General features: G+C 41.2%; 3 protein-coding genes across 3 annotated transcripts; 2 read left to right on the top strand and 1 right to left on the bottom strand.

Moving 5' to 3' along the window:
- Positions 1-3679: 3679 nt before the first annotated feature.
- On the bottom strand, positions 3680-10569 carry LOC306783073 (argininosuccinate lyase-like; the record flags this gene model as incomplete). Its single annotated transcript, XM_079276603.1, has 11 exons — positions 3680-3824; positions 3951-4057; positions 4435-4515; positions 4611-4694; positions 4794-4853; positions 5255-5339; positions 5761-5875; positions 5967-6029; positions 6159-6211; positions 6300-6377; positions 10517-10569. The coding sequence occupies 11 exons, from the start codon at positions 10567-10569 to the stop codon at positions 3680-3682; spliced, it is 924 nt and encodes a 307-aa protein (XP_079132729.1).
- A 37082-nt stretch (positions 10570-47651) lies between these two features.
- tfpia (tissue factor pathway inhibitor a) lies at positions 47652-85782 on the top strand. The gene is made up of 7 exons (XM_079276746.1): positions 47652-47837; positions 69455-69655; positions 80454-80630; positions 81165-81242; positions 82017-82070; positions 84460-84636; positions 84813-85782. The coding sequence occupies exons 1-7, from the start codon at positions 47750-47752 to the stop codon at positions 84878-84880; spliced, it is 843 nt and encodes a 280-aa protein (XP_079132872.1). The 5' UTR covers positions 47652-47749; the 3' UTR covers positions 84881-85782.
- Positions 85783-86890: 1108 nt separating this feature from the next.
- On the top strand, positions 86891-120136 carry calcrla (calcitonin receptor-like a). The gene is made up of 13 exons (XM_079277157.1): positions 86891-86982; positions 108040-108148; positions 108970-109126; positions 110455-110565; positions 110965-111077; positions 111894-111985; positions 112093-112219; positions 112448-112601; positions 112943-113003; positions 113416-113482; positions 113948-114166; positions 114846-114887; positions 116309-120136. Exons 2-13 carry the CDS (start codon positions 108074-108076, stop codon positions 116528-116530), a joined length of 1440 nt encoding a protein of 479 aa, XP_079133283.1. The 5' UTR covers positions 86891-86982; positions 108040-108073; the 3' UTR covers positions 116531-120136.
- The last annotated feature ends 24043 nt before the right edge of the window (positions 120137-144179 follow it).

The following is a 144179-nucleotide window of genomic DNA, read 5'->3' as shown; positions in this document are numbered from 1 at the left end:
AAATGCCACGCGTAATAATGCAGGGAGGCACTGACTGTGCATCGGCTACCACCATGTCAGCCCTGTGTGGGGAAAAAAGAGGGCCGAGTGACGTTACACCCTCTTCAAACAGGACTCTCGCTGCAAGAGAGTGGGACATTATGCACCAGTCCCCATGCAGCCCACTAATCTGTGATGATCGGATCAGAGGCGTACCGTTTGACACGTGCGTAAAAGTGCCAGTGTCAGGCAACGCTTCATTTGCCGTCTAGCGCATTTTACATTGAGTAAGTCAGGGAAAACTCAGATACATCTCGCAGATAGAAACGGATGAAAGATGTCTGTCACTGTCATCCCTCTGACGAGGGTCGTAGGTCAGGATAAAGTTCTCGTGGAGTGTGCCTGGACAACCCGCACTGCGCTGCTTGTGTTATTGCGTCACACAGTCAGTGGGACAAACAGCTGCTGTGTCCGCCTAAAGTCTGCCATGCGTATAACATACTGAGATAAAGCGCGAACTGGGAAGAGTCAGAGACACACTTCTTCTGCCTCATTCTGATGAGGTGGAGGGAAGAACACATGCGTAGGTAAGCCACTCTCTCAGCCAATTTCAGGGCTATGAGGCATGCTGTCTTGAGAGATCTAGTGAGATATTTGGGCTATCAACTCAAAAGGAGGACATCCAAGAGCGTACAGCACCAGTGGTAAATCCCACTGTGGTGCGAGAGAACGGCGACAGGTTTCTGTTGCCCTATTTCTTTCAAAGAGCGCCTCACCAAAGGATGCACAAAAAAACATCTGTCTGCATAGCCTTCATGGCAGGATGAAATGGTCGCAATATGGTTTGTCCTGCCACATTTCGGGACACCGCCATGTGGTGAGGATCAGAGAAGCCATCATGGCCTCCCTGATGTGTGTGACTAGCTTCAGGGAAAAAATCCCCGGGTTTAGTGGCCATGGCGGAGACACTTGAGCGGCACACTGGTGCGAGCGGTCAGTTAGGCGATCATAAACCTGGCCCAGGGGAGACAGCAGAGCGGGTTTAGGCCTGCTGACGAAAGTGGCCTTCGATGGATGGATGGATGGATGGATGCCAGGATTTGTTCCAGTGGAGGGACCTGCTAGGAAACTCCTTTTCCATTTCCCTGTGGACTCTGGCGAAGATAGCGAGATACCGGCGGACTTCATTTGCCAGGGTTCAAAAAATCCCAAAAGATGCGTCCGTGAGGGGCCAAGAGTTCTGGGAAGCGAGGCCACAGCACAGGGCACAAGGGCGTGGAAAAAAATCTTCAAGACTGGTGAAGTGGCAAGCTAAGCTAATCGCCTCCTGACTCTAGCTAACGCAGACACATCTGAGAAGTATGATTATGTGGTTGTCGACTTATACAGTAGAATACATGTAAGAGTGAAAGGGCAGTAAGAACTTTGTAACAGAAGTGTATATGAAATGCTCAAATGCATTGTTGGTGTGAGGTTGTGGGTGGAGTGGATTTTCTTTATCGATGTCAGTCTTGATTTTCCTGTCAACAGTGACTGGTTGGCTGCTCGGTGCAGCCCAGTGGCGGCTGGTGGAAAATGTTCTAGGTAGGACTGTGCCACATCCAATCAATTTCAGCAAACATCCCAGAATGATTTAATGCAAAAACAAAATGAAGGTATCAAACACGCATTACTACTTTGCAGTTAAATATTTAACATGTATTCCAACATGAAAGAAAGCAGTAAATAACACTTAACACTTAAACAAACACATCAGGACATCGTATTTTTGTCCCCCTCACAAGCAATTCAGTAAAATATAATAATATATATATCATATAATAATATTCTGTATAATATAATAATATATATATCATATAATAATACAAAACACAGACATATATATATAATTATTTGTTTATAACTATATATCCATTTGCAGGTGCTTCTTATCCCTTAGACCGCTGTGCTCGTTGAAACAGTTGATGTTTAAACAGTGGTTCCGAAACCTGGCTCCGGATCCTTGACCGGATTGAGGATCTGGAGCAAGGGTTAGGAACCACTGTTTGTATGTTAAATGTTTGGCAAGTAAGTTCCCAACTTACAAGTAATTAGCGGATGAAAAATTATTCAGTTCCTTCACTCCAGTAAAAGTACTAATACCATACTGATGAAACAATCTATGACGAGTAAAAGTCCTGCATTCAAAACCTTCGTCAAGTATTTTATAATCAGCAAGGTGTACTTAAAAGTACCAAAAGTAGAAGTACCCGTGCAGTCATTAAAAAAAAAATTTAAAAAAAAAGTGATCCTGGGAGCTATGTTGTCCGGGGCATTAGCCCAAGGCAAAGAGGTTTCAGGGGAGAGCCCAGACTAAGAGCGGTTCAAAACGACCAATAGATAGCCCACGGACTTTAGCCACCTCGCCCGGACCAGGGAAACCGGGGCACCCTCCTGGAGCCAGACCCAGGAGGGGAGCTCGTAGGTGAGCGTCTGGTGGCCGGGCCTTTGCCCATGGGGCCCGGTCGGGCTCAGCCCGAATAAACACCATGGAGCAGCCACCCTGTGGACCCACCACCCGCAGGGACATGCATCGGGGTCGGGTGCTATGCAGACCGGGCAGCAGGTCGGGCAGGAGGCCTGGGCATGCCGATCGCCGGCGGCATGGACTAGCTCTAGGGACGTGGAACGTCACCTCGCTAGCGGGGAAAGAGTCGGAGCTGGTGCAGGAGGTGAAGCGATACCAGCTAGATATAGTATGGTTCGCTTCACTGTCAGATAATTAAATGTAGCAGATTAGAGGATGAAGGCATTTCAATTGTACTGTACACTTGCTTATGTTTGGAACAAACTATTGAGTTGTAAATGTACATAAATGCCTGTAATTCTCAGCCAGCATAACGACTCCTGCTTATATGACTCTTACTAAGTGCTGAATGCAATGCTTTATACATAACATTCACTTATTAGATTAACACTGGGGAGCAATGTTAGATTAACTATGAAAAACAATTGACAGTACACACCATCACATTGATATGAACCCTTGAAGGATGATCTGATTGGTGTTTGAAGCACCAATCGTGGATTTCATGTCATTAGTCTGACACTGATCACTGAGTGAGTGTTTCTGTACAAACACCGTGAAATGTTTTGCACTTTTGCCTAAAACTTGAATAGAACCTATAAAACTAAATATATATCCGATTAAACTAAATCTGCTTTACGTCACCACAACATGCTTTGTGTGGAGCTCATCAACAGGTGAGTTTTATTACATGAACTCTAAATTGACAGTGATAGTACCGGTATGTAGGTTACCATTAAATTAACCAAACCACACCTGCTGTTATATCTTTGGGCAGACGGATCACTGAAACCATTCTCATGACTTTCATTAGTTAACAGGAGCCTATCTGGGATTAAGCAGCATCCTGAGTCTGTGTGGTGGAAATCAGTTGCTTCAATGGATCAACCTGTAACACACTGCTAGTTTGAGTAACATTTATTTATTGTCGGGTCCTTATGATCGGTCCATGATCAACTGAAACATCATAGCTATGGTACTTAAAAAGAAGAGAGGAGACAATTGAAAGGCAACATGGTTCTCAAGTCATAAGTCATAAATACGTCCATTTGACCTCAATCTGACATTTGCTAATAATCTAAATTGTGGCAGTCTAAACGTGATTCAAAAGACTGAAGTGAGATGAGGTCGAGGTCACTGTGTGTGCTTCTGAAGCCAGGTCCTCAGGTGTTCTACCTGTGCAGTAACACTACTCTTGGCCGTGCCTCCGGGGGCGCTGTACTGCTCCACACTGCTGCTGTAGTCCCACACCGACGACACGTCACTTCCAAACAGAGGGCTGAGATAAAAGAGAGGGCCAATGTGAGAAAATCCAAGTGGCTGTTGTAGAAAATCCTGTTCCATTAAACAATGGGTGTTATTCTTTCTGGTTGTGTGTGTGTGAGAATGAGAAGAAGAGAGTCACCTCACAGCACTCAGGTCACCCACAGTGAGTTGATTCAGGGCGATATTTTTGGATTCAGCTGCAAACACAGCTTTACCGTAAATACCATGAGCCTCTCTGAACGGCACCTGCAACACAGAAGAACACACGGTTACACAACAACACACAAATACACGTAACACCATGTCAAATATTATAGCTATCTCACATATAAAGCATTTTACATCCACCTGTTCTCTGTGGTTGTTGTTAAATAGAGTGACCAGAAAAGCCTTGACGTAGCTAAGATGTTGTTTCTCACTTAGTGGAACAGTCTGCATGAACGCGAGTACCCATCTGATTTAATATAATCTTGACAGCATTTTAAGAATATTGCCAAGAATAAGAACATTGCACTGTTTGATTCAACAAACATCGTCTTTTATTTTCTTTTGAATCAAATGTCGTTAAAATTACTTTTCTTACAATTTACATTTGGATGGGAGTATACCTAAACACCACTCACCCCCTTCCTCACAAGGTAGTAGGCCAAGTCAGTAACCAACATGTCCGGACTGAGGGCGGCTTCCATCACACTCTGGTTAATCTGAAACAAACAGAGAGAGGTCAGGTTTTTATACAAAGTAAAAGAAAGCATCCACAACAAAGTTTTTCAGAATAATCAACACTGAAGTCTCTGACCTTGAGAGTGGACATGACTCCAGTTGTCACCTGCAGCACCGCGTGAACCGTATCATAGCAGTCGAACATGGCCTCCTTATCCTCCTGGTGAAGGATGACGAGGACAGCGTGACAAAAAAAGTTAAGAGAGGAAATATCCAGAGAAACAATGTAGTGAAAGCTCACAAAGACACACTTTCATACCTGCAGGTCTTTGTTGTAGCTGCTGGGCAGGCCCTTCAGAGTCATCATGAACCCTGCACACTGAAATACAGACAGTCAACAGTTTGACAAGACAGCTTTGATTCTGCAGAAAAATACAACATTAGCTTTACACACGAATCCTTTCCTAATCAGTGAAAGAGAACAGCATAGAAATAAGCAACATTGTTGCAACAGGAAGCAACGTTTAGCATTTATGGGACATGTGGTCTTCACTTGCACTAATTGCAATGATCACATGCTTGCAGAAATTATACCAAAATATCACCTTTTATTTTTAAAGGAGCCATTTCAGCATCATTTGTTTGTTTTTTTACACCATCTGATCAAAAAAGGCAGTGGACGTGAGCTCTGCTGACACAACATAACTGCCAACGTGGGCCATTCAATGAACAGAAAAACAAGACGATCTAACAAAGAGTATCTTTAGTCGGAGGTGTTACGTTGCCAAAGACGCGTCCTGCTTTACTCCCGATCAGCTCCAGGCTGTCAGCATTCTTCTTCTGGGGCATCAGACTGCTGCCTGTGCTACATACACAACGAGTATAGAAATATAGAGGAGTGAATATGAGGGCGACACGAGTTTCAACTGCTCAATAAATGACTGGGCTTCATGAAGAGTACAGCACAGCAGTAACACCAGCATTAAGACTCAGAATGAACTTCACAAGGCCAGATTGAAAGTGGAGGTGGACAACTTCAGTGACAGCAATGATTTCATATTTTCATTTGCCACCATACAGTATGCAACATGAGGTTTAAACAGTAGTTGAATACAATGTATTTTTGTCAAAATGACCAGATGTACACATTTATCATCAAGTGCAGTAATCACTGTTTGACAAACATCACTCACCGTTAGAATTCACCCAGACATTTTAACATATTTATTGTTATTTCCAAATGTAAACTGTAAATTAGGACCACGTAATACAAAACGGGAACTGACCTGTAAGCGTCAGAGAGCGAGACGAAGGAGAACTCCTTCGTGCTGTACAGCATCAGGTCCTCGGCCATCTTACTGAGATGGGTCAAACACAAGGAAGCCCAGAACAAGAACTCCGCTAAAGAAACACACAGAACATGAGGTCACTTAGGAAAGACTCTTTCATTTTAATGGATGAGAGTGCCGACACACACGTATGGTTCAGGTACCAACAAAGTCCCGTTGGCCCGTGGCATCCATGCTGTTAAGACTGATGCCATCAAACTCCAACTCTACAGAAAGGACATCGTTTCAGTTTTTTTTTAAATATGTATTTCATTGATAAACAAGACACAAAAGGACAGCTGCAACTTCTCACAGGAGAGTACTAATCCTGCAGTATTTTACACAAGTGGCCTGACCTTTCCGCAGTAGCTCCCTGTCGATGTCAAAAGGTGTTCCAGCGATGGCCCCGCTGAAAACAACAAGAATCATTCTCATTAACTGCTCCTCTCTGTGGGTGAAACTCAGTGTCGGATAGTTAGCGTGTGTTCACAGCGTACCTGCCGAGAGGTAAAACATTCACTCTTTTCTTGATCTCCAGAAGTCGGTCCACATCTCTGCTTAGAGCAACGGCATGACTGAGGGTTGGTTCGACCAGCGAGCGGGGAAACAAACGCACGAGAATGACGTGAACAATACATCTACAGCCTGATATTCAGCAGTGGAATAGTTTTTTTTCTTTGATTCTCAGTGTGGTAGCTAAATGTCATGATTCATGGCTGCTGGATAATAACTGCTGTGGCAACCGTCAGAGGCATCAAAATCAAACCTTGCTCAAGACCTTGCAGAGGTTCAAGGTGGCTTAAAACCACAACAAAGTCCTGGCTCTAGTTCCAGAGCCATCATAACTTAGAGAACACATTGTGCAAAACTTGTGGAAATCATATTCTCGTTTCTTTCCCTCATAAACATCCGCCTAAAGGTCTGGCTGCACACTCAAAATGCCTCGAAGGGACTATGGGAACACTTCCAATTTTGCCTGGTGCTGCTTGAATGTGGAAAATGTATACGGTGAAAAACTTGAATAGACTGTTGCTTTACCACTCTCCTCGACTTTGCCATACTATGCTACTTTACTATCTTATACTGCCCATTCTGAAGAATAAAGAACTCCACTGGGATCACCCTGAGGGGCATCACGGTCCGTTGCCTTATGACAGCCTAGGAATTTCCACAGTACTGCTCAGTCCATAAATGTCCACTTACTGTCATCCATAGCGTCACTATCTAATGTACGCAGCTATTTTAACACTGTAGTGACCCCATCACCTCAGCTGAATTAGCTCAACCGCAATGTATAAAATGTCTCTCCGCGTGGCTTCATTCCACTAACTGGATCACATGTGGAGCCCAGCAATGATCTTGGAGATGATTTACCCGCACGTACAGTCACAGATCCATCGGTCAAACCAAGCCTGCCTTGTCTCAGCTCAGCTGGGGCTTTGAAATAGAATTATTGAATCCATGCAGAGATACTTTATTCAGGACTGTTGTGCCGCTGACTCATTTTCCAGCTCTGTGCACTGACAGGATGCAGAGAAACAGCAGATCAAAGGCCACCAAGAGATGACTTTTCATCATGGTAATGGTAGCTGCTACACATTCAATGTCCGTGTGTGTGTGTGTGTATGTGCGCATCCGCAGACTCTTGCATGGTTTATTTTTGCCCTGGAACGCCTTAAATAAAATATAAGAGTGTGAGGTTTGCAGGTGTAGGCAACCGTAGAATCAATGATTTAGATGCAACATTTAGCATTTAGCTCGAGGGTACCACAGATCACAGAGGAGAGGTTGACATGTGTGTGTGTGTGTGGGGGGGGGGGGGTATTCCATTTATGGCTTTCATTAAATTTAGTGTGACCCCCATTAGCAAATTATACATTTAGTAGTGACAGACAATATACAAAATGCAGCCCTCTCAGTCAGTGGTGGACTCTGGCTGTCTGAGGGGCAGGGATGAAAAATAACATGAAGGGTACCAGCATGCAGGAGGTTATGGTGTAGCAGCTCCAAACCCTGGCTAGCATAAAACATATTTAATGATGGAACTCCTGATTCAAAGTTTGACATGCGTGTTACATGCAGACTGTTGTTTCTGTTACTGTTGTCCTGTATGTTGTCCACTGTATTCCCAAAGTGTTTCAATATGTGCTCCTCTCATAATGCAAACAACCTGATGACATTTTCTGATATGATAGAAAATGTAATATTGCTTATGAATCTGAAAGGAGAGGAGGATTCGATATCTAATTAAGTTTGTGTGACAATTTGATTGAAGCACATTTATACATGTGTTTATATGTGTCTGCTGACTGTTAAAGGGAATGCATGTCTGTGTGTGAAAGGTGTGTGCATACTGTAAATGATTGCATTCGTGGACTGGCGGCTGTTTTGAGCCTTAAATCTCTCTCAGTGGGCGATGACCAAATGGTTGCTCACCACACAAGTGAAGAGAACCGCATATGCAACGCAACAAATCCTATTTAGTTTTGAAAACAAACTGTGTGCTAAAAGTCTGCAAGTGACTGCAAAAACATCGCACCAAAATAAAACATTGCCAGCGTTCACCCTCCCACTTGTCGGCTGCTTTTTCAGGTCCAAGTCTGGAGCAAAATGCAGGTGATTTGTTCGTCCGTTCCCAACCAAAGCATCCTATCAAGACTCACCCTCGCAGCCATGAATTGCTGTCCGCTGTGCTGTGGGTGATGCTGCTCGCTGCTCGGCTTGTGTTTTATGGATGAGCTGTGTGCTGCATTGTCTGTGCTTTGCATGATGGCAATTTAAAAGCTATGATGGGCTTCCTACCTGCTACAGTGCTGTGTGCCCCATTTTCCAAGCTTTTGCTGTTCACAGATTTTTATGCAAAACCAAAGATTACATTCAATCCCTCAGCATTTAATGCCACAAGGCGATTACACGATGTTTAAAATATTAAATGAATAAATAATGATAGTTTCCTTTGTCCCCATTAAGGGGGAGAGCTCCACAGAATCAACATTACACCCACGTTGAACAAACCCTTTGCTTTTTTTTTATGAATGTTGCTGACACAGCGCAACATTAGCATTGATACGGAGTTGTGTTTCCATCCACCCCACTCCTGAGGGAAATAATTAGCTTTAGCTGCTGATTTCTCCGCTGTGTTCACGAGCTAGTCACCAACTTCAGTGGGACTAGCTGAGGGAGTGTAACTACAGTGGGTTTATCAGAGCTTTCTTTCTGGAAACCAAGGTTGATCGCAACAAACACACCAAAGCAGTAAAGTTGCGGCCCAGAACAATGTGCTGAAAGACAACAAAATGTTCTGTAGAACTAAAGGGAACCACAGAGCCAGGAACGGTTGTGACTCCTTTCACACAACAAGTAGTTATTTGACCCATTGTTCAGATACAACTGTTGATTAATGCAGCTTTACAAATGCAAAATTGTACATGAACAACCAAATGTTTTTTTCAGTAAAATAAAAAAATAAATATATATTTAAAGAGGAAAAAGGAAACTCAGGCAAGCTGAGTGATTGGCCGACAGGAACCACTCCTTACTTTAACTAATTAGCTTTATCTTCGATCTCATTACATCCCAACAGCAATCAACAAATGAAATGCTCCGCCACAACAATTAAAAAAACTAGTATATCTGTGGCAGATGTAGGACTGAAATAAGCCCGTCCAATCATTTCAGTCAGAAAGAATGAGGTAATTGGACGGCCCACCTGCCTGTCTAGCTGCCTGCCTGTCTGCCTTTGTGCACTCATTGTGCGCTGCAGGAGTCTTCAGCAAGCTGCCAGCTTAACAGTTGTGAGTACGAGCACAAGCCATGTTTGTTGTTTAAGTTCATGATGATCATTTTGGGGGAGTGGCTTTGGATGGAGGGGTGAAGAACTTTTTTGCTTTGCTACTTTTGGAGCTAGTGCTGTTCGATACCTTTTTTTGGAAAGAGTTTACAACACTGGACTGAGTTTTTTCTCAAAATTCACCCAACATGTACAAAACAATATTCAGTCAAACAAGGCTGCAGTTAAGAATATATCTCCGAGAAAAGGATGTGTTCCTCTTTTGTGAAACCTTTCCCGTTTAACTGCAATGGAAATGATGAATGGCGCTGTGAGCAAAAATAATTTGTCCGGAGCCAAATCAGGAAGTGGTAACCATTGGAAGCATGCTGTATTGATAAGGATGTCATGGTGAGAGTGTTGTGTAAGGGGTGAATTATGGCTCATCCGTGAGAAGTGAAATTGTTTTCCAGAGCCTCTCAGTACCACTGCACACAGTGGCAGCGCCAGTGCACATGCTGCTGCAGGCCAATAGGAATTCATTACTTAGCTTAGCCATTGATTTCCCTACCGCCTCGAAAGATGCGCCAGAGAAAATATGAACAGCTTTCAAGATGAATTGCCAGCGTTCAGAGGGAATTTGAAGGACGTTCTATCATGACAACACTGCGCTGAGAGGCAACCCTCTCAAACACTGCCAGCCTTAATATGCTGCTCTTTGGCTCTTTGTTTGTTTCAATGAAGCTAAAAAGCAAATGTTACGTGTTTTCGCCTTGATTGCAACAGGTGCAATAAATATCATGGGATTTCTATGAATCAAAAATAAAAAAAATTCATCAACAGTGTGCCATCCTGCTATTTGAGAAACTGTGACATCTCAAAGTCTATCACAGCCTCATCAATCAGGAAGCTTACAGAATTCAGAGGCGCCGTATCATCACTCACATTGTGTGGTCTCCAACTAGGTGAGAGGCGACGTGGTCCACATTAGCGCGCATTAACGCTATCATGAGCAGGGTTTTACAGCAGGGTGCCAGCAGATTGGCCCATTAAGAGTAATCACATCTTATACGACTTCATCAAAAAGATATTTACACGAGAACATTAAGATTCCCTCTGGGGTGGGTTGGGAGGGAGGCATGAACGCAGAGCGGAGTTTCAATGAACCCCGTTTAGAGTCGGGTCTGTTCGTCGCGCCTGCCGCCATTAGAAACGCTTGGCAGGAAATGAAATCGGCGTAATAAAATCACGCCATATTTCCCACCTGTCACCCGGTTTATGAAGTGTGATGGAGCAGTCAAAATGTTTATTTGATGCATATTAATTCAGGTCAATGAGCATGTGACACATGTGTGCCGTGTGTGTGTGTGTGTGTGGGTGTGTGTGTGTGTGTGTGCTGATTCATTTACTCGAGCACATTTAAAGCACTGTCAGCAGAGAGAGGAAGGCAGTTGGGCACGGGCTACTTCCTTCCTGTCAAATGCTGTTGAAATATGTGTGCTTTCGAAAAATGGGTGAAGAATAACCGCTTTGTTTGGCCACACAACACACTGCGCGGTCTGATTTGTCACAACAGTGACAACTTCGTGACAGTTAATAAGGCCATTGGAAAATCAGGCCAAGCTGTTCCTCGTGTGTGGGAATGGCCTGCAGCGATATCGCACTGGCCAGCAGAAACTCATCTTTCATTAAATGGCAATACAGTGGGAGAGGAATGCGTCGAGTCACTGAGGGTTCTTTGCCCTACGGCTATGCCAGCCCAAAAAAACTGAATAAAAAGGTAAAAGTGGTATACAAACACCTGTTGAGTGTGGTGAGCTGCTAAGTGGAGCCTCTGTGGCTACCTAATTTCCCAGACTCACTTAAGGGACCACCAAGGGCAATTTTCTGCTCGATCGACACTTCCTACGGGGTTTCATTCCGTTTTTTTTTAAATTGCTGAGACCACATCCTTTGGCCTATAGGTGTCACAGAATGTGCCGGCTGCAAAGACAGACGGAGAAGGACTAAGAGAGACAGGAGACAATTACAATAGAGGGCAAAACAATTATGCAAAAACAAAGCTGCTAATGTCCAAAATAACATGCGAGAATGTGGATCAGGGCTTTAACGAATCTTGGCAATCCGCCAGCCGAGCGTGTCCCCGGTGGAACGACCCACTAACGGGACAAAGGAGCGCTGATTTGTCCTGTTTCCATACTCTCCGAAGCCAAACGGTCCGGTGTAGGGACCGGTTTTGAGGCCAACATGGTTCGGATCAGTGAAGCATTCAGGGTTTTGGCACGGGCCAGCAAATCAGCCCCTCTCCACGCCTCAAGTGAGAAGCACAGTGCTTATTATCAGTGTGCACGGCTGGAAATGATACACAGCGCAAGCATTCTCAGCAAGGCCGCTCATTAGAGAGTTCAACGTGGAGATGAGATGCATCTCATCAATTTGCAAGACGTGATTAATGTGATTCAAAATGCGCATTGTATAATGCTTGCATTATCACACCGCTTGATTCAATCTAACATTGCTCTTTAGCGTCATCGAGTAGGAAATCGGAATTTATGTTGAATTCTTTGAAAGAAGAAATTGAGGATAACTTTTATTGTTATCAACAAATCTGAAAAGACCCTCAAACTAACAATGACTTCAACCCACTACATTTCAGTGCACCCGTGTATCAGTACAGCCTGATGTATCATCATTCCTCTGTGCCCTAGCACAAAGAGACGCCGCAATGAGTCACATGTTGCACATAGTGAACACAGATTGTACTTTATGTTGAGTCGACCTCACAAACACAGGCATTCTCCTCTAAATGCTCACCACAGCTGAAATAGATTACAATCAAAGCCCTGTTTACTCTTGTTTAAATGACTTCATAATGATCGCGAAAAAAACGATTTAGCCTTATCATAGACATGTAAAGATGTATGTCTTCAATATGAATAAATGGGCTTGGTGCTCAGTCAGACTTTATCAGTCAGTATTGAGAGACTGACGGCTTGCAGTCTCAAGAGGTATTCTTGCACTGTAAATCTATCTAAACCAATGGGTAATCGCTTAAACTAGACTGCACTCCAATGCACCTGATATCACATATATATATATATATATATGAAACAATACCTCCCTGCAGCTGGCATGCAGGGCCGAAAAACTCTTCCACATGGTGGCTGAGCATCTGGTAAGATATCCCTGCCAAGTCTTTCTTTTTTCTTCCTCCGTCTCTATCTTGCCTTGGGCAGCAGGTATGTTGGCGTACTGCACAAAACAAACACAGCGCATGTATGCGGTGATATCTCCTGTCTCTGTCACAAGAGTGCATTGTATCCTGAGCATGACGTGCGGGCATTGAATCTGGGGAAGCACTTGGGGCACACCCTAGTTCCAAACTGATTCTTCTGAGGGGAGTAAGCTTCTGCTCCGTTGTTACCGACAAGCCCGAGACAGCCACGACAGAGCAGTGTTGTTTTTCTTTTCGCTTGATGTATGAATGGAACAAGACATATGAGGAAACCCTTCAATCTTACCGTTTGGGACTTCAAAGATTAAATATAGAGTGCGTGCACTGGGCATTACGCTGCCATGCAAAAGGGCAAAGAGAAGTAACTGCGTTTTGTCGTATAAAGCTAATCTTATGACTCAGGTTTGGATTTTATAGAGACATACAGCACACAGAGAAGCTAATTGAGACAAGCTGCAGAGATACTGGCCTGAGAGCTGGCCAACACATCAGGATTTAATAATTCAACTGAGAGACTCTCTTGGCTGCATCAAGTGAGAGGTGATGCCATCATTCTTCTGTTCTTTTCAAAACACACACACACACACACACACACCACTACTGACCCAGCACCACCAAGCCAAAAAACACACAACAGCATCCACCCGCAGGCTGCCTGCGGGGCGGGCTGGAAACCTGGCAGGAAATGGGATTCTATAGCGCTCGACATGAAAGTAGACAAGAGGGTGCTACAACGAGTGCAGATTAAAACGTGGTGTTGTTTTAAATCAATGTATGTCTGAGGTTGTGTGTGGAGAAATAACTCAAAATTGTAACTTGGATTTTGAAATTTCCAAATGTTGGCGCCCCCCAGTGGTAGTGGCAAAAAAAAAGAAAGAAAGAATCTACACCTGGAAGCCGTATGGAAATAATAGTTGCATTCAACGCATTACCTTTTTCCATCAACACGGTCAAAGAGCTTTACATTCTCAGTTGTTTTTCCTGTCATGTGTATGGAGTAAAAGCTATGTCTTGCAACTTTAACAATGATGAGGATACTTTAATAAAATACTTACATAAAATAACCGTAGTGGTGAGTGTGGTAGCAGAGAGGCAGTGCAGTAGATGATTTAAGACACACCTATAAAACTAAAAGCGCGATTTAAAATGTTACAGCATTTTTACATTATTAATATATATTACAACTTTCAACAGTTGTCTACCATGCTATTAAACCTGGGCCTACTGCATCTTTCATCTTGCATCTCCTCATGCACGAACAACTTCATTTGTGTTTTAGGACATCATGCTCGTATTATCAAGACAGATTACACAGCGTCATTAATGCTGCTCTCTGATCAGTTGCCCTGTGCTTGATTTATAGCATTTCTGAAGTGCTTAATAGTTATACTGCGGCCATCTGAACGATATGCACTCGTGCACTGGCTCCTCAGCCATTAATGACCTATGTCGTGTTCTGTCAGTCCCATTTGCTGCTGTTACTTTTATAGTCAGTGAGAGCAGGCTGCCGGGGGGCCGGTTATTGATGATCCAGAGCCCAGCCGGACATCCAGCAGGAGCCTTGAGGACAGGTCATCATGTTGATTCATACCTACGGCGATTTAACCTGTTGAAAAGGTTGAACATGCAGTGAAGAGAAGTACAAGACAATATAAAGATGGATGTGAATTTCAACACCACCATGGTATGTCCGGTGTTGGTACGTTTACATCAGGCATGTCCAAAGTCTGGCCCGCGGGCCAATCACGGCCCGAGGTCAGATTTTATACGGCCCGCGCCTTCTGTCTTAAAATGCATTTTATATGGCCTGCCAGCACAGTCAAAACGGAATGAATAAATCATACAAATTCAACATGCAATTCCTATTTTTACCTCATGGTGGCAGCACCACTCTGTAACTGTCTGGCTGTTTGAAATTGGCTCTGACCCTTGAACTGTCATGGCTACGGCAAGTAAAAAAAGGAAAGTCGATAATGAGGGCCGCCGCTTGCAGGAGAGGTGGAGATCGCAATATTTTTTTCACCGAAAACCGAAACAACTGTGTCTCCCTAATTTGTCATGAGACTGTTGCCTTGTTTAAGGAATATAATGTAAAGAGACACTACGAGACCAAACGTGCTAATGCTACAACAAGCTATCAGAGAGCGACGTGCTAGAAAAGTGAAGCAACTCCAAGATAACTTGGCCACACAGCAGCGGTCCCTTTCACATGAAAACATCATCAAAGTAAGCTGCGGAGTGGCCGTGGTAATTGCTAAACATGACAAACCTTTTACGGAATGTGAGGTTATCAAAGACTGTGTTATGAAAATAGCAGAAAACATTTGCCCCGAGAAGAAGACAGTTTGCTAATGTTTGCCTGGCTCGTAACACTGAAGAGCTATCATCAGATACGAAGAGACAACTTGATTTTTTTCGTGAGCCTGTTTCATGTGTGTTGAATTTAAATGTTAGACAACTTTTCATCACCCTCACTAAGTCATATTTAAGATTGTCTTGAGCTGAGAATATTGATCGGTTCCTATGTAATTAGCTTTTAGATGGCTTGTTCTTTGTTATCTGACTTTCAAGATGTGAAAGAAAGGCAGAATAGTTGTTGAGATGTGTTCACACATGAATGCTTACATTTGGTTACATTGCTATTTGCTGTCATTGAAAATAAAATGATAAAATAACAATGTATGTATAGGCTACTTGTATTGTTTAAAATAATGTCAGCAGGGACTGTTGGCCCTTGGGCATTTTCACATTATCAAATTTGGCCCTCTTTGAAAAAAGTTTGGACACCCCTGATTTACATGAACAGTGAATGGTTCAACCAGCTACAGTTTGGAGGTATTTACTGTCTGATAGCTAGCTTAGCGTTCCATGCTCACACAGTCAGCTGATTCCTGAAAGGAGATTTATCAGTGGCAAGCCTGGCAAGTGCACATAACATGCGGATAATAATGAGAACATTTTGAAAATGCCTGACGTACTCATTTCCCATATTCCAAGAAGCCGAAGAAGCCGCACATCTCCGCTAACTGAACTTTTATGTTGTATGTTATGATTTTTTGTGATCCCTAAAAATACTAGAAAAGATATCAGAGAGGTAATGAATGAGCCAAGCTGGGGTTAGAGACCAGAAGCTCTAAAACAAGATAAAACTTGTTATGAAACACTAAAATCATATATATATATATATATATATACATATATATATATATATATATATATATATATATATATATATATATACGTATATATATATATACATATATATATATATATATATATATATACGTATATATATATATATATATATATATATATATATATATATATATATATATATATATATATATATATATATATATACATATATTAGGGGTGTAACGGTACGCGTATTCGTATTGAACCGTTCGGTACGAGGCTCACGGTTCGGTACGCATGACGAACCGGATACGTTTGAATTTAAAAAAAAATAAATTAAAATCTTTTTTTTTTTTTTAAACCTTTATTTAACCAGGTAGTCCCATTGAGATTAAAAATCTCTTTTGCAAGATGTAAGTAACAATACAAGATGTAAGTAACAATACTACATAACATTAAGGAGCAGGTTTTGTTTTTTATGCTTATGTGTTGCTAAGAAGACACCCCAGAAGATGGGTCACTCAGGTATAGTTCCATCATTGTTCAAAGTCAAAGAATAACTTTATGATGTTAGTTGTAATGAATAAATATATTTTAAAATAAAGTACATTTCTCTGGCATTTATAGTTTTCTACTGTACCGAAACGTACCGAACCGTGAATTTTGTGAACCGTTACACCCTATCTATATATATATACAAAGGTGAGATGAAAAATACATCAATACATGCATAGATACATTAATACATATGAACAGTGCATGTATTAATATACAAATGTAATGTATTATTCAGGAAGTGTGTAAGTGACATATATCTACGTATATACAAATGACTGTTGCAATCATTTTTTCCTTTCTTTTTATCATGTATGTCACTGCCTTGGGCAGCCAACTCTATATGAATAAATAAATAAATATAAAACTGACTTCCTCTTATGAAGGACCCTCTCTTTGCCCGTTGTTGCTATACATCTGTCACTGTCCCTGATGACCGGATGAAACACTGTCTGTGTTTGAACTAACTATTCACACTGCTCCCCCAGTGACCATTGCCATGAACCGTTAAATCCCAGATTGTATCCCCCAGTGTGACGCATTGCTGTGAGGGATGCTCTGCTCGCCAGGCTATTTCCAACATGCCCGCCACGTCACAATAATCCATCTGTCGGAAAACACATCTGCAGTGCTTACTGTAGCACTGTGTTGTAGCAGCCCATGCAAATTTGACATTTCTTATGTGTACTGTATTTGAGCAAATATACCTTTGTTGTGTGGTCGGGCTGGAAATTGAGAGCGTGCTCTGTGGAGATTGACTGCCGGGGGGGGAATTATGTCCACATCCGTTACCAGGTTACTCAATAATGAGGGACAATATCCTTTATCTTCACCTTCATCTGTTATCAAATTTGTCCCTTTTTTAAGGTCAAATTGTGAAATTGGGAGCGAGAGAGAGGGGGGGGGATAATTGTTTCACCAATTAAGCCTCAAATCATTCATCATGCCTCATGGATTAAAGGGAATGCAACTCCATCAAGGACATGAATGAATATGATTATCAATCAAACAGGAGCCCTGCACTTTTCAAAGGAGCGCCCACATATTCAGTGTGATTGGTCTGGTGTAACGGGGATGGTGGGTTCTAATTCACGTCCTAATCTGCAGGTTAAGACAGAGAGCTGTGGTGACCTGCAGGAGGTCTGCGTTTCATTTTCATTTAGCGGCCATGTCCTCCTTCAGAGTCTTATAATTAAATGTTTCAATAAAGTGAACTGAAAATGAGTCATACCCTACATCTGTTGAAGGATAAAGCTGGTAGCAAATCCCATGAAAAGACCAAAAGCAGCAAATAATTAATCCTACTAAAAAGTAGTGCCTGTGTACGCAAAGCCTTAATTACAAGTTTATTTTGAATGAATTCCATATTAAGTAAATACTCACTGGAACACCAAATGAGTTTTCATCCACTGCTGAAAATAGTCCCCGAGAAATGGTCCATTTACTCCTGTTTGAGTAAGGTTTGATCAAAGCTACAGTGCCCTGCTGTTTTGGGAAATAACTGAGCTTTTTCTTTGAAAAATATATCTCGCTCATTTTTAAAGATTTATGTCTTTGGGCGAGTTTCACGGACAGGGTAGTAAGAAAGTGGGAAAGTATTGACAAAATGATTTGTTGACAGTGAGACCAGCCTGATCCTTGAAAGCCGTGAAACACGACGCAGTTAAGATCAGAGGATCCGGGTGGGTAGGCATCTCTGCACCTTTGACCAGCAGTGAAATAAATGTGATCTTTGGCTTTAACTTGAATTGGGTCTTTCAATCAGTTGCAGGAGGGAAATAAATCCAGAGTTTAGCGCAGTAGAAGTGAAAATGTGTCGACTACATTTCGAGCATCACTTGAGGCATCAACACTGTCAGGCTGATACCTGTAGTGACAGCTTCCCCATTTCTGTTAATAACACACTCGAATAACTTCTGGGTGCTTCTGTAGTGAATATTTTCTAAGGGCAAAGCAGTTGACAGCACACATTGTTAACTGTTGACACAACGGACTCCAAATTGCTCCAAATTTCCTTCATACTTGAAGGAGAATGAAGCACGATTGAAAGTGAAACACGGCTTCGGGCAAAGGAGCGAGTATAGGAGCAGGTGAGTGTCTGCAGCTTATAGTCCCCCCCAGAGACAGTAAGACCTGACCTGGGGTTTAACACTCAGCAGACCCTGTAAGGGCTCACTGTAGCGTGGTTGCATGTGGAGTGCATATAGTATGTAATTGGAAAAAAGCTCAGACGAACTGAACTAGCAGCTCAAGCTGAGTGGTCGGGCTGGAAATTGAGAGCGTGCTCTGTGGAGATTGACTGCCGGGGGGGGAATTATGTCCACATCTGTTACCAGGTTACTCAATAATGAGGAATTTGTCTTTTAGGAAGCAAACTGATATGGAAAATGTGGAAAGCTAACAACCGCTTTTTAAAATTACATCTGACAAGCGCTCATTTTCTTTTCTCGGAGCGGAATCACCAGGTTGCCACATGATTCAAACTCAGCGATAGATCTGCTCCAGAGATAGATTTGGATTGCAAATGAGTTGATACTGCTATGAGATTTACTCCTGAGTCCTCAGCTCAATCCCGTATTATCACTTTACTTTCATCATGTTTTTGTGGCGCTCATTGTGCATGGTGGAATTCAGTTTTAACACTCGTCGACAATCCAGTGCACAGGAGTTTTCTGTACCAACAACTGCAGGAAGTAGCGTGTTCATTAACCATACCGTAACCATATATTTCACATATTTCCCTTATTTTAAGCATAACATTATGGTCATGTGTAGAAAGAAATCATTTTAAAAATTATACTAGAGGTCAATAAGTCCACGGGAAACCTTTAACCACATCCTCTGGCTCTTTGACATTTCAATGCGGCTTCCTTGGGACTCCAATCATTAAGCTGACATACGATATCCGGCTTTGGATATGTACAGCATCAAGGCACAAAACAAATGGGATGGAAACACTGCTGCACTGTTGAATGGTTTCTCTGAAAATTGGGAGAAATAAATCTCAGATGGAAACCAGATAACACGTCCTCCTCTCTGCTTTGAGCTCATTATTTATCGCGATTCCAAAATATGTTTTTCATTTTCTCCATATTTACAGGATGAAACAGTTGCACATACTAATGACAGGAGGGCTCAGCTCTGATAGGACTTGTTGACCGTGTCTAAAATACGAGAATAAATAAGTATTTTTTACATATTTTTGCCTGGTCACCAGCCTTATATTGATGTTTCTTCCTCTACGTCATTATAAGAAACTATATTCACTTTTAACGTGTGCCGACAGAACCAAATGCATCTCATGACCACAAAATGAAATGAAAAAAAAAGTCTTTCAACATGTCTGAGTGTAACTAGTTTACAAGCGTGGCTCTCAAATGGAATACAACGTGTGGATGCCGCCTTGCCGATCAATTGTGCGTTTTTAATTATTTCAGCGGGCATACTGACATTTCAATGTGCAATCATTCAACTTCTGTGGAAGTGCTCGCCAGCGCTCGTGGAGAAAGGAAAATCAAAGAGTTAGGGCATGGCACCGTCAGCAGCAATGACGTTGATGTCGCTGTTGAAGTGATTCGGAAAGTCTGGCTTTGTCGGCTCCAAGGTGCTCATCAACCACAGAGTACATGAGGCAACCTTTGTCCCCGATTTCAGACAAGCTAAAGACCTTTGTTGCATGTCGATCCTCATCTTTCTCTCGCCTGACTCCCTGTCAGCTTACTACAATAGTGTTTCATGATATACAACCAAATCTAGATTCACAAATTATCATGATGGCATCTTCCTATTCCATTCCTGCCTAACTGCTTTTACAAATAAAATACTTCCCAGCTGGAAATAAAGTCAGGTATTACACACATTTATTTCCCCCAAAAATGTATGCTTGTTTTCATTTACATTATGGCATTCTTTACACACACACACACACACACACAATCCAAGCAAGTGAGATAGAAATACAGCACTACTGGCAGTTATATACATATGCAAAACAAACAAACCATGCAGGGCTATAACAACTTTGTTTTACATAAAACTCTTATGTAGTTGCTGTAAAATAAAATAAAAATGTACATTCTGCCACAAAAAAAGGCACGTCGCTCCTACGGGAGTCATACATATGGAACAGCATTTCCATGCATACAGATGGTGTTCTTCCCTCAGGGGACAGAATGAGTTCAGGGTAGTGCTGCAGATATAGGAAATCGATACGAGTAAGACGTTGACTCATGCGTTAGAAAGGTCCCCATCTATATGCTTTATAAAACTGTGCGACCATTGACGCGCACTTAAAATCTCACGATTTCTAATTGTATTCTCCATAACTAAACAATATTGTGTTGAAGTTCTAGCAATAAAAATAATAGCACGTTTTTTTGTCTAAATGATGCGAAACATTTCGTTTTTGTTTTAGCAAATGCTGGACAAACTTGCACCCATTTCCCCTGTTTGAAGAAGGTCAAACGAATGCATATGTGAACTGCTCATCGTTTGCACACTGCTGTGATGCGGCCTACATCCTCACAGACGATTTAAGAAACCTCAACTGTTAGTGCGGCTTGGCCTCTAGTTTGAAAGGACAGGGCAAATGCCGGTCCGTGACCCAGGAGATGCACATAGTGAAGAGAAAGTCCTTTCAACGGTTGCCATCAACAATCACATGTGTGGCAGGAAGCGAGTGCGTACTTGTTATTCAAAGGAAGTACACTATTGGACACAGATGTGAAACAGTCCTGCATCTGGCTGCCAAATCCAACACTCAGCATGACACCAAAAGCAACAAAGGGGCCTTATTTTATTAACACACCGCCACGCGGTGTTGCAACATATTTGTCTTACCCTAACCTATAGGCGCTGCCATTGTTGTTTTGAACGAATAGTTGGGTCTTGCACACAGCACCGATCAGATCCACTCCTTATAATCTAACCTTTCACATTAAAAGCCCAATATTTTCAGGTGAGTATTTCGCATTTGTATGTTGTTTATTTGTTATGCCTCTGTGTGTAAAGGCGTTCAATGCGGCGCAAAAGTTTAACAGGATTCAGAGAAAATCACCAAAAGCTATTACGTGAATATTGGGAGTGCGTGAGTCAAACAAAACCAGTAAACCATTGCAGAAGAAGAGGGTGCAACAAGATGATGAAAAGAGCAGCAGTCAAGAACGAATGGAAACAATGTAGAAAACATGATAGAAATACGGGCATTTATGTTGTTCATATTTTAATTCCGAGGATGGTTACAGATCTGATGTTGTCATCTGTCGCCAAGTTTAAGTTACATGCGTCACGTACGTCATAAACCACGTTTCATGTCTGTTACCATTGCAAGTTGTCTCATTTTGTTTTTATCGATACGCCACCTTTTACACCTAAGCATTCAGACAGTTTTTTATTTTTTTATTTCAGACACATCTATGTTTTTCTTTTGCGCAAATTGAAAAATGCTCATTAATACAGGAGGGTTGGAAACACACTTGATGAAATACACGAGTGGCATAATTGTCCTCTAACTAGAGCTCGTGGGTCACCATCTCTTCAGTCATTTATAATGAGGGAGAGGACTATACCGTGGACCCGGTATTTCCGTTCATGCGTTAATCACATGCATGATCAGATGATGTTGGTGATCAGACTGATGAAACCCACTGCACATGTCGGAGGCACCACTTTAGTCATTAGTTTGCTCATGGGTCATCTGCATCCAGTCAGACACCTTTGATTGAATTTGAAGAGGAAAAGGACTCATCTCGTCGTCGCGGTGAGTTCAAAATGACAATGACTGGCGACCTCAAGAGTCGCCCACAGGTATGTGGTGGAGTTTTTAATTTGTTACTGACTGGCTGTGATGGATGGGGACGACATCATTCATGGAGCACATACCCTGCTGCCTGATAATATTCAAATGCTGTATTTCCTGGTTTCAATGGCGAAGCAGAAAAAAAAACTATGTAAATATAGAAAGTGGCTCTTTCGATTAACCTAATAGTGCTACTGTGTTGTCTGTTTTTATTTTCTATTACCAGTCCTCTGATTACGAGACCATGCTGGGGAATCCTTGTAGTTAGGGATCCCATTCCTACATTTAAGTGGATGTAATTTGGGCCAGTTCACAGGAGGACAACCACACTTAATTTCACTGTCAGCTTATTTGTTTGTACTGGTTGTGGCTCCTACAATTAAAGGATAATTTGGGCTTGTTACAGAGTGTATTTTATATTGATGCTTTGGCCATCATATCTGTGTGCTAAGCTCAGAATCCTGAGGACTTATGTGCTGATGCGGGAATGCTGGAAAGTAGTCTCCCAATGTTTTCCAAACCTTGTTTTTGTCTGGCAACAGGCTTGCACCAAAGTCAAGCCATACTCAAGTTTCACAAGTTGTTTGCTTTAGTCACAGTTTACAGACCAACTGGCTGGTACGACTTTGACCTAAGGTCTTCCTGTGCACAACACACAAGATTATTGCTGACATTTTAGGTTTTGCATTGCAATAAATGGTTATATTATGGCTGTTTTAACAGCTTGTTTACTGGTTGCCTGATCGTCTGACTGCTTTTTTCTGGCCCTGTTGGTCTTCATTGCAGCAATGTATCTGAGAGCAATGTTATCATAATGAATAGAAAAATACAAAACTGGGACTCAATCTGTAATGAACCTGTTACTATCCCCTAAAAATGTAGTCAGCAAACTGACTCTATATGCTTTTATTCCACATTTCCCACATTTTAAGAGCAACAAAGCTATAGAATGGATTCTAAATGTGTCTTTTTTTCGTCTTTTATCCGAAGAAATTATTTTTTTTAGATTTCGGAGACGCATTTGCTCTTTCAATTTCCCGATGACAAAGGGTGAATTCCTGGTTAATGGCTAAGTTGCAACTTTGCTGGTGACACATCCACATAAAAATCAAAAGCAAATGCTTCACACGCAAAAGCGAATGTCTGGAAACACATTGCAGCTGCTGAGAACACAGCACTTGAGTGAGGAAACCAGCGTGACGATCCCTGCCAGGTGACGTAGCATTGTGCCACACAGAGCACCATGCGCATGTATTCCTGAGAGAGCTGTTAGGCTCTTTAAGTGGTCTTGATTTAACGTGCTGTCAAACACATGAATTACACACTGCCGACAAAATGTTCCAGCCACTCTAGCCTCAGCATCTGGCTGATAATGCGGGGACGTGTGCAACTGAGCAGTCAGAGGTGTTGGGAGGTTAACACAGAGGCACTGGCCCTGCATTAATCACTGAAAGGTCAGGCAGGGAAAGGCCAACCACAGAAAATGACTCCTGGCTGGACTTCAGGTGATCTGAATACCCATGAAGTTAAATTGATTCATGCACTGTTTTAAGGTAGCTTTGGCAGAAGGATACGGTAGGTTGATCTGGTGTGGTTAATCCAGTGAAGATGTTTTGGGTAGATTGGATGGTAGACGGCAGTGAGATAGTAGAGCTAGCGAGTAATTACTAAAACCACTTGACGTCGGTTAGGCCTTCTAGAATTCCTATCGGTGAATAAGTGTAGCAGGCCCCCTCTAGCCCATTCAATGAGCTGATAACATTCAATGCGGATGCTGGCAACAGCTTATAACATTTGCGAGAAATGTGTTGCTGATGTATATAAACCGGATTTCTTGAACAGTGTGGCCAAAGAAGCAGCTCGTTCACCACATTGGCAGTGCATCTGGTTATCATGATCCTTACCCTAACCTTGACCAAGCAGTTTAGTTGGTGGGACAAAGTACCACCATACATATACCACGCAATCCGACCATTTGAATTTAAGTATATAGAAGACATTCCTTATGTGAGCAGAACACTAGTGAACATATCGTCAAGGTGGAGGGTGACAATGATGAAGAGAATGCAGCCTATGTTTCTTATGCAGCCTACATGCTGCCCTGGTTTGGTGCTGGATAAAGCCATACTTTTGAATTAAAATTTCAGATTTAGTTTATGAGCTTATTTCGGGACCTAATCAGCAAATCTGTTTCCCGGAGGAATCATTTCCTCTGTTAATAAGATCTTGTTTTTCTAATTAGCAGCAGTCGTTTTTCTCTGCAGTTTCATTTTTAGGTTAAATTCAAATGGTCGGATTGCGTGGTATATGTATGGTGGTACTTTGTCCACCATGTGATTCCTATCAATCCATTTAGTTCTTTTATATTTAAAGATTTGGTGTGAAGATAAAAAAAACCAGCTGTCGACCACATCATGTATCAAGGCTAAGTGCACATTTATCTCAACATGTGTTTCACAAAAAAAGTCTCACCTGAATTCTCTCTACGTTGCTTTCACACTGCACTGATACAAGGAAGAGGCATCGCTAATCATTTTGGACAGATGATACTATCTCTCTGTTTGTGTGTCTCCCTGTGTTTGTGTTTTGGTCTGTGTCTCCCTGTGTTCATATATATATATTTTTTTTCAAAGCCTTGATTTTAAATGACTCCTAACACTGAAGAAGTTAAACAGGAGGCTCAGATGTCAGATGAGACATCTCATCCAGGGAGATGAATGGATTCCCACTACGTAGAAGCTTTTTTTCCTGTTGGATCCCATTATGGAATCTAAAGATCAGCTCAAGGACAAAGTGTGAGCTCACAAGGTGCCGGATCACATCAGAAAATGACTCTTTCAATTCACCCTGAGGTCACTGCTACTACTGCTTATCATTCAACTATTGACTTTACAGAATCCAATAACCGCTGCTGTCTCGGGATTCACAACCTGCAATTTTCTTTGTCTGAGGCTATTTGTTTGATCTATTTATGTTGGAGAGTGAGGGTATCTCAAAAAGCACAGTTGTTAATGAAGAATTTGCTTCACATTTGAATTATGTAGTTTACTATTTACGTCCAATGTAAAACCTGGAGTCATTATTAGCTGGTCAGAGCAAGTGATGCAGTATAAAGAGGCCGCTGTTCACATCCCCAGTGAAACAAAGTTAACGTTGACTTAATTTTACCGTAGTCAGTGCGGGCTGCTTGCCCACACGTTGCTGGTGCTGCTGGAGATTGTTGAGAGTGGAGATGACGTCAAGAAATAAATAAATGGCTCAGGGTTCTTCTCCTTTTAGAGCAACTGCCGCTCTTGAATAATGAATAACTTGTAAACACAATTACTTTGGCTGTTAATTGCGCATCAATAGTCAAGGCAATCCTTGTCATTATGTCCAACACATCCCTCTTCAGTGTTTCTGCAGGGTTTATCAAGTTACTTTAAAGACTTTTAAAGACCTTTTCAGCACTACAGAAAGTTCAATTTATACAATGTAATGCAGTACAGTCTTACTGGCAAAAGTATGACAATAGGAAGGAAAACCAATAGGGACAATACGGATATTACATTTTTGTCACTGCTTCTGGCCAGCAGGTAAGAATAACTCCTATTTGAGTGGTATATAACTAAATACACCATTGTAATCTCCTTATTATCAAAAGTCATTGATACAGAGAAATGGCAAACTCTTATTGTGAAAATACAATGTATTGCCAGCAGTCTAGCCTTTCCACCACGCTTACCATCCAGCAGGACACGTTGCCAGCCTGTCAGCCGTCCCCACAGCAAAGAGGTCCACTCTACTTTTAGCACACTGGATAGCATGCAACCACTGAATAAATTGTTTTCTATTTAAAATGGGAGAAAAACCTCTTACAAAACATCAATCATGGCCCCGTTTTAAATGACAGAATCATAAGATGGGAATAAAAATGTAACCTGGGAGACTGAACAAGCGCTATTAAAAGGACCCGTCTTCCCCAGGATGCCATGCAAAGAACATTTATAAACATAATCCCCAGCTCCCTTCATGCTATTTAGCGCCGCTGATGTGTTTGAGAGACAGGGTATTGAGAATCTCATTACATCCGCAGTCACTTCCCTCAGATGTTGTGAGTAACGACGCCTCACCCACTGACACTGTAGAATCCATTGCCGCCGATTTAAAACTGGGCCGAGTTAGAAATTGAGTTGCAGGGCGACGCACCAGTATTCCACCTCGCGGCGTTACTGATACATGAACTGATCTGGGGTTGAAACTATTCTCTCTTTTTGCATGGTGGAGAGGGATCTGTCAGCCAGGGAGACATCCAGGTGAGTGGTTAGTAATGTGAAGATGCACCGTTGTCGTGGCTATATTAAGTGCCACAACAGATGAAAAGGATGGTCTCATTGTGACTCGTCGTTATTTGCTGTTTATTTTCGATTATTTCTTCCTTTGTAATTGCTCCTTGCATACAGCAAATGTACCTTTATTCTCTTGGAACTCTTGGAATAGATATTTATGATCTGATGGTGGTATCATAATTCATAAACTGACACCTACTGTGCACTGAGCTATCTGTACTGAATTCAAGGGCTATGCAATTCATCAAACAATGGACCTTGACTTTTGAGAGGTAGACAAAAGCAGGCTTTTGCTCCCTAAAGTGACGAAGTGCTAACCACACTAGCAGAGGTATCAGCTCCAGCTCTGGATTGAAAACTGTATTTTACATTTACAAACAAATAGTCATGACTAAGCATTGATAACATACAAAAAAACGAGGCTAAAGCTACATTTGCCAGGCTAAATGTCAGCATCCTTGCCAGTATATGATCAAGACATGGAAATGAACAAGTATCATTGCTCCTGTATAGTTAGCACAAGTATTGATGTCATTGTATCAATTATACTGAAAAAGCAGAAACCCAGTGCTATTTCCTTTTAACATAACACTGTTTGGATGCCTATTGTAAAATATAATTTGGACGATTGAGCCACTCAGTGTGGCTCCCTAACCCGTTCTCATTCCAACCTTGTCTCACTCCCACCTCGTCACATACGGACGCTTGGTCAGAACCACTTGGCATCACTTTTTAAAACACTTGGTAACCATTGGCATCACCTAGGTTTAGACAATGAAACACTTTGTTAGATTTAGGAAGATAGCCAGGTTGGGATGAAATAAGTTTAGCTTGTTGAGTTAACTCATTTAACTTAAGATAAGTCAACATTGAAATTTGGTTTTGAGGGACACAAAAATAAATCTCCAGGGGGAATTTTCGGGAAACGAAAATAGATGATTTTGAGACGTTTGATTTCATTTGAGTTACACAATGGTTGATTATGATTGGATAAAAGTCGAACATGTTTGATGCCATAGGCTGAGACATTATAGCCAAGGTTCTATGACCGTACCACCTGGTTTAGAAAATACCTTTGTATTACCATAACACCTGAAAGTGGGGTGACAAAAAGTCTTGTTGTCCCCATGTTCTGGCGCCAGTGCTGAGGGGCAAAATTAAGCGTCCGTATTTAACGACCTTGGAGTGAGACTTGGCTGGTCACACAGGTGGGGGAGTGTTTCCTGAATATTTTCCTTTTTTGTTATGTAAACTGTAATCCTACAAAATAATATTCGCAAAGGGTATGCTCATTGGCCTTGGATGTAACACTGTGAGTTACTACTGATAGTGTTCAGCCAGGTATGCTCATGATTGAAGCTTAAGTTAGAGTATATAAACACAATCAATTCTTTCAAACTTTGCTTTTATGTTTTAGTTTTTTTGAAATAACAAAAAAGACACCAAATTACTAGGGGTGGGAATCACCAGAGGTCCCGCAATACGATATTATCACGACACTTAGGTCACGATACAATATTATCACGATACTGCGATATTATCACGATACTGCGATATTCTGAGTATTGCGATAACATAAGGCCTATATTGCGATTTATTACTTTTTTCAACTTCAAATGATGTCCCCAAAGGAAAACTGTGTCAACATGTTTTATCTAATAAGATAAAGTTTTCAGTCTGTTCATCTCACTTCAATCATTTTTATTGCAGCAAAATAGGATTGTCAAGCAGACAGACTGATGTCATAAATGTTGCATGAACCTGACAAACTGAACTGTTTGTATTACTACATAGTCCAACTTAACACAATGCAAACGTGTGGACTCAGTATATGAACTATAACTTATATAAGTAGGATATAAGAGGTATATAACTCAGTATAACTTGCGATGCGTGGACGTCGAGGGCAGAGAGCCAGTTATGCGCTGCACTCTCCCCATGAGCCGGCTACTGTTAGCAGATTTAACCCCGTTGTGAGGCCAGATGTCTCTATCTTTGTTTTGACCAACTTCCTACCAATCACGCTGACCCGGGACCTTTGCTGACCTCACCGGAAAACAACTCACCACCATCTAGTGGACTGAAAAAGGAATTGATTTGATTTTTCTAGTAATTATTATTATTTTTTATTTTTTTATAGTTTATATAATAAAAGATCGATACTTGGTATCCGGATCGATACAATATCGCCACGCTAAATATCGCGATACTATGCTGTATCGATTTTTTCCCCCACCCCTACAAACTACCTCGTTATGATGGTTAAGCTACGACTGGGCAATCGCTGATCGGGGGGAAGGGTTGACGTCTATGATGGACAGTGGCCACACTGTTCTGAATCTACAGAAACAGCCCATGTGTGAGAGACTGAGGGAAGAGGACAAGGATCAGTGCAAGGTCATCATGAAAAAAACATCATCTTAAATGTAACTATCAGGCCTTTTCAGAACACGGTGCTTCAACAACATAGAGATATTTAATCGAAACAGACCTCCACAAGGTTGAACTCACAGAGTGTTTCTCATTCAAGAGAATAAAATGCTATGACGGATCAATGAACATTCAAAAGTTTTTTACCAGAAAGTAAAATGATCCTCACAGTAAGCCTCAGTAAATATTTGATTGAACTTCGTAAGCTCTTTTTTTTTTTTTGTCCTCAACCTGGTGTCAACCTGCTTTTGTTTGCCTGCCTGCCGGGGGAGCAGCTTGGCGGGGGAGAGAAGCGATGGCAGAGCAGAAGGGCTGGCGTTAATCCTCAGAGGGTGAAGTGGGCGTGAGCCAACAAACTGCCGGTCTGCTGCATCACATTCTGAATGCCAACCACTGGCCCCCTGAGCGGCATTTCAACCATCAGCTCCAGCTCGTGCACAGCCGCCAACCCCACCCGCTGATCCCACCTGTGTAGGTGTGTGCGTGAGTAAGAGAGCGAGAGAGAGCGAGAGAGAGAGAGAGAGAGAGAGAGCGAGAGAGAGAGAGAGAGAGAGAGAGAGAGAGAGAGAGAGATTGAGAGAATGATGAATGGGGAGTGTGGGGATTTCACTGTTTTAAAGAAGATGAAAGAAATCCCTTAGCGAGTGGGCTGTTGCTTATCAGTTAAATGCATTTGCACAAGCTCACTGATGGAGAAAATGTTAAAAACTTCAAATGGTGTGTTGCATCATATTCTCAAGTTGTTAAGAAATGTGAATAAATGTGATAATGCAGGAAAACCCAGGCAGCTAATTAGCAGGAACAAAAAAGGCACACAAAAAAAGAAAGAAAAAAGCTTCGGCAAAAGCCACAATTCAATCAGCTTCACATTTTCAACGGCTCTTTGAAGTTAATACTTGACAGGCCTGGTGTGCTTCTCTCGTCATACTCCTCACAGGGACAAACCTATCTGAAATGAAAATGTGCCGCTTTTTTAGAATGTAATTTGCTTAAAAGTCCACATCGGTATGCAAATATAAACAAAAGGATCAGTCGCATCGGAAGTGCATAGAAGGTGAAGCCAAAAGTCAATATTGCACGATCAAAGTGAAATTAGTTTTCCTGACTCAGTTCCTAAACTATATACAGCTGATTCAGTGTTTGTTTGTCTTCGCTCTTTTTAGTTATTAAACAGCGGAAGTGGATCATGGAGTTTTGAAACTGCAGCCCTTAAACATCGTTGGGAAAAGGGTATTTGTCTACCTCTTCTGTTTTCCCACAATGCAATTTAATTTATGATGTCTCTATTCAGTGTTTCTCTTCCTTGTAAATTTATTTGCAACTCATAATCATACTTGCCCTTCTTTTTTAGCCAAATGGCTTTGGAGTCCAGGTTTTTAAATGCAAAATAAATGCATTGTAATAATGCATTTAAATAAGCATTCAAATGCATGTAACTATTTACTGGAGTCTGCCATGTGCTGTATCATCCAAGACGCAAACAATGAGATGACGCAACTAATGTATGTCTGTGGCTTTATTAATTTTTTTCTGATGACAGTCTCTATGTCGAAGAATGGCCGTGCTTGCAATTATTATTATTGTTATCTTATTTCTTTATGTTGTTACCTTGAAATGCACGAGTTAATTATTTGTTTTTTAGAGAAAACAAGCTTTGTTACTCGTAATAACCAACCAGTGATCTCGAATACAGAAAACATTGTTTCCTCCTACTTAAAATGTTTCTCAGAGATCAGAAGTGTGGTGGAAAAAAACCTATGATACTGAAATTAAGAAACACTGAGAAAAGAAGTTTGTCTTTAAAGTATTTATTCTCTGCGCAGAGAAGGTTCAATCAGACTGCGATGCGGTCTGAAGGAGGAAGAACCCAGAGTGTTGGTTGTGTACGACTTATAAAGGCCTTGAGCACATGGTGGGGTAGGAGGAGTTCATCACTAGGACATCTGGACAACAGTGACCACTCATTGGTCAACCACTGAATGGTCCACTGATTGCATCCCCATTCAGCACCTTATCTCAGCTGACAACATCATGCCCCTGATTAAGACACACACACACAGTATTATTCAACCTGAGAGGACCCTCACTGACCATGTCTGACATTCATTAACCTTACTAAAACAAAAAGGGTCAAAACACTGAGTGGTCAGACAATAAAAACAGATCGAGTAGATAAGTCATAGTGGACATTTGCCATCACAGAAGTGCCATGCCAGCATGCGTGGAACATTAACATATAACACATTCAGATCAGTCCTCAGCATTTAAGGAGAACAGTTACTGCTAATATTGTTTTTTAAACAGAGCTAACTTTATTCTGGGTTAACATACATGAGTTATCTTTACATGTCTGACGCTGTAAAGCCTACTGTATTTAACCCACAGAAATGATTTAACCCTGTTTAGCCTGAAGCGGAGCTGTCCAGGCCCCTGTGGTGCTGATTAGGTTACTGTTCAAACACAGCATCATGTTTTCCTTTCCCTCCACATCTAACTACTTGGACTACTTGTCACGAGAAATCTGCCTTTCGTTTTATGAAGAATTGTCTTAGATGAACCTGTTGTCACCAAAAAATAATGTTTAGTTAACTCGAGATAACAAAATAATGTATTTGTGATCTCGAGACAGAGGCATCAAAAAAAGATTTGCAAGTACGGCCACTCTCGGCTTCCGTAAGTTCTGCAAGATAATTTATATTTATAATATGAATTAAGATTATTATTGCGGATGCAATAAAGCTTAATTAGCAATATTATTTGATTACTTTATATGCTATAGGTAGTTAGTCTATAACAATAGCCTAAAATGTTTTTTTAAAAGGTTAACATATATCTAAGGTAAATAAACTCCTTTTTTAAATCATCGGAATTTCACCGTGTTAGACGAATGTGGCTGGCAATGTTACCTCGTGACAGTTGAGTCAAAGCAAATGCTGGGGACCTTTCTGTGGATTATGCAGTGTCTACTTGTGCTCTGGTTGCCTCCCATAACTCAAAGACATGCATGTTAGGTGAACTGGCGGCTGTGAAATGTCCATAGATGTGAATGTTAGTCTGTGCAGGACATCTGCGCTAATGTGGTGCCCTGCACAGGACTGAAAGGTTGTCTCTATGACCTGGTCATGGTCTATGATTCATAGCTTATGGTAAAGCTAAAACGTGCATGCTTTTATTGCCATCTAACGAAATGGAAGTTTCTGTCTGTCCCTCGATTTTATGGACTGTTCATCCGTTCATCGACTTCATACTCGCTGGGTGTATTGCTGAGGATCCAAGGAAGTGCGGTGTGGAGAGCACTTTTAGTTCAATTTTAGATTATTAAATACCATCAATAGTATTTTGAATGTGCATAAGATCCCATATCTGACCGGCTGATTATCATTGCATGAAAATGATTAAAGATTTCCGTCAAGGTCTCGAATGAATCAATATGTCTAATATACAATATGATATGGATGCGTCCCCCCCATGGCGGGTTCTGTCTGGATTAGGTTAGTTATGGCAGCCATATTCATCCTCAAACACAGTTTATCCCGCATGTGAGGGTACATCGCATATGCTGCATTGATTATGAGGGCAATTTTTTATCTCCTCCTCTCTAGTGCTGCTATGCCTTACTGCTTCCTGGTGAGGCTTGGCAAATGCAGTAAGGAAGTGTAACCTCAAAATAGAACTCACAGCAGCTTTTCATCAGTTGGAAGGACAAGGAAGGGGGGGGGCAGATGAAGTTTAAAAGAGGAGGAGAGATTTATTTATTTACTTCATTAGTCATGTTGTTGAAGCCTGTGACAGGTAGCAAATGAGGGATCGAGCAGAGTATTGACAGCACGCATACATAAGAGTCCCACCAGGACACATCAGGAGCAAACACGAGAAATATGTCAAAACAGAAAAGAGGATGCAGCCCCAGATACACATGATTGATAGTGATCACTTACGCATGTAATAACGTCTGAGTGCTACCCGTCTCTTGCAACTATAAGTAACAGTTAAGTCATGAATAAAAAAATGATGCACTGATGAATTTCAATATTTCTGTCTTCATATCTCTGTTGACATCACGGCAGTTATTGCTCCAAACCGTCTAATCTCGTGAACATTTTTTGTTTGTGTGTGTTTATTTGTTATCTGCCTCCCACTGGTTCTCGCTGTACCTCGATTCAGGCGGCATGCGGGGAGCATGTCCATAGATGTGAATGTTAGCTGCGTCAGATCCAACTCATGGATGTCTTGTTTGATTTAATAAAAGATAGCACTCCCAGGCAAAGTCCACACGACTGCCCCGTGCAATTTTTGTTTCCTGACCACTGGCAGCCTCTTGAGAAAGGCGTTATTGATGTACGATAAGCTCCGCGTGCGATTGGCCACCGTGCAATATAAGAGGTTTTATTTTTCAGTATGGCAGGCCTGGAGATAGAATCGTGTTTGATTGATTTTGCTTTGTCTGCTGTACCTTTGTCATAAATAAACACAAGAGAGAAGCATTGATCAAACAGGAAAACCGGACAGGTTTCAGATGCATTGAAACATCAGCTGTCTTTCCTAAACACTGTTTTGAAAAATCCATAAAATACATCTGTTTGAATAAAGGTTTTTAAAGTAGTTTATTAAATGGGTTTGAAGTTGTACTGATCAATATGTTTATAATATTTATTCATTTCTAATAGAGAAAAGTATATAGCATGAACGAATGCCGCATTCCGTAGCATTTGTAGCTGTAGGTTAGCAAAATTATCTATTTTTGAGTTCTGTTGGTAAGGAGTTCTGTTGATTGTTGTTTATTGAGTCACTGTATACCCATTCAAGAAACCTTTGAGACGAGGGAACCGGAAGTGATAAAATGCAGACTCATTCCCGTACCACTCTATTGTGTAGTTTCACTGGTAGCTTCTTACGTTTTCTTTTTCTCAATGACTTCAATGATTTATTGATCATTTCAATTTTTATCGATTATATATTTTATATGACAATTGTGAAAATAAATGTAACAATACATTTTTAAAAAAATGCTACAGTTGGGTGACAGCTTAATCAAATTCCAATCCTTAGGAATAGAATGAACACATTTACAGTTTCTAAATATGGACCACATATGGGTGTGTTTGTAAAGCCAACAGTAATCTTGTGTTAACACTCTAAACACATGAGTTGTGTAAAGAATAACAACATTCCTGGTCTTTCACATGAATATGTTGGCAATTGACACGTTTTGTGCTCATATTAACATCTGAAGTAAAAAGTACAATATTTCCCTCTGAGATGTGGTGGAGTAGAAGTACAAAGTTGAATAAAATAGAAATACTCAAGTAAAGTACCTTGGATTTGTACATCAAAACCATACAACATACTGCTTTTTATAAAGAGGTGGATTCATTTTGAGCAGGATTAAGTTCAGTCTATTGGTCCGGCCCTCCACAACAGTCCTTGTTTCTCATGCGGCCCCTTGGGAAAAATAATTGTCCACCCCTGGCTTAGACGGTAGATGATGATTGAAATGGGTTTTTAGGGAGTTGGCATTGCGTTGCATGATGTGATTGCATCACTTTAGAGGGAGCGTAGCATCTGTGGGGCGGGGGAGAATAGCTTGCAAAGGGATATCACTGTCATTTGTTAAAATCTGTTGAGAGCATGGCCTCTAATTTTAGCTTTTAATGTAATTATTTCAGCATAGCCTTCTCTTCAGGTCCTCCGTGACTGAAAAGGCAGACTGGTTAATGTTCCCTCTCAGGCATTCTCATGTGAAGCAGAAGGACTGGCTGACAGGGAAACTAAGTTTAGCCATTATACCTTTCACAAGGTCTGATTTATATTCAAATAAGTACAGGTGAATGCATTTTACAACACATTGTTTTTATGTGCTGCGATCATTGAATTGCGACAAAATTCTTGGATACTGGCAGCATACACTCAACAGCTGTTGCAGATACCGCTACAGGGAGATAGTTAAGAGTGGTTTGATAGAACATAAATATAAAACAAAGTTATGGAGTTACTAACATTGCAACCTGTTTTACAGTTATTTAACTTACAGAACAAATCATCCACATATACAAGTTAAGTGTGTGAAAGGCAATACACCAACTTGTTATACCAATAGTGTTATTGACACAAAAAGAGTGTTACAGCTCTCGCCGGCCTGAACTGAATGATCTGACAGGCATCTTGATTTATAGGAATTCTGAGTGGATGAAGATAGGTGACTAAAGAAAAAAAAGAAAGGCTCATTGTAAGGGGATGCGTGATGGTTTACCAGTGGTGGCTGGCCAATAGAGGGCGCTATGGCGGGAAAACCAAAAAAAAGTCATGATGACATCACGACACCATTCTGTCCATGGAGTTAATGACACTTTGTTATCCAATACTTTTGGCGTTGTTTTTTTGGCATCGTTGGATACCAGATTGAATGTTCTTTGAATCTATGAATGTAATGATTTCTGATGATGCTTAAAATATGGCAAAGAAATTAAACTATATGTAACCATATATACATATATATATATATATATATATATATATATATATATATATATATATATATATATATATATATATATATAAATAAAATATATAAATCCTCTTAAAATACTGATATAAATGATTGTGTAATGTTTTTAGTTGATTGAATGGTGTTAAACTAGAGTCTAACTTCTTACCTTTCTAACTGAATATTTAATTATTAACTTCAACGCCGGTGAATTAGCCGTGCTCTGCCCTTGGCCAACAGACGACCCGGAAACGGAAATACGTCACCCATCCAAGAACGAAACAGTTGTGATGGCAAAACTATATTGTTGGTCAGACGTATTTTCGAGTTTATGTCGAAAGAAACTATCTTTGAGAATACAACTGGATACTAAGTAGTGAAACAGTGTTTAACAATAGCTAGCTGGTGTTATGAGTTCTGTGGCTACCTGATGTTAGCTAACATAACGCCCTCTGAAAAAGCCTCACTCAAAATGATCTCGTTTTGACATTATTATTATTGTGACACTTCTACTCACCACTAGGGGTGTTATTTAATCCTACTTATAATATTTCTAATACTGAAATCCTCCACACAGTATATATCTAAAGGCATGGATAATGAACATCTAAATAAGTTGTTAATCATTTACTTACACTTCATAAATTATCTACAACTCCTTAATAATTGCTTTGTAATATCTTTAATACTTCATTTACAAATGGGGAATCCATCATTTATAAAGTATGAAAACACAATCATGAAACAATCATAGACAAGCTCAAGAATAAAACATTTATAACTGTTATAAATTGCATACTAATGAGTGTTAATGTAGGAGCAATGCTTTATAAATGATGAATTAAGTGTTTACTCACACTTAACTAATGCTTCATAGTGTGTAGTTATAAAGTATTACCGGATTATTTTATTCACATTAGTTAAGGGATTTGTTGTCTCTGTAACGGTGTACTTCATGCTGTAGACTTGGGATACAAGGACTTTAATCACAAAAAATGTTATGATTTGGTAAAAAAAATATATATAAAGTATAGTATTGTAATATAGTACAGGAGGAAAATATCCATCAAAACAGAACCATCCGAAATGGTGTGATTATGTGTCAGCATGACTGCCACCAAACTGTACTTTGCAACACCATCTAAATAGGTAGCTAGAATTAGATAAACAAAATTAGCTAAAAGTAACAGATAAACGTAATAAGCTAAAACTTAACGGATAACCGGAACTAGCTTAACGTAACGGATAACCGGAACTAGCTAAAAGTAACAGATGAACGTAATAAACTGAAACTTAACGGATAACCGGAACTAGCTTAAAGTAACAGATAACCGTAACTAGCTAAAACTTAACGGATAAACGTAATAAGCTAAAAGTAATGGATAAACGTAACTACCTTAAAGTAATGGATGAACATAGATAATAAACAGTTTAAATAGATAACTATAGATAATGGATAAGTATAGGTTCACTCCAAGTTGTAGAACCAACTTAAACATTGACTATTAAAGTGTAAGCCAGTGATTTAAAAAAAACTAAAATGCTGTACTTTATCAAACCATGTTGATAACTGTTCTTCATAACTTTTCAGCAAAATCGTTTCAGCTCTGCATGCACGCCTGTCTGTCAGACTGGCCGGCTGGTGTTGATTCCAGGCTATAGGCATACTATAATACATTATAGAGCGGCTGCAGAAAACATAGGGACGCACTTTTTGACAATGAGACAATGACATCACAACTGACACAGTCTAGCATGCTTTAAAAATAATGAATTAAATAGGAATAAGTAGCAAGAGATTGCTGATATTGGCTGATACACACACCGACATGAAAAAGGGAGGACTGAAACTTATTTCTTTTCACTTCAAGCACCAGTATTTTGTACATTTTTATGAACACATTTTAACAAGTGGTGTTCATCTGATGTTTGTCTGGGTTTGTCAGACAAAAAAGGTGAAACTTGATCTAACTCACTATCTTTTGTGTGTGGCTTTGAATAACTTGTCCAATATGCCCTTGCAAACTGCTTATCAACAATACTCTATCACAATACAGTGGCTGCATTAATATTACTGTGACAGTCGATAGCAATGATGATCTTGAACTTAATGATGTTTGATTTTCCTTGTTCTCACTTGCATAACTTAAATGTTAATCGCTCAGAAGAAAGAAAATCCAATTAACGGGTGCAATTTAATATTTTACTGCCCTGCCTTGTGACATAGAGAGCAGCTTTTTTGTATATCAAGAAGTGTAACATTTAACATCATAGGTTTTCTTTCTCCTGATGGAAAATTAAACTTCATCCTGTGGAGATGCAATTAAAGTGTCTCATATATTTAACTGAGACTTGAAGTTAATGCAACCTTGGTTTACACGGTGCCCATGGGAACAGCTGTACAAGGCGAGAAACAGCAATGTACAGTATGGTGCTGTGTTATTTCCTCTTGATATTAGAGCAACAGCAGCTTGTATTTCAGCCCCAGGTGACAGCTGTTGTACAACCCTCCGTCAGTGTTGTCAACAGATTCCAAGTTTAAAATGGCTGCCAGCTGTGAAAGACATGTAAAGAGATCTATATATATATATGTTCCTGAAGGTTTCATGCCAATGAAGTGTCTTTGAATTCGAATTTGCTTACTCACCGGCTCCTAAGAAGTTACTAAGCTTATGCTGTGACAGACAATGAAGTGCACCAGGTGGCAACAGAAGAAGGGGAATTTCACATAAAAGCCAGCAGGTGTTGTAAGTGTGAATCATGCTCAGACCCACACTGCAGGCCTGTATTCAAGTATCTGCTCTCTCACCCACCACCTACAGGACCGTCCTTTGTCAAACGAAAACTTCTACTGACTCATTAAATTCATTGTTGATTTGATGATTAACTCACCGTGGACTGTCATTTTAATTGTTCGCGTCTTTGTTTGACTTAATAAAGGAGCGCCGTATTGAAGTTGAACTTTTATGAATGTGGCAAAGTAATAACACAATAAATCGCATGGAAAGCCCTCGGCTCAAAAATAAAAGCTTCATTACTTGCCTTGCTTAATCGCTCGTATTGATTTGTCCCACCAACGTTATTTGGCTATTTTTAAACTTCTCTTCATTATAACTTGAGACATGTCTGGATCCAGTAGAGGATTTCTAATGGAACTAAGGCACAGCAAGTGTTATCTGAGCCAAACAGGGTATGACAGAATGAAGTGGTCTTAAGCAGGGCTTAATCCAAGTCTTTTGGGGAGAGCTGCAATATAGGACAGAGAATGATGGCTTTGAAGACTGAGACTTTAACCCACTAAAACCTCCAGACGCCCGGCAACCGGGTGTACTTCTGATAGCGTTGCATGAATGTATTGAATGAGGAAATGAGTTGTTACTGACTTTTTAGATGGAAAGAATTGTAGGAACAGGACGACTCTTTCATTACCTCACAAGCCAACACTACACATTTAGCAGCTTGCTGATTCGCCACAAGGGGGAGTTGTTTGGTCATTGCCTGTCCGGATTTCATGCTAACCTGCACCACCCGTTGGAAAAGAAGGTAATAGCTGTGACCGTTTAGAACTCCAGATGTGGACATGTTGATGTCATCTCATAAAGCCCTGGTTGTCAACCATTTTGACTTTTATTGACAAGCCACCTGCTACCAAGTTGCTTATAGCTATATAAGAGTGATGTTTCCTTCTTAGATAGTTCGTTACAGTCGTTTAATGGGCCTGGTGGTGTTGGAAACTCTCCTGAATTCCACAAGCAAAGCAACGATTAAAATAAAAAAGCCAGAAAACGTACGCTTTTTTTATCCTTTCTTAACTTGATAATAATCTTGAGACCCTTCAGATGTGTCTTGTGACCCCTTGAGGGGTCACAACCTGGGGGTTGGGAACCACTGTCCTAAGCGATCAGCAGCAGAATCTTACTGCTGCAGTATTTTCCTTACAGCTGATGTTTATGTGTCATGTGTTTGGGATTTTACATAAATGACCAGTTACCTAAAATAAAATACAAAAAAACGAAAAATTGATAATTTTGGCCTCTGCATTTCCAATACATATTTTATTTTCCCTCCAAAGACATACAAAAATCAAGGACCCCGCCATTCATCTCTGAGGCCAGACAAATGACATCATGTCTTCTGCTACAAGCCAAAGTGTCAGGAGTCTTCTCCTCCAACACATTGTTTCAAGCGAGAAATATTGAGGCCATGATATCGTGGGAAAATCAGCACACAGGAAATTCCATCAAAGCGTTGCTGCGGATTTGACCATGTGACTTTGAGTTTCTGTCACTCGAGGACTTTCCGTGCAGAAGGGGGTGGGGGCTACATAGGCACAGTTTCCCTGAACGGAGTGAGTAATAGTGCTGCCCGATTAGTCTCACAGACAAGCACATTCTTGTCCACTGACATCCCACACATGTGCACAAATGTACGACCACGCATGCACACACTGAGATGGTGCCAAGGCTGTGGACTGGTGTGGTACAAGTGATTCAGTGCAATTTCCAGCCTCCAGTGCTCATTTTTCTCCAAACTAGAACAAATCTGGCAACGCTTTACTTCAGCTTGTGTGGTTTATTTGGTTTCAGGGATCTTCAAAGTGAGTTTTATTATTTCATGTCTTACTATTTGTATATGCATGCACCACATTCAGACATCTTAACATTTGTTTGCCATACATCTTCTATTATTATACCATTATACACTTAAGTTGAAGTGGCAAAGACAATAACTACGGTACCTTCTGAGTTAGGATACGAAGGTAATCCAAAATAAGCCACTAGTCGAGCTCTACTGAGCAGCATCAGCGCAATTACGATGCTAATTTGAGAGAGTGAAATGCATTTTGGGAGAAACATAACGATGGTTGAGCTACACATTCCTGAAACATATTAGACACAATGTTGATTGTGAATTTAGTTAAAGACATAGGCAACTAAAACCGCTAGTTTAAGTTGAGTGTTGACGGCATTGTGGTTAATGTAGATTTAACCTTTGTTAGATCCTGGGGTACTTCTGGCCCGATACGGGGCTACTTACTGACTCAGCTCTCTATTAAAAGATTGTCGAGCTGGTGTTCTTGCGAGGGAACTCGCCTGGCTCTTCTAACTGCCGTTACTCCCGACGTCTACCCTGCTTCCTCCGGTCTGAGTGCACTCGGTCGAGGGGCCACCCTGACCCCAGGCGCTCCTACCAGTCTCGTCGGTTATGGCAGCTTCCCTCTTCTGGATCCGTGCTCTTGGTAAATGCCAGGTTTAGGTTTTAACGGCTAGGATTACTTCTAAAACCGTAAGGGATTGTTAAGTGGATTCGGTCTTCTAGGATAACCTTACAGAACTCAGTTGTTAGACATACAATGGATTTAACTTTTTACTGCCACGAGGAACTTTTACTACCAAAGCAAATAAATGCACTTTGCAATTTTATGCAATTTTACTTTAAATGCAGATTAGATATTTATTGCAGGTTATATTTAGTTAGTTAGCAAGGGTTAAGCTACAGCTCACATAAAATGTCACTACACTTGATTCGTTACTTTAATTTTCTTCTTAGGCTATATTCATTGGTTTTAGATGCCGAGACGGCTCGGTTGGAGCTGGATTTCCAAAGGTGCGATGAAAAGGTTCTTTTGGAGTTGTTAGGAGCGAAGGTCCGGCCAGACCCTCGGTCCTCCTGCTCTGCAGCGGAGTCCGTTCAACAGTCCTCAAAACTCAGTACAAAGTCTTTCTAGGGCTGCTGCGTTTTCTCCGTTGTTCAGTTGTTAGAGTCGAGCAGTGGGGAGAGGAAAATCTCCGTCTTTCATCCTTTGTCCACGAACAGCGGTCTTCTTTCCGTGAACAGAGACGAAGTCCTCGAATACTTCAGTTGCGATCGTCCGTATCTTCTTCTCAGAGCACTTGGACGGCTCTCGTGTAGAAATCCCGTCTTGCTGTTTGCAAGTTACTTCTTTTATAACACTTTTGGGCTGCCTCTCGCGTCTCTCCCCACTGTTCCTCAACACGGCCTCCCTCAGCCCATGATTAACATGACATCATTGATTTGGTGCATGTGCTTCGAAAAGTACCTAACTTTTGTGTGTGTGTGTGCATGAGGAAATCACCCCAACTTCCCTGTCTGGGCGCTTACTTAATCAAGCTCTGCGCGTGTCTGGGTGTTCAACATCTGTTGTACTTCCCCTTTTCCTACACTCACACATTTCTAACACAGATTAGTTATCATAATCACAGTTACAGTTGTTATAATCAGTTACAGTTGTTATAATCAGTTTACTTAGTACACATTTGCTTATAAAATGATCATTGATCTCATCCTTCATCATTATTGTGCTTTGTCTTTTCTTCTCAACCACCATTATTTCCCCATCCCTTGAAGCCAACACCCTGCTTACTTCCTCTTTCTCCGTACTTTCTATACTCAGACTGCACTATACTCAGATACACATATTATTATTATTATTATCAGGTTTACATTTGTTAAAATCACTTTACATATTATGTAATACACGCTTGCTTTAAAATGATTATTAGATTTCATCCGTTAAACTATAATTATACGCTCTATGTCAAGAGCTGACTAAAATGACATGTGGTGTTCCCCAAGGTTCAATACTGGGGCCTCTTCTGTTCAACATCTACATGCTTCCACTAGCTCAGATTATGGAAAGCAACAAAGTGTGTTATCATAATTATGCAGACGACACACAAATCTACATAACTATGTCACCAGGGGACTATAATCCCATACAAGGGCTGGGTAACTGCATTGAACAAATCAACATCTGGATGTGCCAGAATTTTCTTCAATTAAACAAAGATAAAACAGAAGTAATTGTTTTTGGTACCAAGGATGAACAATTGAAAATCACCGCTCAGCTTCAGTCACTGATGTTAAAACCCACAAACCAAGCCAGAAATCTAGGTGTAGTTATGGATTCAGACCTCAACCTGAACAGCTATATCAAGACAATTACAAAATCAGCCTACTATCACCTGAAGAATATATCAAGGATTAGAGGACTTATGTCTCAACAGGATTTGGAAAAACTTGTCCACGCATTTATCTTCAGCAGACTGGACTACTGTAATGGTGTGTTTACAGGTCTCTGTAAAAAGTCCGTCAGAAAGCTGGAGCTGATTCAGAACGCTGCAGCTCGAGTCCTCACTAAGACCAGGAGGGTGGATCACATCACTCCAGTTCTGAGGTCTTTGCACTGGCTTCCTGTCCAACAAAGAATTGACTTTAAAATCCTACTGTTGGTTTACAAAGCACTGAATGGTTTAGGGCCAAAATACATCTCTGATCTGCTGCTACCTTACGAACCATCCGACCCCTCAGGTCGTCTGGGACCGGTCTACTATCTGTTCCCAGAGTCAGAACTAAACATGGAGAAGCAGCGTTCAGTTTTTCTGCTCCACATATCTGGAACAAAGTCCCAGAAAGCTGCAGGTCTGCTGAGACCCTCAGCTCATTTAAATCAAGATTGAAGACTTTTCTGTTTGCTGCTGCCTTTAATTGAACCACATTCAATTAATATATTAATCAATTTCCTGCATTTCTGCATTTTACTACTGTATTTTATTTCTTACACTGTTCTTAATTGCTGTTAAATCTCCTTTTCTTTTGCCTTATGTTTTGATGCTTTTAATGGTTTTAAAAGGACTGCACAATATATTGCCATTTCCTCCGGGACCGAGTTCGTGCAAGGCGTACACTATAAAACGCAGATCGGCAGAGATCTTTTCTTGGTTTGTGTGCGAGTAATTGCAGAATTGCGGCAGTGTATGGTTGATTGCATGCAGCGTAATGTCTCAGGGAGACATCAATTATTGTTTCAATGTATGTTTTAAATCTCCTTTACTTTTTACTACTGAATTTTATTTCTTACACAGTTTCTTTAATTGTTTTTAAATCTCCTTTTCTTTTGCCTTATGTTTTGATGCTTTTAATGGTTTTATGTGAAGCACTTTGAATTACCTTGTTGTTGAAATGTGCTATACAAATAAACTTGCCTTGCCTTGCCTTGCCTTGCCTTTAGCCTAATTTACACACCAAACATGTATTCCCTCATTTAAAGCAGCTTCCCTGGGATCTCAACTATTTTGACACCTTCGTGAATTCAGTTTTTGGCCACTTGGGGACAGCACTACAAGCTGTTAACATTGACATAATATGTCCATGGTCCCAACATTAGCATTACTTTTGAGCCATGTTTCTGACAAGGTGGAAAAAACATAAGTCCAATATTCACTCTCCTTTTAGCTCTGTTTTGGTCTCCACAAACTCCTGAGGCAAATGCCTGCCTCTAAGATTTGCCGCTAACTGTGTCTCTATGCTGTTTTTTTCAGTAGTGTACAGTTGTTTTTTTTGACAATTTTTTGCTAAAAGCAGCTGTTGCCACTGAAAACAAGGTTGGTAAGACCAGTGACATTGAACCAAACTGTAAAGTTGTGGGCCGTAAAAACCAAAAGTATGAGCTGAAAAATGCTTAAACAGAAAATGCTGAAATTTTCCAGTGGGTTAGTCATAAATGAGCACCACATTATCATCGGCCCTCCTGGCGTGGTTCTTATTGTGGGTCCTCACATTTCTTAGGCGGCCAGTTGTGGTCCCAGAAACCTTCTGGCAGTGAGGTCTTTGATGTGAGGTTCTGGAAGAGGGAGAGCCATTTTGGTGGGCACTCACGGAGATCGTCTTCATGGATTGAGGCTCCAGCATGTAATCTGTTTCTCCATGCGGCTCTGCTTTGGAAAAGGTCTTGCCAGTTAGAGCTGTTATTGTGGAATTAAATATTTGTACATATGTACCTTTGGCAAAACTATATGAATTCATACTATCAAACTCACAGTGAACGTTGCCATTCAAATTAAATTGCTATAAAATGGAGGTCATGAACAGCAGACAGCTGCTTGTTTGGAACCGTGCTTTAAATCTATTTGAATACAACAGACTGGAGCTTTGTCCCCTTAAGATTTCCAATTTCCTTTCTACGTGCAACTTGGAAGTAGGCGAAGTTTTTCCAGAAATCCCGGTTCTCCTTCGACAATACAGCAAGCTGAATATGACACCTCCTATAACGATGACACACTGCTTGTCAAGAAAAGCATTTGTCAGGAAGATATTGGCCCATGCAAAACAAAATCGTCATGGTTTACTCAGGGTGGACTTACGTGATGTAACTGACTCATGCCGTTAATAACATCTCCACGTATCACAGTCAGTTATCTTAGTGACATTTTGAGAGACATAGCACGATTTTATCTTTTTTACTGTTGTATTTCCAAACCTTTATTTGCCAAAGGAAGGTGGAGGGAGCATCCTTGCTCAATTCCTTTCTCTGCATCACTGTAATGTTCCACACAGTCACTCCTGGGAGCTGACCAGTATGACCACTGTCTGCTGCTGCTGGAGGTTTATGAGCGCTATGAGAGCAGTTGGGGGTTTAGGAGGCTGTCTTGATGACACCGCAGCAGCCCTACATGGAGACAAAACAAATATTAACTTCTCCCAGCTAACCCTTGCTCCAGAAAGAGAGCTTGTCTTGGCAACTGTGGCACCATCTGAGGACAGCACAACATTTTTCAAGTGTTGACATCAGTTTAGGAACAATTTGGATTTGTGAGATCTTTCACTTTCTTTGAAAGCAGTTGGAGTTCCTAAAGTATACAGTCGTTTTAAACAACTACCGGGATTCCGCTGATCTACTGAACAATTCATTGTTCATGTACAAGCTAATCATTAACAGTGAATCCCTAAGCGTTAATCACTATATTGTATCATTATTTCCACTGTCCAAATTAGTGACTTTGTGCTTTTTTCCGATATACAGGATGTAACTTCGTGGCTTGAAGCTTGATCCAAGACTGCGAAAGTGTTGAGTCTTAGAACAAAGGATGAAGAGCTGCAAGGCCGCAGGACCTCTCTCTGCTGCAAACGTCTTACTGTGCATGCGCAGCAGAAAAATGAGCTGGATCCGGTTCAAAATGAAAAACAATATTTAATGTACTACACAAAGTTCACTTATAAACTGAATTAACTGTCAATAGTAATGTTCTTGAGAGCAGAGACCACATACACGCATCACCTCACAGTCCGACCCAGGTCAGTTAGCTGAAAAAGCAAGCTGCAGTGATCTGAGGTGATCCCTAAAACATTGTCTTTTGTATCCCCTGAGAGTCGGAAAGTGTCCTAAAACGTCGGAATGATCCTCCGTGGCGATTAGTGATTGGCTCCATTTGAATTCTGTCCCCTCCCCTTATCGATTCTTTGTGGCAAACATCTTGGCTCCACCTCTCCGTCGTGGTCAGATTTGGCATTTGACCGTCCCACTGGCCCCATCCTCCATCGATGAGGTCGCCTCCATTTGCTGCTGCATGTCTGTGAAGCCTCACTCAGAATCCCTATCTGACCCTCAAGACGTATTCTTACAGTGTTTTAATACCTACAGTGACTATACTTCTATGATTTAATACATTCAATGAGTCAATATACTGTAACATATAATATCCTCTATAAGTGAGCATATTGTAAACATATAATACATTCCATATGGAAACATATTGTGACTAACATATTTATTATTGTGACACTTCTACTCACCACTTAGGGTGCTATCTAATTCTACTCATAATGTTGTTCATACTGAAATCCTTCACAAAAGCCACAGAAGAGATCACGACGCGTTCACTTTTGGTGTAGTTTGGAGGCTTCTGAGATTTGAAGTTTGTTCCCATGTGCTCATATCTGCCTGGGTTTCTACTGAACTGAATGAATAAAGTTTGAACCGGCAGCAAATGGTAAATTGTCACATTGACACAGGAAAGGGCCTGCATCGATCTGTTGCAGTGAAAGTTGGAAGCTTTTGTCCGAAATATCATTGGATGCTGACAGGAATAGTTTGACATTGTGGGAGATACACTCACTTTTGGCCAACTGCTAGCTAACTTAGCTTAGCACAGCAATTTGAAACGGGGAAAGCAGATGGCCCACTCTGTCCATGAAGCTCACTACTTAACACATTATAGGTTATATTGTTTATTTTGTACCAAACCAGACCGACATGTAAGTATGACAATTCAACTTTTCACTGGGTTATGTTCCAAACTATTTCATAGCTGGGACCGTTTATCTTGGGAGTCTCTGCTGGATGCCTGCTAGCTGGTCCTGGTTACGATATGAGCTGAGTGCAGTTTAACTCTTCACACAGACACTGTGATATTTATTTGTGTTACAGCTGGTGGCCTTGAGTCTCCAACAAGTGAAGTATTCCAGTTGACTGTGGATTTAACGTCATTGCCTTTGCTTTCATCTTAAAATCAGCTGAGCACATTTTAAGGATGAGGATAAATTCCACCAGAGTGCTTTGCATGACATTCAAACAGCAATAATATTTATTCTGGGCGACCCCCAACTGTGTCTGAAATCTCCTGCCTTGGCACAGTGCAGCCAACATAGTTTGTTACTGTGCGGCATTTAACACAGTGTAGTGAATGTATTGAAGTTCTGAAAGTACAAGGTGCAGCCATTATATGTGGCTTGAAGCTCTATTACAGTATGTGTCACTAGAGGAGCTGAAAAGGCCAAAGGCCATAACTCAGGTACGCATCTCCTGAATGAAACGGACAGAGCTCTGAGTCTGGGCTTCAGAAGTATAATTTCTCATCACTGCAAGATGAATTGAAGTGAATTAAAGTGTTGTAAAGGGGGTTGAAAAGATGCAGCCTGGGTTCTCCGCTTGCTACAGTTCATCTCTGCTCCCAACAGTGAGAGAGAGAGATAGGGAGAGAGGGGGAGAGAGAGCGAGAGGGGGGGGGGGAGGGAGAGGGAGAGAGATTGTTTGTGTGCTGAACGAAAGGATCAAGTTGTCTGCTGACATCCCATTGCCCACAGTCCTTTTATTAAATTATGTATGTCATACTCCTTATTTTTGGATAACGTTCCATGAATAATAAAGAAAGAAAGAAAATCCTCATTCGTTTTCTTTTTTAATTCCTCGGTAACAGTTATGAGTCATGGGGGATATTGTATTTCCTGAAGTGTATGACCCTCCAGGAAATTACTTGTAATTTAGATTGCGTAGTGCCCGATGACTCTACTGTTATCAGACGGAAGGACGCGCCCACACGCACACGCGCACGCTCACAACTTGAGCGCTACAACTTGATGAAGTGTTCCTCGTAACTTTACATTCAGCGCGGACCAGCCCCACATCAACAATAGCATGTCTCTGTCCAACAAGTGGTGGATTTTGTGCGCCGTTTCGCTCTCCTTTGTCGCCCGCTTTGGGTCTTGCAGAAGACACATAGAAGGTAAGATGATTGAAGGAAACAGACGTATGTGTAGATCAATTATTTCAACTGTGTTCAACGTGTTTACAGTTCGTCTGAGCGGTTGCAAGACAGCGCAAGGGAAAGTTTTCGTCACGAAAGTCGTGCGTAAAGTGGAGCTCGAGTCTAAAGTTTGTTTACACGTTCTGCATGTCCTGGCTTCGGTTCATTCTTGTTTGGGCTTTGCATATAGTGTGTTTTCTTGTAGTACGTGTTGTCCTCGATTTAATGTTGCTTTAATATTTATTGTTTTTTATCATGTTTGCCTTTCGAAATTGAAGCGCAATCTCGTTTCCAAACGGAATATGCGTGCCTCAAAATGACTCGTTAAACTGGCTAACACTTTTAAAATAACATCTGATCTACTCTGCCAGTGTTGCTCAAAGAGTGGTCAACCACACACGCACACGCACACGCACACACACACACACACACACACACACACACACACACACACACACACACACACACACACACACACACACACACGATCCATAATCTATGCTTTGACTGAAATCCTGCTGCGTATCGACACCGCCGTTGACGCACCCCTGAGCTTGTTTTGATCTGTTAGAGGCCTTTCTAAGTCCTTAATAGCAACGGGAGAGATGTGACGTCAGGCTAGGCCAAAGTCCACACCGACAGCAGTTCTCATACCGTCCACGACCCACACCTGAACCGCCTGGCACCTCCTCCCGTACTGTCATGTCGCAACAGCCTTCCAGGTAATGCGGCTGTTGGGATTGGATGTCAGACGCCCAACAAGCTGAGAAAGGTCTGAGCGGAGGCAGGTCTGGTCCAAAGTTGAAGGGAAACTGCACTCCTCCATCCCTGAGAGCAAATGTTGAGCTGGCCTGGCTTCACTAATTAATGTGATGCAGTTTACAGAAAAGTCCAGAAAGGTCATTCCAGCTGTGGTAGGTCAGAGATGTCCGTCTGCAGTTAAGAGGTTTGGGGATGAACTTACACTGTATCGCCTAAATGTCAATGTCTGCCTTTCTTATCTTTCGGTGACATATTGTGCAGGCGGTTTTATGCGTCATTTCCAACATTTCCAGTCTATGAGCAGCATTTGCAGCAAAGCATGCAGGCTATGAACCTTCTTATGGAAAGAAAAGGTGACATACTCACACTCCCCAATGTCCAAGCCTTTTCTTATATTTATGTCAAATCTCCTTAGTTTTTATGAATTATATTTTAGTGATAGCAAGTCCATTAACATTTTACAAACTAACAAAGATTGGATAGCCCTTCATGCTTTGTTACATTGGGGTCATTTTAGCCAGGGCTGGATTAACCCTCTAGTGGGCCTTGGGGCAAAATTGAGCTGTTGGTCCCCTTTCGCTCCCTTAGTTCTTCTCACTGACTTTGCATTTTGTATGTATCCTGTTGTGTTTTTCCGCACCCAGGTATATCACTTTGTCCAGAATCACAAAAACCAACCACTTCTTATGGAATATTAGAGGATCTACTATACTATTCACCAAAGCACCATAGAATAATTGCCACACAGTGATATACGTAGACGCCAGACAACACAAAGCCTTACATGCATTTGATAGTACTTTAAAGTGACATCTAAAAGAGATTGGAAGCCAGCGCAGTGAAGGCGAATTTGGTGTGATGTGTTAGAAACACTTTGTTCGGGTCCGTATTTTGGCTGCTGGATTTTTAACAATTTGGAGCACTTCTGTATTGTTCAACAAGGCGCTGCTATAGTCGAGGTGGGAGGATATAAAAGTAAGCCATTTTCTGTTACTAAGTAAAAGATAGCATCTCATTTTGAAGGTATTCCTCAGCTGATAACAACATGACAGGACTTTGTATTTTGCTTAAGGCTCAGACTTTTGGGTGTTGACGTAATGTTAGGACCAAGGGGGGGGGGGGGGGGAGTAGTTTGTATTGATGATATTGCAATGGGATAACACAATATCACATCATTGCAAAGACAGCAATATGGATGTTTTAAAATTCATGTTGAAAGAAAGCAATGAGATTTTCTGGCGGACGTGCCTCTTTTGGAGAGCACCTTCCTTGTACATTATGTCTTTTGTGGGTCAAACCTACTATAGCCAATATGAATGAGAGAAAAAAAGTTGGATTGTGTAGGTACGGATAAAGATTAGATGTGTTGCTTTCTTCCTGCTGGGTGACATTATTTTGTTGTTGTATGTTGGTGACAAATGATGTATTCTGCTTGTACTCGATACCATAATAACATAGTCTGGAGTCAGTACGTTCTAAATCTTAATATAGGGTAACAACAAACATATCTATGCTGGATTTTGTTTTTGAGCCTGATACTAATATATTTAAGTAAGTGTAAGTGCAGACCCGGTTTGCGCCACAAAACTACTCAGTATGGTTAAAGCAAAGATCTAGGTTTGGGTTACTACGTAAGAGGGGCTACTTAAGTACAGAAATTACGTAACAAATAAGTTAGCAAAGAACAGTCTCCAGGGGGAAAGTCTAGTGCATCCACCCTGACCTCCTCCCGATGCAGGATTTGTTATAATACACCACGAATTATAGTGCATTACTGAGGACGGCCTTATTGGCCAAACAATTAACATAAACAACTGTGTTTTTGATAGTTGTGCCCAATGGTCGATTTCTTCAAAATCTGATCATGACAAGAATAGCAACAAATTGATTGTTGTTATTGATTGTTTTGTCCATTAGTCCCTTAAGCATCAGTTTATTTTCCATTATAAAAGACAACTGGACGGGGTGTGTTTATCCTATATGGAACAGCAAATACATGGATTTGCAGATAGTTTTACTGCACCTTGAGACAATGATGAATATTACATTATGCTACAGCACAGTGCCATTGTGTTATAAGAGCAAGCATCACGTGTTTTGTATCTTATATGCATATCTTTGAATTTAAATGTATTTGAGCTTCATTCATAACAATATTAAATATTATCATAGCCTTTGACCAAGCATTTAACATATCAGCTGACATTTATTGATAGTTGACATTTGCAAACAACTCATGTTTACTGTTTTAACCCCTAAAGCACAAATATGTGTTTAAATATTCCGAAATAAAAAGAGGGCCTCCAGGAAGCATAACAAAAAATGCATTACCATTTGGCAATTATACCTTGCATCCTTCAGAGATACGACAATACAAGCCATAGGTAAATACAGAGAGGCCATCTGAGCTACTTACATTACAGGGCCCTTCGACAAGGTTTTGTCCAACGGGGAACATTATCTTTTACTATTTGCATATCATTTAGGTGCTCTTGAGAGGTGAAACAATAAGGGACTCACCGAGCCCCTTTGAGACTAAACATCAGCATCATGGGTGCACAGTCTTAGTAGCTTCACTAATCGTCTCACGGAGGAGTAAACATTGTGTCTCATTAATTCGTGGAGAAATTTAATTAGATGCTCACTTGCTGTTTGAAGTGGCCCTTTTATTAGGACGCCTCAGGCCATAGGATGAGAGGAAACTGTGTTGCATGTGCTATCTTAATTAACATCGCAGTAAGGAGTAGACTTCAGAAAAGTGCTCCCCTAAACTGTCACTAAAAACTATTTTGAGTCCAGATGAATACACCTATAACTGGGAAGTGAAGACACTTCTCCGCTTAGCCAATTAGGTGTTAGCTAATGTGTTCTGCACTTACTAGTACGCAGGCCTTTGGTTGTTTTTTTTAATGAGAAAAAGTGTTTTTTTGTCTCAACATGAATCTCACCTTTAAAAGCTATTTTACTGCAGTGGAAGCAGCAGCTATTCCACTTTCTATTTGTGTTCAATCTTGAGCTTCAGTGAGCAATATTTATTTTGTCTTTTTTTCCATTTTCTTATTTATATCTATGTATTTTTTTATATTTTTTGTCATGGCAACTGATTCAATAATTTCTTAGTTGGCAATGACTTGGACTTGCTCTTTCAAGGTCTGAGAAATGACTTGGACTGTCTCTCTAAAGACCTGATGCTGGACTTAGACATGCTTTCTTAACAGCTGAGACTTGACATGGACTTGCACCATAATTACAAGAGACTTGACTTTGAATTGCTCTCTAAAGACTTGCGACAGGCATTGGACTTTCTTTCCAAATACCTAATACTTGACTTGGACATGCTCTCTTAAGACCTGAGACATGACTTAGACTTGCTCTCTAAAGACTCGAAACTTGACCTGGTCCTGTCTTGACTTGAGACATGATTCAGACTTGCCTTCTTTGGACCTTGTGACTTGGACTCGATCCAAAAAACAGCCCAGCATTCAATCTCTTAAAGCAGGGGTTCTTAACCTTTTTGACGTCGGGGCCCAACTTTTCAAGGACAAAGTGTCCCGGGGCCCACTCTGACTATATGCATCAAAAGTGTCAGACAACCTGCAGGTCATACAGAAACAGAGCAGTGGGCCTTTGGAGTCAGTAAAAATTTAAGATTTTTGTCCGCATAAAATAAAAAAGGATCTTTCAGTATAAATAACTGCCGGTGGCTGTATCTGTACAGGTAAAGGACAGTATAGGGCTGTAACTACACTATCAGTGAACAACTGCCTCAAATCTGAAGAAGATTGGACAAAGTATGATCATTCTACAGAGTTTCTCCATGAAGAGATCCAGGCGGAGCTCTAAAAGGACATTTGGAGACCCAAATGGACACATGGTAACCACATGATATTCTGACACACTAAAGGTGTTTCTCCCTTTATGTTTTGATATTATATTATTTTCCTTTTATTTTTAGCCTTTGCAAATTGCAAAAACGATGTATATAAGGTGGAAGACGTGGTGTGTGAGTAGCGGACTTGCTGTGCTTAATGGCTGCGACGGAGCGCACGAACGAGAATGAGAATAGCTCAGTTACGCAAACGTTGGTTGACGCCTTATGGAAGAGGAGGATAAGGTTTGTACTATAAGTACTAGCGTTTTCTGAAGGCAGGAGCTCCATGGTAACATCCGCTAGCACGTTGTCGGGTCTGTAATGTGTCTTTTTCCGTCGAAATGCTGCAAGATACGACTTGCAGCGGTTATGGCGACTTCGGACAGTGTGTGTGTGGGCTCCTTTTGTGGAGAAACCATAAGAAATGAAAGAAAATCAATGATTTCTTTGCAAAGATGAGGATTTTGGGCATGCTGGGATACCAAACACGGACATGTTTTGTGACGTATTTGCGCAAACAAGCCGTAGGAACGGAAGGGGATCGAGGATGCCGGTGTTGAACAGGCAAAACCCTTGTTAAATAAATGAGATGATAGAATGTGATGATCACAAAGACATTTATTATCATGTGTATGTAAACCTGCACACACAACAAGAAGCCAAACAGACTTTCCCACGAGCGTTGGATGTTTCGTCGCTACGTGTCTCTTTATTTCTGAAGGCTTCAGAGCTTCGTTTGATAGCATTAGCTCACATTCCACACACTGAGCACTCGGCTCTGCCTCGTTGCCTCCGTTCACAAAGCCGTACTGAAGAAAGTCAGGGTTGTACTTGCGCACACATTTAGACTTTTGGGGGGTATGGCACCACTGTCGTCTTCATCTTTTCTTTTTAATAACTTATCCATAACTTTCGCTACAGGCTAGCGGCTAGCTGAGAGTCTTCTTCTGCTTATTGCAGCTTGTTAAACAACTGACTGACGCATTACCGCCACCTGGTGGTGGGAAGCTGTATCGTAACTGAGCGTCTCATGGATAACAGTTATATCTCTGGTGTCTTCGATTGATAACCTATGCGGTCCCGCGGCCCTCGCGGCCCACAGGTGCAAAACTGAAAGTTTTTCGCGGCCCTCTAGGTGGCGCTCGCGGCCCAATCATGGGCCGCGGCCCACTGGTTAAGAATCACTGTCTTAAAGGACCTCTTGTAGACTATTTTCTTCATACACTAAATAGTCGGAGCACGTCTGTTTTGTCAGAAGAATTTGAAGGAGCCCTGCCTTTTGTAGTGCTTTTAGTTGGCTGCGTGTATTAAGTAACGATAGCCAATTGTGGAAATGAGTAGTGTGAGTCATAATAACAGCAAGAAACATGTAATCTTTGCTGCACCAAAGCACATCCTGTGACCATTAATGACTTTTCAAATGTTTCGTCTGCTTCCTGACCATTACTGCCCACGTCTAAGTCGACTCAAGTTTGTGACATTGTTTTGAAATGGAAAAACAGACTTTATTAAATCCCATTGCGCATGTGGCCCAGCATTGACATTTCCAGTTTGTCCCTACACAGCGCCACTGTAGGATACCATACTTCTCAGAGGCCAAGGGTTGAATTCCTCTCGCTTTGACGCCTCCAGCTAGCACACTGTCTGGTTATCTCTTGTTTTTGTTGTCTCTGTCTTTGCCTCTCACTGTCTCAGTAAATTGCAGTGAATATACAGCGTATATTCCATGTAGTTGATGCAGAATATATGCACTGATGCTGTATATTAGTACCCACCTGAATAAGGACGCCCCACAGCTGAGTGGGAGTCATAAAGTAGTCATTTGCTGTCGAGTAAAAATATAAAGGACACCTTGTTGTATAACATGAATGCTAGTTTAGAGCGCTAGTTGACTGTGTTTTCTGGGCGTAAGTTGGTTTAATGTAACCTTACGCACCACTTGGTGTGTTACGAAAGAACCATCTGAGAACCGTCATTGAAACCGTTTGGAAATGGGCAGGCACTTTCGAAAAATACATGACTGGTGATTGGACACCAGCCACACACACCTAAACCACTCCCCTAGCTGCCAGTAGCTCCTCACAGGTCCACTGATTGGTCAGAATCATTGTGGTTTCGGACACAAACACATTACTTGAAGCCTGACAAGATGGATGTTCGTGTAATCTCGTGACTCTGCGATTCTCGCGTAACCTTGTGATGTTGGGAGAATCCTGCCGTAATGCAACAAAGACGAGAATACAAATGCTGAGTGAGTGTACTGTCAGCAATTTTTTGACAACTACTCAGTAAACAATAACACAACACAGCATTCACACATGTGATTTATCAGATGCTCGACCAAAAGACTTTGCTCCAGCAAAAATGGTTTTGAGTGTCTAACCTACTATGAATCATTAGTATTTTACTTCCATATACTGTATATGGCTGACTACATTGCAATATGGTGAAGATATGTATCCCTGTGTGTGAAAATGGCTGTCCTCTCGAGGTTGACGCCGCAGTTTCGATAACAAATACACTCGGTGGAGCACAGGCCACACTTTAATCTGTGTGTGCTGTGCACTGCCAGCTGTATAAATTGGCAAAGGATACTTCCTCGGCTCTATATTTAGGGAGAAGATACTGTCTCCTTGGTCATTTCTCCACTAACTTGACAGGATGGTTAAGTTAGCTTTGCCTTTCGCAGCTACAGCAGGGCAGCCTCAGAACTGACGGCAGTCTGAGAGCAGATTCATTTCCAAAACCAGCAACCGAGAAATCTCTCTGTCATCTTATTTGCTTCACCGGCAGGAGAAGGTAGGACAGCTCACTGGCAATCCGCTGATCATGATAAACCGGACCAATATGGATGAAAAATAGTTTTATCATGTAATGTTTGTGTTGGAATCAAACCAAACCAATGGTTGTTATTCATCTTCCATGGGAAGTGAGGCGTAATTTACTAGCCTGACATGGTCAGACAAAATCTCAGAGGAAAATTGGTCTGGAACCTCGATTTCCAATTTGGAAGGGGCTTTACCAACGAGTCAGCAAAAATGGGACGTAGCACTGAGCGACCAGTGACCTCGTCTGCCGTGCACATGGTCAATCACGGCACCTAAGGGCGGGACCGGGTGCAAAGCAGGTGGGGAAAAAACTAAAGCCTGAGTGACGGAAAAATGTAAACACGCTGCACCGTGTAGAGATGAGCTGGTAGTTTATGAGTTGGTATATGAAACTTTTGCCAAATCCTGTCGGAAATACGACAAATACATCTTTCTTCGAAAGAAAACCTTTAAAGCGGTCCTTGGAAAGTTCAACCAATATTTGTGAACGTAAAGTCTTAAACTTGGGATGTCATCAAGGATAAAGTCTGGAGCTGCTCCAAAGAACGGGAGACTGATTTTGTTGACCCACAGAATGCTTCCTTTCTTTTTTATACCCACGTGAGCTTTATTCTGTTGTCGTGTTCTCAGTTCTGAAACAGAAAATGCAACCATATACTCAACATTCCCCCGGATGCTCTTAGCAACATCTGTAAGATCTTTCCCAATGCATTGTCTACGGAGCAGTTCCACACTTTATACTTGATGACATCACAGATTTCAGTTTTAACACTTTCGATTTGGGATTTGGAAGAGAGTTGTTCCTGTTTACTCACATTTTTGGACAATCTTAGACCATTGGAATAGCATGTATGACATTAGAAAATGGGCTTAGTTCACCTTTAAGTGCATGTAATTGTACTTCTTCCAGAAAATATACCGTCCAGTTCAGCTCTCTTCCATATCAGCTGGAGCCATCTGTTGTTGTTTTCGAAACTGCCTCAACAGCTCCTGTCTTTACGGTCTTAATCTCAAACGCGCCCCATGTTCGATAATTGGTTGTGATTGGCCCGGCCTGTCTTCGGTCAATGGAAACTTGTCCAAAGCAGAGGGACACATCGGCCAGATTTGTCTGGTTCCCAGGCAAGTCATTTTTTAAACAGACTCCTGCAATGTCTCTGAAACTCATTTCAAAACCACCTTATGGTTATGGTAGTTGTTTAAAAATCCGCTCGTCCTGTTCAATTTCCAGACTTTCTGGTTTTGGTGATGCAGAATATTTGCAGAGCCGTTTTGTATAAATGTAAATGTCTGTGTGCACAGTTGTGTCTGTCAGGGCAGTGTGTGGAGACAGCTAGGGATACATTATTAGTGTCTTTCTGTAGCTCACAGGAAGCTTTAATCTGTTGAATGTTGACACGTAATTGGATACATATTTCGCATATTGGGCGGGGGGGAATGACACCTACACTGACCCTTATTAGGGATGCAGTCTTGTCCTATTCATGCCTTCATGACTCACTCCTCTTGGTTTGCCTAAAAAGAGAGTGGTATCTTTTCTGAGCTGGGAAAAAATAGTTTCCAACTGGACATCTGCAGACTGATAAGGCTATACTGACATTTCCTTTATGAGTCGTACTGACGATAATTGCAAGCTTTATTTATGGAAGAGAGATCCAGGAAGTGATGCATCTCACAGGATACTGAACTTGTCCGAGATAGCAATTGTTCTACACTAAATCACTTGGAAATGACGTGCGGATGCCATGAATGCAAACAGAATATTTAATATGTGACATTTAATGGTGTGCGATTGCTTGTGTTATTGTGTCATTTTATTTCAAATATGTTTTGCAAAGCATAAAAAGGAATTGCAAAGCAATATGTCAAGTCAATATTTCAAACCAGTCAAGTCTAAGTCAGAGATTCAGCCCAATAATCCTTGATATTCCAACAAAGAAAGAGCCTACCGCTAGTCATGAGAAGGTGTGGAGACTAATTGTAAGCGTTGCACTCAACCATAGCAACTGGTGTCAGTGGCGTGACCAAAAGGTTTAGGGAATAAAAGAAAGTGGCCAAGTCTGAACTTGTTGAGGTAGCACTCAGATAGACTACACGATAAAAGTGTGAGCACTTCGTCTTCACTCTGTGCCAGTTCAGACAAGGTGGCCGTCTTTTTTTTGTATTGTGGTTGAGATGACTTTTGCACTCCAAAGCTGCTCAACAAACGTGTAGTTGAAGTTGAATGAATATCAACTTGTTAAAGTGAAGATCGAGATTTCTGCTGTCAGGGCTGTGTGTAGTTGCATCATGTGTTTGGATCTGTTTACTTTCAGCCCTACATTTTTCTAAGTTTGAGAACGTGCAGGTACAGAGCAGTGTGTCAGGTTCAATGCAAATCCTTCGTTATAAAAACAGGTTGCGCAACTCTCCTCCAGTACACCATGTCTTATTCACTCAAATGTTATTCAGCTGTCTTGCCTTGGTCATGGTGGTAGCATCAGCCTTTCAACAAGACCTTTAAACAGATGAACAGAAACAGCGTTCAACAAAGCAAAAGATATGAGGACAAATGAAAACCACGTCAACAACTTCTTTCTTGTACAGTTTTCCACCATTTACAGGAAAAGATGGTTATGAGTCTAAAATTGTCTGACTAAACTATTATAGTGGTAATATAATCTCTCAGATTGTGAGAAAGAAGCAGAGACAAATACAATCAAAATGTTATTATTAGAAACGTGGTACAAGACAGGGACAAAGTGACCACATCAGACAGAACAGATGCTGTTGATTTGTACACAAAGCAGGCTTAATCCCTCTCAGGAAAGCATGCGGTCAAACTTTCAGTTTCACTAAAGCTCACCAATTACTGACACAGATGCACCCCCCTTTTTTCTCATTTGTACTGTTTGAACGATTACCTGCATTGCAGAAAATGACCGCTGTATCGATCCTCTCATCTAATCAAAGAGTGAATCTAGGGTACAATCAGTCGAGGATGACATTTGCATAGACGTGGAATGAGCCTCTTGCTCTCGCCTTCTGTCCGCCCTATTGATTCATCTGCGTAATCGCATCCGCATCAAGGGAGAGGAGACTAAGACACAAATGTTCATTGCTGCAGCCTGTAGAGTCCTCAAAGGTCAATTCAATATCCGACAAATCACAGCTTCATTGTGTGTGGGGGTATTGAAGATGTGTTTAGAAAAATGGGTTTCAGCTTGTCTACTCAGGCTGGACTAAATAGCAAATTCCCGACTTGTGATGTCCACTATAAGAAGTTATTATTCCCATATGTCAAAAGCTCCCAGTGGTTGTTCAGAAACCTACGGTTTGGTAATCTGCTGTGGGAATTATTCCCTCGCTAAAGTGTTTACTTCTCTTTTTAAATTTTCTGACAGCAAATAACTCAGATCGCAAAGGTGGCATAGTGCAGATAGGGAGTCGTTTGTATTCATGATATTGCAATGGGATAACACAATAACACATTATTGCAGACAGCAATATGGATGTTTTAAAATTCATGTTTCAATGATCGAATGAAACCCTGAAGAAAGCAATGAGATTTTCTGACTGGCATGCCTCTTTCGAAGTGCACCTTCCTTGTACTTTATGTCTGTTGTGCGTCAAACCTACTACAGCCAATATGAATGAGAGAAAAAACGTTGGATTGTGTAGGTACGGATAAAGATTAGAGCCACACAAACAGACCAATATTCATATGTAGCAATGGTAGTCAAGCTTCATTAAACCAAAATAGAATGTGGTGTTGGCCTCAGGCGTTGTGCAGTATGTCTTTACTGCCACTTGATTGTGTCTTTATCGGCTCATATACTGATTCATTGTGTTGGTAATGTGTAAATATGTACTTGCAGGGCTTCTAATTAGAGCTCATCTTCAGTCGCATGGTGCCCAATGCAAGTTTCCCCAAGGGGACAATAAATAATGTCAGAATCAGAACAGAACTTTTACATTGTGTACAACATACTAACAATTTAGCCTTTAAAGGCAATTACTTTCTGTTTCACACAAGCTTCACTGTCTAACAGCTGAAATAAATAAACCAAAAAAACAATAAGGAGCCATTCACAATAACTTACATCAAATACTCAGAAGATGCGAGATGTGACTGGTTGCCAGTTAAATTTGTTATGTTGCTACCTGTGTGTTCCCACCTCATCTTATGTCTGATCTCTTGGAGAGAATCAGAGTGCGTGACCGTTCTGGTAGCTCCTGATGGCACAACGACAGGGATCTACCTGCAATGCTTGGCTGGTCCCCCATCTTGTGAGCCTGTGTGTTCCTTCACTTTATGCTCTGATTACATGCAGGAAATCGGCACGTGAGATTGTCTGCACATCTCTGGTTTAGTTCTAAACTGAGCTATTTAAATTCACAAGGAACTTAAATTAAGGCTCACACATTTAAAGATCTGAAAGAAGTAAATTATCTGGTAGAGTTCATGAGCACGACACAGAAACCTGAGCAGCTGCCGGTATAAAATGAAATACCCCGATATATTCACAAGCAGAAGCTTCAAAGACGAGAAAACACAAAAGACACATTTCAGAAACCATCATAGGTTTTACTGCCGATGTGTTTAAAGAAATGGTTAGAAATTCTGCCCCCCTTTACGATGCAGCCTCCCCGGCAAGGGACTGAATCCCATTGTGGCTTTCCTCTCTACTCTTTCTTCTCTCCTTTGTGCCATTTAAAATGGATCTGGCTTTCGCGGGATCGGCATTATGATAGAACGTTCTACTGGCCTACTTTGCAAAATGTGTCCCCTATTAGTTTTACCAACAAAATGTACATCTCCTATTTAAAAATGATACTACACTGACAGAACATGTATATAAATTCAAATTAAATCCTGATTCAAATTTGGGAAATGTATGAACTTTACAGCGATTCACTTACAAATAAGCAGCTCACACATTGCTACTTTCCCCCTTGTAGGGAGATTTTATGTTATATTGCAATCCTCTTAATTAAAGTCACAGTTGTTCTCGGCCTGTTTCACTTCAGGCAGTTACATACATGTTAATGTAATCACATTCTAATATGTCTTTGCTCTTTGTATTGAAAACCTTTGATTTGTTCCTGTGTTGAACATTTTCTATCACTGGTTTGAACGCCTCCAATCTTGTGGTTTTTATTCCAAGCGATGTGATAAATAATTCACTGAGTGTTTTGTAATTGGGACTGCCTCAATTTGGCAGATGGTGCCTTGGTAGTATCTACCCTACGGGCTTGTGCAGCGTATGGTAAACTTATGCCCACATCATTGTTTGCCATATGCTCCTTCTGGACTGAGAAGCGGCCACACACCATTTTGCTCCTAGGCATGCTTGATTTTTCTCTTTTTTTACCAAAGGCATGACCGGATGAAGGATATATGTCACCAACCTGCAGTTCATCTAATTACCCCCCACTAGAGTGCTGCCCAGGTAACACACTTTGTCGCATTGATTGGCTGAGAACCAGACGAGACAGACTCTAATTGACATTGAGTGGGATTGTTCGGTTCGACATTTGCAAAGCTCAGACTTTGCAAATGTCGGAGCGTGGATTTGGCGGAATCACTGAAGGGAGACGGATTTCTGGTTCCCACTATTGCTGCGTTATCGTGACCAAGTGACAAACAGGCAGGTAGGGGCTCAACTTGGATATTGCCAGGAAAAGATAATGCCATTGCTGAGGGAGAGTGTGGAGATTTCCTACCACTGAGCTGACATCGGAGAAAAGTCGCTTGATTAAAACAGCTGCTAGATATAGAGGGAAGGGAGTTAAAGCCATGAAAAGGCAGACAGAAAGTTAGATTTTTGTTCCGTTTGAACGAGCGAGACAAAAGAAAATCTGAGACTGTGCGTGCAAAAGCTGAGATGAATGTTCAATCTGGTTTGGCAGGAACAAATGGGCCTACAAAAGCTATCGAATTACGGAGCAATAATTAACTCGCTCATTGCATCCCTCCTCCCTCAACACCTGCCATACCAACACGCAGGCTCTGATTAAAAATGCAGGCCTCTCACAAGCCTTTTAGATAATTCAGCAGGTTTCCTTGCTGTGCTACTAGTTAGAACAAGAGGGTTGGTTTCAATCTTTTCAGAAACACCGCATTAAATTTGTATGGTAAGGCTTGCACATGGGTCTGTGGGCTAAAAGACATCGCATTGACATTGATCTGTCATGTGAGTGTAAATGTTTTCCACTTGGGCGTCTCCAGCCACAATCAAACCTGGCAGAGTTCGTGCTATGCTCTGTGTACCGAGCTATACAGGACCAGGCCTGTTGCTGCCCAAACACAAATAGGTTCACTACTCACTCAGCCTGCAGGGTAGCCCCCAGTCTTGTTTCCCAACCACACAACGTGAGCTCTCAAAGATTTTGCTGTTTGTCAAAATGGCAACCGATTTCTCCTGGAGGCACAAACGTGTCCGTGTTTCAGTGGGATTCCTTTGATCTGCAAGATAAAGTGCTTTAGAAGGTCCTTGAAGCCCACTTTGATCTCTCACCATGAAACACTGTCGGAAGTGCTCTGCCTGTTTGCAAGATTACTGCTGGAACGGGGTCATCTCTCTGTGGCTGCTGAAAGGCCAACGTCTATTGCCTTAATGAGATGCATTTGAGATGATCTGCAGAATCATTGTTTCTTTTTAGATTTCCTGCCCACCATCTTTTTCAGTCTGTTATCGAGCTGATCCACCATTTTTTTTTGCTGATAGTAGCCTCGGAGGAATTTACATTAAATATATATCGTGATTGAAGTGTTGTGAAGGAGTACCGGTCTTCGTTTGACAGACCCTCTTATTATAATATCAATACGTTGTCAAGTAGGCCGTCACAGTGGTTACTATATTATTAACTGATCGTACCAATATGTGTGTGACCTCAATCATTTTTATGATGAATTATCCTACAATATATGGAGATAACCTTGATATTCCCACTTCTGTTTACATGTTTTTTTGTTTACATGGGAATGTCACAAACACACCAACATGATGCCAGAATAAACAGACATTGTGCATTTTTGTTGACAGTGCCTAAGCGTCAATTTTGTGGTTTTATTTGATTTGCGTTTTATTTATATAGGAGATATATATTTTTAACATTCCAATTCTAATCTCGGAATATCTTTAAGAATTAAAAGTGTATTGCTCTTTTCAATGGTGTTCTCGCATCCTAATGCTATTTCATTATCATATCAGCGGCATAAATTGGTCATAAAGTTACAATAACATTGTTTATTGCAATTATTTCTGGGACAAAATAGCATCCAACAAGATCAGTTATTGTGACAGGGTTATGGTCCAGACTCCACATGGAGAGTTAATGAGACTCTTTAAAATGAACAAAAATTAAAGTTTCAAATAAATATGTTGTGCAGGAAGCCAATAAAAAATAACAACAACAAAATATTGATCCTTCGTCATTCACCAACTCTTATAAAATCTGCATTAGTAGAGCTGAAATCACAATTTCAAAGAGTGCAATTTCCTACATTTTCAATGTTGTTTAATTAACAGAGTGTTAACAAGCTCTAAGAAATGGGAAGATTTCACCGGCTTTGATGACAACTGTCGCTAGGAAATTTACTCAGCTGTATCTAATTAGCTTTAATTACATAAGCGTGAAAAGCGACACAGAATAATGTATTGGTTCCTGCCTGGGTTACCTGCTCTCTAACAACATTAAGGCTTTTCAATTGATAAGCCCACTCTAGAGACCTCTATGACATTGTATTTTCTCAATTCAAAGAGAGCATCTGCGGTTTTATTCCTTGAATTTACTGAAAGCCCCCTGCTATTTTCACATTTTACACGAAGAAACAAGCAAAAATGTTGTGTTCTCAGGCCCATTAAAGTAATCCATTTGGAGGTACTTCTATGAGCGAAACACACACATAGATTCAATGAGGGTAGCCTCATTTGTTCAGGGTTCAACTGTAAAATCTTGGGACGGGCTGTGACTCACCCTCAGCCCTTTGTCCGCTGGCCTCGGGCACGGCTCTGATAAACACTGACTGTATTTCTTACATTGCAGGCCTATCTACTCCACAGTTGATGCACCCTTTTAGTTCTTTCACCAAAGCACACGCATACTGCACTGACCAAAGTGTTGCAACTCAACATCACTTCTGTTTCATGGAATTTGTACCCATCGCTTCATGACCCATTCAGCCAAGTGAGTCACTAAAGACAATACCTTCAACAGTGGCGACGAATAAGGAATAAGTGAGTTCCCAGCCAAGTAACAACAACAAAACGAAATGATTAACAGTTCCAGGACCTTATTGCCTTCATTGTCGAGGTTTCGTTTTCAGTTTGTGTAACTTTGAAACATGGGAGCCAAATTAGTTTCTCTTGGGTTTGCTTGGTCCTACACATATATTTATACGTATAGGCCCCACCCCATTAACACCTCCACAATATTTACAAACATATTTGGAGCATAACAAAATGCATTTATTTGTTTTCCATAACCATTGATAGATTCCTTTGTCCTTTCAGCTTTGATTGTAGCTTTGATTGACAATTATTCAACACATTTAGATCAGGATTTGAGGTGGCACCTGGTGGACATGACCATTTTAAAAGCCTTAATTTCATGTTTGCATTTATACGTTGTTATTGTAACAATGCCATCACCATGTGGATTGGGACACAGATGCACATGGAAAATGTCTAAAAGAGTTGTTTTTTTAAATCAAAATCACAGATTTGTTAGTGCTGTGCCTTTTGTTTTGTTAAGAGAAATGGAAAATATTTTTCTGTAATTATCGCGCTGTATATAAGCACCTAATGAGACACAATGAATACCTAAGTACTGTAGGTAGCCATCTGTAAATTGTATCCTAGAACTAATGTTTTGTACTTTAATGAGAACACATTAGAATGTATTCTTGTCAGATGCACTATTTTCTTCTCACCACTGTTGTCATTATTTTTCTTTTCTTTGCTTATTTATACTAAGGTCTCTGAACAAAGTTTGGTATTGTTTCAACTTAGTCAGTAAACACTTGAGTTGTATGCATACCTTTTTACTTTATCCTTCTCAATTACACAGCATGGGGAAATGATGAGCAGGATTCCCCTTAGAAAGCATACTTTACAATTGTCTCTGATGGAGTGTAATGTCATATAGTTAAGGCTGCAGATGCCAGAACCACTGGGAGCTGTCAACACTGTGGCATTCTCTGTGTCTCTGTCTACATCTGTCTGACTTTCTCCAGCTGTTTCATTAGTACATCATACCTTACTGTCATCCTGGTAACAGCAAGTGTGCTTTCTGGTGTTTTAGTTTTTCGCTCAGTCATCAATCATGGGCTGTGTTTTGTTGTTCGCTGCTCCATGGCTGCTGTACAGTTTGTACCTAATTCCACTTTGCCTAAAGACCTAGAAATGGAGGTGCAGGATAATCTTTTGGGACATTAATCAAGCTCAGACTGGGCCTCAAACCGACTCAACCTGCCCATCTCTGGCATTACAGAGGTGCTTGGCACAGTGCATGTTGAGCAACTCAGATCTTTATCCAAACGTGTGAGTATGTGTGCAAATCTTGGCCGCACTGGGCCCGTCTGCGATACTCGGGACACTAGCTGCCAATGGAAATTTGATGCATCTAAAATCTGCCTTCCTTTTCAGCGCGGTCTCTATTTATGGGAGCTGGCTGATTTGTTGGTTGAGTTCCAAGGGTTTTGTTGAAGCATTGTGTTAGGAGGACTATATTTATTTACCTTTTGTTCAGCAACATTAAGGATTCCTGATGACAGATTTGGAGCTTTGCACGGATTTGTGGATTTCTCGGAAGTTTGCATTCAGAGCCGTTGTTATGCGTGTGAAAATCGATTGTTTTGTTTTTGTAACCCAGTTTGATATCAATGTCTAGTCTGCAAAATCCATTATAGCTCATATGAACAAAAAAGTTATACAATTCATCATTTAAAAAAAAATTACCTGAAGTCATCTTCTCACAAATATTTTCCTGCAAGAGCGTGATCTATCTAACAGCGGGATGTATTGGGAACAAACAAGACTCAGTTTGTGCTGTTCATTCCTTTTTGCTATGTAATCACCTTGTAGTAGCCCATAGCTCTTCTAACTGTGTTAGTATGACTCTGTAACTTAAACTAAAAGTATCTGTGTTATGAAGCCGATAATAGCTGTGGTGGGGCCCACATAAACAAGTAAAAGTCACTCATCAAGGCCAGGTGAAAAAATATTGACATGACTTGCAGCTCACATAGTAAATTTAGTGCAAAACTACAGAATTTCTCTCTTTTAACAGATTTGTTTTTGCAAACTCAATAACTACAAATTAATTTCAGACATTTCTTCTTTGGCGTAGCCCCGATCGATATTCCTGGTGTTTTCCACACTTCCTTTAAATGCCTGGATGAGAGACCTTTAATGCAATTTGATAGAAGTCTCTGAGAAAATGACCCGACTTCTCACTTGATTGATTACCTCGCTAATAAACATTGCAAACATGAGTTTATGGTCTCAATTGCTATTTTCAAGTCTTCTTCAATACCGCATGATGTTTATTTCCCAAATGATGGTCTCATTTAGAGTAAATTAGAAGATAAAGCAGGTGGCGGTTAGAGGAATGAATGCAAAAGGGTTTTCATTCTACCCTCTAGGCTTCAGAAAACAACAAAGTTGTGGGCTGAAAGGAGTTTAGTTTTTAGTTAAACAGTGTAATTTGCATTATAAAAATCCAAACAGTCTGTGAGACCGTCTTGGATGTACTAGTGTTAAGCACAGACACTCTTATGCAGCTACCAATAAGGGTCACTCATTGCAGGTGTCGACTGACTGGCGGTGCTGGTGACTGATCACTGCGAGTCTTAACAGCTTCTTTCTGTGTCCATTCATCATATTTAATTAACAACAGAATGCGCTTCATTTTGTAAGTTATTGTGCACCTTTTTGTGTTCATTCCCGGCTGCAGTTCAAAACGGAATACAAAATAAAGTACTGTATCAAAAGCTCAAAGTTAGAACTCGTAACATGTTGTCTATTGCTCCATTGATCTTCAATGGACAATGTTACAGTTCACGGTATGGTTCTCCCATGGGTGCTCACGATTGCCCATGGGTGCCTGAGCTCCCGATCGTCCACGCAATCAGTACCAATGTGTTGTGCTGTGGTTCATGCGATGGCTTCATTTGAATGTGTACCGGTACTTTACTGTCAAAGAAGTGTTTTGGGCCCATTGTATGTTCATCTATTGTAAGCTGTAGTCTGTATTCTTTCTTAAAAATGGACTTCAAAATATTTACTTTGTGAGTGCAAGCATGTGTCTATGTGGGTGTGTACATCTGCAGGTATCCGTGTGTGTTCTCAAGGATCATTTCTAGTTTCCTTTCAGAGAAAAAGTTTAAAGTTGGCTCTCAACATTTTGTTCGGATGGGTTTCTTTTGGACCGCCTGACTCTGTCTGGATATTGGACATGAGTGATTGACGATCACACTGCTTATTGTACTTTGGTCCGTCTCAGACAAGGGAACCAGCAATCAATATGAGGAAGCTGTTTTCTGCCCTGTCCTTGGGCAGCCACAGTCTGGCATAATGAACATTCTTAGTTACTAGATTTACAAAACAGCAGTCTGCACCATGTTTGTACCTTTTTTGTTTTGTGTTATCCCATTAGGAACAAATCTGATAGCTTGAGGCATCCAATGACAAAGAAGAGAGCAAAAACATCAATTTCCCTTTAAAGTTTGTGGAATGAGGTTTAGCAGGTCATTGCTATGCTTACATACCCTAAATGGGGTTGGGTACTAGACGGAGACATAGATTGTGTGGCGCTGTGTAATTTCTCCCCTGCTAGATGGCCCTATCTTCTACTGCTTATCAGAAACAAGAAGAAGAACGCAAATAAAAAACACCACAAGTATCTGCAGGGAACGCAACCTCCCACATGCAATAGCATTACCACAGGTCAGGTGGAGGGAAGGAGATTGGGAGCATTTGAATGGTGTCCCAAATAAATTCAATTTGGACAGGTTTTTATGGAGGGCAGGTTGTAGTGCTGAGCTGCTGGCCTCATTACCTCGCCTGGCAGAGGGACTGTTTGTTTACTGCTGTGCTGATAGGACAGGCAGGGTGGTTCCCATTACATGATTTGTTTTGATGGAACTTTGTACCTTACTGGAAAGAGAATTTAATAAAATGTCCAGTCACACCAGAGAAATAAATATATAGTTGGATGACAATTAAACTACCTACGAAACCAAACGAAACAAGACATGTGTTATCAGTATTGTGTTTATAAAAAGCAAAAAATCCACTTAAATCCAAATACACCAAGAGTCTTCAGCCATGCTAAGCAGCTCTGTGGGGCTGTACTTGGGCAAAGAGGTGCTTTGAGCTAAATGCTAACGCCAACATGCTAACAATGACTATTTTCATCATGTTCACCATCCTGGTTACATTAAAGTAGCACTAAACACAAAGTGCTAGAGCTAGACTGATGAATCAGCCGATAAAGCTTATTGCAGACATATTATATCTGTGTTCATGATAAGCCGATAATTTCAGTACAGCAATGTGCAAGTTTATTTGAGGTATTTCAGAAATGTGTTTCTCCATCCACCGGAGAGCACTTACAAGTTATTTTTTAATAACCAAAAAAAAAACAAATTATTGGACAAATTGAAATTTTCTTGTTAATTAAGTATTCATCAAAAGTCAGATGTTGTTTTAAAACCAAACACGTTTTTCGCAGAACGTTACGGACGTGAATATGGCTGTTTTTAACAGCAAATGGCATTACAGCTTATGCTAACATTAGTGCTAACTTGGTTGGTAGTAAGTCAAGTAAAGAACATATTTTCAGAACTACGTAGTCCTATTGCCCTTTTCGCTCACTTTTCTCCAATCCCTCACTTTTTTTGTTCTGTCTCTGTTCTGCAGGAGTCGCAGGGCTTTGTCCTCCATTTCTGATCCTCTGTGACATCAGGAGAAAGTTGATGCTAATAGGCTTTCGCAACACAAAGTCAATAGGATTCATCCTCTGGGGAACATGCATATACGCACAGATTACATGGCAATCCATGCAGTGGATCCGACAGAGCAGCACTACTACAATCCATAGAGCCACACCACAGGCCTGGCTAAAAACCTGACCACATTGATATTTCAACTTATAACCTCATTTCCGACCTTTCCCTTTTATGTCACTCTCCTCCTCTCTGTGCCCCAGCCTTGGCCAGCTGCAAATCCCTTTGGACAGAGATTCCTCTTTTCTCTGCGGGTTTTGAAGTAACTGCAACTCTACAGGCAGGCATAACAGAGACCTGTTTTAAAATCAGCAGGGATGAGGCCCGAAAAGACATTTCCCAACAGCACACTGAGATAGTGATTTGACGTCGGCAACTGTGGTTAGTAGAGCTCTAATGTCACCTCTATCCCGGATCGGACCAGGCAAGCTTTTATGAGAGTAGATTCAGAGCTAATTCAGGTCGCAACGGTATCTGTTTTTGACAATTATGGATAATGGTTCCCCTGTCTTTGTCCAGCAGAATATTCACCATACAGCTCTGCAACACACTGCTCGATCTGCTGCAGTGCAAACTGTTGCTGTGTGCTGCATCCTGTGAGCTGCATCCTGTGACATTTCTGCTGCTTTCACTCACTGTTCTCCCACCAGCTGCCACCTGCAGCTCCCCACTGGGGGGATTTAGATTCTCCCTGGTGGTTCCTTTGTCTCAGTACAAAAAAAGCCACCTGTAAGCTTGTGTCTACAGCATAAATTGTATTTTGAGTTATTTTCTAAAAAATTAAAAAGTAGTAAAGTGGCTCCCCTGGCTTTACAATATTGTATATTTAATTATTAATATTTCAGCCTAAATGTTAAGTGAGGTCACACAGTTCACGATTTGCCGTTAACAAATCCCTCACACAGCTTCCATCTGCCACAGAGTATCTAAACACAGTAAGCTGTTAAACCACACACTGGAGTCTTTTAGAAATTATACAGTCATGCAACTTTACCTTATCTCGAAGCCCGAGGTTAGAGTTTGATGTTGTGACCTAATTCCCCCCCCCCCACACACACACACACACTACAATCCTTTTCACAGAGTGCCACAGGAAGCAGAGTACTAAGTGTTTTTCTATCTTTCTATCCCGCCTCCACAGATGAAGCTCAACCCGAGCTCTTCATCTTCAATGAGCTGTGCGCCCTGAAGGACGAGCCAGGGCCTTGCAAGGCCATTAAGGACCGACTCTTCTTCAACGTCGACACGGGCCGCTGCGAGGGGTTTGAATATGGAGGCTGCGGGGGAAACGCCAATAATTTCGAGACCTTGGAGGCATGTGAGGAAACGTGCGTCGTCTCAGGTGGGTACGACCCTTTAGCTGACACTTTCAACTACTTTATCAATCGGTTTCTGACATGATTCCAATGATTCGCCTTGATGTTTGGTGAACAAATTCAACTGCCTCCACTTGAAGTTTACAACAGTGAACACAGACCCTGACATCATTGATACAAAGGGAGTATTTTGTACAATCACAGTACATGGGATGAAGATGTATTATGGCTTTGCATTGTTATGTTGTTAGCAAATGAAGAGTTTTGTTCTTCATGGGCTGTTGTTCCTCATTAGATTTTATTGCCACCTTGGGCATAAAATCCTATTACAAAGTCATATTCTTGGTATGTGGCTAAAATGGAACATTGCCAGCACATTAATTCTGACCAGTTTTCCTCGAGCCATCTGGTTAATGAAAAATATGGGCAGCCAGTTTTTTATTATTTACAACACTTACTGAACTGATGATTAATTGAAGTTAAATTAATTGATAATAACTGGCGATGTCCTGATCAAGTTATTATTATTTTTTGCCTGTGATCCCGATCCAAGTCATTCAATATGGAATGTACCGAGTTCTGATCCAATACTTCTATTTCCCTAGATAATAGAGCTGCACAGTGCACACTTCAAGCACATTAAAGTTATTACATCAATCCAATGTATATTCTTGACAGATTTGAATGGCTCTGCATTGCATTAAGAAAAGCAAATGCCTGCATCAAAGTTTATAAACAGTATCAAATAGCATTACAATAACCTGTCATCTTTTTGGCCTCGTCGCCGTGTCGAGGGAATCTCTGTTTTTCCTTTGAAAGTGGCCTCCAGTGTTTGCTGCTTCGGTGCAGCCTTTTGCATGAGTTACCCGAAGGAACTGTGTTTCGTGAAGTGTTTATTTCCGTCGTCTTTTCACGTTTTGCTAGGAATACATAAATAAATGACTCTCATTGGCGTCTTGGCTGCGGTGCCTTTTTTGCACTTGCAGTGGCGTGACAGGGATGGCTGTCATCGGCTGTCCACTGCTTCCTGCCTTTGCTGTCCGCCGTTAAGCAAGGCAACGGAACTATTGGTTAAGGCCAGAAAAAAGATCACTGTTTCTGTTCAAATAACAACAACCCAACCGAACAACCGTAACAACATAACTAGCGCAAATTAATATCTGGACTATTTTACGTTACTACACATAACAAGCATAAACACACAGGACACAAACAGCGGTCTCCTGGGTGAAAGTTCTGTGTTTGTTTGACACCAACATCACCTACACGTCTTTGCTGGACTTTCTCGCTTGGTATACTCGTTGTTATGCCATGTAACTTTCAATAACGGCAATAACTTTATATGATACGTCACTTGCTCTGTACATTGCTTGTTTTAATATCATTGCTGACATTGCATTGGCATTGCTCGGTCAGAATGCAAATAGAAACGTTGACATTCAACGTATCCATGGTTTGCAGGAATGTAAAGTGCAACCTTTTCCCTGGCAACTTCATAATTCCTATAGTGTTCTATTGCTTTGCTTCACCAGGCAACATTGAATTGAGATGTTTTATAACTATGCGAGAGAGCCTGAGGTGACTGAAAGTAGAGGGTTGAAGTTCACTGCGAGTGCATCTGAATATGACTAATAAGTGGACTAAAAGTTGCTGTGACAGAACATGCTCGTTGGTCTTTGCTGCACTTTCACTAATCAATCGTTGGTTGGGGCGATACCTGCTAAGTGCAGTCTTCGCAGTGCAGGGATACATTGTGTCACTCACCACGCCGCACTTAGCTTTTGTGAGATGTCAGTAATGACACTGCTGCTCTTGAAAAGCAATCGATGGAGACACAATTAGACCTTTCACCCGTGGGAGTTGAATTCATCCACAGCAAGACGAGCTGGTTTGCTTCAAAGGCACTTCAGGTTGATGCTGGGTTGTTAGTGTAAAACGCTACGTCCACAACAGGAAATACCTTTCTCTCTTATTTAACAGTATGTAATGATATGTCAAGAAAACAATACACCTTTAAAACTCAAGCTTGTCACAACATGAAATGTGCCCTTGCGTTATTCTGTGGTGTGACAAAGTGCTTTCTCCCACTGGCAAAGAATCACCTTCACCTTCGTAATGCATGCCATGTCATACGTTAGACATGTTAGATCCTGGGGTACTTCTGGCCCGATACGGGGCTACTTACTGACTCAGCTCTCTATTAAAATATTGTCGAGCTGGTGTTCTTGCGAGGGAACTCGCCTGGCTCTTCTAACTGCCGTTACTCCCGACGTCTACCCTGCTTCCTCCGGTCTGAGTGCGCTCGGCTGAGGGGCCAGCCTCGCCCCGGGCGCTCCTACCAGTCGCGTCGGTTATGGCAGCTTCCCTCTTCTGGATCTGTGCTCTTGGTAAATGCCAGGTTAGGTTTTAACGGCTAGGATTACTTCTAAAACCGTAAGGGATTGTTAAGTGGATTCAGTCTCTAGGATAACCTTACAGAACTCAGTTGTTAGACATACAATGGCTTTAACTTTTTACTGCCACGAGGAACTTTTACTACTTGGGCAAATAAATGCACTTGAGAATTTTACTTTAAATGCAGATTAGATATTTATTGCAGGTTATATTTAGTTAGTTTGCATGGGTTAAGCTACAGCTCACATAAAATGTTACTACACTTGATTCTTTACTTTAATTTTCTTCTTAGATTATACTCATTAGTTTTAGATGCCGAGACGGCTCGGTTGGAGCTGGATCTTCAATGGTTTGGTGAAAAAGTTCTTTTGGAGTTGTTAGGAGCGAAGGTCCGGCCGGACCCTCGGATTCCTCCTGCTCTCGCAGCGGAGTCCGTTCAACAGTCCTCACGGCTCAGTACAAAGTCTTTCTAGGACTGCCGCGTTTCTCCGTTGTTCAGTTGTTAAAGTTGAGCAGTGGGGAGAGGAAAATCTCCGTCTTTCAATTCTTTGTCCACGAACAGCGGCCTTCTTTCCGTGAACTGAGACGAAGTCCTCAAATACTTCAGTTGCGATCGTCCGTATCTTCTCAGAGCGTCTGGACGGCTCGTGTAGAAATCCCGTCTTGCTGTTTGCAAGTTACTTCTTTTATAATACTTTTGGGCTGCCTCTCACGTCTCTCCCCCCTCTTCCTCAACACGGCCTCCCTCAGCCCATGATTAACATGACATCATTGATTTGGTGCAGGTGCTTCGAAAAGTACCTACATTTTGTGTGTGTGTGCATGACGAAATCACCCCAACTTCCCTGTCTGGGCGCTTACTTAATCAAGCTCTGCACGTGTCTGGGTGTTCAACATCTGTTGCACTTCCCCTTTTCCTACACTCACACATTTCTAATACAGATTAGTTATCATAATCACAGTTACAGTTGTTATAATCAGTTACAGTTGTTATAATCAGTTACAGTTATTATAATCAGTTACAGTTGTTAATCGCTTTATTCAGCATGCGCTTGCTTTTAAAACACTTATTAGATTTTTCTCTCCTTCTCTCTGCAGCCGTTATTTTCTTAAGGCCTGCACTCAGCTCACTTCCTTTTTCTCCGTACTTTCTACACCCAGACTGCACTATACTCAGATATACATATTATTGTTATTATCAGGTTTACATTTGTTAAATCACTCTATGTATTAAACATTCGTTATGTAACGATCATACACTTTATCTTTCGATTACACTTTAACTGTTGATTTCTGAGTATATGCTTTATGCTTTTTATATCCTGACCTTCCCCTGAACGTGTATGCATGTATCCAAGGCGGCTTTCTCTGTGAGCTCAACTCTTCTCGACAGACAAGAGGACCATCAATTACTTAGCATCTTGCAGGCATCGCCATAATGCAGTAGGTTCCTGGGTTTTGTGTTCCGTCATCAGTCTCCACCCAAACAAATCTGGGCTGGAAAGACGAATCTGGAGTTTCTGGCTCCGGCTGAGGTGATATTGAATAAAACTGCTCGGACGGAAATGTGGAGGTGACTGTCAGATATTAAAAGCTGGTCTGAATGTACAGTTTTATCATAAATGACATTGCATTAAACAGAGCCATAAAACTTGCATTGGTTCCATGGCATTTAAAGGGCAGTTTGCAGGAAAGCATAACACCTAGGAGTGGTCGTTTTTATCTAAATTGAACCCGCTTCCATGTGTGCATCCACTTTCACTGGGCTCGGTGGTGACTTTGTCTCAACGACCAAAGTCAAAACTAGAACGGAAAGATAAACACTGTCCGATTTGGCTCCAGTGAGTTCACACTGAAAAAGTGCTTTTTATGAGTCTGTCCCTTTGTTTGTATCACACACACACACACGTGAAAACACACGTGAGCATGCGGGCGACGCTACGCACATTCCAGCAGCAGGTTTTTTTGTGATTCTGCTGATGACGATCAGTGGCGGTAATACGCAAAAGACAGACGAGTAGACTGCGAGCCATCAAAGAGATGTATACAATGCAGGATTCACATAAAATGTTGGGGTCAGGTAAACACAAGTTTCTGTTTGTTTACAAAAAAATCGTTTCAGGGTATCTTTGAAGGCCCTCAATACAAAATTCAGAGCATATCGTTGCCTCACCACAGCTCTCAACAAAGGAGGAGGAACCCGAGGATAAGCGATATGCTTCTGCGCCGCCATCGGACAGGACACCGTTATCAGCTGCAACTGCTGTATAGTCATAAGCAAACAAGTTTGGGCACACTCACATGCACTGAAGTGATTTTGGCATATAGTGGCCACACATGTTTTTGGAACTTCTTGGATCATCATTTGATGCAGACTAGACGAAAAAAAAATCTTACTCCCCTCCACAATTTTTCTGAGCCGAAATTACATTTTATTTATTTTTTTTAAATCGCATGCGCCCAGTCAGCTTTCAACATAATGAATAGGGTGCCATCTCTGTGCTTCGTATCCACTTCTCCTAAATGCATCCATGGTGGTTTAGCTACAGAAAGGAAAAAGTGATAAATCTTTAGAAATACACTTTGCTTTCTTTTTGTTAAGTTTAATTGACATGTCTTTCCAAAGTCACATATTTTATCATTGCCTATTGGTACACAAGTACATGTTTTGTTGGGCAAAAGCAGTCGTCTATACTGCAAAGATTGGCATGTGGCAGATAACAAACACAATCAGTATGCAGTGTGGACACCGCTGTATTTTACAAACAGACATGATGGAGATCACTGCAAACAAGCCATTAGTGAGAATATTAGTTACCCTTGAGCTCCATTTCAGTGCAATTAATGTCTCACTGATCTTGTCTGGCTTATTAGATCTGATTAATTTGTAAGTTGATTTATAATTGAACTCAATTTACAACAGTCATTTCATTTTCAGTGATTGAGACTGACTTTTTAAAACTTTTCCCGTACAATATGATGTTGAATGTTTCTTTATAAATGGTCAATTTATGCATTTGATTCTTACCTTCATTACCTTCTTGTATGCACCAATGTATGTTGGAAATGTCTTTATTTATGTAAAGGAAAACATAAAGGTTCAGGCACCAGGTGACAAATCAAAACATGAAAATATAATGGAATAAAATGCAGTCAGGCTCTCAGGGCTACGGGTCTCGCTTTCAAACATTTATTCCCCTTCTCTCATTTAATGTTTCCTCTGCTGAGTCAAACCTCATGTCGGCATGATTCATACTTTTCTCCTCTTTCATGTCTTTTGTTTGGGGAAAACAACTCTTAAAAGTGCATGTGCCTCTTGTTAACATCAATGATGCATTCATCAATTAATTAATCAACCCCTGGACTTGACTCAGATGTGTCACACCCGGTCTAGAGGACCTGAGCGCAGCATAACAATGAGTCTCCCTCTCTCCCAATAATGACCACAGTGCCTCACTGTACAGTCCACAATATGTATTTATTTTGAACAGTTCGCAGTAGCAGTAAGTGTCAGGGTGAGCCTGGCCCGAAACAAACAAATCTATCCGTACGACTATTATAACTTACCTATCCCCAAAATAAACAAAAGAAAATACAGATAAACAGGAGGGAACAAGATTGACAAAAAGGGCTTGTCACCCCTACAACTACCCGGACTGCCTTGAGGCTACATTTTACGCATGGACAATCTGATCGGTACATCCTCCCACCCCCCACACTAAGGATCAGCGACCCCCGCGGCAGTGCAGCACGGCCTGGTTGGGAGCTGGAGAGAAAAGAAAGAGAGCACCAGGCTCCACAGGTTCTTTCTTAACTCAGGCCTAATCAGTCCCCCAGTCCAATCATCTGCAACGTAACAGGTCAAAATCACAGACACAATGTAAACAGCACCACCCTCAGGCAGGGAGGTGAACAGCATTCCTGTTCATCATCTTATCTTATGACGCTGTGACCATGTATTTCAGAAAGAATTCCCCTCATGTTCATTTCCCATATGTATGTTCTGAGAAGTCGTAATCATTTTGAGGAAAAAAGTAATGTGACAATTAGTTTAAAGTCATAATATTCAAGGAAAAAGTAGCAATATTCCAATAATAAATGTGTAATTTCCTGAATTTGTGAATTTTGTATTCAAATTAATAGTTTGAATTATTTAGCAAGAAATGTTTATCAAATTTAATGTGATTATAATATTTATATTTTGGATGTTTGAAAGCAAAAGCTTATCTGGACAGGCATTGCCCCCCCCCCCCGTGCCGCCAGCACCCCATGTGATGAAACTCTTCTAAAGGTCACACACCTATGTGAGCGACATTCTGTACTGTGTGGGAAACCTTTCCCTCCTATCTCTGCAAAGGTTTTTGCTCTCCAGCCCTGATGCTTCACTGAAACCCCAATGAGTCACAGGCTTTGTGTCCCACATTCTCCCTTTGGTCCTCTGTCCCTTTTACAGCTCTGCTTGAAGAGGTCAGCGACAGGAATACAGTGTTTCTCTCTGGCTCTCTGACAGTTGCACTTTTTTTTGTCCTTAGCTCAGGGCTTAGTTTGGTCTGTGAGCCCAGACCAAAAAAATAATAATAATAAAAAAAAAGAAAGGTTAGGGAAGGAAAAAATGGAAGAAAAACACAAACAACCGAATGTTGCCAGAGGTGACAGAATTTGGCAGATTGTTAAGTAAAAAATGTGGGCCTGCTTTGTGGAGCTGAAACATCTGGTTGATTAAGAGATTAGTCAATTGACAGAAAATGAATCAAAGACTACTTTGGCAGTCAATCGTTAAAGTAAAAAAGTTATAGTTCCAGCTTCTTAATGTTTTTCATCACCTCAGGCAGTGGTTCTCAACCGTTGCAAAGACATTCATAGCTCATAACCTGTCATCACATCAACATCTCCCACAGATATGCTCTGATGAATAAATGTGAATAAATAAGGCTCTGTTCATGGTGACAGTTTAGTTTCAAGGTGCTCCAGACTCTGTGGATTTTAGATGTGTTCCGTGACCTTTTTCTCTCCTCCTGACGTGCTGGAAATTCCCCGTCAGAAACAATGTTATTTTATCCTGTATCCACAACCACCTGGAGAACCACTGGTCTAATGTTAACTATACCGACAATTTAGGGGCTTTGGGATCTGAAAAAATCAGCTTTTTGAAGAGCAACTCTCAGCCTGCAAACATGTACCTTTAACACTCCCACTATCTATGTAGCACTGTGCGATATGCAAACAATAGCACTGTGATAAAGCAATCAGAAATAGATTTTGTACATCTGGATAGGCTGATTTTGCTTCTGAGGACAGTGTCTTTCTATGTGATTGGATTACGTCTGTCTCCATCCAGTGGCAACTGTTATTTTTACGCCCGCTTTCATTTATTTTGCTTAAATATCTATTCCAGTAGAGATTTTCTTCCTCTTCTTTTTTTCACAGGAGGCCTGGTCAAGATTGTGTCAACACTTTCAGATGCAGAAACAATAAAAACATTTCAAAATATGGAGGAAGAAATCAAGCATTGATGAATAAATTGGGCGAGTGAAGAGATAAGAAAGGGTTGGGGTGACAAAAAAAAAAAGTGCAGTCTAAACATTGTTTGTTTGCAATAGATCCGTGGTACATTGTCGTGAAATATCATCTTTCTCATCTCAAAGGGGCCAAAATATGAAGACAAGCATGAACATATGCATGTTCATTTGCTGCTCACGATCGTCTGAGCCTGAGCCTCTCTGGAACGATGGTCCGTCTATGTTACACCCAGCATTTGAAAAAAGAGCTGACCGATAATTCCCCTCAAAACACAAATCACCTTCACAGCTCTCACAGAGAATTGTGTTTCTGAATTATTCATTACTGCATTGCTCCACGGAGAGCGCCAGAGTACTCTTTGACACGTCTCTTTGCCCATGCTTTTAAGTCAAAGTCACCTCGTAAAATGCATTTAGATGTTACAATGATAGCCTTTTTAATCACCGTCACCCTTCAGTTGTGGTTTCTCATTGACTTACAGGATAAACCAGATAGTGAGCGTTTAGCATGCTGTAACACATCCTCTGGCAGCTGTTGGGACACGTTGCCTTTAGTCAGAAGTCTCAACAGAATTCTAATTTGGCTGCTAACAAAGGTGATTGATTTTTTTGTTGTCAGCTTGTTAGCCAGTAAAGTTCTTGTTGCAAACCCTTGATGGCTGCATGTCCTATAGAAGTTATGAGAGCTTAAAGTGATAGTTTGCATTATTTGAAGTGGGCTTGGATGAGGTGCTTATCCATAGTCAGTTTCTTACCTACAGTAGTAGCATTGCACTGATGTGGACAGGGGGAGCACCTAAGGCAGCCCTTTCTGATGGGGGACTGAAGCCGTTATCAATGCTGCCCCTTTATGTGTCTTGGGCCTCACTTTACAAAAGTTGCTCTGATGATGTTAGAGGACAAAAAGTCTGTATAAATAAATGTCCTTGATATTATTATATATTGATGTTATTTTCCACTTTCACAGAGTTACATATTTAAATCAACTTCAGTAGTGATCAAAACTACCAAATCAATTTCAGAATTTTAACCCCTCAAATGGTCGGTTGTCCGGTCTGGGACTTTAACCCTTTCAATGTGTTTTTGCAGTTCATGGAAAATATTTCCAACCTTTTTGGTTGTCTTATTCAGCTTTCGCTTGTATTTAGATCCACCCTCTCCTGTCAGTTCTGGTTGCAAAAAAAACAAGATGGTGACAGTCAAAAACCAAGATGGCGACGGCCAAAATGCCTAACCCAAGGCTTCAAAACCGCAGTCCAAAAACCAACGGATGACGTCAAGATGACGACGTCCACTTCTTGAATACAGTGAATACATGACTCAAACCCAACATTCTACTGCTCTATATGCACTCTGCATCATTTTAGACACATCTCTCCAAAATACAGCCTGGCATATTTGGTACTTTTGGTGGATTTGATACAATTTTGGGTTCACAGCATGAGGTTGTACTGACGAGGTTTAAGAGGTTTACTTATTTATTTAATTGCCTCAACAACCTTTGGATTACACTTATAGAAGACAATGCCTCATTGTTGTCATTTTAAATGTGATGTAATCATTAAGTACTACATTCACAAACCTTCCACATCGCAGACATGTGAAGAATCATGTAAGTATCAGGAGATAGAGCTGCACTATTTCTTGATAAATAAATCATTATCCATCTCTGTGGGTGGACGCCAGTACACATGCCATGGTGGGATGCAGACTCTGCTGTTGAAAAACGTCAGCTAGTCACACCTTGTCAGGCTGCACCTGTCTTGGCTAATAATGACATGAATAAAGTCAGTTTGAAACAGTAAACTGGAAGTTATGCATTTTACACTGTGGTTGCCATCATGTTACAGACTCAAATCAAGCATCAGCCTGTCACTAGCTTGAAGAAGTTTTTTTTTTTAGGTTTCGTGACGTCTTATTCAATGAAGGGGGCCTGACAACCCTCCACAACAACTCTGCTGTCGAGTGCTCCACGCTGCTGCAGGTGTTGATAACATTTAAAGCTACAGATTTCAGATTGAAGAGAATCTGACAGCAGTTTGTCTGACGGATTCAAAGTACGAATGATCTCTAACTTTTACATTTCCCTTCCAAACGTAAAAAGCTTGGAATGTAATAAGAATTGCTGTCAAGGAAACAAACATGCACTATTACAGCAACCTTACGTCAACTCTGCACGATGCAAGATGCAGGATCTAGAGCTGCAATGCCCTGATCCCAATACTCCAAGACCCGAGGGTTATAATGTATGCGACGAGGGCTAAGAAGTGAACATGGGGAGTTAGAGCTGAGGTAAGAAGTAGAAAGAGATGTGCCAGAAAAGAAAGCAGAGAAAAAAGACAGAGGAGGTGATGTGGTTCACTGGGGAACACAAGGAAGTTCTTGCTGTGAGTGTTTAAGAGTGTGAGTGGGTCTGAAAACTGAAGAAAATGTTACAGTACAGCTGTGGGGACAGGAAGTGGGCCAGCTGTGACCCCAGAGGCCAGTAATTGCAAACTGTTGTTGAGAACAAAAATGGCCACTGGTCCATGCCGAGGCACTTGAAGCAAGCCTTGTGAATTTCCACACCCCACAATGAGGCCAGGACATGACGGGCACTGATGTGGTTCTTGAAGCGGCGACTCCAAACGGGGGAGTCCGATAGGCAGTCAGCGCACAAAGCGGGGTTCGCCAAAGAGAAACAGAATGGCACTTGATTAGCTGGCTACACTTCCGCAAATTCAGTGGGCGATTGCGTGCTTGTGATTGGAGGAGTCCAGTAGAGGGCGGGGCCTGTCGGAGTAGGAACTGTGGACTGCTGGGCAATTTGATGTGAAGAAAAAAAAAACATTTAAGACATTTGCTCTTAATTTATTGAGAAACAGACTCCATACTTTTTTAGTTTCTAACAATTGTTCTCTCTCTTTCCTAGATGACAAGAACCCGTGTCACCTAGCCGAAGCTCCTGGTCCCTGTCGAGGGCTGGTGACACGCTACTTTTTTGACAGCCAAAGTCAGCATTGCAAACATTTCTTTTACGGCGGCTGCTTCGGCAATGCCAACAATTTCAGGAGCATGTCCGAGTGCCAGGCGAAATGTCAGAACCCAGGTAGGCCAGGTTGAACACAGCTGCTGCACAAACAAATGCAAACTCATTTCAGAGCGGTTACATAACCAAATGAGTTCTACCTCAGAAAATTTACTTTTGGATGAATTATTTAGCTGACCGTGAAATCACATTTCACCTTGATTTTGCATTTAAGTCCTTTGAAAGTGACCAAAGCACACCCAATTATGCTAGACTTAGGCCCGACTTAAAGTCATTTAGAGATTGCAATTATCAAAGAATATAACGAGAGAGTCGTTCGACTGTGATCAGTGTACAGAAAATCCATTGGAAAAGCTTCTTTTTTTATGGATAACAATTTCAGATGGAGGACTTTGTCTGGTTTCATTAGTTTTTCCAGACCAACACCCTCTCTGGTCTGATGCTAATGAAATTAAACTTATTTGAATTACGATTGATCGCTGGGATTTAATGCGATCTGTTCTAAATATAGGCATGAATTCATTAGATTTACGTTGGCCATGGAGACACACCGTCTCAGTTGGTACTTTTTCTTTTTTTCTTTTGTCAATATAGCAAAGCCCACCAAGGCACCAGAACTGCACACACTGTCTGCCAGAAAATCCGGTGTTGTGCAGCCAACCATGTTAACTGGTAAGACCAAATACATCACACTTGAAGTATAATGTGTTTAAGTTTTGTTGCTTTTTGTAATTATCAAAAAAAAAAGGCAACCTGTAAGACATTCAAAAAACTCCATCAACCCCGAATCACTGGGTTTGTGTTGAACCATCTCAAACCCTTTACAATACTTATTTGGTTTATGTGTAATTCAGGTTTGAAGACTGGTTCAACATTTATGGAATACATTCTTTTCCTTAAATGGAGATAAGAAGATTGACACTACTCCCATAGCATCGAGCAAATGCTAGGAGGCCGTTAGCCTAGCTTAGCATAAAAACAAAGTGAAAGGACATTTTACTATCAGTTAAACTTAAAAGACAAAAACGATGGAACAGATAACACCGGGTATTTTACAATCTTTTACATTGGATGGCTGTTTAGGGCCGCAGGTTTTTACCTGGCACTGCTGCGCCATGTCCGACACAGGTCACTAACATCATCAGGTGCTCTATTAACATTGGGTTTGAATCCGAAATGACCAAACAGGTGATTTTGCTTTTCGCTTTGACACCAAATCCTCAAACATAGTCTTTGTTAGTTGTTTGTGAGCCTCAGAGGCACTTGTTTGGCAGATTTTTGAGCTTCAGAGAGAGCCAGGCTAGCTGTTTCCCCCGCTTCCAGTCTTTAAGCCAAGATAAGCCAGTCAACCCCCGGTTCTAGTTCTGTCCTTAAGACATAAGAGTCGTAGCGATCCCAAATTAAAATGACTGATCTCTTGATGTGCGTGTGTGTTTTTTTTTTCAGAGGAATTGATTGAACCTCAGGTGCAAGCAAATGACACTAATCAAGAGCCAAAAGGTAAGAAAGTATGACTCCAAATGTCAATATAATGTTAATGGCCCCAACCCCTAACATGGTCGGTTGATGCGTTACAAGCTAGCTTACAGCTAATGGCGGTACAATTGCTACATTGCTAATTGTGGCGGTTAAACGGAAACTGCACAAACTGTTCTGCGTCATGGCGTGAGGCAAACATTTGCTTTTTTTTGTTGTCTGAACACACGTTAAGAAGGAAAACATTTTTCAGTTTGAAGAACATCAGATATTAGCCGATTGTGTTGTTGATTTCAGTTTTTAGTCCAGTGACCTTTTTAGTGCAGACACCAAGGCCCAAAGCCACAGTGCAGTGTTAATTCATTACAGAAATCCCAGGGCACCAGACATTTGGGATAGATTAACTTGAGTCATAATCACATCAATCATCCTGTCTTGAGAGTAGCAACCAGTCCATGCTGAATTCTGAGTTATGCTTAAACCTCAATGTAAGCTAATTTAGTTCATTCATTAAACCCTTGTGGGCTGCCAATAACTTAACTGTAATAAAATGAAATGAAAACTCAAGGTGCAGCGATGCATAGATGGTAGACAGCTTGCAAAATTGCTTCTGCTGTCCAAGGCAAATGGCAGAAACAGAGAGCATCGGTGTCTCCATTTGTCATGTATTCCCACTTACTAATTCACTGTGTATTATGATTGAGGGAGCATACATCACGGGTGTCGTGTTCCAAGGCTCTTTTGTGCCACAGCAGGAGACCCTGGCCTGCTTCCCTCAGCTCATTCAAAGAGTTATCATTATAAGAATCCAATTTCCGTCTTGTCAGAAAATGTTGAGAGGGACAGATTCAGGATAATTTAGCCTCAATAGCATCGCCTCCTTATCAATCAATTTTCGTTATTCCTTCGATGAGATCACAAAACGATCACTCGGAAGCAATGCTGGCATGACGGTAAAGCCCCTTAAAGTAACAATGAATTATTCAGATCTTAAATCAGACAGATTTAGAGGATAATCTTTGCTAATGATTCATGTCAACATTTGTGCTTTTACTACTGCATTGAAATGGGGCCTTTGCATTTCAAAGTCATAAAAGTTGCACAATTAGCAGAATGGAATTGGCATACATCTTGAGTATGGTGTCATTCTGCCAAGCATATACATGCGATGTTGAAACCAAAGACTGCCATCTTGTGGTTATAAAGTGATGTACACCTTAAGTGGCATTGGGAGAAGTGGAATTGTAGACTTTTGTGTCTGAATAAAATAAAATAAAAATGAATTGATTCAACCGTGCAATGTGGGCAACAGAGGGAAGTACGAGTTGGCTGTTTTAAGCTTGCAGCTCTCTGTCTCTCTCTCAGAATTCAGGGATTTATTCCGAAAATAGTAAATCAGACTCCAGAAGTTAACGGGGCCACGGCCCCTGTTGGCCCCGCTTCCGCGGTGCTACGACTGAACCAAATAATGGGGCTATCTTTTGTCAATGTGTGCATATTTTTTCTTTTAGTTCAGGTTTGAGCAAAAATGTTTGAGACATGGTACACAATGTTGAGTAAAACATAATTTAAGATTTTTGTTTTCTGATTTAATAATTCTGAAACTGAATAAAAGAGCAATATAAGGAGATTTCTTCTTGTATTACATATGTCATAATGTCCCATGCTTTGCTACTATTGATGTTAATAATATAAAAAATGTTGGACAACTTGCTCACGTTTTATCCAGTCCTCAAAAGCTCAAATTTTTCCAATTGAACGCCAACAAATGAAGTCATAGTGATGAGATAGTTGTTTGCCTATGAAAACCAATGTCCTTTCAGTTGAGGTAAAGACCTCTCATGGGTGCTGAAAGAACATTCCTGTGTTTCTCACCATGAAGAAAGCTGGAGAAGAGATCAGAGAGGATAGCTTACACAGCACTGTGGAGTCAATATAACTTTTTCAAATCTGTCCATTTAAGGATAAGAGCCTGCAGACACTGGACACAATTATACTTTTGTACTTTTCTCCAAACCAAAGGATACATTGACTTTCAACGTTTTTGAACCAAAAATACTTTTCATAATCTTTGTTACGTAGCAACAGCTGTAAACTCAAAGTTTGGTTTTGGTTTCACACGGGACACAAACAGCTGTCTACTGGGTGAAAGTCCTGCGTTTGTACAATGCCAATTAAAAGCAGTTAAAAGCTACGAGAAAGTTGATGAAAAGCAAACAGGCATGGTTCTTCTTCAGGAGCTCCACCCCCTTAGCTGACCCTGTAACACTGCTGGAATGGATCCAAGAGATCCAAATACACCATGATATAACATTTAATGGATAATATATGACATATATATCATTTGAAAAATGAAAATAATTGTTCGTTATCGCCCCAATGTACTCTCTGGCTCTCAACTTCTGTTCCACAGCCTTGAACCCCTTCGAGCTGTGCTCCAGTCCCGTGGACAGGGGGACGTGTCAAGGTGCAGAGAAGAGGTTTGCATTCAACCCCAAGACCAAGAGATGCCAGATGTTTCACTACAGCGGCTGCGGGGGAAACGAGAACAACTTCACACAGCGGAAAGACTGCATCAGCAAGTGCAAGCGTAGGAATATTTTATTTATTTTCAATGCACTTTGAATTCATTACTGAGTATTGTTTCATAGTATAAAGTACATGTACTGGCTGTAAGCATAGTACGTATAGGTTTTTCACTGTGAGATATTCACAATACTTAACGATGAAATGAATATTGTATAATGTGGCCGTGTTCTGTTGCAGCTCATGGGAAGAGGATGATCCGAATAAGGAAGAAAAACATAAACAACATTGCCAACCGCTCGGTCTGAACACTCGGCTCTGCATCACATCCTGCACTACTGTGGAGCCACCTTTATTTATGTCCATATGTTATGTTCAGCTACACTCATATCTATTGTTTTGTAGTGCTGCGGTACTTGTATAAATGGGATTTAGTGTATGTGATTTACCTTTGTAGTGACTGGATGCAATTATCATCCTTATCCACATTATTATCCAATATCACATTGACAAAAAACACATTTGTTTTGCTGATAGTAGCAGCTCTCCACACCGACGCTCTCTGTGTCGATGCTTTTGTATGAATAATATATTATGCTTTTTATTTGTTCCAGGGCTCTGTTATTATCACACTGATATAAACATGTCACTGTAAATTTATGGGGAAACATTAAAGCAATATTTATTTTCAGTAACAAAATGAATACTTCCAGCGCTACACAGTAACTTGCTTCTCCACAAGAGTTCGCTAAGATGCTTCTCCACAAGAGTTTTAGTATAGCTCCACTTCTGTTAATCAATGTGAACAACAGCATTAGCAGATTAAACTGGTGGCAATCCTCATCGACCACAACAGTACGCAGAATGATCTCGAGAAACCACATTAATCAAGATGACCATGTCACAGCCATAAATCAATGTGAACAAGGTAATGACTGTTTTTCTTTTGTCGGATTAAACATGAACACCTTTTGTTTTTTATTCTTTTTAATCAATTGTATGCAGTTCAGTAAATCACTGTTGCAGTCCTGCTGGCGTTGTTGGTAAGGAGAACCAGGGAGGGGCAGTGTTGCGTAAAGTACGTTTTCAAAGAGTTCGTCAGCACTCTGTTGGCTGCATAGTGTTCTCTTTACTGTATCCTTTCATCACCATGGTTGTAAAGAATTGGACTGTACGAGTTTGTATAATAAACTTTGACGATTTTCTCTTTCCTCTGGTTCTTTGTCTGATTTATTTCCCACCTGTCTGTTTGTATGTAAGTACAACATGTTTAACATTACAAACAAGAAAGCTCAACAAAACATTAACATAGCATGCTAATATAGATCCCATAGCTTTTTTCACATGAGGAAAAATTGTGTATGAAAATGCAATAACTATACTTTTAATGTGTTGGATCTTTATTGATAATTGATTTGTTAAAAAAAAAGGATTCTGCAATTATTTTTTATCAGTTTCAAACAATACCTTGAAAGTCAATTTAAAGTCATTAAATGAAACCTGATCTTTAAACTTAACTTTGCTGGCCTCCCTTCTGGGCTGTAGTTGCCACCGAGGTCACATCCTGTGTATTTTTTTGTCAGGGAATCTGAGAGGCTCATACAATCAACACGATATTTGTCGTTTATTTTAAAAGCTGATTCTAGTTTTTTTGAACTATTGCAATGGCATCAATCTTCCTGACAATTCTTTACTTCTGAGTATATTGCACATTGTCCTTTTTTACATACAATCAAATTAATGAATGAAAAAATACTTCAAACCAAACTCCAAAAAAACGTTGCCAGTGAGGACATTGAAGTCTTGTCTTGTGTATTTGTTTCCAGTGAATTTGAGCGGTTAAGCACATTAACACTTTCATTTTATGGGCTGATTCCATTATTTTCATTTATTATTACAATTAATTATTTTTATAATGGAATTTCAATAATGGAATTATTCCATTAATTCCATTATTGATAAACATCTTTTATTTTATGGGCTGATTCCATTATTTTAGATCCTCAGAATTACTTCTGTCCACTACATAGGCTACATGTAAAAAGTAATCGATTCAGTGATTCGCCATCATTCAATCCCAATGTCGTTCCGTTTTTAATGTTTGGAAATAACATTCACAACTGACACCCAATATTATTGGAACGGTTAAGTTAAAGCTGCACCAGCACAGTCCACTCGCAGGTCTGTGTTAGCTCCTGCACTGCCACTGATCCCAGGTCCTCGGCTGCAGACTCCGGTGTGATGTAACAGGAAGTGGTGGTTCAGCCTTCCAACGTCAACCTGACAGCCGCCTCGTCTGCGCTCATTGAGCGCCGGAGATCCGCAGCGTTTGGTGCTCTGCGCCCAAGACAGAAGACACAAGCCTTGAGAGAGTCTATTCCAGCGCTGCTGTTGGATTTTTAATTCTCCGGTAGGACTCGCCGAAACGAGAATTGTGTGCGATGCGCTGTGTTTACTTTCATGTTTCCATTTGAGCTCGGCGGTAACGTTGGAGCGGATTTAACGCAGAGTTGACAGTGCATGCAATTTATAAATCGCTGTGTGTGTGTGTGTGTGTAGGTCATTTAACTGTATATCTGCATGGATTAGGCTCGAGGCATGTGCATTGACAGAATATTGCTGTGGTGTCCTCAATCCACTAGAAACGTTGGAACAGCAGCGCGAGCGTCAGTAACCGGGTCCAGTTAAGCTCCGATGCCCTTTTATCAAGAGCTGCGCGTGAGAACGACAGATGTGATGGGAGAATATAGTGAAACAGCGGTCATTTATTTTGTGGGGGTTGTGGACGCCATCCAAGCGCGTCGTGCGTGATCACGTATATGACATATAATGCATAGTGCCATTATGAAAAAATAAGATATTCCGAGCTACCCGTATCTGCTTTGTGGAGCTTTTTTATGCCCAACATGTGTCTGATTGTACGTCGAGTGATGTATAGGGGGTTTACGCACGCGGACACTGTAGCTTACAGTAGTTTATTTATGGTAACGCGTAAAAGCTGTTTAAAGTACGCAACCGCTCTGATTCCATTGGCACTATTAACACTATTGGCACATAAACTCAAATGATCAGTTTGAATATCGGCTTGCATGCGTGCCTGACTCGGCCATACAGCCAAGGATTGCTCCTGTACAATCATAGACTTGGGATTCATTCAGTAGATTTAGTAATCAATATTAAGGGATGACACACCCGCGCAGCCTTTTTCTGATTGTTTGAACAGGAATACGTAGGCGATTCAGCTCCATTCATCAACGGGGGGCTTTGATGTCAGCGGTGGCCAGTGGTTGATATATCATCTGCATGGTTACATCAGCAGCATATTTGGACATGCTGGAAGTTTGTGGGCTGGACAGTAAAAAATAAATAAAAAGAGAAGGATGATGGTGATGTGTAGGAGGAGGATATGATGACGTTGGTCACCACTGCGCTGATGAAAGATGCACTGGAGTGCCTACAAGGGAGGTGGCAGAGCATGCAGGGGCAGATTGGTTGTTCACAGCCAAGTTTGTGGACGCCAGTGAACTTTTTTTTCTCTGTCAACAGGTCAAATGTGATATTGCTGCAAACTGACCAGCAGACTTCTCGTGGGTTTTGCAATAGCATAGAGGCAGTGTTCCCAAATGGTGTCGTTTGATGAAGCGCTTCTGTATTGATGAATGGGAGAACGGCAATTATCAAAAATCAGATTAATCCAGTCAACATGAGCTGGTTGTATACACTGCTTTGCCTTTTAAAAGTTTAAAGTTTCAAAGTGTTAACCCACCAAGAAGTAAAGCCCCCCGCCCCTAACAAAACAAAAAACAAGCGAAGAAGTGGTAAGATGGAACCACTACGATAAGGAAAGTTTGGTTGAAACTTTCACTGTCACTGTTATTTTTTAAGAGTTTAACTTTTAAAAACCTCCAGTGTGCTCATCTGCTTCTGCGGGACTGTGTGGGTGTGGGTCGGATTTGATTGACAGTAGCCGTAGCTTCAAAGCGGAACGGCCACACAAATGTCATTGTATCTTCATTCAATTTTGATCTTCAAACTAGTGGGAAGAAAACAGCAGAGACACAAGTCCAGAAGTCTCCCATCGGGACTTTGGCAGATTTATTTTTGCGCTCGAGTGGAAAACCGTCACTCATAGCGAGACGCTGGTTGAGAAAATAGGTTTCGAGGACCTTTTTTAAAGCGAAGCAGCGTCTAACTGTTACCTCCATCACTAGTGGAATATGTGAACGAGTCGCGAGCCGTTTAATCAGAGGCTTGAAGAAATAAAATGATCCAGCCATTCACAAGAAAACAATACTGATGTTACAGGAAAGTCTGAAAAAATCATAAAAATGTTGTGCATCAAATATATGTTGTTTTTTTTCTGCTTTCCCAGTCTGGTGAAGCATTGCATGGCCCCTCATCACAGTATGTCGCCACTGCATGTCAGGGAGCACTACTATACAGCTTTACTTCTCTCAATGCAAAATGAATGTCCTGCTTCTCTGACACAAAATGTTGCCAGTGAATAGCTGTAAAACATTTCATATGAATTATTACGCTTGATTGCAATTTATGAATTATTAAAGGACACATGTTCAGGAATGCCAAAACACTTAGCTTAGTGTTTGTTTGTTTTTATTCACTGTCCATGCATGCCAGCCAGTCAGGACACTTTGGACAGCGGACGCGTCAAAGCTGCCAGTTGGCAGCGCCGTCAGATGAGTCCGAGAGGCCTCTTTGCTCTGGAGTCCTCCAATCGCCCTGGCCTACACTGAATACATGAGCTGATTGTGCAGTGAGAATGTCATGCAACCCGACAGACTACAACCCCCAAACCGTCATGCCGTGTATTTATTGCCCGAGTCCAGAAAACAGCTATTAAATGTAAAGGTCTCGGCCACATAGCTCCCAAAGCCCTTTGCCCATCTCCATGGTACGGTGGCTCTCTTCCCTACAGCGATGGCATTTGGGAGGTTGTGCCAGTGGAATCTCATTCACAATGTATCTGACACAGGAGCTGTGTGGGGCATCGGGGTTGAATTTAGTATTCCTTTTTGCAGTCAATCAGCAAAGGGGTTGGTTTTCTTTCCACCTTCCATTTAGGAGGAGTTGTTGTGATAATGGCTGGGAGTTTGCAGTGATTGCGTGTGCTGCGCGTGTTTAACTGATGCTATTATGAGGGGTATAAAAACACTACTGGCAGCCAACTCCGATGAGTGCAAAGGCCGCTGGATTCACAGTCGCAAGAGTAATGACGGTTCTCCTAACACGTAACCCCTCATGAATCACCATGGCACACTGGACTTCTGCAGCCTGCATCGTATTGATTTGCCTCCCATGTTCCCTGGGGACACTGTAAGAGCTCTCGCATGTGAATGCCAATTCCAGCGTCTTTTATTGTCCCTTTAAACTTCTTCAAGTTTCAAGTCTTCATTGTGTTTTTGTTTTTTTCAGCCCGGATCAAATCAGCGGCCCGAGTATAGAGCATATGTTTTTTTTCTTTTCCGGTCTGCTTACCTCAGGCCGAAGATATCGCATTACATGAAAGCACAATGATGCACATATGCACCAGTCTCAGAGCGCTCTCCTCGGGTTCTGGATTCAGTTTCGGGGATGTGAAACCTTTTGAAGTAATTCTTCCGCTCATACATTATGGAGGGTCTTTTTTTTTCCTCTCCGGTTTAATTTCAGCTCACAAAGTGCCCGATGAGAACTGTCATGGGCTAATGTCTTCAGAAGCAGCATCGGGGGAGCTTTCTCTGTGTGCAGTGGCTGGCAGTGCTTTGTGGACGATAGAGGACGGTGGAAAGAGGCGGTGTGGTTTCTAAGCGTGTATCGTGCTTGTGTGAGGTAAACAGTCGGTGACACAGGCTTCCTGATTTATTGGCTGGCAGGGGGCTTCTGGCATGTACAGAATAGAGGAAACGGCCCCTAGGAAGCTCTGTGTCTCTCGGTTTGCCTTCCAAAAGTGACCCTGCAGAACTGTATTGCTGTCGCGTTATGTGCACATGTTGCTGTTTGAATTCTCCCTGCCAGAAAGGTACTGAGGAGTATTCGCAAACTAGTGAAGCTCCTCTTTTTGGTTCTTGCAACGCAAATACGTTTTTGTTACCAGCCAGTATACACTGCTCTCTTTCTCCTTGTATTTTCTGCTGCTGTGAGCAAATGTCTGCAGCAGACATTTCTGTTGGATCCCCAATTAGCTAACTTACTCTGCTGTGAAAATGTGACGATTATTATTGTCAAAGTCGGGCTGCAGTAAGCTGTGCCAAACGACTTAGCAGTTAATTGGTTTATAAAAGTCCCAAATGAGTTTGTTGAAAACCACAGTCCATGCTCTTTATACTGGTCGTTATCCCAACTCATAGAGTGAGCTGGATTAATACTCAATTGTGACTGCCTTGGGGTTATTTTAGGGTTAAGGTTATTTTTGGAAATTCCCAAGCTTGTAATACAATATATCAAATTTGTTTTTGAATACGTTGTCATTGCACTCATTTGAACAGCAGGTAGGGGGCCTACATTAGCTTTTTAAAGTCCTTCCAAAATTACATATTTTGTTTCTGCTCAAACTTACCCCTCTACTCTGTAAATCAAACCTCTCCTTGGAAAAAGTCAGTTTTGGAGTCCTATCATTGGCACACAGTAGACCAACGGTGTACCTACACAGGAGACTTGTCAGTTGTCCGCCTCACGCCCGTCTAATGGAAAGATACGCTCTTATCTTCAGTTCAGCTGTCTACTCGGGCTTTGCAACGGTTTCTGTCACCCTTTACCCGGCCCAAAGCTGCTAGCACTAATGCCACCTTTCCAGGCTAGTTGGCTAATTAGCAAGTGTGCTGCAGCATGTTAAACAGACCTGTAAATGTTATTTTTGGTCAGTTCACAGTGGTGTGGTCCTTCCTCATCAGAACCATTAGAACTGCATTAATGTCTTTGTGTGGCCTGTTAGCTGCAGCATCAGTTGGTTTGCTTTATGTCTACATTACCTTGCCGGAGCTCAGCCTGCCAGTTGTTGTCAATCAAATACAGACACTTTCCTTCAGTAACTGACAAGAGAAGAAAATAAGTAAGTTTATAAATGTTAACAAAAAGGGAATGACTTACTTACTCGTACATCTAAGCTTTTCGAGCTATTCAATAATTATGATTCTGTTTCATATTCTTACCTAACCACAAGCCCACCTGCAAAAATTTCTGTTTTTTAATCGGCCTTGTTTCCGTGTTATGGCTGATACTGTATTGTGACATAGGTGGTTATTATCAACAGTTTTCCCAACTCAGATTTTTCAAATAACCCTCATACAATAATCCAGGCTATTTTCACAGTATCTCACTCGTGGAAGCAGTTAAATGTGTTTGTAACACAAACTCAAGGCATACAGAGCAACTTGAGCCTGTTAGTAATGATGTGAGTAGCTCCCCTGGAGGTCAAGTCTAGGGCCCACATGGAGGATATTCCTTGGGGCAGTCTTGAAACAGCATGAATCTAAGCGAGCTCCAGAGTTATTTTTGTCGTGGGAATACCAGAAGGGAACCACACACGCACACACACACACAAACAGCCTCTCACTGTTAGTTCAGACTCCAATAAATGCTAAAAGAGGTGCGATCATTCTTTGACCTCAACCTTTTCAAAGCATAAAATGTTGTTGTTTGTGTCTGTGTGTTAACAAAGCATGTCACATCTTGCCTTGGGAATTTGAGAATTCCTTTCACGAACACAGAAGGCGAGTACGGTATAGAGCTCTGGGAATGTTCAGATGGATACAATGACGCTTAACATAGGGAGGATTAGTGAGTGGTGCTTCACTAGCCTGCATAAAGGTCCCAAAGGGCATATTTCTGGGTTTATGTTTCCACGGACAGAAGGAAAAAACATTGAGCCGAAACACCGTTGATGAAACCCACTGATAGAAGGAACCATTTCCCTTCCCCAAATCAAATCTGAAAGAACATGCACACACTTTAAAGGTGCTGTATACGAGATTGTGAGCATTTCTACTGCCTCTTATTGGCTCTCAACATTGCGACGGTTGAGCCGATGTTTTGTCAGCTAACGGTGCTAACGGCGACAACAGTGCTAACAGCGACAACAGCGCAAACAACGGCAAAAGTGCTGGCAGAGCTAACTGTGTTTACCTGAGGGGGAATTTTAAGGGTGGGGGCGCTACGCCTCCACAGCGAACAACTGCGTTATCAGCTGTGTGAGCACAGTGCAGAGCGGCGGCCATGAGCTAGCCAGTGGGGCACGCTCAAATGCACTAACATGCACTACAAGCATGAGCGGATTACAACGAACACTGAAGGAGAGGGACTTCACCCTCTGCTCAGGTAGACATTGCTCAACTATATCCTTTCACAGCAAATAGTTGTGTGGTGCCGTATACTCTGAATATCAAATTCAGCACCTTTAAACTCTCAGAGCAGTTTTTTGCTGATAATCCCTTTCGGATGAATGTCAGTTCAATGACCACTAATTGCTGCAACGAACTCAGCCATCAAACTAAAATCTGTCAACAGCAATAACCAGTTAGGATGCAGGAATATCAAACAGGAAGGAACAAAAAACCAAGACAGCATAAACTGTTGTGTAAAGCCGTCAGCCTGTCAGTGCACTTAAAGCACTCTAATAAGAAAACCTAGTGACCTGTGAAACTATGGCTCCATGTAAGTGGAAAGAATCTGTGGAATTAGCCACACTTTCCCACCAGACTGTACTGTATGCCTTAAGGGAAACAGTGAGCACATGCTCAGCAGGGTAGGCTATTTTAAACACAGCCTAGAAGCCCTATAGCTGCAGCAAAACATGTGCATTCAGACCAAGGAGAATTACAAGCAGCTATGCAGGTGAAGTGCACTATGGAGCCTGGTTTACCAGTGTATTTTAATCAAGGTATTTATAGTATTTTCCCTTTGCGTAGACTACAGGCCTGTGGAATAGGATCCCTTGTCTATGGTAAGAGATCTAGTCCTCTTAACCTCCTTTAAAAGAAACCGAAGACAGCCGTGATGTTTATCTTGTTCAAATAATGATGGCATGGTATTCAGATTCAGAGGGGAAATGTAATGTTTTCTTTTGGAAATACACTTACTTGGTGAAAGCTAGATGAGAAGATCTATTTGTGCGTGTTAGTGAGCTTTATTTCTGTACATGCCACAATGAAAAAAAAATATATACCATTACAAGTTAAAGTCCTGCATTTAATAAGTTACAGAAGTAAAAGCACACAAATATTATCATCAACATACAGAAGTAGTCCATCTTTTGGTGAATTCGCCCCTAAGAGTGGTTTAAATTCTCTCATTTCACGCTCAGCAAGAAAGCAATGTGTTTATTTCCCAGAAAAAGTTATTTGCTTGGAAGCTGAATGAACAAAAATAGATATTGAGCCAATAGTTTGGCTTTACAGCGGCTCCTTTTGATTCGTTTGGATGATGGAACAGTCATGAGGTAACAGGACTCGCAGCAAGGTGCTATGTTAATACATATTCAGTTTTGAGTACATTGTTTGTGATGTTAAGCAGTCATCCTGACACAATAACAGTGTTTTTCACACTCTTCCCCGCACTGTATTTCTTGTGACTCATGTACCGACTGAAGAGCTCAGGCACTGAGTATTTGGCATCATTGGGACTTTGTTAGCCGCTCCATGATGTTTTCAAAACTGGCATTAAACTGGCATACCTCCTTTTAAAGCTCACACATACTCGACATCTAGCGCAGTATGACTCACCTGTGTTACTGCCTATTGTTTGGATGTTTGAAGGGGCAGTTTTGTGATATTTTTGCCCATCTTATGCATACTCTATGTGGTAAACCACAGCCTATAGGACGTACATGACACGTTGTACTCTGTTTAATAGGAGTACAACTTACAGCAGCCATTTTCCCCTCTTTTATTTTTTCTCATTCAGTGTTGCCCTAATTCTACCAAACATGGCAAGAACTCTTCAAGAAGCTCTCACTGTTAAATGTTGGCAAAATATTTATTAATTGGCTGATATAAATCGGTGACATGCAAGAGACTGCATAACAGTCTGGCAGTAAGATATTCAGATTAATTTGGTCAAAATGTGACCAGTCGACGATAGTTTTAAAGCTGCACTAATAGATATATTTATACTGACCATGACTCAAATGAGGTGTATTGTGAAAGGAGACACTGGTAGTGATGAATAATTGTAACCTCTGCAGTTCTTCTCAGTTTTGCGGAGTGTTTTAGTGTCTTTCAGCTCAATGTTTTGAGTCTCCGGCTTGCAAATTCTACTCTCCCCGTTGGCTTTGTGAAACGGTGGCAGCAAGACGTGGTTAAGGTTGGCGGTTAGGTTTAGGCAACAGAACAATTTTGCCATAATGGTTTGGTTTAAAATACATCCGCTTGTAACGTAACGTAAGCCACGGACATAAAGTCACGTGACTAAGTTGCGTAGCTTCACCTGAAGTAACGTTGAATGCCTGTTCCCTGAGTAAAAGTCCTGTGTTTGGACCATTCACCGCGACTCCCGTCCACCATTTAGCAGAGGTCTCACTGTGACTACTACGCCCGTTACTCCCAGCATCTAATAATGACGCGGATGGGTTCATATTAGAGCTAGTTGAAAGTCTGGTGTACAGATGCTAAAGTTTGCCTTGTGCGTCGGTGTCAAGATGCCAAGGGCCGCTGCCGGGGGTTGGTGTTTGACGCTCCTGTGAGTGCAGACCAGTGGTTTATAAAGGGACAAGAACTCCCACACATTGACTATCTGTCGTGCTATGAAAAGAACACACTATGTTCTGCACTGGAACTGAACATTGGCCCTGGGAGAAGATTGTGTGTGACAGAATCTTTGAATGTTCATAATTCCTTGGGATACTGTGCTGCATCAGCTGTCCTTTACTGTAACCATACTGCCTCAAGGGCTTGGATGACCAATGTGATTGTTTGCGTATCAAACATCTGAGCTCATCCAACAATATTAAGCACCAGCAGTGAGCCCCTCTCCTTTTCCTATTTCCCCCATGAAGTACATACTATAAATGCAGTCTTTTCCTCTTTTCAGCACTGTAGTTGTAAGTAGATCCATGTGCTTGCCCTGAGAACGCTGGCACGCTGGCAACAAGGGCGTGAAAGCAATGACATGAATACTTCGGCATCCGGGTTGTTTGAACTAGAGCGCAACCTCCCTCATGCCATGTTAAAGCAAACAGTATTGCGTGCATCAGTCAGGGCGGGTGGACTGAGGCTTTTCATGAAACAAGGAGGTCTCCTCCCTCACATCTGTGAGGGATTGTTATTGTTTTCCTCGACATCTGGTGGTGCCCTCGGTAACATGGAGGTTTGCATGAGGTTTGCTCTCATGTCCTCGGTTTGGTACGATCAGTGGCTTCGATGTTAAACTCTAAATGTGACTCATGAGAGAGATTATCTAAATGTTCAGCTGATCCCATTGTCACTTTTTTGTCATTTCAACGTATTACAGTTCTATAATACATCATTTAATTCAGGGAATTATGATACAGACGCTTTTTAATCAATGGTCATTAATGTATTAGAGCAAATCTACGTTTTAAATGTAGGTAGAAACTGAACCATTGGAAAAAGCCTTTAGTACACCAAAGCCGTGTCAAAATTTCAGGGGCTGAAATTAGTGTTGCATAAAAAAAAAAGTGTTTCCCACAAATGCCCAAGAAAGTGTAGTTTGTGGACACTCACTTGTGACCAAATCACTTCACAATACATAGCAGACAAAGTTCTATTCTTGAATTGAGTTATTAAGCCTGTGAGAAAGAAAGACAGAATGCGGTTTACTGTCCAACAAAATTCAGTTTTTACAAACTTTTTCAAACAAATCGTTGAAGAGATCTGATTTGATGCAAAATGCACATGTAGACCTTCATGCTAATAATAATACAAATGCATATGGGTATGCCTAACTGCAGGTTGGCCACAGAAAACCTGGATAGGGTCCCAAAAGGCCAAAACTGCTTTGAGCCCTGCAAGGGCTTACCCATGGGGACCTACATGGGGTTAGTGACGGTTTGGTCTCGTTGATTGAGACAGGAAGTTCTCAGAAGGGACCATGTTTCCACGATTATCTTAAAAGCTTCTCCTCCTGTTCCTTGTAATTACGTGCCCGGTATCTACTGAAGACAGCTATGGGGCCTTCTGGGAATTTCCTGTTTCATGGACCCTCTTTGGTCCACTCTATTTAAGCATCAGCTCTCATTGTGCTCACAAAATGACAGAAAACAGCGGGAGACCAAACTGGCTGGAAACTGAGTCAGTTCCTTCCTCCCTGTCCATGTCAAGACTTCCTTGTCAGGATCACGCACACATTTTTGGTTCATTTTTGTAAAACAAAGGAGATTAAATAGAGTTATAACATTTGATCACATAATCAGTAATAAATAACACATGGAACTTAATACATTGACATGCAAGGAAATCATAAGAGCATTGACAGAGTGGAGTTTAGCTTTCCATTATCTGCATCTGATTTAGAAAAAGCAAAGGAATGGAAGCACAAGCTGTTTCCCAACACATGTTCAATGCTGAGGTAACGTAGTAAGCCTAGCTGATAAAGGCACCGACTTGGGACACGTGTTGCATGTAGCGAAACTGGAGACGTCAGAGTAAATGCGTCATGATAGAGTTTCCAACATCAGGTCGACACGTAATAAATCAGTATGATGGGATGCAGCTCACATACAGAGAATGTTGAAGTATCTCATATTATAATACAACCAAAGGTACATTCTTACGTTGGCACATTTTATCCAGCGGAGCAAATTTTTCTTTTTTTCTTTTTTTTACATCCTTCAGCAGCTTCATGAATTCAAAGATATATATGTTGTGGCTATCATGCTTGGTGTTGGTTAGAATGTGACCTTCATCATCAACAAGTGCTCCAGATGAACTTAGAAGATATTATTCCCCTTCCATTCATTCACCAGCTATATGCCTAGTTTCACATCTGCTGAACGCCTGTTTCTTTTTTTTTTGAGGCAGCTACTGTTATTGACATTTCGGATTTTTTGAGATTTTTAACATGAACACATAACCTAAACAAATAATCTTGATAAGGATGTCTTAGATTCAGTATTAATATTATTTCTGAGGCAGAATTATAGAGAATTAAAGGAAAAAACCTCTACCGTGTAGTTTAGGATTGGCTATGTGTCCAAATGAACCAAAATTTAAAAACAATAATTGCAATCTTTCCATAATGGCCAAATAAACAGGTGATGTGTGATACAATGTTTGTGTATCTTACCAAAGGAATCAAGATATGAACTCTTTTATGAGGTGCAGTCTGCTTTTAGAAATACAAATGCTGTATTTATATGCATGTATAAATCTAACTGTGCTTGGAACATGACCCAGAACCAGAGGTTTCCTGACTCCCACTGTTTATCTAAATGATATAAGACTGCAGGTTATTTGAAATTAGATTCAGAGAGCAGAACTGCCCCATGCTGGGTATTTTCTTCTTCATACAACACAAGATAGTTACCCCAGTCACCAGTTTTGTGTTTGGCTTTCGTAGATTGATCAACAATATCAAGCCAGCATTGCAGTGCACGCGGCAATGTTTATTTTTGCCTTCTCGCCAGATGCTGCTCTGTGCATCATAAAGCCGGCTGGATCAGTTGGGATTGTCTTCGCTTTTGGTGAAAGGGAAAATAACTCTTCATAGTCTCATTCTTTTCTTTTTTTTTTGCGAATTGAATTGAGACAGGTGGCCTACACAAATACTATGACTGGATTATGGACCATTAAGCCTGTTTAATACGACCCTAGAATAAGAATTACCACACAATCTATATTTACTTCACAAACTCCTTCAAGAATCCGGTTCACTTCATTTGCCATAATGCAACAAATGAACAGGAATATGTCTCGGTGCAGGGCTGTTTTCGTACAGCATTGGTAACACCTACGGAAATGAATGCACTGTATTTATCCCACAAAATCAATTTGTATGTAGTCCACATAACCATGAACCGGGAAGTGTTAAGACAGCAAAAACCCACTCATGATGGGCGGTGGAGGAGGTGGATCAAACAAAACAAAAAATGTTCACCCAGGCGACCGCTATTTGTTTCCCGTGTGAAACGAGAAGTCAATGTTACATTTCTTTGTCACGTATATCCGTACTTAAGTAATGTCACTTATGTAGTTCTTTAAACCCAAACCAGTCTTTTCCTAAACCTAACTTAAGTAGTTTTGTTGCATAAACCTAACTAAGTTATTTCCTGTAAAGACAGAAGTTCATTTTGTAAAGAGTGGAAATTGTTGCTAAACATCCTAGGAGTAACTTTAGGAAGTAAATGTGACAATTACAGAGACATGGGACAAAAAAACAAAAACGGCACACTATTCTCATATTAAGTGCCTCTGCATGAAGGGTCTTCATCAGTTCTCATGGTTACTCCCCTCTCTAGTTAAGCCCGCTTCCAGCTATAGAATAGAGCAGCAGTAACGATGCTATTGCCCCTCACCAGCCTAATGGACATCTGAATGCCACTGAGTGGAACTTGGAGTATGAGGCGCCAAACATCCTGTGAGGGCAGAAGGATGTTTACAGCACAGCACATCATCCCCGCGGGGACAGTGGGAGTTGATAAGTACAGGCTGAGCTCTGGCACTGGGCGAGAAGACAGCAGCTGTTTCGCATGGATTGTTTTTCCAGGTATCTTTCTGCATGCTGGCAGATGTAGGTGATGTCAGCTCTTGTGCAAAGAGTACATGACTAACCACTTCTGCGAAACACTCTTGAGGTACTAGAGATAATAGTGGACCACCCACAGTTGTCACCGGTTTGCAGTTGGATGAAGTTTGCCCAAGCAGATCAATAATCAAGGGTTGTGCCTCTGTAGAGGTTTACTCTCTTAGCTTTGAGTTGAAATTAGCAAGGTTTTCATGAAATATATGTTTGTTTTTTATCAGGAGATAGTTTCAGGGTTTTTGGTTTTGTGGACCATCATTCATTGATCTGTTCATTCTTTTCTTTATATTTACTCCAGAACAATGCTACTGGTGGGTGCCTACTGTACATCTGCATCGTGGTAGAAAACCGTTATGGGTGACATTTTAATTACCATTAGCTTGTATGTGACTAGCTATTACAAAATGTCTGAGTTTTTATGTGATATACAACTTGAGATATTAAAATAGTATTTGACGTCAAACTACCGTCGACAATATTTGTCAATCATAGAATAGAAGATAAGTCTTTTTCCCAAAGACTTTGACATCAATTTGCAGCCAGCCAGGATTTCAGGATTTCTGCAATGCGTTCAATGAGTTGCGAAAAGTAAAGGCAACAGATCACTTTATTTTTAGACATGGGCTCTATTTATATCTATCTTTTTTTTCTCTCATAACATTTTCGTAAAAACGACAAATCTAGCTTCCGTTCTGAGAAAGACTGAATTTTTAGATTGCAGCAAATACAAGATGACTTCAACTCCTGAAACACAAGATGAAAAGGTCTTGCAGTGGCCTATATCCATTACCTTGCACCGCAGTTGGATTCGGGTGATATCATGAGGTCAGGGTGTGGTTTAGGTGTGTGTGACGCAACACCGACTGTTCGTTCAAAACATCAATGGCGACTCCTAAAGAGGTTAGTGTCAATAGCATCAGTTATATCGGTGCTGCAGAGTATTTCTGAGTTGAAAGAAAAGCAAGAAAAAAACATACATTGACATTTTTCTCGATGGAAAAGATATGTCCTCTCTTTTCTGGACTGGCTTCGGCAAGAGTTTGAGGGTTTGATTGACGAATGTTTCATCCAACACTGACTAAGTATGTTTTGAAAGTGCCTGGCCTTTTCCAAACAGTTTCCAATGAAGAACTCAGTCTTTTTTTCCATCATAAACCAGGCTTTTATGGCAGAAGTGTACAAAATGTCATGCTGGAAAGTTTTCCACCATGACAAATGGGAGGGGCCAGGTTATTTTTCTTCACTGTCGTCTTTAGTATGCATATGAACAAAAAACAAAACAAGTAATTGCCAAAAGAAAAATCTAATTTGAAACAGAGCACAACTAGCTATGACTAACGTTTGAGCAGCTATTGGAAAAGCATTCTGCAACGTGTGTTCAGTGCTGCCATCTGACAAGATATATCGTCTGTATCAGTCTGCTAATGTCTGAAAAACAGCCTTTGCCAAGAAACAGCTGGGGAACTTGTCAAAGCACAGCGCTGTGTGTATATATGTGTGTTCGCGTGCATATGTGTGACAGAGCAGCTGATCTTTCCCTGGCTGTTTCTAATTTGCACATCACCGTAATGTTTTACAATCCCACTTTCAGTAAGCCCCTCCTCCTCCTCCTCTTCTCCTCTCCCCGGGGTAATGCCGTTTTAACTCTGAGCAGACTTGAGGAGGCACTGGGCCAGTCCCTCTGGTGACAGAGCTGCAGGGAGACTTGTAAGAATCAACTGGGTCAAATCTCTCAGTGATGTGCTGCCCGACAGCCCCCTGCTTTGCCTCCATCGTCAGTGTGTTGCAAGACTGAACTGAATGTGTTCTGGCAACCAAACAATGAATATCCAAGCTTGACGCAAAGTTGAAGCTGCATCATTATTGCATAATTTGTACCTTTTTAAAAGTACTTATTTCAACTACTTTATATATAAAAGTAAGTTTTATAAACATTTTGAACCCAGTCAATCGGACACTTTTTTTTGTCTTGGTACGTTTCTGCAAACCTCTGGATTTGTCGAATATTGACGTTTCTGAACCAAAAGTGTGTTTCATGAATACACTCAGCCTCGTATTAGCTTGCAGAAACACACAATGCCACATGGTTAACACTGTGAAACGTAGTTAGGATTAGGCAACCAAACTACCTGGTAAAGCGATAGGTCGGTGTTTTGAAGTGGGGTTGTATGAGGTACTTATCCGTAGTGAGGACAGTAGACAGCAGTCGGCATGCCCCTATTTGAAGAAGCGGACAGGAGTACCAACAAGGTTGCAAAGTAATGTGATGCTGTGGATGGGGGCAGCACAAAATGTATTTTAAGCACCTGAAGGAAAAGCCCTCCTAATGAAATCAATATCAGTTTAAGTGTACTTTACATTTACAATGTTTTGCCGACCGCCGTCTACTGTAACACTGACTATGGATAAGTACCTCAGACAACCCCATGAAGCACCTTTTTAAGGTTACAAAAAAAGATCATGATAAATAACAAAAAGCCTTAATTGTTGGAATGCTGTTAAGCATTCCAACAATACTACTACTACAATACTACTGCTACGACAAATATCACTACTGCTACAACTAGTACTTATTCAAATGCTACTAATACTTATACTGCTAATAATACTTCTACTACAACTACAACAAATATCACTACCGCTGGAATTCTTTTAAGCTACAGAAACCTTTCGAATATCAAAATGTTCAGCTCTTTCAGGAGAGGTGTGATATGACTTCATATTTGTAATCTTTCAACTTTTTGAATTATTCAGCTTTTCGCAATTTTAAAAAAATTGGATATCTATTTTCAGCGATGTTTTTGAGATTCATTTCAGCTTTCAGCATTCCAACGCATTTTCAGCAGGAAATGCATTTTCTAGTTGTTGGAATGCTGTTAAGCATTCTTCCGTCGCACCTCTTCTTCTCCTTCATTTTTTAAGCTACAGAAACCATTAAACTATCAAAATGTTCAGCTCTTTCACCAGAGGGGTGCTATCACTTCATATTTCTAACCTTTAAACTTTTTGAATTATTAAGCTTTTTATTTTAATAGTCTAACTTTCTTCTCCCACCACCATTCCCACCCGCCCTAAGTGGATTTTTTTTCTCTCTTTCTCAATATTATACCACTCAACTTTCAATAACGGTCGCTCCATATAATACGCCACTTGTGCTGCGCGTCGCTCGTTGTCTTGCTCTCGCTGAATGGAAAAGTCCACCATCAGTGAATGGGTGGTTTGCAGACGCATAAGATATATAAGATGCAAACATAATTTTTTCCTCGCAACTGGGCTGACATTTTAGTCTTGGCTTTTATTTTAAATGTAAAAAAGCTCCAAACAATACCGATATCCGTTTGAAAATCCAATTCTACAGGTTTCTATACATGTTTCCAGGTTTCCAAACAATCTGGGATAGGCACATATCAGCTGGGTGTGACCAATAACTTGATAAATTGAAGTTATTGATCACACAGGATTATAACAATGCAGTTTATGGCACAAAAACAACTTGATTTCCCATCAGTTATAGAAAACAAAGGGATTAGGCCCTGCATCTTGTGAATGCTTGCCTCTTCAATGCATTTTGATAATTTCCTGTTGCAGAGTTTGTCTAGCTGTTCCATTCCACCGGATTTAATTAGACTTGAGATGTTCCAAATACAAGTCATGACCTAGTTATTTTGGGGTATGAAAGACTATTAAATTTCACTTCTGAAAGAGATGTAATCGACTCCTGAAGGCCATGTACCTACATGTATATCATCCTGAGCTCATGTTCTCTGTCGGTCTCTCCCATCCCTCCTTGTCTCTTGTTGTTTCTGCTAAAAGCAATGAACCTGTGATTTGTATGAGGTATTCTAACGATGCTTACTGCCTGTTTCTGGATAACTTGGTTGCCATTATGGAACTCTTGGCTTGTGCTGTGATACATTTATGGCAAAGGTAACGTCTAAAAAAAGCATGCTTCACTATAAGTGGCACGCAGGTCGTTGTGCCACCGTTTTGCAAAGCATATTTGAATGACCGGGGGGGGAGATATGTTTCCATTTGAATTTTGTCTCACAATTCAAATCATAGGTGAGCAAAACATTATTCCCAAATAATTCAATCGCTATTATGATGTTGTGATAATCTAGCATTGCGGCATAGTGTCAAAGAAAGTAACAACCCAAATAAACAAAACACAAAAGAGAGAGAAGGAAAGAATAGAAAGACAAGAAGCAGGTGAGGGGCAAACAGTGGTTACTGGTTCAACTCCTAGACAGGACTGGAGTCCGTCGGCGGAGCAGTCGTAGGTTGGCTACGTGGTGTTACGAATAGGAGGGAATCCAGTTAGTCTGTCGCTTCTGGATCTATTAGTAGATGATATGTGCGTCTACCTCTCTCTAATCGGTAGATTTAGAGCGAGTCCTGTGTCTAAGTTTTGGAATCTATCGATATTGGAGTTGCGTTGCCAAGACTATAGGCCAGAGGTACCTGTGAGGGTTGCATAACAGTAGTGGTAGCAGATTTACAGATTTCTTAGCACGGCTAGTGTGACTAGCTAGGCTGGTCTCTCGCTGCTCCAGCTGTTGACAGCTGAGCCTTCTCGGATGAGGTCCTGGGTTAAATCTGACTGCTACGGCAGAGGTTATGTCTTCTCTGGTTACTTCTGGTAGAGTCTATAAAGCATGCAAAGGGTTCTCTATGAGCGTGGAGCATCAGTTTACAGTCACAATGAACGTTTCAGGTCATGCAACTGTTCTGGTTGAAGTTGGATGCGTTAGCGGTTAGTGCATGTCTACAGGGTGAGTTGAAGCATGCAGTTAAACGTTAGTAGTCAATAGTAAGCTGCCATTCTGCCGGTTGGTTTCGGCACTGGCGAGATTAGAGTGTACTTCCTGTGAAGTGCATCTCTCTAAGTTTCTGTTGTCAGAGAGCCCACCCCCCTCGCGCTGTTCAAGTGGCGAGGGCGGATATCCCCACGTTACCGTCAGCACTCAGGGAAACATCGCGAACAGTTTCACTCTGGAGTGTGTCATGGCGGGCTGGTGATATCTCCCTCCCCCCACCCTCCTAATTAGAGATGGAGACAGGTCCGGCGCACAGGTCAAGTTCAGTTACCTACGGCACTGGCGACTTGACAGAACCGGGCGATGACTCGGCTGAAAGAAGGCGGTGGCTTCGTTGAACAAGCTGGAGGTGGCTCATGCTGACAGAGCAGGAGAACAAGGCTTAGTTGACGAAAGATCTTACGAGCTAGGGTGCTCGAAGGGCCTCTAAGGTTGTGGCACCCTAGAGGTGTATGCGAAAAGGTGGGGGAACACATGAGGCTCGTTTCTGACCCGGAGTCGGGTAGAGCAAGAGTGTTATGACCCCCCAGTAAGACTGAAGAATATGTATAGATATATACATAACGGGCATTGCCTTTGCGAACAAGGTCGCACAAGAAGGTTGAAGAACGAGGTGCGAGAATGGGAGTGGTCGTTTCCGGAAGTGTGCTGAGTTCTCTTCCCCCCCCCTACCATGTCGACTTGGCAGCAGGGGGAAAGGTCACTTGGCTTAGTCAGGTGGGCTGCGAGTCAGCGTTACCTGATGGGTTGCCCTTGAGGGTGTCTTTCACCCCCCTGGTTCTGTTGGTCTTTCGACCGCCAGGGTCGTCTGTTCCTCGGGGGTGACCAGGGCTCGCTAGGCCAAGTCCTCTCGTCGTCTTCCGACGCTAGGTCGGAGTCGCTCGACTGTTGGATGCCTAAGACTATGGCGGTGTCCTCATACCGATTTGTCGGCCGTCCGCGTGTCTTCCATGCAAGTTGCGCGTACTTCCTAATCTCTGGCATGGTGAGGTTACTCGTTCTGCAGTGCATAGTAACAGCGTATCTCACGTTGTCGTGGAGATTGTGCACGAATAGCGACTTGACGGCATGGTCTTCTAGACCTGGGGCGTTACGTCCTTGGAAATACGCAAATCTCAAGCGCCTGAAGTAGTCTCTCGGAGACTCTAACCTTTCCTGGGAAATGGCAAAGGCGCAGAGGGTGGCAGAAGCTGGGTCGTTGTACAAGGAGTACTCCTCCCTAAGGGCGTGACAAAGGGATGAATAGCAGTCGCGGATGCTCGGCTGGAGCGTTTCCACGAAAGCGTGGACGCTTCGCGCAGTGGTTTTCCACACTAGCTTTAGCTTTTCGCGCGATGAGGGGCGCGATAGGTCGAGGAGGCAGCGATCGATCTCCCTTAGGTAGTCATCGATGCTCGAGTCGTGATTATCGGGATTGAAGCGCTCTACGTCTTTCGCCAGAGACTCAATCTGCCGAGTACGCAGGCCTCCAAGGTTGATGGGGCCTGGGCCGTCCGAGTCGTCTGAGTCTCCATACTCACGATGGTGGTAACGACTATCATCCTCCCTCCCTGAGGGGGATGGGGTCAGTTCTTGTCGCGCGCGTGAACTGCGTGGAGGATTGCGGTCGCCTGAGGTGGTTTTGAAGCCACCTGGGCAGTCTAGGACCTGGTGTTGGTCCTCTCTCCTCCTGGTTGGGGATGTCTCTTTCAAGAAATGCAAGGTGGTTCGGGTCTCGGGGAATGAGGGAGCCGAGACCAAGAAATGACTGGGCTGAAAGGCTCGATAGGGGGTAGCAGTACCTACCGGGGTTGCTGGAACACCTTGAAGCGCTTTCAGTTTGTCATCACTCTCTGATGCTTTAGAGAGTTTTAGGTTGACCTCTCTGAGGTCACTGCGCAGGCTACTATTTTCTGACTGTAGGGCTCTACAGTCACGTGACAACTCCTGAACCTCTGTTCGGAGTGTCCAGATCTCGCGTTGCTGCTCGTCGCTCTGTGCCCGGGTTCGGGCAGCTTGCAGCTGCATTTTCTGATGGTAGATGAGCAGTATTTCGCCGGTTACGTTCTGAATCAGGCGCTCTCTGTTACCTGCTGGGTTATTTACATAAGCCACCAGCTGCTCTAATTGCTCGTCGCATAGGACAGCAGTGTATTTTGCAAAGTACTCTCTTTCCTTTGCTGTGAGTCCGAGGACATCAGCCACCGCATCTCGTAATGCGGTGTCTTCTGGAGCTACAGCTCCAGGAATGGGGATTTTCTCGTTGCTCATTCTCTCTAATGAGTGCGACTCCCAATGGTTGTTAATTCCCTAGTGTTAGAACGGAAACTTTTAGTGTTTACGGTTCTCAGTGAAATGTCTAGTTCTGTAACTTAGGATTTCTACTGTTAGATGTTCATTACTGTTAGTGTTACGGTTCATGCAGGCACACAGTGAAATGTCTAGCTCTGTGACTTACGTTTCTACTGTTGCTGCTCTGAGGTATCACTACTGCTTTGCAGCCAGAGGTGCGAAAATGCTAATGTGGTTTAGCACTTTGGGCCTGTGACAGCTGTGTGTATCTTCTTTGAGGGATTTAAGCAAGGTATTACAAATAAACGATCAAATCTACTACACAGCTGGCTGTTAGTTTTAAGAAATGAAACGAATAATTAAACCTGGAAACGAAATAAAATTTCGAGAAGGGAATTAAAGATTAAGATTAAAAATCTGGATTTAAAATCAAAAATTTAATTACAATAAGACAAGATTTTGAAGATCAAAGCCTACCTATTTTGGGAAATAAGTTTCAGGAATTTGGATCATTCAAAAGAAGAAAAAAAATAATTTTTCGAAAAAAAATATGTTTTGGAAAATTAATTATTCAAAAATAATTATGGATTAATGTGCATATATACTGTAACAAAACTGGAATAACGTAGCCTCACACGGGGCACCATTATGTTTGGATCTAAAGGAGCGTGTTTGGGTTATCAGCATTTAAGAAACTGAATTCTTGACATCAATAGAATTATTGATGTATGTAACAATTATTAATGATTATTAATAAAAACGGGGCACCACCCTGCGAACAGGGACCAATAACCAAACGATAAAACTAAGTCTCATAATTAGTAATCACTCATAATGTCAATAGTCTGCGTATGACTATACATTCAGTGACAGTGAAGGTTTTAAGTTCGAGCACAGGCTACTACATACAGTCTTATCAAATACATATGCACAAGTAATCACTCGACGCCGCCATCTTTGTAGTCTCTAGCTGAAGCTGTAAGACTCCCCCTCCTTTTCACCCACAGACCCACACACACACACACATACACACACACACACACAGACATACACCCTCATCCATTTTATTCATTCTTTAGTTTAGGCATATAAAATTGTATGATAACGTTTGTTGGTTGCAATATTAATTGATCTGATCATTTATTATTCTGATTTAATAAACTTTGTTATACTTTAAGGAGCAGTCGTCTGTGATTACTTGTGCATATGTATTTGATAAGACTGTATGTAGTAGCCTGTGCTCGAACTTAAAACCTTCACTGTCACTGAATGTATAGTCATACGCAGACTATTGACATTATGAGTGATTACTAATTATGAGACTTAGTTTTATCGTTTGGTTATTGGTCCCTGTTCGCAGGGTGGTGCCCCGTTTTTATTAATAATCATTAATAATTGTTACATACATCAATAATTCTATTGATGTCAAGAATTCAGTTTCTTAAATGCTGATAACCCAAACACGCTCCTTTAGATCCCAACACTATTGTATGGGCTTCGCCCTCTGAGAGCTGTCCGAATGGGTTCCGGATTAATTGTCTGCGACGGCAAATACAGAAGCAACATTTCATTGGATTAGAACCAGTGGGTGAGACATTTATCAACAGTGGGAGAGATAAGGAGTGTTATGAAGTGGCCTTTTTTATTTTTTTTGCTTTAATGACTTCATATTTTATTCTCCGTTCCAGATCTGCAGCTGTTAAATCATCGACCAGCTTTGACATGGCCAGAAGGAAGATGGATAACATTGTGCGGAGTGGCATGGTGGCACTCATACTGCTGTGTACTCTAACAAAGGTAGGACCGCCTGCATGCAATCAGGCAAATACTGAGAACACGCATGCACAAAATATACCCCATTTAATAAATGTACCTTTGTCAATAAATCTAATTTGTCTATGGCTGGTTGAGTTGCATTGGTATTCCGGTATTACAGTATACCATGATGATCATTATTGATATTTTCTATCTTCACTTTTTATTTTGTAATACCGTGATGTTTTTGGAGATGTTTATCGTAACATCTCATTCGGTTGCAACACAAATACTTAGGTAGTAGAAACTTTATAGATTATACAGTTGAAGTCAATCGTATGTTGTCTGAAATGCAATGGGTTACTATTGAACTCTGACTTCATTTGACTTATTTTGACTTATTTATGTCCGTTTCAGTTTATGTTGGGGATTTTGTGAAGGATTAAAATGCTGCTTCAGGTTAGTATCTGCCGTGTGATAAATAAGATGGATATTTTCTCTTTGGCAATACTTCTGCAAAGATGTCATATTTTCCATGGAGCAAAAATGGATTTAATGGAAGTTTGTGTATATTGGACTCCCTTTCCTGGTGTTCCAAGTAGGATATAATGGACAGTCCCATAGAGTCAGAATACACAGCCGAAATTGGGTCCAGACATGTGCTCGCACGCAAACACTTTTTTTTTTTTCTGGAAAGAAGCTCGGTGGTCATAGACTTTGAACTAACATTTTTCTCTGCTGAATGCGGCAGAGCCATGCATGTGTCTTCAGTGAGACACCAGCCAAGACCTATTTGGGGAAACGTCCTTTGTTTGAAATCCGAACCGAAAAGATTTATTCACCATGTCTCCCCTTCCTTGCAGATGTTTGTGACGGCAAGCCTGGAGGTGAATGAAACCCACCAGCAGCAGCACCCAACCCACGTCTACCATGACATAGGAGTTACCAGGAACAAGATCGTTACAGCGCAGTTTGAGTGCTATCAAAAGATAATGAAGGACGATACCCAAGACAGAGAAGGTAGCTCGTTATGTTTCATGTGTCTGAACATTACAGCTGTCAAGAGTAATTGGAATACACTGTTCTGCGCTGGTATTTTTGGGGCTTAGTGTAGTAGGACAATAATGTCCATTAGTCTGGATCAGCGGTTCCCAAACTTTTTAGGCCACGCACCCCCTTCTACATCCCGACCGGGTTCACGCACCCCCAAACCCCCCCCCCCCCCCCCACACACACACACACACACACCTTAAAAAAAAAAAAGCAACAGAGCCGCATAAAAATCGGACCAATGAGAGAACAGTTTGCTCGCGCGTGGCGTTTGTTTACAAGATAAAAAACACAAAAACTCTTCCTGCACCGTGCCTTCGAAAAGGTAACGGACGTAACGTTACGAAGGTAACGGACGATTGGCCAGATTGGCCACATCTGTAGGCTCGTCTACTTGCAGAGAGTAAAACTCACTCTTCTTCACGCGACCGACCAATGTAGCCAGGATGTCTTCGGACAAAGCATCGATGCGCGCGACAGTGTTGTTGGACACCGGGATCACGTCCAACTTTTTCGCTTCTCTCTCTCCAATCATACATTCCACCATCTCTTTAACATTTTTCCCTCTCCTTCTCCCTATTACGCGGTCAGAATACTACCACAACACGCCGCCTGTCTCCGGCAGAAATGCGCTCATCCACGCACGGGAACAACACCGAGTTGTAATATATACCTCCATAACACCCCGCCACTCTCGGCTCATACCTCCCCAGCAACGAGGCACATCACCCGGTCACAATACCTCCAGAATATCCCCCGGGTGAAATCCGGGACTTGGTTTTATGGTTCCGAGTGGCGGGGCGCTCACTCGTTGGCGCTGGGACGCGAGGTCTCCAGCCGCCCCCGCCGTGAGGCACCCGATCGTCAGGTCTTCAGCCCTCGGAACAGGCCGCGGGTCAATAACTTGTGGGTGGCGGGGTAGAGGCGAGGCAGATCACAGAAAAATAATAAAGACTAGAGTATGGCAAAGATATGTTGATGAGAAACGTATTTGTACGTCAAACACAAACGTAATCAGGGAGAAAATACGTTCGTGGTAAAACGTAATTGAGAATGCATTTTAGTTTTGGGGGAACGTAATTTTTAGGAGACAGGACTGCACCGCCATTACATTTTTCCTCTCGAGGCAGCTCGCGCACCCCCAGGGGTGCGCGCACCCCACTTTGGGAATCCCTGGTCTGGATAATAGCATATACTAGTCATATGAATTCTGTGCTAAATAATTTGGACAAAACTATTATATTCTTATATTTATTGATAATATATATCTGAAAAAAGCTCCTTTCCTGTGATTTTAGAGCCCATGTGTAATCGCACTTGGGATGGCTGGCTGTGTTGGGACGACACCAATGCGGGTGTGAACTCAGAGCAGCACTGCCCCGACTACTTCCAGGATTTTGATCCTTCAGGTAAAAAAATCTGCGGCAAGGATGTTTGGTTTGTAATTGAAAGTGTTACTCCAGCAATTAATGTATGCACTTCCATAAAGTTGGGGGACCTTACATAGACAGATCAATACAATAATAGTCAAAATAGAAGCAGCAGAGACGGAGATATTCTGGCTTTTACTTTGGATCAAGTTACAAAAATGCTTGAGCCTACGCTTCCCTTGATGTTACTTCTATTGATAATAAACAGCTGAAAAAAATGACCATGAAATATAAGTCTTCATGGGTACAAGTAAATACACACAGCATCAATCCTCAACCTAATCGCCAGAGAAAATGTTTGCATACAGGATTGTAGTATATCAAAGCTTTCAGTGGAGGGTGGTTTGTCTTCATCTTTGTATCATTATTTACCTGCAGAGACAGTTACAAAGATCTGCACCGACAGTGGTCTTTGGTTCCTGCATCCAGTGAGCAACCGGACATGGACCAACTACACCCGCTGCAATCTACACACCAATGAAGGCAGAGTGGTAGGTCACTTTATGAACCGGCACTAAATGCATATAAAATAAAAGCAAGTGAGTCATGGTTAGCACTGACCTCTTAATAGATCCGTGGGCAGTTACCGTCGGTAATGTGTCCATATCACATGCCTCATTTGTGGTGGCAGTAGAGACTTATTTGTCACATATACATTTAACTTTATTACCCAATTATACACAAGTGTCATGCTCATGTTGGCTGAAATGTACTGGGATGATTCTTTAAATGTGCAGTTTGGGAGGGAGAACAACAACACAGAACACAGAACGTGGTCATTGAATCAATGAGACAAAATCGAAAGGTTTGTCCTCTGGGTTCCCCGCAAATTGTAATGGCGATCTATGCTCATTATAACACACATAGCTTCTAGATGGAATTCACGGCCTCACGGCGCTGCTTGCAGAAAGGTCAGGGAGTTGAAACATCCAGCATTCATCCTCTGGAGACCACAATCATTCACAGCCATTGATGTATATATTGTACCTCGGTGTGGAACAGGGTGTTGACCAGTGGGACATGTTGGTCAATGGGGTGGCACTTGATGAAAGGATGAGGGGTCCCCATGATAATTACATTATTCTCCGGTGACCATGAATATCCATAACAAAATCTGTCAGTCACTAATGATGTTTAATGAACTTAAATGATAGTTTAACATGATTGTAATGTCAACCTTGCATACATTTCTGAAGGAGTAAAGGATGTGAGTCCTCTTCAAGAGCACATTAGTATCGTCTCACAACATGACAGTCCATTAGGAGATGCAGATAATCTAATCTGTGTCTATTTCTTTTTCCATCCAGACTGCAATGAATCTTTTCTACTTGGCTCTCATAGGACATGGCCTGTCACTGACCTCCCTCTTGGTCTCCCTCGGGATATTCTTCCATTTCAAGTGAGTCAACAAACCTCATCTTCGGCTCGGTTTACGGGCCAATGTGTCCTATCGCCTGCATAAATGAACAGCGCCGTGATTTAATGTCTCCTTTTGTCTCCTTGCAGGAGTTTAAGTTGCCAAAGGATCACTCTTCACAAAAACCTCTTCTTCTCTTTTGTTTTGAACTCTGTGATCACTATGATTTGGTTGACAGCGGTGGCAAACAATCAGGAGCTGGTGCAGAGGAATCCAGTGAGTTTATCTATTTAGTTTTAGTTTTTTGTCATAATTTTTGCATAATACATTTCTACTTATTGAATTTGATCTGTTCCTTTTATGATCCTATGTTAAATATTTCATCATAAATCAGGGTGAAAGGTGCATTTCCATTTATTTGTATTTATTTATTTCACAGGATAAATAGCAGAAGCAGAGTTAAGCAGCCACATTGATCACGTGTGCGTTTTCTTTTCTCTTCAGACGAGCTGTAAAGTGTCCCAGTTCATTCATCTCTACCTGTTTGGCTGCAATTACTTCTGGATGCTGTGTGAGGGAATCTACCTGCACACTCTCATCGTGGTGGCTGTGTTTGCTGAGAAGCAGCACCTGATGTGGTACTATCTTTTAGGCTGGGGTAAGTCAGCATAAGGTGTTGTGTCGATGGCTGTCGCTCTCTCTTCTGTAGAAAGTCCATCACATTTTATCGAGTGACGTCGAAAAGCCAGTCTCTTAATTCCAGTTTATCGACACGGAGAAAACAAGGTTTGGTATCCTTCTCATGGCTGAGCTGTAAATACAGTACAGTATTTCAAACCACATTTGTACTTTAAAGAAAGTGTTACTGCAAGGTTCAAATGGCCAGTGTGTCGAATTTCGGGGGATCTATTAGCAGAAATTTAATATTTTTTGGATTTGTAACTCTGTATTTGTTGATGTTTAATCACCTGAAACTTTTAATTTAAATTTATTTTGCAGGCTTTCCTCTAATTCCGGCTTCCATACATGCCGTTGCTCGAGGTTACTACTACAACGACAAGTAAGCATTCAAGTGCATTATCTATTATGGTTCATATTACAGCTTATAATCATATAAGTAGTAAAATTTACTAAATGAATGCCTAATAAAATATATATGACTTTAATAAAATAATACAAGAAAACAAATCATGCCTTGAAATGTGTTTAAAATGAGGGATTCAACAGATTTGGGCAACATCATTTCACAGTAATAATACTAATATATTCATATGATAAAGATTGTTTGATGTTTATCCGTACCTTGCAAAGGTCAACAAATCATTCAACCTCGCTGAATCCCCCCATTAAGCTGTTGATGCTAATTCATTTCTGAATAAAGTCATTGATCTGCATCACGGGTCAGCTGTCATGTGATGCACTGATACTGTTGTGTGAACGTATCTCTGTTGTCCCTCTCTTCTCCACTGAAGCTGCTGGATAAGCTCCAAAACGTCGCTACTCTACATCATCCATGGTCCCATCTGTGCTGCTCTTTTGGTAAGACTCTTCATTGACAGAAAAGTCAATCACAATAATAACTTATTTGTTCCATATTTCTCTTTGTTATTATTGCGCAATGAAAAGAAAAAAAAAAAGTCTGTTTCCCTTTTTTTTGAGTGGACACTGTGGGGGGTCTGAAACCAGGACATGTTTTCATAGCATGCATAATTCCGTTTATCTTGCGAAATCAATGCGCCTGCTCCTGTGAGGATCCACCCACTGGTCCCCAGGCCTATGTTGCATTCTAGGAATTCACCTAATCAGCACAGCCGGCCATGCTTCAGAGAAAGCGGGTCCCTTAGCACTCACGCACTTAGTGTTTCAGGCCCAAAAAAGGTCTTGGTGTTTTTCTTCGAATGGATTTTTATGTTATGTTTCATTTCAAAACAGTAAGAGTCAGGGTCTGCCAGGTGTACCGCAATCTATTATATATCATGCCGATTTACTGCTGTCCACCCCTAGGTCAATTTGTTCTTTCTACTGAACATTGTGCGAGTGCTCATCACCAAGCTGAAGGTGACCCACCAAGCGGAGTCTAGTCTCTACATGAAAGCCGTGAGGGCCACCCTCATCCTGGTGCCTCTTCTGGGAATCCAGTACGTCCTGCTCCCCTACAAGCCAGAGGGACATGTGTCCTCCGAGATATACGACTACATCATGCACATACTAATGCATTACCAGGTGAGACGGTGGTCAGCATGAAGGTTTGAGTTGTCCTTACAAAACAGCCGGCGAGACTGTGGGATGTGTTTTAGCTGTGGCTGAGCGATTGTCGCCAGCTTCCTCGAACATTTCCATTTTATAAGCACATAAACAGCTGTACATTATGTCGTGCTCTTTAAATGTGTAAAAGGATATTTTTAGAATGCTATTCAAAGTTTACAGTTTGCTGTACGGCAGGGTCCCTCTGCACTATTTATGACGTCCTGTTGTCCTTGTGACATGTGTACCATTTGTTGTGAAATGTGGTTACATGTCAACGGCTCCTTGCTCCAATGCCAGAGACATTTATTTTACTATTATGAACTGTTGCCCGGACAAAAAACCCCATCTTAACTTTCATTCCGAGCATTCCCGTTGGCCTCTGACCGGCAGGAAGACCAGCAGGAAGGAAGGCATGAATTATCTGAGGGGGATGAAATCAGTTGGCTGTCCCAGCACGGGCAGTGCTTGGAGAAAGCGTCTTGAGCAACAATCAGCTCTCAAAATTAATTCAGTTTAATCTCTTAAATTCCTCTTGTTTCACAGCCCCTTAGGCTTTAAAATATCACCGACAAACGAGTGACTGTTGATGCTTAAGGCCAGTTATTTCAGTGTGTATCATCTCTCTTCTTCGTGTGTTTCATTTTCTGAATTTCAGGGTCTGCTGGTGGCCACCATCTTCTGCTTTTTCAACGGAGAAGTAAGATGGGGTTATGCCCTTTCACTATGTGTGTGTGTGTGTGTATATATATATATATATATATATATATATATTTTTTTTTTAGACCTGCATGCACACATCCACACGCTCATCCACACTTCCCCTTTGTGATGAAGGATAGACGAGTCAGCTTCCTCTGCATGACCCTCTGAGCAGGATGGTGAATAAGCGGAATGTATTGATAAACTCAGTCCTCCATGGCTTTGGTCGGGACTAACGGTTCTTTACTGTTGGCAAACAGCCAGGGATGGTACACTGATTGCTATCAATTATTCAGGTGATTGGTCTGCGTAAAAAATGACAGAAGTGAATGTCTTACAAGAGCCACTGAATCATGTTAATAAGGGTCAACACATAGTGGTGCTTTACAGCTGTCTCATATCATTTGTATACATACATGGGCTAATTATACAAGGATAAATATCAGTCTCATGTCTGTGCAATAGGTAAGGAGCTTCTATTTAGCCAAGCTTAGCATGAACACTGAAAGCATGGGGAGACAGCGAGCCTGCTTGCTCTGTCCAAGTATGGTGGTTACCAAACCTGGCTAGCTTACTATGACACCAAACGTTTTCTTTTTACATTTATGTTTGTGGACTATTAAACTGAAGAGATGTAGCTTGTTCATTTTTGGGGGAAATTTTGGGAATGACCTGCTAAGTTATGAGCCTAGCTTAACATAACAATAGGTAGCAGGGGGAAACTGTTAACCTAGCTCTCTCCAAAGTCCACATGGCTGTTATTCGCCAGTGACTACGCAATTTAAATCCACAATCTAAGTGGATGAAGACATGTTTAATCTCTCTTTGTGCACAGATTAACCATCCAAAGCCGATAGACAAAGAAACTCCTAGATCTTTTATATTTTTGCCAATTCTGTGCTTATTCCTTCGGGCAGTCTTATACGTCATTTGATTCAGGGGAACCTCCCCCCCCCTTTTGGTGCCGTGTAAAGTCACCATCACCATCATATGTGTGAGTTTACCATATTTAACACAAGAAAATCCCATTGAAAGAAACATGTGTTTTGTTGGTTGACTCCAGTGAACCGCTTCAAAAACACCTTCTCCTTGGTGAGTTACAGACGTGTATTAGACATTGTCCTGGACCAGCCTCACAGCCTAATTGGACAAGGTGTGTAAAGTGCCGAGCCAAGCTAAAGGAGCCGTTTCCCACTCTGTATGCTAAGCTAGGCTAATTATGCCCACGGTGTAGGTCCATACAACATACATAAATTAAACTCGTATTGATCTTTTTCTAATTCTTGAAGACAATGCAAATACGTGTGTTAAGTGTATTTCCCTGAATGTTGCACTTTTACTTTAAATGCTTAAAGCGTGTCTTAGCTAATGATTCATTAGCAGGCCCATTAATATGTGATATGTGATTTCTCTGGGTAGGTCCAAGCGGTTTTGAGGAGGCACTGGAACCAGTATAATATCCAGTTTGGAAGCAGCGTAGGAAACCACTCGGATGCCATGCGTTCAGCCTCCTATACAGCTTCCTCCATCACAGAGGTACAGGGTTGCTACAGCATCGACAGCCACACAGAACACATGAACGGCAAGGGCTGCCACGACGCCGACGCCTCTATCTTAAAGTCAGACAGCCCTTTCGCCTGACCACAATGCTCCTTCCAAGCCCTGCCAAGCGCCCCCCCCCCCCCCCCCCCCCATTCCCCTCCTTAAAAACTGCAGCATGTTTGGAGCGCAGTGTCAACCAGGGATACTCACCTCTTCCTTTACATACAATATCGGAAGCAATGAGTGAGGATATGGATTGTATACCCAGGCTCCCAGCCGCCTGAAGGAAATCGTCACCTCTCTGTCACACCGACCCTTTAACAGTACTGTACGGTTGTACAGCTTGATACAACTATTCCTGCACTGTGTTTTGTCTGCAATTTGACACTGAACTGCTTCACTTGACCTAAGATGCACTCTGATAATCACAATATTGTTGCGACTTTTCTGCCTGACAAAATTGTTTTTAAATGGATTCATATTAACTGCTTGACTGTCCGTTTGGGGTCATGTTGTGCACAAAAAAAGCCTTTGGTTACACTGTAAAAAAATGTTGACATGGTTAGTGCCAAACCAAGAAATCTTGCTTGCCTCATTTATTTAATTTTAAATTTTTAAATAGAATTAGAACGAAGATAGGACGTCTAACAGGTGCATAACAATATATTACAGCTATATTATATCTTTCACATGTTAAACTTAATTTATCTGAACATATAATTGTTTATTGAATGAAGAAGTAATAAATACCATACAGTATTTATTGAAGTTGACATGCTACATGTTTTCAAAATGAGTCGAATACGACTTGTTGCCAGCTTCATGTAAATGTTCTGTGTATTTCTTGTTTGTTTCTACGTGTGCAGTTCATGCAGATGATTTACGGAATTGTACCGTTAGCTAGAAATTTTTATCATGCTAATATTTGAGCGTGTTTAAGTGATCCTGTGCATCCTGTAAACCACATGATAGGTTGTAATGTAACTTGTAAACACAATATTATCACGAGCAGCCATCTTGAAATCACATGTACTCCAATATACACTCATTACACCTGAATGTAACAGTGAAGTTAGAAGACTTTTCTTTCAACACATAGGTATCACATTCCCCTTCGCTGCTCTCTTTAGCCTTACTCCTCTGAGATTCTTTAGATATAACCACTATATAAGCATTACCAGGTGTTCAGACTTAAAACAGCGCTGTAGTCAAGAATGAACCAGCAATGCCAGTTTGAGTGATACATCCATGAATTTTAAAGAAAAGGTTTGGATTTTCCAGGTCCATTTTCACACAATACTTGCATATTATTCAAAGGGTTATTGGTTGCTGAATTATTTCCCTCTGTTCGTATTGGCCGTGAATCAATCCCATCATAGTGCAACTACACTGTTGGGACGAAAATCCACAGTCCCTGGTGCAGAAACTCAGAGAAAATGTTCACCTGATGCTAATGTTGTTAACCAAATCAAGTGAGTTTGTACCTGCTAGTTACTTGCTGACCGACAAGTCTTTCAGCATCAATGTACAACATATCCTAGCATACAACGGTTCGTATGATATTTTCCGAGAGGGCTTTTTTGTGTGTTTTCCTACGAATGTACAGCCAAACTGTGCACAATCCCCTACGGTGTTTCGGCGACAAAACTACTTGGTCAGGTTTAGGAAAAGATCGGGGTTTGGGATAAAATAACTACAGAAGTGGGGTTACTTAAGTATGAAAGTAACGTGACAAATAAGCCAACGCTGACTTGAGCTTTCAGACGGGGCACCAAAGGCGGTCTCCTGGAAAATGTAACACCCCCCCCCCCCGATCACCTACCTACTCAAACTTTACATTACCTGTCCTGGCTCACAATACGAATTGATTACGTGGGTTATATACACATTATTATGCATTACTTGTCGTAGGTATAGCTACAAACAGTGAATGAAAACAGCCTTACATGTGAGTTTTGTGTTGAAATAGATTGGACAAAATCCAAACCCGTTCTTCAAGGCTTATCAAACAACCAAGACACTCGCGAATAATAACACCGTGAGGAAATATTGTACAACTCTGAGTTGTAGACCATGGTGGAACTAATTGCATCCTCTGTCTCCTCTGATTTTGAGGTGTACAGTCGACATTCCTGAAATACACTTGCACCTATTTGATTGGCCAATGCAGTGTGCCTCCAGATGTTGCTGGATTTCATTCTGTCAGGTTTGGCTTTTTTTGCCAGGGCGAGCTGACCTCGTTGAAATAAACGAGGGAGATGCATTTTTGTAGTGCTAATGTCAGTCTGAACACACGCCTTAGTCAGAGGTAATGATATTATCAGGTCTCACAAGAAACTGTGCAAAAACATAAATAGTACTGCAACAACCATCCTTTGAAAAGCATTTAGCTAAAGCAGGCTGTGTGTCATCCGATGTAATATTCTTTTGTAAATCTAGCGTGTCTGAGAAGAGGGGAAGTTGAACGTGTGTGTGTGTGTGTGTGTGTGTGCATGATTTCTATATACAGTATTTATGAGTACCTTATACTCTGACGCATATTCAACCACGAAGCGACCGTCTTTATGTGACAGTGTGTGGGATGTTGATACAGAAGGTGTTTGTTCTACTTGTATGTTTTAAAAAAAGGGAGGGTGTGAAATAGCTTGCAACGAGCTACTCTTATCTGTCTGCCCATATTATTTGTCATCATCCTCGGTGGAGTATGTCCACCTTTCTATTTAGCCTGTATTTGAAAAGTGAAGAAAGAAAAGTATCACTGCCTTCTGTGTGAGATGTTCATGCCATATTTACCAGAACAGACATAAATGTTTCCTGAAACATTCACCGTTCCAGAGGGCGTGTTTTCTTTCCGATTTCAATGAGTATTTAAAACAAAGAAATTCACAATCCTGTGTCAGTTACTTTTGTCTTTGATGGGTCATTTTCTTTTACAATCATTTTGAATGTTTCAAATATTCTCGTCATTAATACGGCTGTGATGACTTACAGCATTTGAGTCCACACACAACAGGTAGAGACATATTTTCAAGAAATGTAGGTGTATATATTATTTTCCCCTGTGGAAAAAGAGTACTCTTTGCTATGTTTGAGGCAAAGGGTTCATTTCAGACACGGGAATATATTCTCAGTATTCTTAGCAACAGGTGTCATTATCACGCATACAGTTTATACTTTTGTTTTATGTCAGATCTGCAGGACAGTTACTCCATTGAATCGTAAACTATACAGATCACATTTCTGCCTGTCACAGTTCTGATTTGCAGCAAGCAATTCATGTTCAATGAAGTCTTCATGAACCAAGGCATGTATTGTGAAGTGGATGCATCACAATCTTTTATGAAGCTACAGCAATTTAATCACAAATGTGCAAAAGCTAGAGGCTTCTGTCAAATGTATTAACTCGTATAAGTATTATTTTGGTTGTGTACAGTATTTTATGTATGATATATTTTCATATGGCTCTCCAAAGGGTTTGTAACGTCCCCTGTGACACTTGGCGATATGTTGTACAAGTACAACGAAAGCATCAAGGGCAATGTGTGTAGTTTTACTGTACTGTATTTAACTTTGGTAGTCCCGACACATTGACTCCTCACTGTTTGATTGTAACTGGTTCTATATTTATACATATGTATATATACATATGTATACGTACAATGTGTGTTTTTTATTATTTCACTGAATTAAACAATTAGATTACAATCTTGTGTGTATCTGCATACTAATGGCACAGCACCAGCCGAAAGAAGTGGTTGAAAAGCAAGTATCTCCGGCTTGAGTTGATGTTGACTTTTGGTTTCTTCCTCCTGAGTGACCTCCCCATCCAACCCATGCTCCTTCCCAGACTATGAATTTAAACGCATTTGTGAAAGGCCTATGTTAAAAACAACGTGTCCTCTCGAATAAATTAATTGACAATACGGTGTCATTGCATGGGAACGTTGTTTTTTAGCAGACCAGGCTGGAAGGTTGGTCCAGCCCCAGTGAGTTAACATTGCTAGTGATTCAAATCTTCACTTCATAAGTGACAATCAAGGGTGCACAGCTGCTTTATGTCTCAGTACTACACCGTGCCAGTTAATTAATCGCGCACCTTATCATTTCACTACTCGTCATAATGCCACTATGCCGGTCTGGTCAGGTTATTAAAGGTCTTGTCCCGCCTCAATCTTCAACCACCCGAGCAAATCCATTTAGCGGAGCATTCGAGACCTACGAACATTTTAATATCCTTCATGCCCGTCTCACTGACTGTATACAATATGAGTTGAGTGTCGAAGTCAAGTCTGCCAAATCTTAAGAACACGATGTAACTGACTTGACACCTCTACGGTGGAGCCTTGTAATGAGAAACATCTGCCACACTGGCAAAGAATCCCCACAGTGACCGTCAAATCCCCCAATCCCTTTGGTAGTGAGGAGTTTGAGACTGTTAAAAAAAATTATGTGATAAAAGGGGATTATGATTGGCATCTTAATAATACAAATTATCCAATTCAATCCCTCTTGTGAACAATGCATTTAGACTGTGACTGTGAGGATAAATGTTCAGAACAGCAGCATCTTTTGACGTGTATAGTAAAGGGCTGGACACCTTATTATTGAAATGTTGCAGAGTAGAGAAAAAGCCCTGAGATATAAGTACATATTTAAGCACTTATAAGTTACATATTTGTACATGAAGTATATATTATCACTCAATGCTGCAGCAACCTCACAGAGTTTCAAAAAGGTTACCATAGAAGTTGTTGAATATACTTTATAAGTTGAATGTGGTGTTATATTTAGTGGAAATGTGTCTCTGATGCTCATTTATGTCCCCTTTTATTTAACTCTCCTCATCGTGACTTTTTGAGGAGCTTAATAAAACAAATGATTGGCCATGGTGTAGGTGGGTGACAATTCAATATGATTGTCTGCTTATATGTGTATCATGACAGAAGTTCTCATCTTGCAATATTGTGGTTTAAATGAATAAATGAAGGTTAGACTTAACGAATACACTCCTGTCACAGCATGAGATTCATTTTATTTTTGAGTAAAACACAGGCGAACATTTCATTGTTTGACTCATGGGGTGACCATCCGTTGTGATTTTTGAATACTTTGTTTTGTATTGTAACATATCTTTTGGAGCCACTCTTATACGCCTGTTGAGTGCCGTACCTCATTGAATTTCCTCTCACTGATTTGGACGTAATATAATACATCATTGAGGCTGTTGATGTAACAAATTAAACGCTGTGCATTATTAATTTCCAAAGTGAAGCCGCCATGGAATATTTATGGTGTTATATTGTTCATTAAGTTATAAGATGTGTAAATGCAGGGCTGTTAAAACATGCAAAAGTGGCATATTTTGTCGTTGCACAATATTGCCATTACATTCCATCCCCATGCTCCAGAAACTGTGCACAAATAGACCCTAATGGTTTGTTGTCATTGTCTTTTTTTTCAGTACATGCTTTAAAACAAAGAAGTCCACTAGAGCAGTGGACAGTTCTTGTTTACAGTAATGCATCGCTCCACAAGAATATGTTCACATTGTCATTTCATAAGCTGCTCTGAGTTCATCCAAAGTTCATCCACAACGCTCTGACTGTAGTCTGTAGAACAACACACGTTTCCACCACCAGCCCCCTCTGTATCCCATTTTGTCCAATTATAACTCCCTGTACCACTCGTTTTCTTCTGCTCCACTGCCTCCAACCAGCCTGAGCTGACATTTCTTATGACCCTTATCCAACTTTTCCGCATGTGGCAGCTCAGAACCAAACCACAAGTCACCTGAGTCACCTGAGCAAAAAATGTTTGAGGCACACATTTTCCTGTAATTCAATGTGAACAAACATTTCATGTCTTTTCCCCTGCTGGCTGGTGGCTTGTCTCCCCCTTCCGTAACCTGAATATGTAAGTGCTGCACACCACTGGCTGGTGACTGGTAAAGGGAAGGCTGCTTTAGGCCGCTGTCGCCTGCACTTAGCCTCAAATGCAGTGATACATATGTACACTGCGCAACATGGGGGCTATTACCGGTACATTGTTCTCTCATTTACACTTGTTGACTGGAGCAGGAGAGCTTTTCCTTCATGCACGGATATGAATGTATTCTCGAGGAGGATTAGAGCATCAGGATTGAATGGCATAAAATATTCCAACATGTGCTACTTTGGACAACAACAGTTGCCCTAAAATTTTGTTGAGTGCCTTTAAGACTAAGAATGCACACCCTTATCAAAAACACTGCTGTCTGACATACTACTGTCATAGTACTGCCATACTAGTGTATGGGATATGTCTGTTCACATGCAGCGTTTTTCTTCCCTCAAGTCCATTTCTGGCTTCCAATGAAGCGACAGCAACCGCTGTCGAGGCGCACAAGAGCTCCCAAGTGCCTATTTTGGGTTGCACCCCAAGATAAAATAGTTACACTCTGCAGCAGACACCGCATGTCATGTGGCAAGGAACAACCAGTCACAGCTGGCAGATATCTCTTCTTTCTTTCGAAGATACCAGTTTATAATACCTGTATTGAAGAGATGTTCATCATTTTAGTGCAGGGCTACCCAGAGCTTTACCATCTGTCTTACTAGTGTCTGGTAAATGGCATCTGAGATAAAACGATGGAAGAGGCTGGCGTTTTTTACTCGTTTTTAGACGCAACATGTGAACCCTAAGGCTGTTTATGGCCAAGATATATGTGCTTCATTAAAGAGGCTTTAATCAATATATTTAAAGTAACAATGTATCATCCTAAAACTCAAACCAGTTTTCAATTTGAAGTCTCTGCAGTATGTTTATCTGCCACAAACAGACTTTATAGACTGATTACTGGCTCTTTAGTATACAGTACCTGCTGCAGTGCCAGGTGGTGTTCTTGTTGCATTAAACCTTCTAGCTTTCATTTGATCCTCCATCAATAACTCAAGGGGAGATACAGCAAAGATAAGCAGACTCCCTCAACCCATTTTCTTCACTCCCACAGGGGCAATATTGATGTTTAAAATATACAGTATAAGCATGGAAGTAGTGGACATTTTCTCTGGGCAATGGATGCTTATTGGCCTGAACTGAAGTCCAACTTATCAATGAGTCGAGCACATCAAGACTGAGATATGAATCCAGTGACTGGCTCTGTGAAATGAGTGGGAATTCCAATGCAGACAAAGGAAAAGATATTTGAAAATTGTGGCAGTATACCTCCAAACCAAAGAGATGTTGCATTCCTCACAGTGCTTGGTTGCAGTATTAGTGCATGAGCTTCTCATGGAAGACCTATATTTCTCCCCTTACTTAGGAGTGCAATGGTAAGACAGGTTTTAATTAATTTCAACACAACAGTGTAGTCTCCAGCCGTCACTGCAACACACTGAAAAGGCTCCACAGGATGAGTGGGCCCCAATGTGCGTGCCGCTATCTAATCAACCCCCATCCCGCACACCTCTTGACAGCAGAGGAAACGGGGACGAAGGGAGGCCTTTAGCGAAATGAAAACATTTACCCTGTCTTGTACAGATAGCTGATGTTGTGTATATGTAGGAGAAAAGCCAACTTCACTGGAAAGATGCTGAGCATGATTGTTTACCTTTGGGGAATCTCAGAAATGACTGTTAACGGGTCATACATGAGGCTTTTATAAAGAATGTTACGCAACCCCGGGCAGAACTGTTGGAAGAACTTTTTTCGAAAGAACATCTCATCCTGCAAATGTTAAGGTGGATACTCAGAGGGGAGTATTCATTTTATATTGAGATAACACAGCCCTCATTAATGAAGCATTTGTACACTCAGATTTGGTTTTGGCTTGTGTATACGACGTACAAATTAAGAACTTTTATTCAAAATCATTTCGTAGGCCAGTAAGTCAATGAGCTCATTAACTAGTCTTAAACACAGTTTAACGAGCGCAAATTCGCAATATTCGCCAATTGGGAAGTTAGGTAAGACTCCCGAACCGCCAATCCATTCTAGGCCGAAGCGGCCTGTGGTTACAGTGTTTTTATTACTGATATCAGCAGTTACTTTATGTGGCACGGGCCAGCCTGTTCCTCCCATCGGCAGACAGAGCCACATCACTCGACTGCCTCCGAGGTTATTACTATCAACCATACATCTATCTTGCCATCCGTCTGTTCATCTGTTCAGATTTTCGAGTCACTTATCCTGATCAGGGTCATGGTGGCCACAGACAAGTAGAGCAACTCAAAGACCGTTTCCCCCAGCAGCTTCCTCCAGCTCCTTGGAAACCATGGAGGACTCACACCACAAAGATAACTGCAACCTAATGTAATGCGAATTTGGTAAAGAGAGACCAACCACTGAGCTCACAGATGGTGCAAATGCAGGCTGTAATACACATGAATGTTTCTTGTTGCTCTGCGAACATGGACTTATGCTCTGTGTACTGGCCATTTTAGGTCATCTTCAGAAACAGCCTATCAGACCCACTCTATGTTACATCAGTGTTTGCATTTTGTCAGCCTAGCCCTAGACTGTTGTTTGGGCTTGTGCTTTTAATGTTCATTATCTTAACATGCTAACATGATGATTACCTGATGCGACAACGACTGTAGAGGGAACTACAACAGAAGAGTTTTTGAGTAAATGTCTGTCTGTCTGTCTGTGGACACTCACAAAGCTTTACAGGTGTGTACTTGAGATCAAAATGAAGGCCGAGTTCGATTGGTATGATCCAAGCGAGGACACCGGACGTAAGTGGTAGGAAGTAGGGAAGGGGCCATTGGCCCCCAACTTTACGCCCCTTGTCCGATTTGGCAACTGGTTTGATTCCATCATAAGATGGTCTCTAGTTTTATCTTGTTTACATGCTCATTTAAGAAAACATCTTATCTTTAGCTTAGCTGTTGCAAACATCCAAACTATCTGTTCTTATTCATTTCTTCATGTTGTGTACAATTAATTTTCATGTTGATAATTCTTCCCGTTGTGAAATATTGAATGTTTATCCCACCGTATTTAATATAGGGGTAAATTCAGATCAAGTGAGGAGGCTAGCTGTGTTTAAAGTTATTACATAAGCAACGTAATGTACCAGGAAATTGAGCCTGAGTCTATCTGACCTATTCCTCTCCTCACTGTCTATCTCTCCATCTCTTTCTAAACCCTCACAAACTTATTTTTATACTCCTCCTTGGGTTCACAGCATGGACAGGTGCAGATATCAGAGTCTTGCTGTTGCTTCTTGCCCTCTGACTGTAAGTGGGGTGAGGGGTTCACCAAGCCTTCCCATTCCTTGGGAAACACCCAGGGGGCTTACAGGATGTATAATGGTGAGGCAGTGCAATGTTTTTTTGTTTTTTTTTTCAATTGAAGGGAATTTAATTAAGTCAATGATGATTAAAATAATATTCTGAGTAATACACATTTAGAACATGTTTTTATGTTTGGTTAATTGTCTCATAAGTTCCAGAGAGATGCAGGTGGAGTTTTATTAAAAAGCCCTGCTCCTACAGATCTGATGCCTGGTGCTTGCAGGAAGTTGGAGCCCACTAATGTGACCCTATAGATAGAGGAGACCAGTAAGGGAGGAAGACAACACATTCTCACTCCCGACTCGTCAAATACCAGCACTTTGTCAGTGGCCCTAAGCTTCAAACTATGAGTCTCTACAGGTACCCCTCTAGGGTCGGTTTTGGACGCGTCAGGGATGGCGTGTCAGTTTACGTAGCATAGTTATGCTGCGTTCCAGACAACTCGGAGGTCGCAGTTTCCAACCTCTGACCTCCAAGCATTCCAGGTGCACTATGCCATATGTAAACAAAACCCATCGCTGACCGTGACGCACTGATGTTTCTCTGTCAAGTGTACACACGGTTTAAATCTCAGCAGTACAGCCTCTGCACTATTTTTGATATTTTGACATTCAATTACATGCAGAGCAAGTTTTATTATGTGATAATATGTTTTATTTGAATTAAATACAGACAAATATACTTTATCTTGCCTCATAGTTGATGACTTCTTCCTGAAGTCGGGGTAGCTGGATTTGCCCCAAGATTAGAAGTAGGATCACCGACTTTAAAAAGCATTCCATTGTCATTTTTGAACGTCTGGAATGCAGCATAAGAATAGAGTTTGGGTTAGAATGGTGTGGTTGTTGTTCACATACTAATAAACTTACTGATTGCAGTGCAATCTGCCAGAGGTGCAAACAAAGTCATTACCTGTGTGTGCATCTGGCTGTGTCACATCTTTCACTTTCATAAACAGTTATAGTTATGCTTTGATTTGTGATTTCATCTTGTATTTGTCTCAAAACAAGGGGAGCTGTGGCTCAGGGCATACAGGGGGGTCGTCCATGTCGAAGTTATCCTTGGGAAAGATAACGACCCCCAAATTGCTCCCTAAGGCTGTGCCATCGGTGCATGAAGAGAGGAGCATTTAAATTAGATCCTGATGAGCAGGCTGGCCGGGCACCTTGGATGGCAGCCTCTGCCATCAGTGGATGAATGTGTGTGTTAATGGGGTAACTGTACGCATAAAATGAAAAACACTTTGAGTGATCGGAACACTAGAAAGGAGCTATGTCAACGCAAGTCGTTTCACCATTTACTAAAATATAGAAAGATTGTCCTAAATATCTATAAATAAGTGGGCTCAACTCAATATATCCACCATGCTCGCTAGTATTGCACATCAGCGGTAAAAAGCTGACATTGGGGAGTGTGATGACAGGTGTTTCGTAAGAGTGGCACGGACGCTGCAGAAAGTGAGAATAGAAGGGTAGGCCTTGGCATAGTTGTTGCGTGTGTGTAATGAGAGCCGTGTGTGTCTTCATATGTGTGTGCAGCATATGTGCATGTTTCCGTCTTTGCAAAGTGTGTGAATAGTGTGCATGTTGCATGTCTGTGCAGTGCAAATAAACTTCCCTATTGATAAGTAGTAATGCCATACATTTAAATCGTGGGGTTTTGCAAACCCATTCATGTTGTGCATTTGTGTCCATGGCAACGAATATACACTCACTGTGTGCTGTAACGGCCATACTTCCTGTGCCCTTGGATTTGACACCAGAGGTTTAGAGATTTAATTCCTTGCTAAATCTGTCGCCTGGAACTCGAAAGAGATCAGCAGTTGAACTAACACCAAGAGCAGCAGCAATACTTCCAATTCTGATTGGAGAGCAAGATCAACTCAAAATCGTAAAAAGTGTAGTAAACCGAGATCTTTTCAAGTGATATGCATATTTTGATTGCTGTTCTATTTCTATAAAAATGGGTACATCTGCATGTGGTGCATGTGTTTCTAATTATGCCAGCAGCGGGGTGCACTACTTTGATCCAGAGTGAAATGTCGAGATGAGATGGGGTACATACATTGTACATACTTGGTCTGCACAAATTGAAAAGAATAATTGTGAACAAACTAAATAATTCATCTCCACCTTCAATCACCTTGTTATTTTTTCCGTATAGATATTTTCATTTCCACGTAGAGTAACCTTCTCTAATTCATGCCAACGTTTTGGCAATACTTGCATTTCCTGTTCCCTCCACTAAGCGGGAGTTGTTACGTTTCCTGGATATGGATGGTTAGTACTCTGGGTTTTGAGCCTACTTTGTTTTTGTATGAGCCCCACTGATGAGTTGTTGAAGGCTGACATTAAATATGTTTGGTCTCCAATCTGTCAACAGACATGTGGCCAAGTGTAGAGCCTTGGCCAAATGTCTGTTAACATTATGGACGTATTTGTGGATATCAGCACTCTGCTGCAAAAAGCTTTACAATGGAGTTGACTGATCAAAGCAATGTACCCCATGTCTATTGTGTATTTTACAGGTTTTTCACCCATTCAACTGAATGGATGTTGTCTTTGAGTCTGGCTTCATTGACTGTTTAACAATGAGTTCCTCTTGCTTCGTGAAGACAAAACAAGTTTTTCGTGAAGTAAAATCTGTCATTCAGCAATGCATGCTGGAATGTTCAACAATTTGCACACATCCTTCCCAGTTAAGTAGAGAAAAGGTGAAGAAGTGGCTTGTTTATGGAGCCGAATATCCAGGACGTCTGCTAACGAGACAAACTGCAGCTCTGCTATCACACGAGGAAATGTCTGCCCAGGTTGCTCCTTAGTGAGAGGGCCACGAGCACTAAAGATTCTTCCTGCAATTGTGGGAAACTACTGCCTCTCAGTGTGGAGACCCTCTTTGCTTGTTGATGTAAAGAAAGTTATTTTTTCTCCTCCCAAATGTAAGCCATGCTAGTGCGTAGTCGGGTAGCAATTTGGAAACAAAAACAACTCTACAGTCCATTTTCTTGAGAGCAAGGAAGTCAGTAATATTCCAATTCAAATAAATGTATTGAAATATATTTGATTTTTAAAAAAGTGAACAGGATTATATAGGAAATGGGATCGTGGTGAGAAGACACAATGTATTTGTTTACAGCATTTGCCACATTGGCAATCCTGATGAACCTTGTTAACTCATTATAGTTTGTTGTCATCTTGCCCTGCTCCAATAAACCTATTGGTCAACAGTACTACAGTGTATGCAGTCGCCTCTTCAGCGCACAAGACTCAATTGACCAGATAGATTCATAACAAATAATAACAATAATACAGTTGCTTGACTGTTTTGTTGGCTGTCCTGGCCAACGTCAGCGGGCAATAGGCTGACATGGGAGGGTGCTGTCTGCTGATGAGGCTCACCTGGGCATTTCAGCTATAAATACTGGTCCATGTGTTCACTCTGGCTCCCCCGTCCTAGCATTCCCCCTGCATCATTGTCTTTGTTTTGCACCGCAACGCCTCCACAGCACACAGAACACCCATCCATGCATTGCTTTCATAGTTGACAATGAATGACACCATCCATTGTTTGTTTTTTTGTTAACCTTAGTCTAATAAATGATGTTTGCTTTGAGTATAACCTTGTGTGGGCTTCTACCTTGTCACACACACACAGAGCCACACAGTGTAGAGCCATATGGCAAACATAACTGGAGGAGATGGCTCTTTATTTAATTACGAGCTGATCAGTAAGATCCATGTGTCCCAACCAGCTTGTTGTGAACCTCAATTGGTCATGCCAATAAGAGAGATAAGCATGCACCCTGATAAAGCTCCATCTTCCAGTGAGACAAAGAAGATTATGAATCTAGCTGCATCAATCGAAACATCCATCAGCATAAGTAAACTTAGTTAATGACATGGTCAACTCAGTCCGCAGAGCCGGCTGCTGTACAGAGCTCTGTTTGCTTGTTAATTTAAAGTGTATTGAATGTCCATGTCAGGGGCAGCGGCACATTGCACACGGTCTTGAGCCTGGAGCGAGGAGCAACCAGCAAACTATGATCAGAGCACCTTAAAGACATGCATATGCCTGACCATACACGGCTCTAAATGTGTTCTCAAGATACATATATACATATAAGATATATGTGCCACAAGCTTCACCTGGTCTAAATAAACAGCTAACCAAATAGTGGATGTTATCATATAGTCCATAAAATGAATTAAAGCCTCTAACAAACAGGAACCGTAAAACTAAAAAGATTTTTCATAGGGGTGTTTATGTCTTCCCTTCAAATGTGCTGTGTGTGCACAATGCAACACGGCAAATTAACGTTAAATACAGATATATATTCTTCCGAATGCACCAGTTCACACCCCTTTTGGTCAATGACCCTTCATAGCTTGGTTCTGCCAATTTGTAACCCCTCATCACAGGTGGTCTATGAGCTGCAGGAACTTTCATCAGATGGTTCTGTTTTTAGGTTTTACAGTTCTGATGGTGTAGAAGTCGCCGGCATTTCACTCTAACAAAACAGCAAAGATTGAGAAAAGCCAGAAAAAATAAGTGGAATTTATGTGTAGCGGTGATGTTTTGTTTTGTTCTTTCTCATCTCATTAATCATCCCGCGACCCCGTCAGATTTATCTCGCAACCACCCGAGGATCTACGTCTTTTGCTCACATTAAGAGCAACAGACCTATGAGCAAATCCTAAATGTAACAGTTTGCTCTTATGTTTAAAATACATTTTAGGTTGAAATAATGATAATACATGGAAGATACAATATAGACATTTATAGAAATGTAGAAAAAAATGTTCACTCCTGCTGAACTGATGTCATGGTTTAATTGTTTTTAAAAACGTGGTTTGAATTCATGGTTGTAGATTATATCTGTCGGTTTACTGAGTCGCCATGCTTTGTCCTTTCCAAGTTGGAAAAAGAAACCAAGTCCTCCCTTGTTGAATCTTCTGCACATCCCCCGATTAGACATCTTTGTAAACAGAGGATGTGTTGCTTACAAAATCTCTGCTCTATTTATTTACCTTTGCTCCCAATTGAATGCAATTAAGGAAATGATATTGAATTAATGTTGACCTCATTGTGGGAGTGCAGCAGAGCTTGGCATCAGAGGGCAGACTGAATAAAAGAAAAAGTTACAAGTTTATCGTTGCTTTAAAACCTCATAAAATAAGTAGTTTTGGCTTGATTTGCAATGCATACTAGCATATACTCACAATCGGTGTTTACAAATGATTACCCTTGTCTAATCTGTTTGGTGGAGTCTAAAGGTCTAAAGGTTATAGATGATGTCAGGTGATCTCTAAAATAAATATTAGCAAAATCAGTTGTACTGAAGTCTGATTCACACAAGTAGATCTTTTTACTTAAAACAGAGACGGGAACCTATTACTTAACCTAGACAACGAAATATAACATTCTATATCACTGCTTTGATTTCTCAAGTACTTTATGAAGCTTTTTAAACTTAGGAAAGCACTATGCCACTACTTACTGCCAAAGCAGCTTTCATCCTAAGTGGTCTTCCTTTCTAGGGACAGCACTTTAAAACATCTTATTTACATGAGGAAGACACATGCTTATACAACACATCCTACAATGTAGGAGTTTGGGGTTTTTCAAGTGCAGGTTTATGACTCAGAGATATAAATGCAGATAGGATTAGTTTTGAGTTAGAATTCCATTTTAAGAATGGAATGATTAATAAAGCAAGGGTGCAGCATCCGGCATAATGAGTGCGTTTGACTGTCTTGGTTTTTGTCTTTTCGACTGGAAGTGGTGTGCTAAAGCAAGCTGATCTGGAAAACTGTGAAAACCATCCCTGAGATAAATAAAAGACTCCTGATGAGCTTCAGTTGACCTTACTTGAACACATAAGTTGAGACAAACCATATCTTGGTACAGCTCGTATGCAGACTTACCAATAATGTAAAATATTATATTCACTCAGCTTCATGCAGTCTACCATACGTCATACAGAATCACGTATAATCACACCAACAGGAAGGCGGCAATACAATGTTGTGTAACCCTCGGTCGAGACTCGGGAACATCTACAAGGTCTTCATCTTATCTTAATCTGCAGACACCCAGCGCCTCCTCACATAAGGCATGCCAAGTGTGAAGGACTCTCCAAAATACCAGACCATGACACATGTGCACAAATCAACCATTTCTTCACGTGTAATAAAATTTTCTCTCGACACACGCCCCAACCGAAGTTACGCTTTTCCTGGAGCTTTCAACTGTATCCCAGTGGATGGAGCTGACTCAGTTGCCATGGAGATCTGTTGATAAACAATAGTTTCATCCCCCGGATAAGTCCTAAAATTGCTATGACACCATAACAGATGCTTGCATGTAAACACATCCATCTCCACTACAACTGATACAACTCTGTCACCTGATGAAAACCATATGAGGTGATTGAAAGCTCCAGAAAAGCAATAAGTTAGTGGACTTAGTTGTTGAGTCTTAGCAGTAGTACATTACAAATTCTTTTTTTATGTTAAGGTTTGTCACATTTGTCATGAAACAATCATGCCAACTGGATGCTTTATATTTTAGGAACCCTGAATAATAAACTTATCGATGATATTATAAAAATAGATATTTAATTTAGTGTTTGGTAGAAAATAAACTCTGTATCTGATGCAGAGTTAGTTTCAGCACTGCAGCATGAATGACTCATCATAACAATGACTCACATGACCTGTGAGCCCACTTAAAGTGACAGTCAACTCAGGGAAAATAGAATTTGCTCTCACACTTAGATTATGGAGAAAAAAAAGGCAACAGAGACACCCACGATTTCAAGTGCTCAACACACGGGTTTTGATGGGTTTCAGGAATAGTCCAGCCACCCCCACTCAATGATCATGCACAACATATGAAATCAAGTCCTTAATTGATTTTGCTGTTCAGTGGATGTGCATTTATTAATTCTGCATTGTACAAGTGATGCGTGTTGTTTAAAAAAAAGCCACAAAAAAGGCCTTTCAAAGATTGCTCCATGTTCAGCAAAACATCAAGTCTCGATATGAGATGGTTCCTGAAATGACACACTGCAGCACAGTGATACCCCAACATGAGGAATAATAATAGTGATCACTACCATGGAAAAGATCAACTGTTTCCACGCCTCTCCCTGATAAATGATTGGCTCACCAATAGCTTGCTATTCTATCAATAATAGTACATTTTAATTATGTAGCGCAGCAAAGAGAAGGCCCTGTTCCCCCTGGTGTGATGGTTGGACAGAGTAGGGGGGGGGGGTAAGAAGGTTGGCATCGGCAGATCTGAGGTTGCTGGTGGGAGCGTGTCGATGTAGGCGGTCCGAAAGCTATGAAGGGGCGATGTTGTGAAGGGCTTTGTATGTAATGATGAGAATAGTGAACTGTATTTTTTTGCTGTGAGGGCGAGATTAGGGAGAATTGGGAGAGTGCTCGGTCATAGGGTGGAATTGACAGATACAGGGTTGGGGGGGCGGGGCTAGAAGTGGCCTGTTGGTTGTAGATGCTTTGTAGAATGACAGGAAGGAGTTACATGTCTTAACTGTGAAGAAGTGCAAGAGATTGTCCATAAGTCTGAGATGTTTATTTATTGTGGAGAAAATAAACTTGTTGTTGGTGGAACCGGAGTGGATGATGCCAGAGTAGTAGACGGAGCGTGCATTATTGAGAGCCAGTTTGTATTGCATGTATTCCTTGTCAGCCAGGGTGTGTACTGTGAGGCTGGTTTTATTGGAGAGCCGATCTAGTTCTCGTTTTCGGAGTTCAGTGGTAAACCAGGGAGCGGTGTGGGTGAAAGAGACAGTTCTGGTTTTGAGAGGGGCAAGCTGATCAAGGCAGGAGGATAGTGTGTTATTGTAGAGGTCGACCAGGTCTATTGGGGAGGGGCTAAAAGAGGGGGTGAAGGTGGAGAATTTTTCTGTGAGACAGGCTGACAGGGATGAGAGCCAGACAGAGTTGATATTACGGAGAGTGATGGTGCGTGTTTGTTTGGGTTCTGGGATGGGGATGTCGATCTCCATGATGATGGCTAGGTGGTCGGAGATGGTGAGGTCAGAGCCAAAGAGGTGGTTGATGGGGATTCCAGTGGAACAGACCAGGTCTAATAGGAAATCTATATTATGTTCAATTGTAAAAAGAAAACTTCATGGAGTCTGTGAAAATGACATCTTACACATAAAAGATAACACATTTAGTCTGACTGAGCATCATGCAAGTTGTTTTAAAGTTGACAAGGCCTAATGGCAAAGGCCAAATCATTTGTCTTTAATCTGCAGCCAGAAAAACTGCTTATAAAAGAAAAAGGCTGGAGAACCTGAGGCTACAGTCGGGCTCATCTGGAGTTTAACCGGCTGTCTCATCAGATTACACTGCCTCTTAACTTTAAAAGGAAATGCTTTTTACCCAGAGCTACCACAGGGCATTGGCGAATTCAGCATCTTCTGTGCGCCATTCCAGCCAATAGTTGGTGAGACATATCACTAAAAACCACAATCACCAACCACATGGAAGCATTCAAGATTAAGTCAGGGTATTATCAAAGCCATTAAGATTTATCATATGCAACAACATGGATATGCGTAGCAAATTTAATGGCAATATTTCCAAATTTCGTTGGGATATTTCCGTTTGGACCACAGCAGTGGATCAACAGACCAAAAAACATATACACATTGGGATCGTGCTTGAAAATCAAACAAAACAAACTCAAAGTGCTCCCAGTTTATGTTTTTTGGGGGCATTGTCGGGTGCTGTTTCACATTACACGTTACACATCTTTCACCAAATGGTGGGCATGATACAGCTACATCTTGGGATTTGGGGAACTACACCAAAATCTACACCAAAATCAGAGCATGCATATTTCAACTCATTTTATGCTGGGTAGGTACTGTAGTAGTGTATCGTAGCATATTAGAGTTGCATTCTGAAAACAGCTGTCTGGTACAGCTGGGAATTCCAGTGAAGTTGCTTGAACAATACGCTGAAAGACACCAGAACACTTTTTATTGCTGATGGGGACTGCAGAGCAGAGTGATACTCATCATGCTTTTCACATCCACATAGTTATTAAATCCATTGGAAATATAAACATATTGATAGTAGCTTGAACTATAGCAGTGGCAGATCAGAAAATGCCCATGAGAATGAGCCAAATAGGTCGCTTTGATGGTCAAAAGACCTCCCTTGTCATTAAAGTCTGGGGCTTTGTTGAGGTTATTGTAACCAGTGTCGGACGACATTGTATGACATTTGGTTTGTCATCGAGCAGCTAAAATCTACAGGGCAAAGCATGCCTTCTTATGCCAGTCTGTTTATATCTACTGTGTCGTTGGCAGCCGAGCAGTTCATGTTCATCTAAGCTCCATCACATACAAAAGTCAATGACTCTATTCAGGCCTTTTTCTGTCTCAAATGATTGTTACAATATGATTTACCGTAAGCATCATTGTTTCCGTCACAATCTGTTTCCTGCCTCTGCGATTTGCTGATACAATCTTTGTCTGACAGCTACAGTGACTGTTAGATTTGGGAAATAATGTGCTCTGTGTGGGTCTGATACTTGTATTTTCTATACACCACAATGATATTCAGGGTTCATTTTTAGAATCATTTAAAATGCAAAAATGTCAAGTTGAGTGTATTTTCTCATGTTGGTATTTAAAACATTATTTGTTATCCAAGGTTTATAGAAGCCATGTATCGCCTATATCCCAAAGTTATCAAAAAAATTATATTATGTCTTAGTATATTTGTTCAATTCTCATATAGTATATATTTAAGATTGTGGCATCTCTAAACCATTTACAGTATTGCATGTATTTCCATCTGTTCAGTTGAGTCACCACTGCCTATTAAACTATATGTATCTTTGTCTGTAAACACAGCTAGTTTTCTAAGTTAAAAATGCACTACAAAGTGTTCCATATTGAGCTCTTTAAATAGCAGAGCAGGATAAAATACATCAAAGGACAACCGTCTTTTGAATGGTCGCCCTTTATGAAAAAAGGCCTTCATGGATTCCCCATGCCATTCTCATTCATACTGTAGATGATGCAGAAATAACATAAGATTGATGTTGCATTGTCTAGTTCTCACAATATCTTTTACAAATTTAAAATGAATTTCCCAGCTGTTTTGTCAGCATCCTTTCAAGAGCACAAACCTGGAGAAACTCAAGGATGAACTGGATGACTTCAAAATGATGATATGGGTGAGCCTGAAATGGAAAATATGAGAGGCTCTCGAAAGATGAATACACTTTGGCTGTGAGATGTAGGTGTGGTGAGTGAAGATGAGAACGCTTTGTGTCCTCAAGGCAATTGGTAGGATGGGCAGGAAGGATAAGGTGGAGCTAAAACAAACTAAGAGACACTGATACAGACAGAAGTGTCTCTTTGGTCAAATCTGTGGAACCAAAACCCTTTTTTAACCCGCCTTTTTCGATCGTACAGTTTTGGTTGTAAAGTGCATTATATGTTGCTCAGATAGAAACAGGGCGTCATGGCTGAAAGCGATGTAAAATACTGTTAGTCCTCCTATGAGTGTTTAACCATTAAACCACTCATTGCATTGTCCAAAAAAAAAAACTATGACAGTACAATAATCTGGACCACCCAGATCCCCTCTCACATTCAACATTGAAACCAAACGTTCTGATGTCTTCCATTCAGCCGGTCTCTAGGACTTTGCGCAACATCTACCTCAGGGATTAGCTGCATCCCATAGTGCTCTTCGAGTGGCAGTGAAGTGTCATGTGAAACAAGATACAGCGAGCCAACCCAACCTCTTAAACAGACTCACAGCAACTGTTGAAAGGAAATGGGAGTTGGTGTTGGTATTAAATGGAATTAACAGCCTACGTGGTGTGCCTGCGCTGGGGATGGCCTTGGAAACTTCCTGTGTGTGTTGAAAATAAAGTTTCCGTGCACTTTATTTTGGACCTGGAGCATGCTGGACACCCTGTTTTCTTATTTTGCTTCCCCTTAGCTTTCCTGAACTTCTGTTTTGGAAGCCTGCTTTGTTTAACTGCAATGAAGTGACCATGTCTGTAAAAGTCTGTGATATATAGGAGAGATGCCTGTAAAAACGCTTGTTATTTTTGTTTTTCTCTCAGCCCGTGACAAAAACGTAGATATTGAAAGATTATGCAAAACCCCAGATTACACTCAGTCACAACGTTTTGGTTGCTTTCTTGACTTTATTTTAATGTTAGGAATGATTGTGGGTCTGGCATATTAGATAACGGGCTGCCTCTCAGGTCTATTATACCTTCGTATTCTAAATTGTGTTCTGACTGAATGTGGAGGTTTAAAGGTTTATTAAAGGTCAATGCATAGACACCTTTTTGCTCTCGGCGGCACTATTCATTCATCCATCCATCCATCTGTTAATTATCTTCGGCTTATCTGGGGCTGAGTCGCAGGGACAGCAGGCTTATCCGGGAATTCTAGACGTCCCTCTCCCCAACAATGTTTTCCAGCACTTCCTGGGGGACCCTGAGGCGTTCCCAAGCCAGACAAGATATATATCTCTCCAGCATGTTCTGGATTTACCCCGGGGCTTCATACCCATGGGCATGCCTGCCAAATCACAGAATCTGGCCCCTTTTGACACGAAGGAGCAGCGGCTCTACTCCGAGCTGCCTCCGGATGTCTGAGCTCCTCACCCTATATCTCTAAGGCTGAAACCAGCTACCCTACGAAGGAAGCTCACTTTGGTCGCTTGTGTCCGTGATCTCATTCTTTCGGTCACTACCCAAAGCTCATGACCATAAGTGAGGGTTGGAGTGTAGATGGAGTGATGAATAGAGAGTTAAGCTGTCAACACAACAGTCTTGTGCAAAGCTTGCCCTCAACTTCCTCTCCATCTCACTTTCTATCTAGAGATAGAATCTAGAGATACTAGAACTCCCTTGCTTAGGGAAGTGCCACTAATGAAGATTGAGCTACTTTTTCTTTAATTGGTGGGAAATAACGACTGAAAACTGAATTGTTTTCCAATGAATCGGGCCCTCCTCTCCTCTGAGAAGGCAATCTTGCGATGCTGCGTGGAGGTCTGCAACTGAAGAATTTGCACTTGTCCCAAGAATTCAATGATTCCCTTTATGCACGAAGTGGGCAAATAAACACAGATTACAAAAACAATTCACCTCTCATTCAATCTCAACACATTTAGTAAGTAAGTTAATGTTTAATAATACATTGGAATGTTACATGTGTTGCTGTTATTCATCTGGCTGGGAAAAATAGATATAACAATACACACGTACTCATTATCTCTGGAACTTCGGTGCTAAGGGTGTTCACAGCCATTGTACAAATGCCAAATTAATCTGAAGACAAATTTTTTTAAGTCGGTCCACACTGCATCTCTTGCCGCCGCTTGTCCTGCTCTGACAGACATGGAGGACTTTCACCAGCCGGAGTACAAGGAACTTTTCAGGGCGATTTTCTCCCGCATTCAGTAAATTGTGATGGACGAACCGTTACAGACAAAAACAGAGAATGCAGTAATGACGCATTATAAAACAGGACAAATAGCAAAACAGACCCCTGAACATCATCTTTATTGTCATCATGACCTAAATTCCCAAACAGATAAAAGTAATGCAGAGAGAATCTGATATCCATACTTACTTTACTATTTTAAGTACAATCCACTGCTTCCATGTGCTCCAGACCAAGAATGAACCATGGATCAATCCACCAGTGCTAAATCCTAAATGGGCCTCTGGATGAATGTTAGTAAGTACATTTACTCAAGTTCTGTATGTAGTTACAATTTTGAGGGAATTATAATATGAACTCAACTACTTTTAAAGAGCAACTTTCCACGACATTTTTTTAACAGCTAAAATTTAATATTTTACATATGATGAGCTATTTTACACATCATAAGCTTATACAATATGATACTTCTTTATAAATGAAACTACCCACCTGAATGGCTATGAGATCCTATAACTTCTCCTTAAAGAGGCTAAATACACTATTCACTTTTTTTGAAGATAAATGACTCTCTCACTAAACAGTCACCCCTACATGCAATTTAAATAGCAATATCATTTCATAATTTATTGAACAAATGAGCAAGATTATAGCAAACATATTCAACTTCACACACTGTGGCTTTTTAAAAATGGATGTAAAATGATGCATACATTGCAGAAAACATAGCTCTGTATGCTACAATAGATGTAAGTAGGGCTGGGCGATATGGCCTAAAAAAAAAATCTCCGATTTTTTTACAAAAAATCCGATTCACGATTTAAATCGATTTTTTTCCCCCAAAATTTTTTGCAGATGACAGAAGCTGTTGAAAACAATTTTTTCTTTTATTTTGTGATGATTTTCCCAAGTAGGTTGATAAAAATAAAGTGCAAACAAAACCTGAACATTGTAGAAAGGTGCCTGTAGTATACAAAAAGTATTTGGTCACTCTTTTGTTTGCCTGAATCATTTAAATATAAAATTAAATTAAACATAACATTAAATGGCATTAAATAGTAGCCTTCCATTGTAAACAACTGTGCAAATGTAACTTTTTACAGTAAGCTTTTCTAACTGAATACACTGATACAAACACAGCATGAAATAAAATGTATATGACCCTTTAACATTCACATTTTCAAAAGTGCAACATCTGATCTAACATCAACATAACATATTTTGCACAGTAAATAAGTGCATGTAAACAAAATCAAGTGCATTCACAACATAACCAACAGTATTAAACAGTAGTGCATGTTTTTTCTAAATATTTTTTGCCAGGAAGACAAGCCTGTCTACTACCTCTGGCTTCAGGCATGCACGGTGGCATGTAACAATGCCCCCCCCCACACACTGAAAAGCCTCTCAGAGGGGGCACTTGTAGCTGGCACAGAGAGGTATTTCTTTGCTAAAGTACTTAGCCTTGGAAAGTTAAGTTGGTGACGCTTCCACCAGTCAAGTGGATCGGTGTCTGGGTCAACCTGCTGGACCACAGGTCAGTTGTTGCGGAGTAGAATGACATCCCCTCCAGCTCCGCAGAGATCCTTTGGCGTGTACTATTGTACAGCCGAGGCAAGGCAACGTCAGAAAAATGTTTACGGCTTGGTAGCACGTACCTGGGGTCCAAAGCTTTGAGACGGTGAATAAACCCCGGCTTTTCCACGGTGTATATGGGCACCATATCTTTTGCGATATACATCGCGACTGCATCCGTGATGGCTTTCCACCGGGCACTCTTCTTCTCATGCGGAGTACAGTTGGTGAATGTCTCCAAAATGCTGGGTTGTTTTTGTGAGGTGGCGGCGGCAGCAGTGAAGCTGCTGGCCGCCATTGTTTTAGTTTGTAAACAATGCGCGCGCACTCTACTACGGGAAAAAGGGGTGGGGGCGATTTTCTCGATTTTCAATAAAACACATCGCCTTAAAGCACACATTCGAATTAATCGATTAAATCGATTTATCGCCCAGCCCTAGATGTAAGGATATGATTCGAACTTCCTTCCACTTTTGATGAGGTGCTACTGAACTCAGTCGACATCCAGGACTTGAGGCAAGGTAAGCCAATCTCATTCAATGGACAGACATGTAAATGTTCTTTCTAACCCTGAAGACAGATCCCTCCCTGATAAAGTGTTAATGGGAGCTTCTACATTGTCAGTTCATTTTCCTGAGTGCTGTGTTGATCGAATATGGGAATCAAGGATCCATATTGGCTGCTCAGAGTGTGGTACCCCTCCGCCCATATTTCTTTACTTGAGGGAAAGTGTGTCAGTTTCAATCCAGTTAATGAGGTGTATATGAGTAACAGTGCACAGTGGGGAATTAGCTTGTGTCACTGCTGTGATGGGCAAGTACAATCTGTTTACGTGAAAACAAGAGACGATAGGGCTAAAACATTCTGACAAGCGATACCACGCCATTCGTCGAGTCATCTTTCTTGTGCAGGAATTCCCACAATCCACAAGACGTGAAGCGACTTCCTGAGAGAGTTATTGCATAACGTGCAGTTATGTGTGTTTCCAGACCAGATCTGAGCTGCTCTGAGCTGAGCACTGTCTATGTGCTCACTGGCCAGCTTAATTGAGTCCATAAAAAATAACCAGTTAAAAATGTAGACATTGTAGATACTTGATCCTCACATTTCTCCCTTAATGTGTCACGGTTCTCATTTTTAGTGTTTTAGCAATGGATATGGATCCACTGTCGGGGGACTAATTAGTATTGGGATTCCCCTCAGCTGTTACTGTGACCTCGCCATCAATGCTCATTACGTGTCTGAATGAAAACTGATGCCTGAAGTATAAGGTACACATTTGTGTTGTTCTCACAGTTGGAGACTGGTTGTGCTATGTACTGTCTTTTGAGACCCATTGTTTATCCGCCTCTTGTCTACAGCTTGTGAAAATAATAATAAAAATAATTCTTGGCATCTATTGAACTATGAAAGGCTTGATCATGCTACAGCGATCCTTGCAGCCCTTTAATGGTGGTCTAAGTTTAAGAATGTAATATTAAGAGTTGAAGAGTTGGAGGCGCTTATTCTCCAGTCGGTTGACAACATGTCAACTTTCTGTTGTTTTTGTTTGTTTAATTTTATGGAATTTTCTTTGTGTACTTGAGAAAGCCTTGTATCCCTTGCTTTTAGCTGGGCTGTAGACATTCTGTGATCTCTGACCTGAGAGCTGTGAATCCTGCAGATGTCTGCACACGGCTCAGCTCATGCAGCTGTGACCTCTCACTGACACTTGTCAAAACTGTATTAAGAACAGTTCTAACTAGTCTAGCCATCACAGCTTATTACACATGGCTATCTCAAATAATTAAATGCATGAGCTATTTATTCTCGCACCAAAGGACATAGCAAGATGACATTATTGGTGTGTAACTTTAGCCCACTACTCTGAGGTGATTTGTTTTTGCCTCCAATCTTTCCTTTTGTTTTGTCTCAGCTAATACCATGACGTTATTATGATACTGACTGTAAAAAGGTCAAGGAAGACATGTAATTACATTTAAGTTCAGGAGCAAAGTGGTAATGTTTCATACCAGGTTTCTCATTCTAGCACAACAATTGTGTTTAGGCTTAAAATGAATGATATGATAATCCATTATGGCTGCATGCATCTGCATTTGTCTCACAAGGCCACACTGACTTCTCTCATTCTGCCAGCTCAGATATCATTATGTTTTGATGACAGAAATTGTTTAACATAGAGATTATTCTTCCCAGAGGAAGAGTGTACCAACGTTTTAGGAAATATTATAGGGGAAACCGCTGTCTCTCGCATTCTAACAATATTGTTGCTCTAACTTCCTTGTCCTTGTCCAAGCTAGACACCAACAGGTGCATCCACTCTCACTCAAAACACAGATGTCTATGGGAATATTTTGGAACAGAAAACGGAAGTCCTAAAATATAAAGTTTCAGTCCTTAAAGGGAAACAGACTGAAAAAACTGTATATGGATGGTTTGATTAAGGAAACAGGTTTTCACTGCTCTACTGTGCATGCTGAATCTCAAAGCAAAACACTATTCTGAATACATTTCTCAAATTAATTTCACAAATATAGACAGCAAGGCAAGTTTATTTGTATAGCACATTTCAACAACAAGGTAATTCAAAGTGCTTCACATACAACCATTAAAAGCATCAAAACATAAGGCAAAAGAAAAGGAGATTTAAAAACAATTAAAGAAACAGTGTAAGAAATAAAATTCAGTAGTAAAAAGTAAAAGAGATTTAAAACATACATTGAAACAATAATTGATGTCTCCCTGAGACATTACGCTGCACGCAATCAACCATACACTGCCGCAATTCTGCAATTACTCGCACACAAACCACGTCTGGAAAAGATCTCTGCCGATCTGCGTTTTATAGTGTACGCCTTGCACGAACTCGTCCCGGAGGAAATGGCGACATATTGTACACTTTCTAAATTTGAATCGATGTCTCCCTGAGACATTGGGCTGCACGCAATCAACCATACACTGCCGCAATTCTGCAATTACTCGCACACAAACCACGTCTGGAAAAGATCTCTGCCGATCTGCGTTTTATAGTGTACGCCTTGCACGAACTCGGTCCCGGAGGAAATGGCGATATATTGTGCAGTCCTTTTAAAACCATTAAAAGCATCAAAACATAAGGCAAAAGAAAAGGAAATTTAACAGCAATTAAGAACAGTGTAAGAAATAAAATACAGTAGTAAAATGCAGAAATGCAGGAAATTGATTAATATATTATATTGAATGTGGTTCAATTAAAGGCAGCAGCAAACAGAAAAGTCTTCAATCTTGATTTAAATGAGCTGAGGGTCTCAGCAGACCTGCAGCTTTCTGGGACTTTGTTCCAGATATGTGGAGCAGAAAAACTGAACGCTGCTTCTCCATGTTTAGTTCTGACTCTGGGAACAGATAGTAGACCGGTCCCAGACGACCTGAGGGTGGATGGTTCGTAAGGTAGCAGCAGATCAGAGATGTATTTTGGCCCTAAATCATTCAGTGCTTTGTAAACCAACAGTAGGATTTTAAAGTCAATTCTTTGTTGGACAGGAAGCCAGTGCAAATACATCAGAGCTGGGGTGATATGATCCACCCTCCTGGTCTTAGTGAGGACTCGAGCTGCAGCGTTCTGAATCAGCTGCAGCTTTCTGACGGACTTTTTACAGAGACCTGTAAACACACCATTACAGTAGTCCAGTCTGCTGAAGATAAATGCGTGGACAAGTTTTTCCAAATCCTGTTGAGACATAAATCCTCTAATCCTTGATATATTCTTCAGGTGATAGTAAGCTGATTTTGTAATTGTCTTGATATGGCTGTTCAGGTTGAGGTCTGAATCCATAACTACACCTAGATTTCTGGCTTGGTTTGTGGGTTTTAACATCAGTGACTGAAGCTGAGCGGTGATTTTCAATTGTTCATCCTTGGTACCAAAAACAATTACTTCTGTTTTATCTTTGTTTAATTGAAGAAAATTCTGGCACATCCAGATGTTGATTTGTTCAATGCAGTTACCCAGCCCTTGTATGGGATTATAGTCCCCTGGTGACATAGTTATGTAGATTTGTGTGTCGTCTGCATAATTATGATAACACACTTTGTTGCTTTCCATAATCTGAGCTAGTGGAAGCATGTAGATGTTGAACAGAAGAGGCCCCAGTATTGAACCTTGGGGAACACCACATGTAATTTTAGTCAGCTCTGATGTGTAATCAGCCACAGACACAAAGTATTCTCGGTCCTTCAAGTAGGATTCAAACCAGTTAAGTGCTGTGCCAGAGAGTCCCACCCAGATGTTTAGTCTTTCTAGGAGTATGGCATGGTCGACCGTGTCGAATGCAGCACTGAGATCCAGTAACACTAAGACTGAACTTCTGCCATTGTCTATGTTTAAGTGGATGTCATTGAAAACCTTAACAAGAGCAGTTTCAGTACTGTGGTGCTGTCGAAAGCCTGACTGGAA

This window comes from Melanostigma gelatinosum (assembly GCF_949748355.1).
Source record: "Melanostigma gelatinosum genome assembly, chromosome: 10".
NCBI classification, from domain to species: domain Eukaryota; kingdom Metazoa; phylum Chordata; class Actinopteri; order Perciformes; family Zoarcidae; genus Melanostigma; species Melanostigma gelatinosum.
This window is presented reverse-complemented; position numbering and strand designations above follow the sequence as displayed.

Bases quoted from the DNA above. Each gene is read 5' to 3' on its own strand.
- calcrla (XM_079277157.1), top strand. From the start codon at position 108,074: ATGGCCAGAAGGAAGATGGATAACATTGTGCGGAGTGGCATGGTGGCA. The intron at 111,986-112,092 runs GTGAGTCAACAA...GTCTCCTTGCAG, and splicing joins GGGATATTCTTCCATTTCAA to GAGTTTAAGTTGCCAAAGGA. The intron at 114,167-114,845 runs GTGAGACGGTGG...TCTGAATTTCAG, and splicing joins ACATACTAATGCATTACCAG to GGTCTGCTGGTGGCCACCAT.
- tfpia (XM_079276746.1), top strand. From the start codon at position 47,750: ATGTCTCTGTCCAACAAGTGGTGGATTTTGTGCGCCGTTTCGCTCTCC. The intron at 47,838-69,454 runs GTAAGATGATTG...CCGCCTCCACAG, and splicing joins TTGCAGAAGACACATAGAAG to ATGAAGCTCAACCCGAGCTC. The intron at 82,071-84,459 runs GTAAGAAAGTAT...TCTGTTCCACAG, and splicing joins CACTAATCAAGAGCCAAAAG to CCTTGAACCCCTTCGAGCTG.